This window comes from Agelaius phoeniceus, chromosome 5 (genome assembly GCF_051311805.1).
Source record: "Agelaius phoeniceus isolate bAgePho1 chromosome 5, bAgePho1.hap1, whole genome shotgun sequence".
NCBI lineage: Eukaryota > Metazoa > Chordata > Aves > Passeriformes > Icteridae > Agelaius > Agelaius phoeniceus.
In genome coordinates this window covers 31101808-31245986 of record NC_135269.1, presented here as the reverse complement: position 1 = coordinate 31245986, position 144179 = coordinate 31101808, and the positions used below count along the sequence as shown (strand labels likewise).

At 38.7% G+C, this 144179-nt stretch overlaps 3 protein-coding genes across 5 annotated transcripts; all 3 read right to left on the bottom strand.

The window, feature by feature from the left end:
* Positions 1-14912: 14912 nt before the first annotated feature.
* POC1B (POC1 centriolar protein B) lies at positions 14913-61701 on the bottom strand. Its single transcript, XM_054631738.2, is given in 13 exon segments — positions 14913-15959; positions 17154-17336; positions 36735-36821; positions 44305-44457; positions 47400-47468; positions 48221-48354; positions 48717-48832; positions 49706-49813; positions 51024-51203; positions 51981-52152; positions 61265-61349; positions 61589-61617; positions 61620-61701. Coding segments are annotated over 13 exon segments (1500 nt in total). The 3' UTR covers positions 14913-15857.
* Positions 56175-61254, bottom strand: GALNT4 (polypeptide N-acetylgalactosaminyltransferase 4). Its single transcript, XM_054631737.2, has one exon. The coding sequence runs from the start codon at positions 60773-60775 to the stop codon at positions 59024-59026; it is 1752 nt and encodes a 583-aa protein (XP_054487712.2). The 5' UTR covers positions 60776-61254; the 3' UTR covers positions 56175-59023.
* Positions 61702-74553: 12852 nt separating the features above from the next.
* Positions 74554-134805, bottom strand: ATP2B1 (ATPase plasma membrane Ca2+ transporting 1). 3 transcript variants are annotated; one of them, XM_077178765.1, is made up of 22 exons: positions 134331-134469; positions 108565-108976; positions 103542-103739; positions 102462-102716; positions 102256-102381; positions 101725-101868; positions 99374-99412; positions 98828-98989; positions 97224-97438; positions 95811-96053; positions 93192-93433; positions 90258-90495; positions 89187-89366; positions 89011-89098; positions 88492-88598; positions 86784-86975; positions 86369-86582; positions 86027-86238; positions 84049-84156; positions 82045-82227; positions 81628-81741; positions 74554-77465 (listed from the first exon to the last, which is right to left on the bottom strand). In XM_077178765.1, the coding sequence occupies exons 2-22, from the start codon at positions 108767-108769 to the stop codon at positions 77154-77156; spliced, it is 3777 nt and encodes a 1258-aa protein (XP_077034880.1). In that variant the 5' UTR covers positions 108770-108976; positions 134331-134469; the 3' UTR covers positions 74554-77153. The 3 variants fall into 3 exon arrangements, with proteins under 3 accessions (XP_077034880.1, XP_077034878.1, XP_077034879.1); XM_077178763.1 differs by lacking the exon at positions 134331-134469 and adding an exon at positions 134667-134805 and having other exon boundaries at positions 77307-77465; positions 81588-81741; XM_077178764.1 differs by having other exon boundaries at positions 77308-77465; positions 81590-81741.
* Positions 134806-144179: the final 9374 nt, after the last annotated feature.

Here is a 144179-nt window from a genome sequence, read left to right as displayed (position 1 = left end):
TAGAAAGTGCGTCTTATGGCCTTTCCAGGTATGAAATTCAGAACATTTTCAAGGTTTGTTGGCAGTGCAAATGGCAAGTTACTGTGGACTAGATGAAGTGATGCTGCCACAAGTGGGAAGCAACAGATGAGGAGGCAACAACAGCTCTCAGGGTGCAGACAGAGACAGTCCATGGCAGCACAGGACAGATGTAGTTTGTTCAGTCCAAAATTGCTGGTAAGAGTCACCACTGAGTGAGATAAAGCTGAACTGATTACTAATACTGAGTGTCTAGTCCTTTTATCATAGTCTCAATCTGTACATCATAGCTCCAGGTTAAATCATATCTGTTAGGAATGAACACAAATTAGGTACAGAGCTCAGAAGTGCAGATAACTGGGGAATCCTATGCTAATGAGATAAAAATTGTATTCTTCCTCCCAAATACAAGTGGACTATTTAAAGAGGAGAATTTTCCTTGGGGGAAAGACCATTTCTGAGAGTTTTTCCCATTGTTTTTCAGCATCATTTCAGCCAGCCAAGGAAGCCAAGCTACCAGGAACAGGGCAATATCACCTGTGAGTGATGCAAAAGCAGTTGGAGAAGAAGACAATTAGGGATTAGTTGCTGTGGCATTTTGGGAGGCTATTGAGCTAGCTCCTGAAAACAACCAGGCAATGTTCAACTGGAGTTGAGAGCTGCTGTATGAGGGACAGGAAACTGGGGTAGATTCTCTTTCCCAAAAATGATCCTCTGGTAAAAGAGGACCTATAACTGAGGAGAAAAGAAATATAAGGACAAGTGAAGAAAATTGTTAGTAAGGGACAGAAAATGCTAAGCCTTTTTATGGTCCACTGACTCCCTTGCCAAACAACTTTGTCCTGCTGCAGAAGGATAATCCTGGACAGAGAACAGCCAGCCAGAGAAGGCATTTCAAGAGCAGGGTATATATGATGCCAGTACTTCATCTCCAGGCCTTGGTGGAGGAAAAGAAGCAGAGAGAGTGTCTTGATGGGTAGAAGCAGGCATAGATGGGATGTTCTTTCATCATACTTTTTTGTGGTGTGGGACCTGGGCTGAACATCATTCGTTTGTATTGCACTGCATGGTGTGTGAATGCTTAGTAGACATAGGTACCTGAAATCAAGGTATTAATGGAGATCAGGAGCAGAATGACCTAAACGTGATCACAAGATTTAGTATTGCACTGCAGGACAGTAACTCCCACACTGAAGCAAAGAAGGAGTTTGAACATGGGGGCTGCTGGCTTCATGCACTGTGGCAAGGACCTACACACCAATGTTTTATAAAACATCCTAAAGAGTGTCTGTGAATAGCCCTGGGGTGCAGCAAGGGCTGGTTAGCTCTCCAACACATTGCATTTGAATTTAGGGAGTGAGGGACTTGAATTGGGCTTGGACCAACTAGCAGCAGTTCAAACCTTGTCAATTGTGCCAGGCTACACACCTGAGCAGACTTAGCTTGAGCAAAGTACTGCACTGGGGCTACCACAGCCTGGGCAGCCTTTGCTGGTGGGACTTTCTGGAGAGAGTGGAAAAATACTGAGCTGGACAAGCAGAGCAAGCAAGGAGGAGACATTGAAGACTATTCTGTAAAGAACCCAACTATGGCAAAGTGCCTGGACACAAGCTTCCTGAGAGCAAACCCTTGCACGTGAAATGCTGTGCTATGATAGGGAGTCGATGATTATTGACTTTGCAGGTGAATGACCAAAGTTCCAGCATGAGAAAATGAGCTCTGGGTTTGCCATAGAGGTATTTGTTAAGCTTTCATGTGTTGAGCAACGGGAATTCAAGACCTCTCTCAGTGTGGAGACAAGAGGCATCAGAGAAGTAGGAGTACTCATCTGAATTAAAAATCAACTTTTACTATACTGGTGTTCCTGGCAGGTTACACCTGCTTCCCACCCCATGCCTTGCTGCCACTCTGTCTGGAGCAACGTGCTCTTAACAATAGCTGGTGGCTGGAAGGTACAGCGTGTGCTGCATGCTCATTTCCCCTTCCTCCCACCCTGATTGTTATTGCAGCAGTCGGGAGCAAGAAGGGCTCTTTAACACCATTAAGCTGTGAGAAACCATGACAGTGAGGACCTGACTTCATGCAATATGAAGTTGAAGAAAAATATTTAAATAGAGAAGATGCCTTCCTGTAAGTACTTTGTACCGTAAAGTGTATGTATACACACAAATACTCACATGCACATGCATCCGGGAGGACGTGTGTGTCCGTGGGGGGAAATCCTGCCTGCACCACTCAGTGAATGAATTCCCACTGCCCCTGGCAGAGCAGAGCTTCATTGCCACTGCCCCTGGCAGAGCAAAGCTTCATTGCCACTGCCCCTGGCAGAGCAAAGCTTCAGCAGCTCTCTGTGCATGTGGTGGGCCCCTGTGCCAGCGCTCAGGCAGGCACTGTGAGCACCTTAGTCACTCCCTGCAGAGCTGGGGATGGCACCTGGGCCATGCTGGCCGGGCTCTGAAGCAACTGAGGGCCTGTCCTCAAGGCAAGGCCACTCTGCACGCCCTGCTGGCACAGCTGCCTGCCTCACATCTGGGCTGGGGCAGCTTTGCCAGGAAGTGACCCTGCCCACCTCAAGGGACTGGTGGGGGTCTTTGGTTGCCTGCTTGGTTTTGGCCTGGGGACTCTCTCTTTGGGGTTTTTTTTTCCCTCGTAGTCTGTCTTTTAACATGTGTTTGGATTAAGCTAAAAGTTGGTGAAGTGCCTTCATTTAGTCTGTTCCCAAAATAGGTAGAACAGTTTCTGAGGGTCAATTAGAAGAAAGGCCAACAAGCTTTTGGATAATCCTGACACTAGATTCACTGATTTCGTCTAGCTTATGTTACCCTTGAGTCTGCCTTTGGGGAGGCAGAAATTCAAGAAACTTACAACCTACAACTGACTTTAGTGGTTACTGTCTTGAAAACTACTATTTTAAGGTTGATTATAATTCTGTTCCAGTGAATTTTCTTCAACTGTTTTGGATTTGTGCAGCTCTAAGCATATTTCAGTGATAATATAGATGGAAATTTAAGATACCAGCATAATGAATATAAATGAAATATGAATCTGGGTTTCCTTAGGTACTATTTGGAGATGCAGTAAAAGCAATTTAGGGCACCAAGGTTTGAAGACCTGCTTTAGTATGTTTAGCTACAGTGTGCCAAAACTTAAGTGGCTATTTTCACCTCAATCCCTGCATGCAGTGAGCCAGCCACCTGATTTTAGAAACAGAAAATGAGTGTTCATAACTATCATTTTCTAATAGCTGGATTCTCATTTTTTTGGTCTTCTCTTGCACCACAGGTATCACTAACCAGCATCACTATGAGTGACCAGCACTTAGCTGCCACCTTCATCCTGACTGTCCGCTCCAGCTCTTGGAGCATGGAATTAGGGGGGTCCCAAAATCAGAGCTGTGATTCCTGCAGGAAAGCATTATGTATCCATGCCTGGGACCAGATCTGGGGCAGTATGCCAAGCTCTTTTGTGAATTTGGCCTAAACTGTAATTACCATGACTGATGGCTGCCGGCTGCTGAAAATCTGCTGCAGTGTTACGGGTGCTGAACATTTGGACAATCCCAAAGTAAAGGCCAGCCAGTCAGTACAGTGCTGCCTTGGTTTGAGGGTGACATGAAGGACAGCAGGACAGGGGCCAGAGCTGCTTGTAAAGGAAAGCAAAAATGTGTTCAGAGTAAGAGGCACTCTTTGTTCAAGATTTCAAATATCTGGTGAAACCAAGCCAAAACAGGAATATTACTGAAAAATGTCAAGCATACCTATTTTTGTATAACAAGTATAAAGTACCAAATCACTTCCACAATAATGGAACCTCCTTCTGAGGTTCTTTTAAGACTAGCATGTCCTCAGTTTCTGTGGAAGAGCTTTGAACCAAGAACCTTCCAATTGCTCTAGACAAACACTTCCATGTGGAGCTGTGTTCCTTGGCCATGCTCTGCATTTCACCAGGAACGTTGCTGGGAACTTTGCAAGCTGATGAAGAAGAAAAAATGCAGAACTGCTTTGGAGCTCTTAGTGAGTGAAATTCATTATAATTTAATGATTTTTTTTCCATTCATTTTAAAGATGTGCATGAACTACTTCAGCATGTCATTATCATCTGTTTTTAATTTTTTTTTCATATTCTATACACTGTCCCCTTGGCACACCCTATATAGGGAAGTTTGTACCGGATAACACATAAAGGACTGAGGTAACCATGCCATAAAGATGAAATTGCAGACATTGCCACAGTACCTACAAATTATATTCTATCAAATTTACCTTCAAGCAGTAATGTCAGCTGCCCCCAGGCATGTCTGGATGACCCCACATGTGTTAGCCATACACTGCAATGACACACATGTGTTCCCACACAGCCCATCCCTGCACTGGCAGGGCAGGTTTCTTTGTTCAGAGTCATATTATGCATGTGTTTGTTATTCATGTTTCTGCTCTCCCAGCTTTCCTTTGATGTAAATTTAATACAACTTTTTTTTTCTTTTTTCCCCCCCTGTCATTATTTGGAACAGAAACTCTGGGACAATAGCAGCATCAAATACTGGATATATAGAAAAACATTAGGCACTGTGTTATACTTTTTCTGCAAGTCTAAGCCATAATAAAAAATACATATTTCTCAAAAGAAAACTAATAGGCTTGACATTTTTCCAGAAGCTACAGACTTAGAGTTTGGGTCAGGCTGTGATGCCATGGCACTGAGGCAGCCACAGTCTACTGCAGAGCCCTTGTGTTGGGGGTGCCAGTAGGAGACTGATTGCCTAAAACACTGTTAAAGACATTTTATTTAAAGTGGGCATTGCTTGTAAGTCCCTTGCAAATCCTATACTGTGCCATACACAGTTTTGGAAAAAGAGTGGAAACTTCACTTATGTGAAGGTTGAGAAAGATGCTTAGCCTTAAGCTTTGCATTCCTCTTTAAATGTTTCTGAGCAACACTTTCACCCATGATTAGCTTTCAGAGTGTATGAAGATCATGCTACTCTGTGCTTAACCTTTAAACAAAATTTCTGAGATCGCTGGCCCTGGTTCCCAAAGTGACTGTGAGAAATGAGCAGGACAGATGGTAGCAGTCTTCCCCAGTGGATGCTACAGAATATTTCTGTAATGATTTAAAGCCATGCTAAACAATAGCTTGTTCACATTCAAATGCAGAGCATCCCAAGATGCTTCATGAGACAGGGGAGAGAGCTGAAATTGCTTTTGCGGTGATGCTGGGCACAATTAAAGGCTTATGTCTGAAGCTTACATCTATCAAACTGCTGTACAACAAGAAAAACAGCTCCCTAAGTAGCTTTTAACAAAACACTAAATATACTATCATAACAATAAAACCTAACTATCCAGCTGCTGGTGAATTATGTACATGTGGTACTGTGTCCATCATGTCTCCTCTCCCTCCTTTAATCCATCCCTTCCTGCTACTGGAAAATAGCAAAGGTCCTCCAAGGAGCAGCTGAAAAGTTTAATAAAAATAAGTCAGAGATGCTTAATCTGTTTTTGTGATCTGGCTGCACTTTTTCTGAAAATCATGATTGTTCTTTTGGCAAAGTTCAGTGCAAAGTGAGAGCTTTTAGCGTGGCCCCAAAAGAGGGGAGGAAAAAGCCAGCTGCTGTCTTCTCTTTTGACATGGCAAATCAAGGCAAATGTGTGAAGGTATTAGAGCCCCACTGCAGAGCAGGAAGAGGAAAACAAATGACACCACGCCATATGCCCCTAATCCCAATTAAAACGCATTCAAACTCATTTCTCTTCTCCTCAGCTTACCTTTTCCACACCAGTGAACAAGCATGTTTGACAACAGAGTGTGGGAATTTCTGGTTCACTGAGCAGGTTTCCTTTCTCTTTGCTCCTGCATCTACCTGAGGCTGCAGCTCCAAACCCTCACCATGTGCTTTAAAGCAGTTTCCCCTCACCACACAGCCAGGCATGCACACATTGCCAGGGATTCCAAGGGAACAAATCGAGAAGCAACAGACGCAGCTTGAGGTTAAACATTCTCAGTGGCAAAGCTGGGCTTTGTAGGAAATCAAATCTTTTAGGCTCCCTGAAGATGCTATGCTGTGCTTAGCTCAGCACTTTTCCCAGATATGGGGGCTCCTGTGCTTGAGCAATACAGCAGGAGAAGCACTGAGAAGGTGAGCAGGACCTTCTGCCTTCAACAGGCACGGAGAAGCAGGCACAGCAGCCAAGGAGAGTCCTTCTCAGTACCCCTGCTGAAGAAAGGGGCAGGGGGAAAATGCTGCAGGGTGCTTAGAAGACTGGAAAAGACCTTGGAGTCAGTGGGGATGTGAGCACATGAGAGGAAGGCAGCATGAGCTACTTATTAGAGGCTGAATGGATAGAGATGGGGAGAGAATGTTAATGTGGCAGATCAATCTGCAAGCACCAAAATTATTTTGAAAAATGGAAAAGGATGCACTTGCCATTATAAAATCAAATAGTAAGAGCAACAAATAAACATGATCTATGATCCATAAAACCATTGTTAAATAGATAGCAGAATCCTTTACTCAGGCAGGAGAACAGGTAACTTCAGCTTTTTCTCATTTCTACTTTTCACAAGGTCCTTCCTTGTCCTCTTCATCTTCCCATTGACATAAAAGCTATTGACTGGATCTATAATCACAGCATTGCTTTTCTTTGTCTCTTGATTTAAACTCTGTTGCTTTCTTCCTTGTAGGGTATCTCAGATCTCAATGAGAATTCAAAACATTTCCTTATAACTTTGCAGTCTCCAGGTTTTGGGTTTTACATCCCCCTCCTTGCCAGCCTTTTCAGAGCACCATCCCACTGCTTCCTACACAGAGTACAGCTGCCAGGCAGAGATAAAATTCTGTTCTCAAAAGTTGACTTAGTAAAACGACTTAAGCATACAGTTCCAGATAGTTTTCTCTGTATGTATTTTCTTTATGCTTTTAGATTCATGGCATTGATCTTTGCCTCTTGAACAGGTAAAGAAATCAACAACACAAGCAGGGTGTTAACCTCCATGCTTGTTCATGCCACAGGGAAAATGAGCAGTTGGGGAAAATACTAAGCTGTTTAGTCAAACAAGAGGCTGCTCTGCAAAGTGCAAAGAAACAGGACCTAATGGTCCAGAGCTATTTCTTCCCTTTGCCCCAAGCCTGGCTTCTCCCAACACTAAGATCTCCTCAGTCCTTCTCCAGACTTCTCAGTGTCTTGTGCAGTCCCAAGCCCCTCTGTGTTTCTCAGATCTACTCTTTCATCTCCTTACCCCAGCCTCATCTCTGTGCTGAGCTAGTCTGGGCCCCACTGTAGCTGCATTTGGTCTTGCCTGGGTCATTCACTGTGACAGCTTTCAGTGAACTGCCTGCCTTTGTGCTCAGAAGAAATGTCTCCTGCACCAGTTATTCCCCATTTTTATGCTTTCTGAATTCTTATGCTTTTCTGCCAGAAAGGCTCCAGAAAAGGTCTAAAGGTGGAGGTCATGTATTATCTTATTCCTTCAAAAGGCAGAGAATTTCTAGAAAAGTTCATCCTGAAAAGGATGCCTAGCATGGAAAATTTCATTCAAATTTTGCAAAATGTATGCAAACAGCCTCTTGCAAGAAGAAATGCAGGAAAGGATGGCTATTTGTGGCACACCGAGTCTGTGATTGAATTATATGAGTTCTTGTCCACTGCTTTCCTAACCAGGAATAGGAGTTCCCAAATGAGTTAAGTGATTCTCTATGTCAAGCCATATTAGTGGTGTATGAACTGTAATATTTACTTAAAATCCTCTTACAGACAATGTCCTGATTCAAACTGGATTCCATAGCTGTTGCAAACGAGGTCATTATTATACAGCTTGTTATACCATGACAGCTGGCAGAAGTGAGCTTGGTAATTCACATTCAACTTTGAAAATGTGGCCACACTTCTGTCACCCACCAGAACTTCTTAATGGCTGCTTGGACAGGCTTCTACTGAACAGGATTGGTACTGATGCTTCAGGCCAATGGAAAGAAACACCTGAAGATGAGGTAGGTTTCTCCTGGCATATGCTGAGGTAATGCCCGTGGTCGCTTTTTGCTTTGTGACTGTGAAGATCATGCTGGCTCTGTCGTGTTAGGTAACCATGAGAGAAATCTGCAAGAAGGTACAACATTTTGAGGTTGCCTCATGATATTCAGGGTTTGACAGGCCCATTGTTTATACAGCATTAATACCAAATTGATGCTTTTGGGAAACTTCACCCATGAGCAATGTAGAAAATTTCCTGATATGCCCAACAAGACTTCAGCCAAGTGCAGCAAGTGGGCATTTTAGAAAATAGAAGAGACAATATTGGCACTGGGAGGTCTCCTGAAAATGCTCAGAAATTAAGCTCAGTGTGATATGAAAAATATTTCTCTTCCAAGGCATTTTAACTGGAGCAGCTTCTCAGGAAGGGAGGAAAATGTGCCCTGGATCTCCCACATAATAAAACATGGGACTGGGCTATGCAAGGTCCTTACTTAGCAAAATATCTAATTCAAGACGATCAGAAAAAGCCAAGCAGAGCCAACATGTATTTCTGTCAAGACCTTTTCCCTCTAATTAAAAAAAAAAAAAAAAAGTCAAAAAATAAGTAAAAGAAGTCAGGAAGAATGGCAGGTTCAGTCCAGAGCCATCCTGGAGCCGTGGAGCCTGGAGAGCTGCCAGGCAAGCTGGCAGGAAGTCAGGCGGGCTTGTGATGGAAACCTGCCCTGTGTTTCATCGGAAGTGCATTCAAACAGAGACGCTTCTGCAAAACATTCTGCTTACGACAAATCGGCATTCTCTGACAAAAACCTGGGCTGACAGAAACCTCCCAGCCCCTGCTCCTGATGGCATAATCCTTCCTTACATAATAAAAAAGAAAAAAAAAAAAAAGAAGGAAGAGGAAAGAAACTGGGTGTGTCATAGCTAATGTTAACAGGCTACATTATATATAGTTTTGTAAGTGACTCCTTATATGGAGCAAATCTTAAAAATGAGCTCTTGAGCATTTCAGTCTGATCTTCCACAAGTGCTGAAGGCTCAGCTTTGTTACCCAACAATGTACACAAACACAGAAGTAACGGTGAGTTTTGGGTGAAGATGGAGCAATTTTATTGTATCCATCATCTTTCCTTTCTGAATAGGATTTTTCAGATATTACAGGTAGTTAGTTATTAATTCCTCCTTGTTCCTACCAAGTCCCTTAGATAAGAAAATATTGATAACTTCTCCCGCTAACACATATTCTGTAACAAGGACATAACTCTCTCACTTTGAAATTACTAACTAGAGCATTTAGAGAAAAGAGAGAAATGTAGAAAATAAATACACAACTTGGGTTACCTGGATGGTTGACAGCATTTTTCTTCTTCAAATAAAAAAAGACAAGATGAGGCATATTTCCTCTTTTATGGTTTTGAGTGATACTGGAAGCCTCTCTTGGTCTGGCATCTCTTCCAAAGGAGAACCCAAAAGGTGTAGGAGAAGGTCTGCATACAAACTGGGGACCTAGTCCTACATTCTCTTCATTCACCTGAGAACCAGAGCCACACCTGGGAGGCTCTAATTCAGAAAGCTGTGAAATAAATAGCACAGTACCCTTTTAAACTAACCAGAAGCTCAAGTTAGAGACCATATTTGTTTGTCGTGTACTGTTAAAGGAAACAGACATCAGCTGCAATTCAAACTTTCTTTCTTTGCCCCACCATTTACATGCTGGAAATGTCTTAATCTTGTGCACTGTGTTCACATAATTATGTGAACACAGTGCATAAGATTAAGACATTTCCAGCATGTAAATTCAATCACGTGAGAAGTCCCACCGATTTCAGGCAGTGACTTCCTATTGAGTCAGCAGAGCCCTTCTGCCCGTGTGTGATTTTAAGGTGACTAATCTCGCTGGCTGCGCCCGCTGGCGGGGAGGTGCATGGGCAGGATGTCCTGCAGCCCTGGCCCCAGCACACGCCCTGGCTGTGTCCTGCCTCTGGTCGGGGACAAGATCCGTGTGACCACGAGTTCCTACAGCCGGGCTGACAGGGGCATGCTCCAGGGGGCATCGCTGCTGCTGCATGGCCAAAAGCCCAGCTTCGTGCTTAGTCTTACCCACATGCTGAAACTCTCTGGTAATTTGGAGTGGTACTGTATCAGCCCTGGCTCGAAGGAGACTTTCACAACTTCTCTAATGAACCTCTCACAGTCTTTCAATAATGCAGCTATTTATAGGCAAGGTCTATACTGAATAGATTGCAGAAGCTGCACAAAAGCTCACAGTGTTTCAGCAATGAAGCTGCAGAGAAACATCAGAGCAGACTGAAATCACTCAGTATAGTTACATGCAATCAAATATAATCTATGTTTTGCTCGATTAGACTCACTGCTTAACTGAAAAATTAATCACATTTTAACACATTTAGGTAATTTTAGAAATGAGAGCTGGTTTTGGGAAGTACAAGAATTTTCAAGTCTTAAGATTAAGGGCTAAACCCTGCTCTTGCTCACAACGTCAAATTTTAGGTGTGGCATCAGGGAAGTTTAATAGAATATCCCCAAGTAGTCAGAGCAGAAATTGGACATTGTCAGAAACCATCACCAACCATCTCATCTTTCTCTTTCAAATTACTCCTTTAGGCTTTAGCAAATATCCTGGGTCTTGCAGTCCCAGCATGCATTATGAAATGAAGATATTAATCAAAAACTGTTCCACCAATGCACTCATGAGAAAGCACTGCTGCTGTTCTTTTTATCGCCCAAGCCCATTTCATTGTAAACGTTTCTGAGATGTGCAAGATGAAGGTAGCACAAAGCAGCAGAACTTTGTGCATATGGCTCACCTGAATCTTCCTTAGAAAAAATCAGAGAAAGAATTTTACTGCTTTGACCTTCCCAGACTTGTGTCTCTCTGACACTTATTCATGAAGTCCCAGTAAACAGCAGATTTACACAAACATGCTTTGCTTATGAATATTATAAATCTTTTCCTGAATTTTAAGGGAGAATTGACATTCAATGCAGGTGTTGGAGTAAGCACTGCAGGCCTTTGGCTTTCACTGCTGTGGCCAGAAGAGGGTTTAGTGACACCCTTTAGCATAGAGACTCCCAGCTCTTGCTACCTTCTGTGAGCTAAGGTTTTATCTCTATAAAAGGAGCAGGGATTTCCTCTGGGGATTAGGAGGAGATAAAAACCCAAGACAGAGCTACTATCTCATTACATTACAAAGCACAAGTGGATGAAAAAGAGTCAGTGATTGTCTTTCCTTTTTCTCTTTTGGCAATTGATTCCTCTTTAGGCTCTGAAGAGAAATAAGGTCCCTCTTTTTTATGCAGGTCTCTAAGAACACAGGCCATAGATGGACTTACAAACCTAACTGCTACTGAGAGCTGCAGAATTCTATATTTATATGGCATTGAGACTCTCAGTATTTCTTCTCATTTCTTCATTCCTGCTTCTCCAAGTGCACTGAGCTGGTCCTTGCTACAGGCATGGGAAAATCATAAAACCCCAACCACCAGCACCCTCATTAATGCCAATGGGCCATCTTGAACTAGATTTTCCTGCACTGGTTTAGACTGTTGATACACCCCAGGCAGAGGAATTTCACATCCAGGCCTCCTCAGACTTTGAAGGATGAGGTTAGGCTAGGCATGTGGATCCAAACCAAAGTTCCTGTTGCAGTGGACTTGTATGAGTAGCCTAGAAATTCCCAGAGACCTCTGAACAGAACTATTAAACTATCCAACAGCAGCTCTTTTAACCCTGACACACCCAGATAGTTTTTTTTTTCCCACCTGCTTCATTAACTTTTGCTTCTGAACTGTGGGAAAATGAAGCAAGGCAAGACAAAGACCTTGACCTGATTGTGTAGCTTCATGGCAGGAAACGTGTTAGTGAAAAAGACAATCTTCCTGCTTTAAGTTTTATTTACAATTACACTGGTTGTACCTTGTCTAGAACTCTTGTCTTAAAAAGAAACAATTTAGAAAGGATGACACATTTTGTCTCATGTAAGGTACCAGTGCTCACCAGTAAAATGTGACAACATCATTAAAAAATCAAAGATTTTATTTTCATATTATTAAGATGTTTAATTGTAGGTTCAATATTAAGTTATAAATATGCTCTATGACAGAAAATAAAAGCAGCTTATCACTCACTGAGTAGTTTAGAAACTCTTTTTTTCTGCTGGATTTAAAATTTCTGGTGAAATTGGTGAGGAGTGCACTCAGCACATCCTGTTAGCTGAGTCAATTGAAATTGCACCTGTTCTTGGATGCAAGTCCTAACAAATGCAACCCATATACATTGTAAAGAAAAGGACTTGTATGCACTTTTTCCAATTAACATCTGCCTTTTGGCAAGTCATTAACCTATTTTCTCACAAAGAAACAGCTTCAATTGTATTATGCATCTGAAGCGTGCAAAAGTCCCTGAGGGGGTACTCTGACAAAAACATACTGTTCCTGGATCCAATGTGAACATACATATTCATTAATTGTTTGGGGCAATGAGTACAGAATTTCTGATTTTTACAAGTCCTACAAGGTAAACAGGTTACATAAAGCTATGTCCCTGGAAATAGCCACATCCTGGCCACTGTCGCTCAGTAGAAAAACCAAGAGTGATTTTGTGCTGTGATATGGCAATTAAAATAATTCAGCAACACTGTAAAAAAACTTCTGGGAAGAAAAAAGAACGCTACCCTAAAATAGTACTGCATATTTATTTATTTATTCAAAGAGACGTAAATAAAGATAGTAAGTTGTATTTTTCAAATCTCTCATTCTATATGGATGTGTTCAGGACATCCTAAAATGGCAATGAGAACCTATTCTACCAACATTTTTCCAGCTAAAAGATTATTGTGATCAAAATTTAAAACTACAGATTTAGATTTCTCACCATGAAGATGATAATGAAAAAACTAATTATTATCTTACATAAAAGCAAGAAACAACAATCCCCCAAAGACAAGGGAATTGTTCAGATGCATTCACCTCCAGGAACTGATTTTCCAAAAGCCTAAATTAAAAAAAATATATCAATATCAAAAAGTGAATGCTGAAGTAACAATTGGTAGCATTTCTTTCAATTTGGAAGAGCATTTTTAGTTTGAAATGTCTGCTGAAATACGTTACAATGAGCTGCTGAGCTGCTGCACAGTGCTTTGACACTTGAGGAATTTGAAATGGGGTTTCTCCAGAGACAGTCTCCCAGCAACAACTATTGCTGCCACCACCTTCTCTCCCTCAACACACAAACCTTGGGGATCTACTACATGTCATTATTTTAAGAAGTAATTGAGCCATTTTTGCAGTAGCAGGCCTGAAAGCTGGAAGCAGTCTTTCTCCAGCAGGGGGGTCTATTTATATTTAGTATCAGAGGGATAATTTAGCCTGAGGGAGACTGTACTGCATCAGGTACATTGTTCAGCTTGTTTAGAACAAGTTTGGGCTATCAGTACTTCAATGCAGTCTCCAATACCAATATAATTCTCATAATTATAAGATCCATGCAATTATTTTTTTCACATAGTGCAAAAGCACAACTAAGACTAAACAGCAGTCATTTTCCTCTAGTTTTATAATTCAAATTAGTCAAATCACCAGTTACTTGACAGAGTACAAACCCTAGAGTAAATGCTTCTAAGAGTTTAACAGCCTTGGCAGGTGCTTTTAAAAGAAGTATTTCTGCTCCAAAACTTTATTGGAAGTTATATGGATGAAGAGAATAAGATAACTAGCCCACATCAATGCTTTTTGGAAAGAAACATCATGTTAGATGGTTGTGGCTGTGTTTTAGAAAAGCCATCACAGCTTGAGGAAAATACATCCATCCTGTTTTCAACCAACCATGACCAGACATTCTCCCAAGTGTCATCCTGTTGAGTTTCAGTATCAACAGACCACCCAACAGAATAACGTGTCTTAATTTGGGAATGTTATGTTGGCTCACCAGATGCACAAACAACGGAGGAATAAACTGGATTAAGTAGTAAACTCTCCAGATAATAGGTACTGAAAAGGTAGAGGGATTAGTGACAGGAGCTAAGGCAGAAGGGAAAAATTCAGCAGAGATTTTATTTAAAAATATGGAAGTAAAAGAAATATCCAAATCTTATTGATTAAATAATCCTGAAAAAAACTTAAAAGAAAAATCTGCAGATTTAAGACATATATATATGTAGTCCACCAAGAGAAAACACGAAATAAGCAAAAATTTTAATAGCTACATGGTTTTGTGTCTTCTAATGGAGACAAGAAAAGACAAAAACCACAAGAGTATTTGCAAATTCATAAAGTGAAGTACATTTGATCCAAAAGACAGCATTTATATAACTTTGTGTTATGTAGTAGTATAAACAATTGCATAATCAAAGGTCAGGCTGGAATACATATGACCATTCTCTGACAAAAAAATCTGTGGTTAGGATGCTGCCTAGAAACAGTTGCATCCAAAAATTTTATAAGAGATTGCTTCTTTGCCAAAACCAGTAGAGCTCAAGACTGAACTGCAAATATTGAGTACATATTGGTAAAAATCAGAGTTAACAAAGGAAGTGAGATGATGTCTGGCTATCAAAGATGGTTGCTGAAAGAGAAAATAAGTTATGCAAGAAAAATTGACTGCACATTTCTGTGGCCTGAGCTGCAGTCATATTTACACAGTGAGCTTGTGTACTAAAGCTGAACTCTGCTGATGTTAATGAGGTTCAGCCTGGGAAATGGGCTTTATCTATATACAGTCAGGTGAGAATTGGATTAAAGTGCTTCCCCATTCCAAGCGTCCTATTTTTCAACAGACATGTAAAGTTACAGAAATGCATGATTACCTAGTTTTTACTGTGGATTTACAACAGGTGTTCTGCAATTGACATTTTAAAAAATAGACAGACATAAAGAAAATATATATTTTCCATTAAATAAGACCCAAAATCATATTTCTAAGAATTGCATTTTTATTAAAAATAAAACTCAAATCATCATACACTGCAAAGTTTTTCCTGACTTATGTCTGCATTCACAATGCATTACTTGATCAGGTACATTCACAGCATGCAAAGCTTGAGCACACGTGGACATTCTTATGGGATAAGAATCTTTTGTATTTATGATCTAGATGTTGCAAATTTTTGTGTTTGGTTCAAATATATTCTTCAGAAGTATAAAGCTCACTTTTGTTTTCATAAATATGAAAAGTGAATTTTGATGGGGATATGATAGGCAGAAGCGTTCAAGTGCATCAAAACTCATGTTTTGCAGCTGGATTCACATAGATGCAATTATATCTTCTAAGTTAAAGTGACTTAATTCCTGCATTTGTAACTATAAGTTTTCACACTACACCTTCTTGCAATCATTACTAAAATGCTGAGAAGATAAAGAATAACACACTACTTTTTGGTAAAACACTTGAGAATATGTAAGGGACAAAGAACACCTCTGGCATTTTTGTATTATGTCTTACTTAATTTAGGTGTTTCAGTAATGTTGTCTTAGCACAAAGAACATTATTTTTAAAAACACTGTTGACTGAGTTTAAATATCTGCACAGTGGTAACCTGCATAATAACTGCTATTAATCTAAAAATATGTAGTTAGTGGCTTAGTTATACGCAAATATCTTGTTAGGTTGAAGTAAGAGTTCGGGAATGTTCAATGGAAATTATTTAGAAAGTTGTAGTTTTGATTGGGTTACATTTCATTAAATAGATAACCAGAATATCTGCTTGCTACCAATGTTTGAAATTTTTTTTTTCAAATTTCTTCCATTTTTATTACTTTGATTTGATGTTTCTGCTTATAGTAAAATCCAGTGAAGAAACATTCCTTGTGATTTTATGAAACATACTCATCAACATAGTTCATTTTCCTATTTTATTAGTTCTGTTTTCCCTTAAGCAACATTTTTTGCTGATCTTTTATGCATTCTTTCAATTTATCTTCTGTACAAGTAAGACGTTCTTCCAGGACTGAAATGGTCTGCATGAAGAAGAGAATAATTTCAATTGGCTTTATATTATTCACACAGTAATATAAAAGCGTGCAACATAAGAAAAATAATTTTAACTCAACAGGAAAAAATACTGTAAGATGGCTTCTCCTTAGCTAATCCACTATTTACAACTGTATTTAAAAATTACAGCTTTGCCTCCATGGAGATTGTCTAAAGGCTTTTGCTTTCACAAAACATTTTCACTGAGAAAGAGAAATTCATACATGTATAATGTAAAGTACTCTGAAATACTATGTGAAAGTTGCATCCATATTCCAATAGAAAAACAGCCATCCCTGTGACCACAAACGATATCTTTCAAAAAACTAAAAGAAACTTTTAAGGCATCCCCAAGAAAAGGAAATGAGAAAAAATATACTATTAAAAGGCATTTATTCTCCATGATATTATTTTCAGCAGAAGAAGTAGGTTTTTGGACCCAAGCTGGCAGTTTCTTTTACAACTTACTACACAAATAATTTCCAACTCATGACTTGACTCCATACTTCTCAAAAACTGTTTCTTCCTACTTAACATATATATTGCAAAAGAACGCAGAAAAAAAAACCCTTAGCTGCTCCATTTTGAAGTGATTTAATGTCAATATATTACAGACTACAAACTGAAACTATAAGGTACATCTGGATTAAAAAGATGCATTGAGCATTTGCAAACAAGTGACTCAGAGTCACTGACTGAGACTGAGTATTTGTGCAGTTTCATTGGCACAAGGACTTACTGCACTGCTTGGATTCCTACCTAAGCAGACACCTCACACACTAAGTTGGGAAAGGGATTTAATGGTACATTGCCAATTTACTTTGTTCATCCCCTGCTAGTGCGTGATTGTTCCAGCTGGAATGTTTGCTAAACAACTGGCTTCTGACAAAACTACCCAGATTTTACTACTGAAAAACAGTGATTCTCTTCAGCCAGAGTTAAAAATACAGCAACAATCTTTATGGTTATGTACCAGGAAGCTTTCACTTTGGCAAACACAATACATGCAATCAATATCTTCTGAAAGGAAAACACCCAAACAGTCACTTGACTATACAGCTATTGAAAATAACCCCATAGTCTTTAATGTTCTGATTTATGAACATGACTCCAGGCTACTGCTGCCCTTTGATAGCACTGTCATTTTGCACTGCAAGCATCACCTGTTATTGCATACTTACTAGAGTTAGCATCTCTAGCTGGGCCACAATGTGGTCCAAAGCCCAGTCCACGGAGGAGGAGATGCCTCTGTGCTGTTCTGCACTAAGCACAGCTGACCCACTCTCACTCTCTGCCTTCCTTTTTGAACTTTTTGCTGAGGGAGAAGCAGAGGGACTCAGCAGTTCTTCACTTTTGCCAACACCCTTGAATACAGAAACATAATTTGAAGATTCAGCTGCCTTTGTCTTCATTTAAGTGGAACCACATCATAAGATAGACAGGATAGCCAAAAGTCAGGCTTTTAATTAAAAAAAAAAATCTACACATATATATATATATATATGCATACACACAAGGACCCTCAGATTTGCTTTTTGTACCAGGTTCAATTCGTAAGACTTCAATTTGTTCTGACCTAAGAGAGAATTCCAGCTGTGATGGATGAGGCAATAAGGGAAATCTTAGCAGTCTTTAGGTACATGTTTCAGGTACATATGATTGAAGAGCCATGTGATGTACCACTAGGGCTTGAATAAATACAATTAATGAGGGGCATTTTCTTCAAAAAGACAGCCCTGGTTGACAAAGAAATTCACTCAGAGTAGTCATACAGATGAAAAATCCGTATGTTACTAGACAACCACAAGCGCTTCTTCCAACTTCCTAGTATGAAACCTTTGTTTAGTATGAACTAACCTCTTATTTCAGCTTTTTAAAAAAGTAGTTTTCAGTTGTTTGTTCAGTGATGGTACTTTTTGAAAAATTGATTCCTTCAGAAAATGGGAGAAGGAAACAACAGAGAAGATCCACACAATGCAACGTTGAGAGAAAAAACTTTGATGTGTAAACTTTGCTTCAGGGTAAGTGAGAGAGCATGATCTTCCCCACCAATTTGGTTTTGTCTGTGCCTTGAAGTTCTTAATGGTATTTTTGAGTCATGAGAGGTTAAATCATCACTAATTCATTAGAAAGTCTTTCACAACAAGTTTACCTGAATAGTTAATGACTTATTGAGATTTCTTTAAAAACTTCTTATATCTTCAGACAACTTTAGTTTACTTACACACTAAAATAAATTGCAGTAGTCAGGTTTTACTATTTCTGATTACATTTGATATATCTACATTTACAAAATAAACCTTTAAAATAGTTCCAATTAAACTATTTCTCTGGAATTTATTGACAGCCTACAAAAATATCTATTAGCTTTGCAAAGGGGAAATTTTAGTCTCACCTGATGTATTTAAAATACACAATATTTACAATGTGCCCAAAATATATTTATGTTGCAAGGCTGAACAGATTTTCAAAATAGAGGGTATTAAAATCATTGTCAAACATTTAAAAAAAAATCTGCTAAGTCTCTAAAATAATCTTGTAGAATGTAAATTGCTAGGCAGAATTATTAGCAGACTTTTACAAGATCACCTAGGTATGTTGATGAGTTTCTGTCAAGAATGATTTACATGTAGTTGACCTTGCCTTTGAATCATGTACGATCAGAGACTGATGGATTAAATACTGCAACAATGACAGACTTTTTTAAATACTATCAGACATCAACTATTTTAAATTTAAGTAATACTAAATCATATCAATATTATTGTGAACTTATACTGCTGCATTATCCACAATAACATTCCTGTGTCTTCAGTGTGATTCTGCACAGTCCTGTGTGGTGGGAAACAGCTGAAAGCAGAGACTGTGGTGAGGGAAGAGAGCAAAAAAAGAAAGTCTTACAATCCTCTCTGGGTTGAAAGTTCCATTGTGCAGTTACATTCTGCAGGACAGGTCTCAAGCCCCCAGGCAAGAACCCATGAAGTGCAGAGCATGGTTAGGAGAGACAGGGGCACATACCCAGGCAATGGTAACAAAGCCAGAGTGAAGCCATCTCAAGGTTTGATAGTACCATGGCATTTACTGACATCACTTCCACTGATTTCTGTTACCCTAGCATTGTCAGTTAAAGTCTGAAGCAAGAGAGATTATTTCAACCCAAGGAGGAAAGCTATCAATTCAGTAAACACAGCAAACACTAAGCTACTAAAAGTCTCACCACTTCTTTCCTACAGCAAAATTGATCCAAACTTCAATATATCAGACAAATAGATCTGAAAGAATGTTTTGTATCTCAGTAAACTGCCACCAGCATTGCAAGTCAGAGTAATGGAAAAGTCCTCTTATAATTTACTGGGTTAAGCAGCAAATTGAGATTTTTCTGCTACATATTCAAAGATTTGGAAGTACAAAACAACATAAAAGCATTTACAGAAATAAGACAAAGACCTTGATGTTTGTCAAAACTCAAACAAGATAAGCAAATAACTGAGCTTTCAAAATTTGTAAGAGAAATGAAAAAAGACCGTTTCAAATTTTCAACTTATCTAACCTGTGTCCAAAATAGTTATTTTTATCATAGTCTGGAAATTCGTAGAGACTTTTTTAAATACTATCATACATCAAGTATGCTAGTATAATTTTAAGGTTATCTGTTTTATAGCTTAACCTTTCCTAATATCTAACTTTACAATCTCCTCCAGCTCAGCAAAGGGTCCGAAATGGCTGAAATCTAACACAACACTGAAATGCCAAAACCTTGCTGTAAAGGAGTGACACAGGTCTCAAAGATTTCCTTTACTTTTGGATACCAGTTAGTTCATGTCCAACACTTTTATTCAGCACATTTCACTTTAAATGAAGTTCCTTTTAAAGAAAGTCTTTCTACTCAAAGTCTATTTCAAATGAAAAGTTTCAAGAATTATATGTTGTCTTTCTTTCAAATTAGCCCCTTTCTAAAGTACTTGAAATGCTACCAAGTCATAAACAACAATTCTGTATGTCACCAGCAATGTAGTAAAAATGTCTCATATTAAAAAAAAACCCAAACTATTCTGAGAGTCATCAAAGGTATAGCTTATTTTGAGAGAATAAATTTTAATAAGGCAATCAATTTTAAATTGTTACTTCTGAGCAAAGCAAAGAAGAAAATTAAAATGTGTACAGTGTTTCCATTCAAACACCATTAGTAATAACATAAACTCACATTTGGGCAACTTCATGCAAGTTACAAATAAGGAGGAGAAGGAACAGATTTAATTAATCAATAGGAAGTTATTACCATGACATTACCAGCGGATGTTCAGCAGAAAATTAAATTTAGCTTATAAAATGATGTCACAAACAGCAAACCATAATTGCACATCTTTGTTTTCTGTCAAGCAAAATAGCCAAAACTCTGTGGGTGGTACTTGATCAATTTGTGAAAAATCCTTACACATAACCTTATCACCTCTGCCTGTTCCCAAACGTTTTCCCATGAAACATTCACACAGCACATAGACACAAACACTGCATCCCAGCCTCCCTTTGCTTCATAACTGTTAAGAATAGAATCTGAGTAAAATGCATCCATATATAAAGATGCCTGAGCAGTTTTATTTATAGAAATAAAAAAAAAATCCCTCAAGGGAAATAAGAAAAAAAGAAAAAATACAAGTCTCTCTCACACAATTGCCTATCAACAGGCTTCCATCCTCTATGAGCTCCAAATTTGGAAACTACAGACCAGAGTTTCTAAAAGCATGTCTTAGAATCTTATAATTAAGATGGGCTTATAAAAATGTGACATTGGTAAGCTTCCTAATGAATCACAAAAATTGGCATGGTCTGCTTTTTAAAATTAAACCTTTAAATTTTGAACACATGGTACATTTGCCTACTAATAGTAAAATATTTCTGATACTGTGATTAAAACAACTACAAATAATTAGTCATTAGTAGAGCATTAGGCTCAAACAGATCAAAGAGCAAAGGCATAACAGAGTAGTGTCCCACCTTACCAGATATTGAATTCCTGAGTCTTTTGGTTATTTGAAATCATGGGAAATTTTGGGGAGAAACAGTACTATCATTATCACTACTTTTTTCTTCCTCTTGTGAACCTACTCTCATATAAAAATGGTTCACTGTGGAAATGCTAAATTTAACCATTCAAGAGTTGGAGTCTTTTTGTTTGGTTGGTTGGTTTTTTTTTTTGTTTTTTTTTTTTTTTGTTGTTGTTGTTGTTGTTTTTGGGGTTTTGTGGGTTTTTTTGGTTGGTTTTTTTTTTTTTGGTTGGTTGGGGTTTTTTTTTTGTTTTTGTTTTTGTTGTTGTTGTTGTTTTTTGGGGGGGCTGGGTTTTTGTAGCATATAATTACTCACAGATCACTTCTTCTGCTTTGAAATTATTTTTTTCAGTCCATGAGTGATCCACATAAAACAGCTCTCTGATCTAGTAGTCGAAGACTGAGTATGTTAAATCACAACCTATTTTATCAGCTCCTACTGAAGAAAACTTCCCTGTAGTTTCAGCTGATGACAGCACTCTTCATTTCCTCTCCTCTTGCATGCACAGCAACAACTTGCCATGTGCCAACTGTGGCTTGCTGCCCCATGTATTCTGATAAGGTATCTCTGGAATCGTTTATTTGCAAATTTTAATGAAGTTTTGCATTCAAGCAGTAAAATACAGATAAACTATGTGGTGCATCCAGAGCAAAGTTCTACTAAGCACTTCTAGCTTGAGCAGTCCACTTTCAGAACTTGTAATACAGACTCTCACACTTGAATCAAAGTCTTTCATGTTGTCTTACACATCAGAGTCTTCTCCAGCTTTTAAAAAAATACCCAAGCTGAAATAAAAAATTTAAAGTGCACTTAACAGAAGTGCATCACATGCAGTCTGACATGGAAACACCTGGAAGGACTCCTGAAGGTAGCACACCCTTCAGTTTAGAGGCTGATCATAAGCAGTGGTACCAGGTTACAAACTCATGGCCAATAAAACAGGCCAAACTATCAGACTGTATTCTTCAGCACAACAGGCACTTCCACCTTAGATGGAAGAGCATAACACTTTAAGCCTTGAAAACAGCAAATTCAGCCTGAAGCTAACTGAGTTTATAGAGGCCAGAAGGCCAGTACAAAGCAATGAAAACTCTTAGCTTACTTTGGTGGAGTTTTTTATCTAATTATCTGTAGAAAATTAACTGAAATCCTGATGCACTTACAGCTATGGTCTGATTAATCAGATTTATTTATTTCTATCAGGATGACAGCTATACTGAATTTAGTATTCCTGTGATGGCATGAAATAATAAACTCCCCTGACCATAGGCACATCTCAAGATATCCTGAAAGTTCTAGGCAAAGAAATTACATCACATTTTACAAGCAACCTTTCACACACATATTGAGAAACTGACTACACAGTTTTCTTATGTCATCTTTTTCCCAGAGTGCTGCTTCTGGTTTGAGAAAACCCTGTAAAACAGTACATCCAATGCACTTAGTATTTTATAATTCCACATATACAGAATCTAGTAAAGAACAAAAATATTTTCTCTGTATTCCATGCATTCAAGAAAGCACTGAAAATGAGCACATAATAATCCCTGTTTTCTCCAAAAAAAAAAAAAAATTAAAAATTATTTCTATTTCTCTAATAAAAACTTCTTAGAAGTCCGTGAATGTTTGAGTGCATCCAGTTAGAAATTAATAATATTCCTGAAATACTTCTTTCTAAACTCTCAGATCATCAGTAATAAACTTTACTTAAAACCAGGTGATTTTTTCTAATTTGCTCATTGATGTTAATTTCTAATATTAATGGTACCCTGCACAGTCTGTATGAGTTTAAACTTTTAGAAAAAGCTAAGTATTTCCCCCCAAAAACAAGCAATACTGATGAAAAGTTAGGAATTGATAATTAAAAACCAACTGAACAAAAAACCTCACAAAACAACAAACAAACAAAAAAAGCCCCCAACAAAACAACCAAATAAAAAACCTCAAAGCATATCATAAACATCCAAAACAAACCAGGCAGAAATCATTGGAGGTTCAATTTCCAAAGGTGAGAATCCCCTGTCAGGACGTCAATTCTAATGTAACAGTTCAGGAAGACTATACTCAAACACTTTCATAAGTTATAAAAACACTTGCACCACAGGCACCAAAATATAAAAATGTACCCTGTAGAAGAAAGGCAAAGAAAGGTAATCAATTACCTCCAGTATATCTTCAGCTTCAGCAAGAAGCTTTGCAAAATTAAGGAGAAATAACATGACACCATAGAAGCATTTCCTACCATTTACAATTATGAAATAAAGTAGTCAAGTTTAATTTAGGCAAATTACTTTGGACTGCTTGCCTGCATACCCAAGGGGACATCTTATGGCTGTAATTGAAAAAAAGTTGCCATGATGGTTTCTTTTTACCTGCATAGAGCCCTATAAAAACTGTATTACAAACTCTGCTTGAACTTCTTATCCATTCCAGGGCAGAGAAAAGCTAAAGGAGGGCAGGAGGAATACTTGCAACAGAAACTGGAAATATAATGAAACACTTACTAGAAGGAAGTAACGATAGTAAATTAATAACTCTATGTGGACAAGGTCTCCTTTCTACCACTATAAATAGAATATTCTGCTATTTTTTGATATTACAAATGTTAATGAACAAAAACAAAGGTATAAAAACCCTAGGACTTTCCTAGCATACAGGGCAAACTCCCTGTACTTCAAATAGCAGATTGTGAGGGTTGACAGAGGGCATCAAGCACATGGGAGGAAGGAGGCAGGGTATGAGTGAGAGTAGAGCATCCTCACCAGGAACATACCTAATTAGAGAAATGACAGCCATTCTTCTGGCTTGCCTCCTCATGACTCCTTTCTGTCCTCTTTCCCCTACCTAAAAAACTGAATGAAAGCCTTTAGACCAATACCTAGCTAGTGAAGTCTAACTGAACTTTACAAAGAAACGATACCCAGTAGCAGTGACTTTGTTGTACAGAATCTTAAATTATATATAAAGAACAGCACTTCCTCTATTTCATTCAAAGTCACCTAGTATATCCATATTCAACATGGATTTACAATGAAAAGAGGTTGATCAACAAACCCAGAGGCATTCCTTGTAATCGAAGGCATGTTTACTCCTGAGAAAAAAATAAAACAAAAGAATATACTTTACAACATGCAATTGATTTCTCCTAAATAAGGCTTTCATACTTAACCTGTTGTGGCAAAACCAATCTTGAACAACTTACACTGTATGTAAAGGAGAAGAACTAAAGGAACACACTTCTGTCTTAAACCCCACTTCTCAATAAGAATGAACAAAAAATTACGGAATGGACAAAAAATCCAGAATAGACAGACTCTGCCAGAACAAGAACTGAAGGCTGTGAAAAATGTTCTCCTCGGCCCTGCAGAAAGCTGAGAAGGGCTGCAGTCCCTAGGCTCCAGCCAGGGGTCTGGTGCTCCTCAAGAGCAGGAGGCTGGCACAGGGCAGAGCTGCCTGTGCTGCAGAGCCTCCCTCCATGCCCTGGCACTGTAGCAGGGCCCCTGCTGCAGGAGCACTCGGGGGCTGTTTGCCAGCCCCTACATAAATATAGACTTATATGCATATCTACACACAACTTCCTTCAAAGTTATATGCAAAGCTAAAAGAAACTCCTTTCTGCCAGCAGAGCTGCATCTGTATCAATGGTTTTTGTCAGAATAAGTGTATGTGCTATGGTACAAATTTTCTTATTTTGCTACCTCGTATCACCATAACTTGTGTAATAACAAAACTTTGTTGCACAGACGAACCTAAATTGCCTCCTGTTAGGGGATGCTATGGGGGAAGGATGTCCACACAATAATTTCACAGAGAAATCTCTTCCTAGATGAGATCTGGCAGCTTTGATTTCCTTTCAGAGCAGCAGTAACCACAGGTGGTTATACCACTTGACCAGGTGGCTATTGACAATACATGGAGTTTGTTTACTCCACAGAAGCAAGTGTCAAATCTCCTCTAATGCAAATTACTTACAGGAAAATAACAAAGAGTTAAAAGCATTTGAAATTAAGTTAGCAATCCAACATAGCAGAGTCCAAAGTTAAATCCAACAGGGCCAGCACAACTGCTTGAACACTTTGCCAAAGAGACAGATACTACTATCTGCAAAAGAAAAAAAGAAGTCCAATATTTCATAGCTTAGAACTGAAATCCTCTGACTATAGCCATAAAAATATATTTTACTATGTAATAGAAGAAACATTGTTCTTCAGCATTTTACCAAGGTTTTTGTTAATGAAATGCTACACCTATAGTGGATGGTGAAGGTTTCAAAAGAACCTCAAACATTTTAACAAGAGTGCCACAAAAATACTCCCAATGAGGATAAAATGAAGCTTCAAATTTTTGACTGAAAAGTCAAATTTATATGCTTTTATTAGATTTCACAAAATACCTGGAGAAAGTAGCAAAAGTCCATCCTGAGCTATTTCAGTGATCAGCATTAGTAAATATTCAGAAGGTTTGGATAAGCTGTCCCATTTGTTAAGGTAAAAATAATACTCAGTCCTGCTTTGTTCAGAGGTGGGATTGTAAAAAATTGCTTTGGTAGCACCACAACAACTTTGCACTTAAGTCAGTTGAGTTTTACAATTTACTGTGATAGAATCAAATTAGGGAACAACAGAAACTGAGAAATTTGAAAATTACATACAAATATCCAAGAAATGTTAACTTTGCAGTGGTCTGACTGGCCTGTTTCACTCTTGAAAAATAATTTCTGTAACTCAAAGATTATTTGTACTTTAAAAGTATCAGAAACAAAAGAAGCCCCAGCAACAGCATTCCTATTAGCTAGAGATGTTAAAGCATTATGCATATTTTTTATGTGTTTAATGGCATCTTTTTATCTTCCATTTCAGAAGATAATAAATGTTGTAATTGTATTTCTGGCAAAATATTTTCTACTCCAACCACAGCAAGAAAGACTATTGGTTTGGAAATAACTTCACAAGTCAAATAATGATACTGATTTTTAATATATCCTGCAATATTATGGAGAAAATAGCAGGGGTGTGGGGAAGCTGAAATTCCATCAGTAATCATAAAGGATAAACAGGAGAATTGCGTGGTCATGGGTCACAGTCAGCATGAGAACTGTGTCAGGAAAAAGCCAAAAAATCAACTAAAAAGTTGACCTAGGGCATATAGAGCAAATATTTAAGGCTTAACATCAATACAGTTTGAGGAGACAGAAAAGAAATGGTTTTTCAAACTGAAGACCTATCTAATGAAATATTTAGTCAAACTATTACTGATAGAATCATCCTTTTTTTTATATCCATAATATGCATGCTACAATTTTACTAATGCATTTTAGGCTGTAATGCATCATGAACTCAATTATCTTGCTAGTGTTTCCTCAAAAACTGTTAAATCAGAAAGACACTGCAGAATTATACCGGTTTTAGTGACTCCATTGAAATCTGCTCTTGTTTTAGTCCCACACAAAACATAACCAGCTATCTGGAAAATCAAACGTACAGGTGACAAAAAGGCATCCTGTAAACTACTAAAACAGTCAGGGTGACTTGGCATTCTGACTTCCTTCAACTGTCAAAATGCAACTTGATGTACACATGCAAGGCATCAGAGAAGAATACACTACAGAGTAATAAACTTCAGAAAGCAGAGGTGTTGAAAATATCTACTATGACACATAACTGGACAAAATGATAAACCTTTATGATAAGGTTACTGAGTGAAGAATTACTGTATCTTACATGCAACTAACTGAAACTGCTAAGCAACTAGCATTGTACTATTTCACTACACTAGCAAAAATTGGAAGTGTGGACACTGAATTCCTTTCCCAAGAGACATAAGGAAGAAAGAAACATCTTGGAAGAGTAACCTTTTCAGTGAGGAACATTTGATACTGGTTAATCTAAGAACAGCTTAAGCATAAAGCAATTCTTTTAAATCCCTGTTACAAGTAAGGAGTCTTCCTTTAAAATAAAAATACTGCAGTATTTAACTCAGAGTTGCATTGCAATGTCTTCACTTCAGGATCTAACATGCAGAGTGGAACTCACACTTTGGTGTACAGGAAATATCTATGCAGTAAGAACATGCCAGAGGACACCATCTCTCCCCTCCCCACCTCCCTCCTTCAAACAACCCAAACTGCTACAACCAGAGTATCATATGTCAGGGGATACAGAGAAAAAAAGAATAAGCCCAAACCCAACCAACCAGCTCTTCAGAGCAGTAATGCTGATGGTGTCACCCACAGCTACTAATTTTTTCCCCCAAATATTTTTTATTGCAAAATGCAACAGAATCCAATGTTCCTCTTCCAGAATCACTAACCATAGACTGTTTCTCACTTGCTTTCCTCTGACTTCATATACTCTCAGAGCTTTTACTTTACAATGCTCCAAATTCAAGCAAAAAGGATGGAGCTGTCTCCATTCAGTCTCAGTTACCTGCTGTTTACATTACAGCCATGCAGACAGAAAAAATCTGAATCCTCTCAGGCTGAAAAAAAAAAAAAGAATCCAACATATGTACTTCCTGAACAAAAGGAAACCATTACTACCACCTCCTTTCCTCCTATTTTTTCCATTACAACTTAAGAAAGATACTCAGCTGTTGCATGCATGTAACACACCTGTTTGTATTACAGCAGAATCACACTGGATACATGGCTCCACAGACATCAGTCAATACAGTTAGGTTACAGCCAGCTCTGATCTACTCCTTCATCTCTAAATCATTTTTTCTCATTACTCCTTTGTGCTCCTATTAGTGTTTGGACAGCTGAACAGATCGGGGAATTGACATGGATGAAATTAACCAGATAAAAACAGCCATGAAGTTGAAATGACTGTGAAATCATCCTTTAGCATTGTTCTACCTAACTTCTAACCCCCACACTGTTTTGGTGGAAGATGCAAACCAAGATGTTTTTCTACATCAAACACCTATCTGCTGAAGAAAATCTTTCTTCCTTAGTTGCTGAATTTTATTTGAAAAGTCTCGTTTTTTCAGTCTTAAGTAACCTAGGTAATCTTTTCATGTGACTCAGTGTCTCCATTATCTCACATTAAGCAAGTAACTACATCTCTTACTGCAAACTTGACAGTAATGCAGCATGGCTTCAAGGAGAGATGTACTGTATTGGAACAACTAACATATTTGGAAAACACTCAAACAAGCTTTTAGTCAGAAAGCATCCTCTGGGTTTAGATATCACCCTAATCTAAGTGATAAATAGAATTTGCTAGCACTTGTTTAAGCACTGTCATTTAGGAAAAAAATAAAATTTTGAAGCAGTATTAAAGTGTTTGCTTTTATAACAAACTTGCTTTAACAACTTTGAATAACATATGAGTTTTATATATAAACAAGTTTCATTCAAGTATATACATAAGTTTATATTATATATAAATTTCAGTTAAGTTCAGTCATAATATAATATATATAAATTTCAGTCAAGTTTCTACCCCACAGTTGCAAGCATGCTGTGCTAAACTTATACTCCAGTTATATTTAAGAACTAAGAGTAATTCAAGGGCAGTATTTAGCTTTACAATCTTGCTTTCTGACATAACTGATCTGTAGCTCAGCTTTACTGTGCAACTTACACAAAAAGAAAATCTTGCAGTCTCCTTTAAGAGACACACATTATTAGCTAAACTTTGCATTCCCTTGCTTTTTAGTCCCACAAAATGTGCAATCTCAGAATTATTAAAGTCCTGTGAATACTAAGAAGTTGAAAACTTTATTTGTACTACTGCATTAAAAAAGTTAAACTAGGTGCTTATAGGGTAACAGAACCACTGAATGATAACTTCATTAACTTCCATTAAGCTAAATGACTCACAAATGGCATTTAGATCAGTAGTAAATCATCATCTAGGTCAGCAGGAAGCTCATTACAGACTGACAATCCAAGTGACAGAAACGCTTTTCTACAAGTGCTATAGTAGTAATTTCCTGTGTGAAAGGCTTGCTGCTGTTGCTGCATTCCTCAGGGGACACTTCTTCTCAGAGGATGTTACTCTTCCCCAGGAAGAGGAAGGAACCAGTTGTTATTGGATGTGTGGGCTGATAGCTGTCGGGCATTTTCTGCATGCCGCAGAATCAGCTGTGAGAACTGTGAATACAGCTTAGATTTCCAGTCAAAGCAGAGGAAAACACTGCTTGAGCAGACAAGGTCAGAGTGTACATGTACAGTATCTCAGGAAACTGAGTGAGAAATAATACCTGGAACTTCCATCCCTCCAGTTCCCAGAAATGTGCTAATGTGCTAAAGGAACAATATACACACATGGATCAACTTGAAAAACATTCCTGAAACACAGCTGCCCTGAGTAAGGCCCTACACAAAGTAAAATTTTGCCAGTTTTAGAAGGCCTGTCTTCTTAGAAAATATTTGTGTATGTGTGCACGTGTACAATTTTTTCCTGTTAGGTCCCTCTCCTAGGCTTCCTGTTCTATAGGAACTCAAGCTCCCTCCATACGTGTTGAGACACTATTACAGGGTGGGTCATTGGTAGCTACTCCATGCCTATTCCAGTATCACATCCACTGACTTTTTCTTAAGTGATAGCACTAATATGTTTCCTTATTCTAACTGCTTATTTCCAAATTTCATTAAAAAAAAAACCCCACCAATTATTTGATTATGAAATTATTAGGGAGACAGAACAGTGACAGACAAAACAGCACAATCTCATAAAGTACATTTCCTCAGGAAAGCAGGCTAAAAATAGCATAAGAAATATTATATTCTTGCACTCTCTAGTGCCCAAATTCAGAACTCAGTCTCCGATAAAAACCTGACTTTCTCTCCAGCTCCACTTCACTCAGAGAATATAATCAAGACCATTAAGGAAAATCAGGACATGTATTATTATTTAATTATGTAGAGGCACAACATACCTCTTGTTCTCTCCTTGTAAACCAGAAGTTACATGCTGTGTTAGAATAGCATCACCACAAAATGCAAGGAGCATTTGGATCATATTCCTCTTTTATTGCAAGCATTGGGTTCACATTCAAGCAATTGATCCTTAAGTTCTAGTTGATGTTAGTGGTATCAAAGCATACTAATTTTAAGATTATATACACAAATCTTTCTAAACATGCCTAGACATCTACAGCAGCTCAAAATGCAAGTTTAGAAATTCCCTGTTCAATATGCGAAACACTTCATCTTTGCTGCACTTGTGATGAGTCATTTTGTTCATATACACCATACCTTCCCTAGAAGGCTCTTAGTGGGCAACAGAAAAAGCTGTACTGTTTCATGCCTGTTCCAGATGGATTAGGAGTAGCCTTTGGGGGGAATGGGAGACATTCCTTCTCTGAGAGCAGCTGAACGTGTTTAACTGCAGAGTTTTGGGGAGAAGGCAGCCTATCCTCTTGCACCAGCCCCAAACATTCTACCTGCCTAGCATGCAAAGAGTAGAAAGGTCTGTCTAAAGTGTACTTTAAAGCCAAGATGACACTAAAAATTGCCTGTCTAAAAGCAAGATTGGACAGAGAGGGGGATTCATTTGCAAAGACAGAAAAGCACAATTCTTATTTTTATTCTGCTGCACTGAACACTTCAAACTTCCTCTATTTACAGTATTTATGCTGTGTTTGTATAAGATTTAGCAGGAGCCATTCAGAGCCTGTTTGAGAGTTTTTTGGTATGCTTATCTATGAAAAAGGTGCAGATGGCTTTACCAGAAGACTTTGGGGACACAGTATCTCTTCACACTATTTTCTAATTTAATTCTGCTTGTCATTGGGAGTTCAGGGAGTTCAATTCAAATAAGCATTTACTGGTAATCAGAAGAATGGCAGTAAATGAAAAAAAGTTCATAGCTATTCAGGGAGTGGCCTTTCTTATTTCCCTGTCTGGGAACAAAGAAGGTAAGGTGATGGAAGAGGCTGGGAACTGTCAATTCTTATCAAAGCCCTTTTACCCATGGGATCACTCCCCAGTGCAGAGCTCAGTCTAATTGGAAACTGAGTTTTGGACAAGGAACACAAGTGGGGCAGTGATTTCAGTCTTTCTTTCAAAGGGAATACTGCTGGAACTTTTCTTTGGTAAAGAAAAATGTATACATACCATGTAATGACCAGAGTTTTTGTCTGAGGACATTTAGGAAAGTTGATATCATTGAATTACAGAAAGCTATTGTGCTTTCAAATGATCTATAAAAACCAGCAAAGGTAACTACTCTGCACAATGAAGTGACATGTAAGTTTTGTTCTACCAGCTGTTCCCTTCTGAATTGGACTTAGGCCCCAGAGGAGATGATCTATGTACAAAATTGCCATTACTTCCTTTCTTCCTTTTACCCTCCCCTTAACCTCACTGAAGACAGTTTGTCTTTATTTCCTTGTAAGGCTGAAGCTAGGAAAGGATGCAAATCAGAGTAAATCTGAAGTTGCATGGTAAGGAAAATATGAAGTGTTTTAAAAATTAGTTTTTAACATACAACTTCTATTGTCATCCTCTCCTACTGGATTCTGGAGTTATGTTAAGGAACAAGGAAGAGACATTACTGCAAGAATTTTTCAAAGCAAATTTCTATGAGGAAGAAGAGCTCACTAAGCCTTAATGTATGCAGAAATAGAAAAATACATGCAAATTTTTCATTCATAATTGCTGCCTTTCCAAATACATGGGGTGTTTTTTGATTGTGGAGCTTGGTTGGTTTTTTGGGGCTTTTTTAAAATTCAAAACAAAGGCAGAGAAAAGTGTATCAAAAATACCTAAACCCTGAAACACAAACTGCGAAAGCAATGTGTACAGAACAAATTGAGAGCACAGATACTTCTACTTTTTGCCTCAAGACACACTACAAATGCAGTACAGATAAACTTTCTATTTTAAAACTTAGTATGTTCTTTTTGCTCCAAACAGAAACAATCCTTATCTTTCCTTACTCAGTAATTAACCCAGTCTTAACTTTGCAGGAGTTGTACTGTAAATGAACAATAAGAATGTCTTGTTTTTAGTGTTAAATGGCACTGGGAGAGAAAGAACAGCAAACATCTCCCAGCTAGTGCAGACATTCTGATTTCCAGATTACAGTACATTGCTTTGCTTCCTCCAAATCCTGTTTACATGAGCAAGGTCAGGGGATGAAACATTAGAGAGCCTCTACAGTGATTTCCTGCTTCTGTCAGTAAAAACTACAGAGACACCATCAACTTTCCCTTGTTTCCAACAGCTTATCAGGGACCAGAGGTTACCAGTGTAGTGCCTTGCAGAATTGAAAAGACCCAACCTCTCTCATGATTAAAACTAAAATTGAAGGATGAAACAGAAAGAAGTAGTCCCAAAGAGAAACAAAACTTCCAATTTTTCCTTTTCAATAGTTCAGAAAACAAAGGCAATGTTAAGTTGCTTGACACATGGAGGAGTGGTAGAGAGGCATTAAAGCTTTCAGAGTCTTCAATGAAATAGAAAGGAGAAAGAAGCACCACCCCCAGCCCCCATATTTGACCCCAATTTAGTGAATATTTTCAGAGTGCAAAAGGCTAGAACACACCTAATTTCTGGTAACTGCAACATATGAGGACTCTTATCATTGAAAAAGTCTGAACATTACACAAGTACCAGTTTGTTAGGCATTCACAGCTAATTTTTACAGTGCTTTCAATAATACACATGAGAACTGAATAAATGAATCATCAAATCCAAAGCTATTTCCTAACCATAATAATACACAGGAATTCTTAATGGCTTTGTAATTGTAGTCCAAAAGAAAGCAACTCCACACTGAAGATTTTACTGAAATTTTTCCACTGACACAAGGATCATACTCCCTTCACTGAGTTTACAAAAAAAGTTGCATCAGTATGAACCTCAGAAGAAAAAAGATTTTTCATTCACCATGTTCAAAACAACTGGCTTTAGTACAAAGCTAGAAAAGAAGCTGAAAAGATAAGGTGTTTACAATTCAGGCAGTTTAATAATGTAAGTGTTTTTAGTAAAATCCCTGTAAGAACATTCATATTTGCCTATCTTAGTTTAACCTCTGAAGCAAGAAAATAGAACTAAATTAAAAAACAACAAAACACAAAAGCAGGCATTTTAAGTGTGGAAGCTGTAATGGATTGTTGCTTTTGATGAAGCAAGAAATTAAAATTCCTTGAAAAGAGGAGAAGTAGGAGGAAGAGATAATACTAGTATTTTCTTAGACAGCTACAGCTCAAAATAAATGAACTGCTAAGAAAATATCTAAATATATATTTTAAATTCACAATAAAGAATCAAGAGTGTTATATTTTTAAATACTTGTTTTTAAAATCTTCTCTAGGCAGACTGTTGTAAAGAATAGATGATGGTGACACTTTGCTGCACCCAAATTCTGTAGAATAGTGTGTCCTCTTTTGGGCTTCTTGGTCCCAGATAAGACATTGACATCCTGAAGCAAATCAAGTTGAGAGTGAACAAGATATCAAAGGGGCTGGAACATGAAATCGAGGAAAGGCAGAGAACCAGGTTTTCTCTCTGGAAGAAAAGGTACAGGGAGATCTTGCTGCCATCTCAGATATCTAACGGGTAAGAAGACAGACACACACATATTAGAAGACCACTGCGAATTCAAGGTAATAAATATGTTGGAACATAGGATATTCTAGTTACATATTATTAAAAAAAATATTTTCATCAACCAAACATTAGAGCAAGCTGCCCAGAAAGGTGGTGGAATCTCTATCCTTACACATTATGAACAAATGAACTGGACAAGGCTCATAAGAACCTGATCCAAGCTGGCCTTGCTTTAAGGGGAAGGTTAGATGAAATTACTCCAGACATCCCTCTCAACTTATACTATATCACTTTCATTAACAAATCTTCAAAGAAGGAAGGAAAAGGAAAAACCCTTTTGCTTTGTCACAAATCATCTTAGGGGCAGTAATAATGCATTTCCCATAAAGGAGTAGAAGAATGGACAATTCAAGTTGAAGAAAAGATTCTCAATAAGAAGAGCACTTTCTTCTATTGTCCTTCCTCCTGGACTAGACTGAGACCTATAGAAGTTTTTGACCACTTACTGTCAGGAATTTTGGTAGTTATTCAACAAAACATTACAAGGTTTTGCATAGACTTTCAATCTTCCTGAAGGGGTTTCAGGGAGCTTTAAGAAACTCACCAGAAATCCTACAGAAGTTTCAGTGTTGTTACTCACCCCAGAGAAAGGCTGTATTTAAAGACTTGCATTTTTGTGGATCACTGTCTCAAGTATCTCTCCCCTTCAGCAGAAAAATTGAAGTAAATATGATAATTAACTACTTCCAGTGGTCTAGGGACTTGCCAATATGTTTTGTAAATAACCCTTAAGATCCTGCTGTGTTACATGTGTGATAAATGCACTGAACAAGAATGCATAAAGATACCTAAATGCAGACTGCATTTTTCTCTCTGCACATGTCAGAAGGGCAGAAGAACTCCTCAAGGCAGAGCCTTAAAATAATAAGTAGGTATAGATAGGACACACATAAATTAACCTGGCAATCTGATCCAAGATTTTTGTTATTTAAACAGCATTCTTTCAGTAGAAGCAGTGCCAAAAAGCCATAAACAGATTTAAAATGGGTCTTGAAATGTTTTCAGAGGAAAAAATTGCACAGTGATAATGTCTTTGACAACCAGTAGAAAAAGAGCAACTCATTGGGGCTGGAATCGGGGATATGTATGAGATAAGATGATGAATTAGACGAGGACTAGAGGATGGCAACCTCAACTTGAAAAAGGACTAAAAAAAAAATACAAATAATACACAAAAGTAGTATCATTCAATTGAGGACAAACTGTATCAAAAGGAAATCTGTCCGTGAAGGTGTGATAGAAATAAAGGCAGTGTCTGCTCTTTTCTCCTTCTTTCTTATGAAGAACACATCAAGCCTCTATTAGACAGTCTCCATACATTAAGGAAACTGAGAAAGCTTCAGATAAAAAGGTCCAAGTCACTGAGATCCAGAACCCTCTAGAAACAAGACACAAAGAGTCTAGGTGGCTGGCCTGATTAAGAAACAGATGATAATTCCACAAATGACAGAAGCTGGTAATGTGGCAGACAGACAATGGACAGGAAGATGATACTAAAGGATGAGCTGACATTAGAAAGCACAGAGGACCAGATTGGTTAGCAAAGTTGAAGAATGTTATTGACTGTGGCAGAGGAAGGATATTAGTGGCAAAGAAAACATGCAAATGATTCCTGAATTTGTGTGAACAGTGGCAGGGTTAGGGTTAACCTGTGTTGAAAAGGACAGTTGCCCTTAATGCTACAGCCTGAGTAACAAGGTTATAGAAATGTTTCTAGATGGAAAAAGAGGCAGATGGGAAATGCTGAAATACAACAGTGGCGAGAACCAATGATAACTGGTAGATTGAGATGCTGGGGGAAAAAAAAATTCGTGATTACTGACCCAGTCAAAAAGCATAAATTCTGAAGCAACATTTTTATATTTAAGATTGTAAAGCCAGAAAGACAGCAGTCAAAAAAATGCTGTACTTCTTGGGTCAATGTAAGCCTTTGAGTTCTGGGCATAAAGTTTTATAAGGTGCTTTCATAGGAAAAGAATTAAGGGAGACTAAGTGATTTTTAGGTATGGAATAATTACAGTGCAACCACACACTTGAACTCTGTGATGAGCAGAGTAAGTAATGAACACACAGTACCTAAAAATGATAGGTAGTCAATAAATTATATCCACCACAATGCACTGTCTGTGAAGCCTACTAAACAGATGCCTGTAAGTCTACAAAGAACCATATTTCCATTATGAAAACATGACAACTGATAAACCTTAAAATAGATAACATTATCACCTCTCAAATATAAGTTCTTATATGATTATTTGTTTTGAAGTAAAGGTTTCTCATCAACCTGTGCATCATGATCTTCAAAAATGATCTTAAAGAATTTTACATAGTACCTTCACAACATAGCTTTCATAAAGCATTCAGGACAAAATAGAACAGCAGAAACCACACCTGCTGCCTTTTCATAAGTATTAACCCTTCAACCACACAAACTTTTTATGGTAACTAAAATTGCTCAAGATACAATTTTGCATTCACAGGAACAGATTCAGAGCTAAAAGAAAAATTCTCATTTTAACCTAATTCTAGAACAGCATGTCTTTTAGATTTCATACCAGGAGAGCATATTTCTCCTCCCACGAAACTGCCGCTAAAACATTGCCTTCCTCTCCTCCCACACGCCATACCAATGTCATATGTAAAGCTAACACTAGAAGACTCTAATCCCATCACTCTGTCTTAAAATGTATTACCTTTTTTTTTTTTTTCCTTCTAGGGAACTATTAAATGCCTTAAAAGGAGAAATAATAAAACATCAGTTTTAGAATAGTATTGGTGAGACAATGATTCTTTAGTGCTACCATTATTTGAAGATAACAAAAAGTGTTTGAGAATAAGCCACAAATTTTAACAGGAATATTTAGATGTACTTAGCATGGGCTTATAAATAGAATTTGTGCTTAGTATAGTGGTAAAACTGTAGGTATAAAATGAAAGCTTTGCTATTACACCATCTTCTGGTTAGACTTGGGAACTGTGACAAAGTTTAAGTTGAGAATTTAGGATATTGAGCTCTGAGCACTCGACAATTGCTAAAAAATCAATTTCATTCATATGGACAGTAAAAGCACATTTCCAGAACATGTTAGCTATACCTTACCCACCTTACCCTCTTTCTTTTTTTTTTTTTTTTTTTTTTAAAGTAACTTACAGGAGTACTGATATATGAAGATGTTCTAATATCGATGATAACTGGGTCAGGTGTTTGTATATCAGGCACATCAAAGGCAGGGTCAACCTGTTGAAAATAAATTATATCATTATTTCAGCACCAACAGAGAAAAGGAAATAAGACTGAAATAAAAAGTGAGAACACACTTAGCAGACTAGATCAATTGGTTCCCAATCCCTATTCAAGTTCCTTAAATCATCCATTACTAACAGACTGTCAATATGCTTACTTCTTCTGTACCAACTCTGATTGCCAAAATAACTTTGAAAGCACTTCTGTGGAAAACAGGTAGTAGGTAACACTGAAATCTGTGATAAGGTAACAGATCAAAGACAAAAGATGTTGCTCCTGAAACCACAGGAAAAAGTGCTTTATACTGGGACAAATTCAGAGGCTGATTGATCAGAAAGAATGATAGATGACAGAAATGTCATCACAGTACCTGCAATTTTGCTCTTAATATCACAGTTACTACTGGCTTTTTTTGGCCATAGGAGTTAATCTATAAATTTAGCAATATTTTGCTAATGTCCTTTCCTGAGAGTGAAGCATTAGGAAATCAGAGAATACGGAATTTGAGAAAGCTGCTTTTATCTTATGGTTTCACCTAAGGGATCAGAATAACATCCCTATAAGAAATCTGTGTGCATATTATCCCTATCACTATATTACCCAGGTGTATCACAGCCTAAGATGTTTGCCTTCTCAGAATGATGCATGGAAGTACTATTCTTAATATTTTATGAACTGGCAAAATTTACAGAAAGACTAGAAGACTTTCAAATCACCAAGAAGTCTGATGTAATATCATCAGTAATCCAGAGACAGTATTAATCCAAACCACCTTATTGAAAGCAGAAGAAAAATCCCAGAACCCCCAAAGCTCACACTTGCCTAGTGACAAGATTAAGTTTGGTCACTGGAAGTTTCTTAGCTACCAGGGTCATTTTACTTTGACTTCTCAAGAGGAAGATCCTACTATTTCACCTGAAGACTGTCAAAACTCTGGCTCAGCCAGAGGGGCTGTCTCAGTAACTGCTTCAGTGCTATTTCCAAAAGGAAAAATCCCTGATGTCCATACATTGATATAAAGACCTTTAGGTCAGAGACATGTTTGTTAAGTAGCTAGAATACAATCTGGAATTAATAGTCAGGGAAGGAGGGTAGCAACACCTTGTACTGCCTGAAGACTTTTCATTCAGTTTATTTAGATTTACATAACTTAAATGCAGAAATTTAGGTTAAAATTAATAGAAGTAAGATCTCCCTCAGTAAATACAAGTTAAAGAAGATGGACAAAGTTTACTAGCAAGTAAGAAGGTAAAGAAACATTCAAAAACAGATATTACCTGATTATTCAAAGTGAAAATGATTCTTACAGTTTGCAGCACTTACAAATCAGAGATGATGAACCATTCTTAAGGTGAGATCTTAACACTGTTTTTAAGCTTGTTCACTTCTCTGAGTAGCAGTGCTTAGCTCTTTCTTTTATTCAGTTTCAACAAGCCATTCATCATCTGTGATCTTTTTTTTCTGTCTTCTGATTACAGGTGCATCAGTCAAGAATAAGCAGGGACTCAGGGACAATCAAGAAAACCCATTCAGCTACATGGTCATCACAGCTGAACACTTAAAATTCTCTCTCATTTGTAGATATTAGGATCAAGCCTTGTTTTCTTTCAGTTTTGTCAAATAGAATTGGAGGAAAGAAAGGGAAAGAGGAGAACCAAAGCCAGGTAACACGGTCTATGTAATAACATCTATTTAGCTGAAAATTCTACCATTTTAACTGGACTTCTCCTTTAGAATCTTCTCTGCAGAAACATGATTAATCAAAACCTCCTCTGCATACAGTATTGCTTACCACTTTTTCAGTGTTAAGGTGAGCAGGAGAGGAAGTGCAAATTTTACTGTTTTGCCTCTGTACATATCATATCTATTGAGATTACACAGCCAACTGTCCACAGAGTTTCCATTTGTTCAATGCCCAGGATAATCAGGGTCAGTTGCTTCTGACATTGTCAGCCCTACAATAGATATAATTAATGCATTATCCAAGTGCCAATCATACTAGGGACAGGTAAGACAAAAGTCATTTTCTGACATGCATAATTTGGGCACTGAAGAGAGGACAATGCATCTGCAGGATTCTTCAGAAGGGGGACAATAGATGCCTACTACCTATCAGTACTCTAATGTGGAGGAACTACTGCAGTATTATCACTAATAGCTCTTGAAACATCTTCTTTGAGATAGTATCTCTTTGTTGCATACATGGAGATATTGCAGAATGAGTTAAATTCTTGATACTGGTTGGTAAATAAATATATGGTATTATTAAGTTTTAAAAAATGCTCTTTTTGTAGAAATGTCACATCCTGAAGCTAGAATCAAAGTTCCTCTGATTATGCTTCTGCTTATTGCTTTACCAGTGATAAGGGGAGGATGAAGACCACTATAAACACTGACTGGAGGTGGAGGAACTGTCATAAGCCATACTAAAATAATCAATATAAAATTATTAAGCAACTAGTTTGAAATAGCATCTAAAAGGTGTTTAAAAATGCACAAAAATATAAAGGCTGTATCAAAGTCCTTCACACAAATACTAGTGTTTAATATTGCACTAAAAATGAATGAGGTAATGGAATGAAGCTAAAAGTAAAAGTTTCAAATTACTTGACATTCCCTGAAAAGGTGAAGTGGTTACCTGTAAAATAATCTTACCAAGGGAAATCTTCAAGGTAAGTCTTTGAAAAGACTTAACTTTAAGAAACAAAACAGAAAAACCAGAGCACTAAAATGCAAGGTAGGGAGTACTGTCACATGTTACAGGTTTTCAAAAACACTCCTTTCAAAGCCTTGCTTTAATTACCTGATATATAATAAACTGATATATACATATTTTCAGTATCATCTTTTAACATGATGCAGTTATCACATTTTTATCCATAATAAAAAAAAATATATTTGAAAGGAAGGTTTCTACAGAATCTCTCATGAATTAGAAAAATTCAAAGAGGAAGTTTTAAATTACTCACAAAGTATTTCTTAGGAAAGTGATTTGTGAAATAGTCTCTCCAAACACATTAAGAGAAAATTAGCTTTCAATTTGACTAAACACTGTTCTTTGTTCTAGACTGGGGCCCTCAAGCAAGCTATATAATCTTCTTTCTACTGCCATCTAGTGTATATTTGAATTTCCTTCATCTGAGAAAATATTTACAACTGAAAATACACTGAAACTTTTAAGATTAAATTAAATCAATAAAAGCTCTTTCTGCACAAGAGATAAACTCTATGCACCTTAATGTGTTCAAACCTCAAAGCTGTTTTGAAAGAAATTAATTTATTTTAAAGAAGTCTTTAGCAAATGAAAGGTCAATTACATACAAACATGGCAAATTCAGAGATACAATTCTCACCAAGTGGAATGTAGTTTTTAGTATACTTCACTAAAATTGCATAACCAATTAAACTACTATTTTCAAATAACTCCACAAGGTCCTTATGTTAAACAGAGACAACAACAGGGATTTATCTCAGCTAAATTTAGACATACTGCTAGACACCTGAATTTGAGCTGGTAATCACCTAAGATTATCTCTGTGACCAACAGAAAAAAAAATAGGTGCCTTTAAAGAACAAATAAGTTATTTACATTTCCAAGTTGTCTGAAAAACTGAAATTAACATAAGCATTAAAACTCTCCTTACTTGAATATTCAAGAATCACATTGATGAGTGCAGTTGGGGGACAATTATAAAGTTTTACAACTCAAGAACATGAAATTCAACACTGCTTTAAAATTCAGGCAACTGCTGGGCTGAGAAGACACAACTAATGATTTTCTTGTAAAAGTTAATTATGCCTCAAAAATAGGTAGGTAGAGAGAAAATAAAATAGGGAAGGTATCTGAAATTCTACTGGTTCAATGTTTAGCTTTGAAGAGTGAATAAGAAAAAGTAATCAGAAAAGGCAAAATACACTCAAGCTTCATCTTTCTGTTACTATCCTGAAGGCAAAACACCAGATGATACCTGCAATTCCTTATGCCCTTGTGCCAGCTGCTTTATTCAAAACAGCATTTCCAACAGGTGATGTGTGAAAACATTGCAACTGTGCCTCTGATCCCAGCTGAATAAATTCTGAGCCAGCTCCATTTCTGTGTATACTATTCCCCCAGAATATAGTTCTGGAATTACAAGGACTTTGTCACACTGAGACAAGCAGGGATAGAGAAGCAATAGCTAACCAAAAGCAGTAAAAAAAAAAAAAAAAAAAAAGAAAAAAGAAAAAAGGGAAGGTGTGAAACATTAGGAATTTTTAAAAATAGGGGGCAAATTACTTTCCTCTTGAGTTCTGCCTGCACATCCGTTTAACTTTTTGTGTTCTAACACCTTTAATTTTATCCTAAGGCAATCCCTCTTCAGTCCTGTTGTAGAGGTGACTAAACCAGCTGAGCATAACTCAAGGCAATGTATTACACCACATCTCAAGCATTTAGATGACATTGTAGTGGCTTGTAGCAAACCTTAAGCAGTCATTGATAGTTTGAAAAATCCCATCTCCAAACTGCCTCCTCTGCCTGCCTGTAACTCTTGTTTATGTTACCAGGTCTCTTACTTGTTACTTCTGTTTAGTTAAGATGAATTATCTTACTCTGTTCACATAGAAATAGGATGAGAAAGGAAGAAAATAAGGAAGAAAGGAAGACAGGAAGAAAGAAAGCAGTTCTGCATATGATCTGAGGTGTAGATGAGATAATAGGAAAAAATTGTCATTACAACTGCTATGCTCTAGTGGAATAGATCACACAGAGAGATAGGGGAATCTCCAAACCTCTTCAAGACCCCCTAACCAGACACAGCTGAACTGATGTACCACTGGTAGGAAGAACAGATCATCTCCAGAAGCTCCCTCTGACATGCCTGTGATTCCTTTCCCTTATATATTAGAAACATGATGAACCATTGAAAGATGAGGGTAGGATTGCAGTGGAACAGCCTAATGCTAGAATTCTCTGTATTGCCTCTGGCTTAGAAAGAGGTTGGCATGTAAAAAAAATATTTTAACTGAAGAAGGACAAAAATACTTTTTTTGTCCTTTTCTTTTTTTGTACTTTTTTTTTCTTTTTCTTTTTTTTTTTCCAGATTACAGAGCAGTGGGCCTAGACATTTCGCTTTTTCTCAGTTAGAAGAGGAAATAGTTAAGAAGATGGAGCACTGGAAAATTTCAAGCACAGTGCTACCTAAGAATTAGTGCATGCTAATGAAAGCATGTTACTGCTGGTAGTAAGCTGATATCAGTTTTGTCTGTATAAATCATGGTTTTGTCCAGTTGGTGAGGTCTATTCTTCCTGATCACAACAAAAATCCCACAATTTTTGTTGAGACAGATAGGAGGAACCATAAAAACAAGAAAAGACAAATGGAGTGAGAAAATGTGGTAATTTCACCTTAACACCATCTCAATTATTATACCGTTACATTAATTCCAAAAATTAGCTGAAAAGCAATTCTAATCACTATCACTCTATTATTTAATTTACAATATGAAAATATATTATATTATAATAATGAGTTTTGTTGAAACTGCCCGACACTGTCTCAAAGAATATAACATACTTGATATTTACCTGAGAGAAAGATATTCTAGTGACAATATAATGTTAATAGAAAACTAAATACAGCGACTCTCACTAAAATCCTGAAATCAGGCCAGAAAATATAACACAGAGTCCAAAACTTTGCTATGACAAAGCCATAGAGCTCTTTCACTACTATGGAGTAGCCCAGGAGCCTATCAGCTGTTACAAATGCTGCAGCCATTAATAAATGCAAACATAAAGCTAAGTTAACTCTGTCAAAGCTAACTAATAAATAATTTCTTGACATTCAGCTACTGAATTTCCTTGATGAGCCTTTTCAGTACTGATAATGAGGCTTCCTAGCCTTAGTTTAACTTCAGCCTGAACTCATTAATGCTTTTCCAGAGCTTCTTAATTACCCAAGACCCAGAACAAGAAAAAAAAAATTGAAAAATTCATTTAGAGTATATTCACATCTTTACCAGGCATGTAAACATCAGAGAGGTCTGGAAATGTTGACCTGAAAAGAAGACAATGGACCCCTGCAGCTATAAGCCATTGTGTTTGTTTAGTACATGTTATAACTGAGTGCAATTTGAATGGTCTCAAAGCAAAATGTTGCTCCAGCAAGACTGGCTTGAACCTGCTGGCTAATGCTGTGATTGAGTTTGTTCTGGCATTGACCAGCTATACTGAAGGCTGGTACCAGTAAACTGAATGAACTTCATTTACCTTACAACAAATATGAAAGTCCAGCACGGAAGTTTGTTTATGAAGTTTGTTCATTAATGAAGCTTTTGGTCAGAACAGGATGCAGTCATCCTGTTGTGACCAAAATGCTAAGCATTAGAAAGCTACACATCCAACTTGGCAATAGAACCAGGCACAGAAGAAATCTTATTTTGTCAGAATTCTCTTCCTCCAGCAAATGTTCTCAATCTTTACACCACTCATTTGCATGTATTCATACTGCAAACACACCCACCCACCCAAAAAAAAGCTCAATATCCCCAAATATCAATGTTTTAAAACTCTGAGCAGGAAACAAATGCCATGGCAGCAGTATCTACATTTTCTATGTAGGCAACCAGGCAATGGTGAATTTCTATAGTACTCTGATAGCATATTACAGTAACCAGAAAGTTCTGATTGCTGTTCTAGATTTATTTCAGGTATGATTTTCAACACTAGAGGAACCTGGAGACTATCAAAAAAGAGAAGAAAATATAGGTAATCACCATGCAGAAGCCAGCCAGCTCTATCAGGGACTATGACAAATAAAGCATAAACAATGGCCTCATTGAAGGCATAGCACTGTTTACCTATTGGGCATAACTTTCAGATTATTTGACAAACACAAGATTTTTCCTAATACTGACACAGAACATTTGGCATTGCACTTTTATTCCCTGATTTCCAACACTTTCAGTGGATGCCAGTAGATAGTTTGACAGTAACTACTGTTCAAGAATGAAATATCAGGAAATAGTGCTGTAAAACACACTGCTAGCCTAGAAAGTCTTTTAGGTAGATATCAAGATATCTTCTCACAACACCTAAAAGTCTTGGAAAGAGGGACAGCTTGTGACAAGCAAGTACTTGACTTTCAGTAATATCAGCACATTGTCCTCCTTACAATGATGTATTTTGATAAGTATTGTAAAGCTCAAGATACCTACTGCAACACTTGCAGAGTTATTTCAGAAACCAGATTATCAGGTATGTTTTGCTTGAATGAGATGTATAGACACAGAAGCAGCATGAAAGTAATTTCAGCTTAAACTTGCCAGCATCAGCTTACCTAATAGCCCTAATGAGGATTCATAAATTATGGTTGCTTCAAAAGTATTACACATAACAATAAAAAGCTCCCTGATACACATAAAACATATATAACTATAAATGTCAGTGTTAACAGAAGCTTCTTGTTTCCTATATTAGACAATTTATTGCACTCACCTCAATTGATGTAATTTTTTCATCATGGAAATGACATGACCTTGGGTAAACATCAAGAAGATGAGGAGGATCATCAATATGTGTTCTTCTAAAATTGTGTTCAAGAACTTCTTCATAATCCAAAGTGTCAAAGTTGGTTTTCCATAGTAACACCTATAAGAAATCTTCATATCAGTAACTACTTGAAGGCTATTCAGTGCTCAAAACCTAACTATTCAGTAAAGTCTGCTATTACTAGTAGATAACTGCATCATAACAATACTGCAGTGATGTCTTAGTCTGATGTCTACTGCAACACAGACACTTCCCCAGAGTATCTTTACTTCAAATCTAAAAGATGTGGTTCAATCTATTCAAAAAGTAACCCCTAAAACACATCTATAATCACAAACTGTCCCACTGAACTGTCCCAAGTTACTTTTCTGCCAGATTAAGGGATCATATACTGTTGAATTTCTGCCCCCTATAAAGGCTTGCAGGTCTAACAAGAAAGTTTGAAGGAATAAGAGAAATGAGAGAGTTCCACAGAACTCTAAAACACCTGGTTTCCAGGGTTTTAGCAACAGGAATCTCTTTTCTGAACTTTGTCTCATTATGTTCTAGTTAGAAACCATATATGAAGTCACACATATATGACCAAATGCAGAAGGTCATGGGACACAGAGGTAGTCCAAAGGTATTCTATCCAGTCTTATGAATATTCCACATAGGCTACTACTTTTCAAACAAATAGGTATAACTTTGCTCTTTCACATAAAAGGTCTTATGTTTTCCATGGCAACAGGTTAATGAAATAAATTGCAATGTGCACATACAGCCAAAAATGTGAGGAACATGACAGAACACTACACTTTGAGATCTTCTTTGTTTGAGGAAAGAAGGAAATAGAAAGAAACAAAAGTATCCAGTGTTTGTTTCAAATATTTAACCTGCATCTGAACAACCCTGTCAGCTGGTTCTGCACCAACCAGAAACTTGATACAAGAAGCAGAGATACTGGTTTTCCTTCTTTGATGGAAAGGTATGGAAGGATTTGTTGATTGAAAACATCTTGAAATAATATATGTACGAAGGAAGCAGTCTTCCATAAACTTAAGAGTGTATCAGCTGCCTCCAGTGCATGCTGTGAACAGACCATATACTTTGGGTATTGCATGAGGGGTATAAGATGATGCTTCTATGGCCAACCTCTGCTCATAAGCATGACATTGCCAGCAGAACTTTCCCAACAAATGCACCCTACAATTACAGTAAACCAATAATCACAGTGAATTGAGAACTCCTCCTGGCACACCTGGAAGAAGGCTGTGGACAGGTCAGCAAAATGGGATGTTTAAGAAGTATGTGTGTATACACCAAAAGAAAATAGACACAGAATGAAGTTCTTATGTTTACTATAGATAAAGATATACACCTTGGTAGTTACCCAACAGTGGTTAGCACATTTTAAAACTTAGAAAAGTGAAAGCTGCAGCAAAGTAAGTACTCCTCTCCCACCGAAATTTTCTTAAAACAAAGGGAAAAACTTCAACAAACACAGGAAGGCCCGTTTTTAAGGTATTGAAAGTTATTAGATCTGCTATGACTACTTTTTAATTCAACATTTAATTCAACATTTCATCAGTGTTTCCTGATGAAACTGGATCTTCCCTCTCATATATTCACCATGAACCCACTATATCAAACTGCTGAGGACTAGAAGACGTGAATTTTTACCTACTTTTTCCATGCTCTCATGCCCCAGCTTTACAACAGAAAATCAGGGCAGGAAAAAGGCAATGACATGACTGCACTGAACACACATGCCATTCAGGGGGCCCCAAGTTCAAAGAACTTTGAAGTAAGACAGGCATTACCAGGGTGTGGGAGGCTGTGTTAGGCTTAATACTCTAAGTCTTTGCCTTCATCAGAGCTTCTCAGATTAATCTTCTGTCATGTGAACACAGGCACTTTTGCTCCTCTCAAGTATAATGTACCAACAGTCATAAAACTCAGAATACTCATGGAAGGTAAGCTCAACAATTCAGAATTACATAGGACTAAGCTGCATTTTGGGACTTAAAATCTTATTTAGAACTTCAGTATGGAAAATCAAAGATCATACTAGTGAGTCAAGAAATAAATATCTTTCCCCCATTCTCAGTTGGTTTGTGGGTTTTTTTCCCTGCTTGTAAAATTAATATTGGATGTTTGATAACATTTTCACTTTTCCAATAACTTCAAGTCTTGGCAGTACATTTTACTTAATATTTTCTGATAGAAAGCAATTTTTTTTATCTCCCAAGACCATCTCTGCTACTAGCTGAAATTTATTTCAAACTCCACAAAACAGAATATAGCCATGAATTATGGTAAACTCAAAAAATCTTAATTTCAACAGCATAGCTTTTTATATCTACATTGAGCTTTTAGCTTTTTGTAACAGGAAAACATGAAAAAGACAACTAAGAAACATTTCAGACTGAAAATTTAAATATTGTGCTACAAAATTTCTTTCTTTTTGGAAACTTTATAGACCTGATAGAGATGATTCCAAGGTTGATAGTATGTGTTCTTAATTATGAAATTTATTACAGAACATAGAGATTAATTATAAGACTTACTGTTTAACTTTTTTTTTTAATGCTCAAATGACTCTTCTTTCCTTTATAAAATCCAGTACTTTACTGTTTCACCAAAGTAAATTAGTAAAGGTAACACAAGAGGTTTTTTTCCCCAATTCTAGCCAAAGTTTTCCCAGTAATACAACTTAATACCTACAATTACAGAGTCAGGACTTTAAAAGCAGTGAAAACCTAACAAAGCAGGTTCCACTTAATAGTAATTGCAATATAACTACTTCATTGACACCGAATTGCAACACTTTAAGTATTCTTAGTCAAAAACCACTAAATATTTTTAGCCATACTATTAAAATATGTAAAATAGACATGGTTAGTCTTCTCCTCATCATAATATCCAACAGAAAGTCTATATAACACACAAGTAGCCAGAATGCATGAGAGTAATTAGCAAGTTATTGTGACATACTATATTTAACTCCCATCCACTGTAACAAACTAAGACATTTCATTTAAGGAGACAATACCACAAACCTGAGCATCCACTCCACCTGAGGCAAAATTTTCACCACCTTTTGAAAAAGCCACACAAAGTACAGGTCCCTGGAAAAAAAAATAGCATAGAGTAAAATTAGGCTATTACTGTAATCATGATATTTTAGTCCAGAGAAACCACCAATGCCATTACCTAATGTAATAGATTTTTCAATTTTAATAAAATGAGGAACAATTTTTACTGTATTGAAATTTCTGCAAAACTTGATTGAAAAGTTAATATTGCACATTTTCATAAGATGCTACATTACAACTACAACAATCTATACTAGGAAAATAGTGGCATTATCCTTAGATTTTATACTTCATCTTTGCAATGAAAAATTACAAAATATATATTATATTACTCAAGGCAATATGTTTGAATGATTTATTATCAAAAATAGGGTTTGTTTGGCATCAACAGGAAAAGGAGGAAATGCCTGCCATTCTTCACAAAAGTTATCTTCTGTAAGCTTCCCCCTCCTTAGAAAACACCGTTTCTCAATAAACAATAGGACTGAAGTGCCAAATAACATGATTTTGAAAATCAAGTGAATTATTAATGATTTTAAAACATGAGCTTTTACTTAACATCAAGTGTGTCATATTGACAGATAAAAAGCATGGTAACAGGTAAAAACTGATGCATTTCCTTAACCACTTTTGACAAGGTGCATTAACACAACACCTGGCTGTCCACTAAATTTCATCTGCAAGTTGCAAGATAAAAGACACAATGGCATAAATGTTACTTTCCCTCTGTAAAGATACTGAACAGCCTATTAAGATCTCCATTTAAAGAGGGTTATTGTGTATACCTTGTGTCCATGAAGAGTGTAAATAAGTCTTTCTCCTAAGAGGTCCAGAATCTTAAGGGTACCGTCAGAAGAAGCAGTGATGAGGTAGTTACCAGAAGGATGGAATGATATACAATTAACCCCTGCTCTGTGAACTGATTTACAGAAGACAATATTCAAAAGCTGTAGATATCTACTAAGAAGATATGTACACTTTATTTCTTTGCTCTTTTCTACTTCCCAAAGAACTACTACATTTAAGGAAAAAACAACAAAAGTGCTGAGGCACAGAAGACTTGTCAGAGCATTTGCTTAGTTCAGGTCTAAAAATTAAGGGAAGCAAAGAAATAAAAAGTATTCAGACTAGATTCTTGGTGTTGCTAGACTACAAAAAGATACTTACAACATGTCAATATGACTTGTTTGTCAACTTTCCCCAATAATACTCTTAATAAATCACATTTAATTGCAAAGAGTCCCATTGTAAAGAAAATAAAACAAACTACATTGTTTTTACCTTTGAAATGCTGCAGTAGCTTGTTCGTTCGAATATCCCATAGTTTCACTGTGTTATTGGAACCTGCAGAAGCTATACATGTTCCACTTGGGTTGAAATCAACAAAAGTTGGAAATCTAAATATAATTAATGAAAACAGATTTATAATGTGTTCCCACAGAAATATTTAGGTGCGTGTATATATATAAAGCCCACGATATTAACACTAAGCTGCCACAAACTTGTGTGGCATCTACATGTATGGAAACTCAAATAAGGCATTTCAAGGAACTGAAATAAGCATAAGAAAACAAGATGTACATAATAAATCATAATCTCACTTTTGTTGAAAACACAGTATAATTGATCCAAATCAAACCTTCACAATTTGTGCTAGAATACAAAGTTCCTGGAAGATAGTGCTGCAAAGAGTTTATAACAAATAAAATAATTTTGTCTAAGAACTGACAACACTTTGGACTTCAAAAAGGATGAAGGCAGCCATGAAATCAGCAAAGCATATATACAAGATAAATATTCCACTGAGTTGTTAACTAAAACTCTGGATCCAAGATGTTTAAGAAAACTGCATATAAGTAAAAGCAAGTATTTTTAAACTTAAATTAGGCAGATCACTGAAAGTGTTACTGAAAGTAACAAAATACTGTTTTCATCAACAGGTGGAAAAGTCTGCAAGCTTTCTTCTTGTTGAAGCATCCAATATCAAATAGCATTACCAAAATTGAGGGAAAACATGGAAACATTCCAAAATCCAAGAATAATCTTACTTCTGTTTGGATTATCTCTTGATTGCTGGAAAACAGCTGTATAAGTGCAGCCAGTTAACCTCTTTAGAAAAACATTATATGAATTATTTTAGTTGACATGGGTGGTAGAAGTCTGGTCTGTTTTCAGATTTAACATATATAGATGTTAATACCACAGAACATTAAATTAATGCCAGTAAAATTACACTATTACATTTCTCCTTTTTTTCTAGTAAAACTTACCCTTCATAATCTGAGAAGGTATTAATGCAAATTTTATTTCTTGTATCCCAGATTTTAATAGATTTGTCCTCACCACAAGATGCTATTATTCTTCCATCAGGTGAAAATCTGGAACACACAAGTGTACACATTACTTAAGAACTGATTCTGCCTATATTAGCATTAGAGACATAAGTAACAAAACACGAGAACCAAGGAAGCCTGCTTGAAATAAGGATGCATAGCATTTAAAGGACATTTGAATTTCTAGTATTTCTCATGGACTAATAAAACTGAAAAGAAAAGCTTCTTCCCTATTCCACTCTGGCCCATTTCATAAAGAACTACAATTAAAAACAGAGCCATAAGCAAGAGGAAGAGAGGGGGTTGAGGGGAAGGTATCAGCAACCTAAGGATGTCACTACAGATGACAAAGAGATTAGTAAAGAAAACTATAGGTAAAAAGACACAGAGGACACAGTAGAATCTTGTGTTCAATGTTAACCTATATTTATGTTCTCTGAGTTCTTTCTAAACTTACAAATAGTGGGCAAAGCATTCACAATTATTCCTAGACTAGCAGACCAGGTTTTTAAAGAGGAAAACTGACTTGTCCATAACTTCCTCAAGCATTATTATTTCACTTATTGAACAACTGCACAATGACACTGAAAAACTGTTCAAGAACTTTCACAAGTGATTTCCTAGAACCTTCCTTTTTCTTATATCAGGCCTCTCTTAGATGCAGATTTTCCATTAATATGGAGGAAAGGAAAAATTTTTTAAAAAGAAAGCAAACAATATTTTCTTGCCTTTGAGAAGCTGTCCTGTCTTTTAAAGAGTATGAATCCTAACTTGCAGTCCAAGGCCATTTCTTTTACCTTTTCCAATTATGTAAGCTTAACTCATCTGGATTCATGACCATTCTTTAATGCCACTATGATTCCAAGAATAGTTGAGAAAACCCCTACAACGCATAGATAAATCTAGACATGAGTGCCAGGAAATAAGTTAATACAACAAAAAACCAAACAAAACTGGAGAAAGACAGCACACTGACTAAAAATAAATACAGAAGACCCCATTTGTCCTTTAATGTAGTAGAATGAAGACAGCAACTGATTTAGTATGTACACATATTAACACAGAGCAAACTTTCATACTTCAGCTAGGTCTACACAAAACTTGTGCACATAAGATTCATTTATTAAAATTTAATAACTGGTGAGAGATCATTGCTTGTCATTCACAGACGTTTCTTCTCTTATTTCTACCCTGGGATATAAAATCCCCTTTGTTAGGAATTCTACTTTACCAAGAGAATAAAAACAACACTTACTTGGCACAGCAAACCCAACCAGTGTGTTGGAAGAGGGTAAACAAAAGGCGCTGATAGCAAACACTCCATATTTTTATTAATTTATCATTGGATGCTGAAACTACAGAGTAGCCATCGTGGGAGAAGCTCACACTCCGAACAGATGCTGTATGACCTTTCAGTACTGATGATTCTCCATGACTAAGGGGGGGAGCAAAGAAAAGGAAACAAAACCCCAAATACCAAGTCACAAATCACAGTTATATTAAAGAGCTTAAAACCCCATAAAACTCAGTGTTGGCATTTTTACAATCTTACTCAAATGAAAAAGCAGTATACAGAGGCCAAATCTTAATGGCACCATTATATTTTACTTATTTAAATATTATTAGAATAACATTCCTTTAGTTGCATTTAACATGACCAATTTTACAGAACAGTGAAATTAAGTAGCATCATTGGCCTTTAGTCTCATTAGCATTAGTATTAGTATTGGAAAGAGAATTTTTTTATATAGTAATCTATAAAACGCTTGAAAGTTCAAGTAACATCAGTCTAAGATCATACTGAATTACTCATAATTACTACTACTCAAGAACAGTCTTATAAAGCAAGTCTATTATTTTTTTTTCCAAAAAAACTACTGTTCTCTTCATCACTTGTCTCCCCAAAATGAAGTGCAGCCATGCAATCCTTATTAAAATATCATCTTTAAGCCAGAGAAATACTACAAAGCATAGTTCTACACACATGAAATTGTGACCTCTCAGTTGTTATATTTTTCTTTTGAAACTACAGAATATTCAGAAAAGAACAAAGTAATACAGTAAAGACCTGTGTTGCTTGTGGTCCCCAGTCTCTGTTTCTGTCAAAGCCCAGGCATGGGGGAAGGAAAAAGCAACTTTTTTGAGTAAAGCCTCGCATATTCACACTGCACAATAATGAAACACATATCCAGCATTGCTCAGTCATACTCACATGCAAGGAATCCACAGCCTGACAGTGTGATCCTGAGAAGCTGAAGCCAGCACCCGCCCATCTGGTGAGAACTCTACACTTGTCACCGCTTCCGCATGCCCTGAAAATCTGTAGGCGCTGCACTGTGTCCTCAGCTTCCACAATATGAGTAGCCTGTCCACAGAGCAGGTAACTGCAAGAAGTGAAAGACATTAGGAACCTGCTCACTGTTTGTATGAAAGTCAGAGCTAACGACTAAGGATTTGGATTTACCAGAGAACTTAATGGATATTACGGGAGGGAGGAGTTATTAGGCTTGAAGGGATACTTAGCCTAAGCAGAAGCCTGGTAGCAAGTAATGGCAACACCAGGCTTTCAGAAGGATGTCAGAAGACTGGGAGAAGTAAAGGATAATTCTTAACAGGTAGCTCTCTCACATACTAAGCCAACTGGCTTACAAGTACTTTGATGACACAGAGCAAAACGTTGAAAGCCAAACATCATGCACATGAGTATGAATCCAGATTTGGTTTTACCAAATCCTAAGAAAAACAGGCAAATTCTTCAGTAATCTCATTTTTATTCCTAAAAGACTAGCTTCTGCTAAAAGATGTGTGACCAGACTACCCCTATGCCCATATCAACAGGCCTGTTGTAGGATTGACGGGGGTAGCACGCTCAGGATGGACGGAGACGAGAGATCTCTGAAGCCAGGTCATGGAACTTGCGGTTTATTGCAAAGGGCCTGGGTGCAGGGCCCTGCTGGGAGCTGCCAGCTGCAGCTCGGAGCAGGCCCGAGAGAAGAGAGGGGTAGAGAGGATGAGAGTAAAAGGGGGTAAGAGAGTAAAAGAGGAGAGCTAAGAGACAAGAGGTAAGAGCATAGAAAGTAAGTGAAGTTCCCGTTACAATACAATGAATCATCTTCTGTGTTGAATATTCTGATTCTCACTAACCAATCTGATATAAAAATCCTATAGCATTTCCATACAGCCTATAAGAATCACTACATTACCACACTGTGCTACATTTTTGTCATGGTTTGACACTGGCACAATGCTAGCACTTCTATGAAGATACTTTTTTTCTGGTTTTTGCTGTGAGATGTGACTAGGAATAAGTAAAGTAGGCTCTTACTTAAGAAAGAAAACAAAACTTTATTAACTATATTACAACTATGGATAAAAAGGAACACACACAGGGAAAATTAAAACTTTACAAATACATTTCTTCTTCTCTTTACTACATTTCTAACACAATACATCTATTTTTTAAATTACTAACTTTTAGTCTAGAACTGCTTTTTAAACAATCAATTTTTAGTTCATCAAGAGGAGAGGAGTCTTTCTTGTACTATGGGCTTCTCTTGGAAACACAGCTGAAGCTTCGTGTGTTTCTGTGTCACTCGTGGCACTGCTTGGAGTACATCTGCAGTCGTGACTTCTTCTTTTCATGTTTAGTGCTTTTACTACTGAACACGGACTAGAGATGCTTTTAGGGTTGTCTTTTTTTAAGGATGCTCTGTCTCAATCTAAAAAAGGCACAGTCTCTTTTTTGGGACACTTGTCTTCACAATCTCTTTTGGGACACTTGTCTTTCTTATATTTTTTCACCTCCTGGGGCCGAGGGGCACCAACACTGAACTTTCTTGGTTCTGTGGCCATTGCCTCCCCCTAGAATGCAGTTTCTGTATCACAAGGAACATGGTTCTTTCTATGGCTGTACAAAATGAGTTTAGCAAAAGCTACTCTATCATCTTTTCTTACTAGGATTCTTCTTTACTCTTCTACTATTTCTCACTTGTTTAGACTTCTCTCACACTTGCACATTCTTTCTTCATCTTCTACTTTATTTTCTAGGAAAGGTCTATGTTCTGTAAAGTTTTCATTCTTTGAAAAGGGGTTAAAAGCTTTTACAAGCAGCTGGCTGCACTTTCTCTTTCTTCTCTTTCTCAGCTGTGCTGCTGGCACAGGCTTATGTTTATCTAGTTTTAAGGTTACAGTTTTAGGCAGCAACTCTCTTTCTCTCTTTTTCTGTGTTTCTCAGGAGGGGTGCCTGATGGCTTCTGGTGTTTTTCTTTCTTTCTTCTACCTTTCTACTCTTGGGGTCAGGCCTATCTCTCCTGGCCACATGGCTTTTCCCCTCCCCTTGCCTAGCTAGCAGCTGGGCCAGGGGAGAGACTTGAACTCTTTTTTGCCGGAAACTTTAAGAGGACCCTCCCAGGGGAGAGCTCTGCTTTTAACCCTGTGTTCTCAGTGGCGTGTCCAATGTCCTAATGGCCAGGTTAAATGCCAATATTAAAGCCTGAATATCCATTGGCCCAAAACACAGCATCCCAGAAAACACATTTCCTGTCAAACCACCACAATTTTAAATCCTAAAAACTACTCTTTGGACCCCTTCTGCCAAGCTGGCAGGGTTTGCTCGGACCCTTGGACCTGCCTGCAAGCAGAGGGTCTTGTTTCATCAAAAGGGGATTACCTTCAGCCAGCCACACCATTGCTTTCCCATTGTTCAGTAACTAAGGGATCTCAGAGCTTGCTTTCATTTCAATCTCACTTATAGTTTCCATATTCTCAAAATCTTTTGCCAGACAATCATATTTATAAGGCTTTCCTGTTTCATCTTCCCCAACAGCCTATATTTGACAAAGAAATACAGGTTATTTTCCCCCCACTTCAACTTTTCAAAACCCTGTTTTACAGCAGGGTTTTTCTAATTGTACTTGAAAGAATTTCTTTTTCCCTTTGATTCTGAAAAGTGATCTACAGTGGAGTAAAACTAAAAGGAAAAAATGAAACATAAGCTAAAATAGAATTTGAAGGCATAGGGCTGGAAATGTGAAACAGACAAGACTGATGGCTTCTAAAACAAATCATTGATGAACTACCAAATACTTGTAGCATCTTATGAACTGCATGAAGGCTGTGCAGTATCAGCTTTCAGTTCTAAAAACTGAGGGAAATATTCTTAGAAAGATGACAGCACCATTCATTCAGAGCATGGTTCCTTGTAGCTTGCTGTCTCATAGATGGGCTGTCCCAAGGTAAATGAGGCACAAGCAGTAATCTGAAGTTCTCCTTCCTGTGGGCCATCCGTGACCATCATCCTTATTTTTCCTCTGGACTCCCTGCCACATATGCAATACTTAAATATTGGATCAGAAACAACAAAAAAAGCACAGAAAGTCCAGAAGAAATTTTTCAGGATGCGCCATAGCACAAATAGGCCTGTTGCTCCTCAGAGAATGCATAACATAACCAGAACCATGTTTAGAGGTGAAAGACAATTTGCCCTTGCTATGATAAACTGAAAAATATAACTAAAATTTAGAAAACTGAAAATTCACAATGAGCTGACTTCAACATACAACTTACTCCAGTTTATAACCTGAGTGCCTTTTCTTCTTTAAACATCAATGCTTCTGTACACACCCACATACAGCAGACACATCACTGGATAATTTACTTTTCTGCTGATGAGTCATTACAGAACTGAACACCAAAAAATAGAGACTTGGCCTTATGCAAAGGCCAAGTTGAGAGATCTACAGCAAAGTGGTGTGTAAGCAGATACCTAAGCTTCACATATGCCATAAAAAAGATTTTATGGTATTTGCAATGAAACAAAGTTCAATTTATGAACTGTGACTATTGACAGCATACATTTTTATATATACGCACACAAATATATGAACACAAGTTGCTGTAATACAGAATTACCATTTCACTCTCATTTCCCACAATAGCAAAGTGGTGACTAAGAAAGTTGTGCAAAGATCAAACGAGACAAACTCAGGCCTTAACAGCTCGATGTACATCTCCCAAAATACTGAAACATCTCCAATATAATTAATCACTCAGTGCAAGAATTACAGGGCAGATGGAATACAGTGCAAATGATGGGTGTGTGAATATTCTAACCCTACCACTGCCAACAAACCCTCACACTTTACAGGAACCCTGCAGCTCTCAATGATACAGTACAACCTCACAATGCAAACCCATTTTGCAATGAATTGCAAGATTTCCTACTTGGAGAAAAAATATTATTAATTTAATCTCTGTCAAGCCAATCTGGAATTCTACGCACATTGGATAAAATATGAAGAACTTTTAATAACTCCCATAAATTCACGTTATTGGCAGTTTTTGTTGCATTCTGTATGCATGTACAAAAGAGGAAAAGAACAGAGAGGAATCAGCACACTAGCCGACATTTAATTTTCTGGATTTTATTTTTTCAAAAGAAATCCCAAAGCCCTCCACATTTATTCAGTGTAAAGTTTACATTCAATTTTTTTTAAGTCACTTAGAATCAGTAGTTTAAAATATGTACAAGCATTCACCAAATTTTCAAAGTCTAACAGAATAGAAAACTATTCAGATTTTCCAGAAATCTGTACATACTGAAAAATAATTGGATAGGAGTATTGAAATGGTAAGGTGTTTGTTTTTTCCTTCTTTCTTTCTCTCGCTCTAGTCCCTTCTCCTTTTATTCACATTTTTTATTCCCATTGGGAAGGTTTTAATTTTTTTTTTCTTTTGTTAGCGACAGCTAATTTAATTCAGTATTTTTTTTGTTCTCCCCAGTTTGTTTCTAAATAACTCCAAAAATAGAAAGGGAAGTCATGGGGAGGAGGAAGGGTTCAGATACATAGGGAGAATAACTTTTCAAACTCAGAGGCAGATTCACTTATAATTATTGCTTAAATAGATAAGGAACACTTTGAATGTCAGGTTTAACTTGAAGGTACTTCTTTATACAAAAAGTAGTTTTTGCCAAGTGTTAAAAAAATAACTGTATAAAATTTGCATAGTCTGTATTCATATCATTTAATTACTTTCACCTGAAGAAACATGCATTGCACACACTATTTATGACCTGCCACATAAGAGAACCTAGGCGTTTTCCCTGTCATTTCTATTGAATGTAACAGCCTACAGAAAAGCAGCCTACAGTTTTTGCAAAAGCACATACTTTATATAATTTATTGCCCCAGTACATAACGACTGGCTGCCTTTTAAAATTTGATAAATGGTTCGTAACTTGCAGGTACACAAAAGAATTCCTGCTGCAAAGTAGAATGCAATTTTTCAGGAATGCTTCCTTTATGTAGTAAAAACTTCCCTTTCTTTTTTTTTAACAAACAAAAAAAACACCAACAACAAAAATTCAACTTAGGGGAAAAAGGAAGATAAAAAAGGGAAAAAAAATCAAATTGCAAGTAACTGCCTAAAAATAAATTAAAGTCTTAAAAGAATCCACGCCACACAGTGGCAAGCATTTTTAGCATGACTCAATGCTGCATTCCAAGCTCCAAATTTTCTTCAGTTCATCTTCTATGTTAACCTGCTTCCACCCAAACCTCTCCAAGCTTTCAAGTCACTACAATTTAAGAATATGTTATAACTTACTTTATTTTTGGCAAAACTTCAACTATATCAAGTCTCACTTGTCCCTTTTCAACCCTTCCACCTACTAACACCTGTAGCAAATGTACATCCACTACATTCCTCAAGTATCCAGATAACTAATGCTCACTAGCTTAAGTTTCTACCTACCAGCCCCATGTAAAGACTTACTACACTATGGCTACTGAAGAACATTTATCACTTCAGTGAGAGTAATAAAAACAGCTGGAATGCCCAACACACTAAGAAAAGTGTTCAACTTAAATCTTACAAAACTAAAATACAGATACTAATGCAAGATTTTTCTTCAAGTACACAATATATCTATCACATCTACCATCTATAATCACTATCAAAACAGATTAGGGACACTAAGAGACACTATTCAAGAATCAGTATTCTTCAAAAACTCAGCATAACAGAAAAGACAAAACATTCTAAACAAGTAATTATTTGTATCACCAACAAATCTTAGTGTTCTCCTTTGTCTTCTCAATTCCCTTCATGTCAGAAGCTTCAGCTTCCCAGTCTTACCCAGGGTCTCCAGTGGTATTGTTTTGACTAGAAACAGGCAACTTATGCTGTATTATTTCAAAACTCTTGCTAGGGCTGACCCATGCCAGCTGTTGCCAAAACACAAAAAGCAAAACGAAACAGCCCAAATGTTCCTCTGTTACCTTTCTCTACCCTGCTGACAGACCAAATGAAAAAAAACCCAACAACAACAAAAAACCCAAATATGGCCTAGATCACATAACTTTTGTGTCCCTAAGATGTGGAGTTGAACATGGAAAAGCTTACACAGAAGCAATGTATACATTAAATATATAGCTGAGAAACAGCAGTAGCTAAGGCAATTTTGTGATTCCTTTCCTTCTCCACTGCCTTTAAACAAAATTCTTACTTGTAGCCATCCCTATTTCTTCCATTTCTGGTATCACCAGCATGTCCTTGGTTCCACTGCTACCAAGCTCTCCTCTAAATGCATGAGAGCTCCTGACTAAGCCCCATGGGGTAAGATTTTTACAATAGGTACAAGACTGCAAAGCAGTGCCAAAGCCCTTCTAGTAAATAAACTTCCTATTCTTCTGTAAAATATAGTACCTTTAACAGCATGTACATTCCCAGAAAAATGCAGACCATTACAAGGCTTGGATTCAACTTTCCACATTAATGTCCATTCAATCACATGCTACTGTAGCATTACTTAAGGTGTTAGATACATATTTTATAATGTATCTGTAACACAGTCAGCTAATACCACTGCAAGAACCTTAACTTTTACTTCTGTAAGTAAAAATTTTTTGTTTACATGGAACATTATCTCGCAGGATTATTGCATAATTTTAAGATTAAAAAAATGCCGCTTCAGTCCCCTCAGAAACCTTTGTTTTATAATCAAGACTGAGGAAAGTAATAATGAACCAAAATTTTACAAAAATAAAAGGCATTAGATGTTCTAATCCATGTTTTAGAAACTGAACCCCACTATTTACTTTTGCTTTCCATACAGTTCATCATAGTAGACAGTCTCTACACCACTACAGACAGATGTGAAAACATTTCAAGGTATTCAATCAAACACTGCTCTCTGCTCACATGTGTAAAAAGCTTGAAGATCACAGTCCCTCCGATTCATACTACCAGTAGTGATTATTTCTCAAATTTCCAAATCTGATTTTTATCTCCAGCACTACAAGTTCTCATTTGCACATCAGCGTGCCCCTCAGTCGTGCGATAAGCAGTAAGGCACTTCCCCGAATGAGGATGATAAATAGTCCCATCTTCTTTGAAGTGCCAGATAATAATTTCGGGGACAGGAGATCCATCTTTTGGGCAGCTCCTCATACCTATGAAGTCTTCACGCTCAGGGACTTCAGCACATAGCTCAGTTACAGAGTTAAATCTAATCTCCTGATTTGATGTATATTCAAAAAATTGGTTGCCTCCCTGACCATGACAGCCAAAGAGAGACAGGTGAGACCCGGTAGGATTATGCTCCTGTAAGACATAGTCAAGGCACTCTGAAGGTATTCCTGTGCTGCGGATAGCGCCGTGCCAGCCAGGACGATCTTCTGGTACATGCAACTCAGCAAATATGTTTTTTAAATACCAGTGAAAGCTCTTGCATTTCAAACGCTCCCTAAGAATCTTTCTTTCAGAAATGTCTCCATAGTTTTCTTTCCTTGCTGAAGGATTTCTGTTGTAAAAGTGATCTTTGAACTCATCCATCCACACCTCAGCAGCACGTGCCGTGTTCTGAAGGAAATTTGGTCTAGCATAGGGTGCACGCTTTGGAAACACGTGGCCCACATGGGAGCACGGATGAATTTCCAACATGCCTCCACACTGCCAAACCCTAAATGATAATTCTAAGTTCTCCCCTCCCCAAACATCCATTCCTGTATCATAGGTTCCCAGGTACTCAAAATACTTCTTGCTGACAGCAAACAAGCCACCAGCCATAGTTGGGGATCTGATGGGGTCGGTTTCCGACTTGCGCCTGAGACGTTCGTGTTTAGGCACCGAGTGCCACTGGAATGTCAGCCGCCAGTCAAAGCCCCCAATCATGGGCTCTGCCGTTTGCATGTAGTATTCAAATGTTTTCCAGTCAATGGTGTCAATGACAGGACAAACAATAACAGTCTCATTCTCAGCAATCCTCTCGAGCAGTGGTTCCAGCCAGCCGGAAACACATTCACAGTGACAATCTAGGAACGTGAGAACATCACCTGTAGCAAAGGTAGCGCCAATCAAGCGTGCACGAACCAATCCTTCTCGTTTGTTGGTTCTTATCAGGCGAACTCTTTTCAGACTGCTTATGTATTTTTCGAGTTCAGCCTTCAAATATATTTTATCACTCAGGTCATCCACCAGTATAATTTCTTTCAGAAGCACTGAAGGTGACGTTTCAAGAACACTATGTATCGTCCGCAGCAGTGTTGACCACGCTTCATTGTAGAAAGCAATTATAACAGATGTTGTGGGCAGTCTTCTGTAGTTGTAAGATTTAGTTTTACAACCACTCAGTCGATTATCTTCAATGTGCCGGTGGAGAGAAATTTTATCACTTAAATAAATATTTATTGCATACTTCTCAATCAGCTCTTCTTCCTGTTTCTGCTCCTCAGGACTCAGCTGGGGGCGAAAGGGTTTACCCCATTCTCCTGGAGCATAAGGATCGGGTGGGGGTTTGTCATAAACTGGACGAGCCAAATCGACAGCTTTTTCTGCTCCGTCAGAAAAGCGCCTCTCCCATTTCCCTTTAGTGATGCTCTTGCCGGCGAGGGAGGCACGGAAGGAAGAAACGGACAGCTCGACCACAAAGTAAGCGATCATTAAGAAGCCGAGGAACACGCAGCTTTTGCGGATCCACGTCCATCTTCTCGCCAGACGAATCCTCATCTTAAATAGTTAAAAGCAGCTCCTTGGCAGAGAGGGGTCCGTGAACTCCTGCCAGCTCTCCCCACGCCCCCAGGGAGGATGGGGCTGCAGGCACTCCCAGCCTCGGGCTCGGGACGCCGGCAGAGTTTGCAGCCAGCCCTCCGTGGTGAGCCCGGTAGATTCCAGGGGGACCGCGGGGGAGAGGGGCGGCAGCGGAGGCACGGAGCAGCCCCTGCCCCTCCGGCCTCGGCGCTCCCCTCACTTACTTCCTCCTCCTCCTCCTCTCTCTCCGCGGGACAAACCCCTCCTCCAGCCTTGTGGTTTGCTCAAAAAGTTGTCGCTTAAGGAAGGGGAAGAGACTCCTTAGCCCGCCCGAAGGCGCGGGAGCCCGCCCCGCCTCCGCGCCCGGACCTGCGCCCGGAACCGCCCGGCGGCTCCGGGGAGGGAAAGAGGGAGGAGGGAGCGGGCTGCCCCGCCCGGAAAGCAAACGGCGCCCGGCCCCGCACTCACCCAGCTCCGCCGCGTTCGCGTCGAAGGCGACGCCCGTCACCGCCGCCGTGTGGCCGCGGAAAGGCCGGATCAGGACGGGGTCCTCCTGGGGAGAGGGTGCGCAGCGTCAGCCTGCGGGCGGGGGCGGCCGCGCTCGCCCTCCCCCGCCCCTCAGGGGCCGCTAACGCCCCGCGCGCGGCAGAAGCCGCAGTCCCGGCGTCCGGAGCGTTTCCACCAGCGGGGGCGGCAGCCGCGGCCGGGCAGCTCTCGGCGCCGGGTGACACCGGCCGGCCGCGGCTCGCCTGCCCGCCGTCCTGGCTGCCGGGGCTGGGGCCGAGCCCTTACCAGCGGGGAGGCCATGGGCGGAGCGGGGGGAGCGGCCCGTGAGAGCCCCGCGCTCCGGGCGCGGCCTGCCGAGCCCCGGATTCATGCGCCGCGCCAAGAGCGCGGAGCCCCATCCGCCCATGCGCGGGCGCGCTGCGCGGGGCGGGGCCGCACCGCGGGCGCGGGGCGCCCTTAAAGCCGCAGCGCCCCCGCTTGCCCCGGCTCCGCGGGGAGGGAATGGGCAAAGTTAAACCTTCCGAGTCGGTCCGTGGTCGGGACACGGCGGCCTAGGGGTTGCGGGGGCTCTCGGAGCTCTCAGTGTGGGGCACGGTTCAGCGGAGCCACAGACATAGGTGGAACGCTCGGCTAGCGGAAGGTCTGGCCCATGTTACCTCGATTTTGTGACTTACAAATTCACGCAGGACAGTTGTGTTTAAAACCTCGGACTGATTTTGTATTAAGCTGCCTTAGGTAGTTTGGCCTCTTGTCTTCTTTTTCTTCCATTGTTTCTTATTGTGGTCGGACTTTCCAGGTTTCCAAATTGGCACTCGCATCTGTATCATACAGAGTGGTGTTTTAACAGACCTTTAATGCTCTAACAAACTACACCGACCTTAAACAAAAATTAAGAAAACCGCAATGCTGCAGCGTTGGTGATGGTAGTGCTGTGAATGTTTATTGTCTAGGCGAGGAAACCAACCTCGCCGGGAAAGTACCGCTCCCATAGCTCCGCTAGTAAAAGCATGGTTGACAGCAATTAGCAAAAGAATGGCTGTGGTGTCAAAGCTGTCATTCGATACGCCCGTGGCCAGTGTTCCTGAAGGAGTAACTCATACTGCAATTACCCTTCCTTTCTGTTTTAAATCCAGTCTGTTACTGGCTGTTCTGACATTAAACTTTTACATTTACAGAATCAGGTCAGTAATTAGGCCAACGTATAAGAATTGTTACTTATAGGACAGTTCCAAATTAATTGTGTTTAACCATGAAATACACGTTTAAAATAATAACTTTGGAAGTGGTGAAAAAAGTAGGATTATCACAAGTATATAAGGAAGTTTCCATGAAAATCTACTAGCAGTCCTTACATTGAGGTCATGTAGGCTGATTATTTGCCATTTTGACTTCACAATATGAACACTTTTCATAAATATAAGTGGTGGGACAAGACACATTGACTTTAACTTGGACCTAGCAAAAGCTACAGCTCTTTTGCCATTATTTGGTTTTGGTTTGGCTTATTGGTGGAGTTTTGTTTTGTTTTGGATTTTTTTTCCTTCTACACAGCTCACCCTCCCATCCTTTGGTTTTAGTCCCTATTTTTTAGATCACAAAGTAAAATGTAGCACTTAAAAAAGTTAGTCATGATACGACTTAAATGCTCTGCACTCTACCCCACTGCAGGAACAGCAAGTTAACTAGTTAAACTTAAATTATCTATTCACCATTATTAAAGTCTTCCAGCCTTTCTCAACTTTTTTTCCAACTATCTTCTTTCTGCCAGGTTTTTTTCAGCTGTGAGTGATGTATCTCATCAGGGAGACAGCATTTAGATTCTATCCCTCTGGGCTACTACTAAACTTTGTGTTATCTTAATTTATTCTGTGTCTTCTCATCTCCTGAATGGGAGAAAGTACCATCTCTGCTGCTTTAATTGTGTGCTGCGTGCTTTCAGTATTTCTTGTACTTTGTGTTTTCAGGTTTGGATCTGTTCTGGAAGCTGCTTAAAACCCAGTGGTCAGAAACATGTTACTTTTGTTAGAAACTCAGCTGAATGACAATTTCCAGTCCTGCTGAATCCTTTTCCATTTGCCTTTTTTAGAGCTGCTATGCGTCCAGCAGGTCAGTATATTTTACTGATTTTGGTATGCTCACAATAAACTGGAATCTCTACCTGCCCACTAAACTCCTGGACTATAAATTGCCTGGTGATAGGCATAAAGCAAAGGAAGGGCTGTGATTTTGGAGAGAAGGAGGGTGGCATCTCTCTTTCTACAAATTGACAGATGAGTGTTTCTCAAATTGTGGGGCTTACAAAGTTAATCTGTTTCTCCTCACCTGAGAGTGCTTTGAGGATTCCCAAATGCACGTAGGAAGCAAAGTATTCCTTTACTGCAGACATGTAATTAGCTAGAGTGACTGTAGTTATAAAGCTGGCAGGTAATAGTTTTTATGATGATTATGTTCCCTCATTAGTATGTATAGATTTTATTTTTAAAATTATTTAAAGATTATTGTAATCTCCTAATAACACAATTATGAGTTGGCATTGTCTTTTGAAGGTTGTGATATGCAAGAGCAATTTACTGTAATAAGTTGTTGTGCACTGTGATGACAATGATAAATGGTGCCTCAGAAAATATGTTCCAAGCATCATGTGTCAGCAGGCTGCTGTTTCAGCAGCTATGGAGTTGGTTTTTTCTCAGGCACTGTGTTAAGGTAGTATATGTCCAAACAAGAACTGTATCTAGAGAAGAACACTTTAAGATGGTAATTCCAGCTTGTGCTGACTGCATGGTCACTGCAGGAAAAGAATTAGTAAAAGGATGTGTAGAATTCAAGGACACGTGGACAGACATGATAACCTCGGTGCATGAATGCTGCAATGCACGCATTAATTACACTAATTACATATGGTTTCATAATAATAATTGATGTAAAACAATACATGAGCATAAGGGGCAAATATGCTAGCAATATAGTAGCCCACCAAAAATTCTTTCATGTAAAATGATGCATTTTAACTTAGTGTTAATCCTACTTTAAAATAAAACTAAGAGCCCCAGCTGTAATTATGTGGGCTCCTATTGGGAGCAGCTGTGTTAGCAGCAGAGCAGTCCAGGCTGCCGAGAGGCCTCAGGAGGTCATGCTCTGTCACTAGAGGGGAGTGTGAGATCTGCTTTGCCAGCGTGGTGTTATTCCACCACCACGTGGGTGTTCATCCACCTACATGCAGGAAGAGAATGTAGTTCAAGGGCACAAAGATTTAATTGCAGGCTGTCTTGCTGTTGTAGAACCATTATACCTTATGATCTTTCTTTCCATCCTCTGATCCTACATTTTTTCTCCTCCAGCAAAATAGTTATGAAAATAAATATTAAATCTATGAAATAACTTGTGGAATAGTGTTGGGTTTTTGCTTCTGTTGAAATTTTCTTATCAAAATCCCATTAAAGTCTTTTTGCCAATGGCAAGTAAGAGAATGGAAAAGAAAAGAATATCAAGTAGGTACATAACGATTTGAAATACAAGGATGATTTGGAATACATATGATGTTACTTTTAGTCTAAGAAACATCCTGGGGTTCTGAGGGAATTGGCAGTTGTAATGGCAGAGCCATGTCTCCATCATGTTTGAAAAGTCACTGCCATTCAGTGACTGGAGTGACAGTGACTACCTGCAACTATCTCAGGGAAGGGATTATCACACCCAGACCCTGGGAACTGCTGACCAATCAGCCTCACCTTTATGCCCAACAAGATCATGGAGCAAGTCCTGCTGGAAGTTATGTCAAAACCTATGAGGGGTGATTGTATGAAGGTGATTAGAGACAGCTGACGTGGCTTTGCCAAGAGCAAATCATGCCCAACTAATCTCATGGCTGCCTATGACAGAGAGACTGCATCAGGGGACAAAGGAAAGTGATGCCACTTCTGTAAAGCCTTTAATACTGTCCCTTCCAATGCTTTTGCTTCTAAATTGATGTGGATTTGATGGATGGACTATTAGATGGCAAGGAATTGTATGACTGCAACCAAAGAGCTACCAGTGCCGAGTAGTATTCCCCCAGGGGTCTGTTTTGGGGCCTATAGTATTTAATATATTAATGACAGAGATAGTGGGATTGAATGCACCTTCAGGAAGTTAATGGGTGACACCAAGCTGAGTGGTTCAGTTGACACAGGGGAAGGGATGCCATCCAGAGGACCTTGACAGGCGTGAGGAATTGGCATGTACAAACATCATGAAGTTTAAAATTGTTCTGCACCTGGCTTGAGGCAATGCACAGTGTCAATATACACTGAGGGATGAATGCACTGAAAGCAGTGGAAAAGGTACTGGGAATACCAATGGATGAGAAGCTGGACATCACCCAGCAATGTGCACTTCCAGCCCAGAAAGCCAAATGCATCCTGGGCTGCATCAAAGGTAACGTGACTACTGGATTGAGAGGGGTGACTCTCCCCCTCTGCTCTGCTCTCATGAGATCCCTCCTGGAGTTCTGTCTCCAGCTCTAGGACATGGACCTGTTGTAGCAGGTCCAGAGGAGAGCCACAAAAATGCTGAGTAGTCTATTGATGCAGATAGATGTTTGAGATTTTTCTTTTTTCAGTGTAGGGATTGTATTTGTACGGAAGGATGAATAAGAGAATTTATCTCTTATTACTGATGCCTGAAGGGAAACACGTGTGAAAGAAAACTGCATAATTTAAGACCAGCACTTTAAAGCAAATAACCATCTGGATTAGAAGTTGAGAGTGACAATTACTCTGCCAAAGACCCTAAAGTCATTAGAATTTGTATAAAAGTAAGTGTGTTATCCAGAAGTCCTTTTTTGTTTTTTCCTTAGATACTTTTGTGTATAAGATACATATCTTCATAATGACTATAGGGATTAAATCCCTTAATGTTCCTCCCTTAGTACCCAAACAGCACAATAAAAACATTGACAGACTAATATGCAGCATGTGTTGAGCTGCATTTAAGTCTCTTAGTGTCACCTTAAATGCCAGACTATAACTCTTGCCCTTTATAATGTATGTGCATTATTTGAATCTCAGAAAATTTGCAGACACTAATTGGTTTTGGATAATTGAACAGGTTTTACTATGAAATTTTCTGGGATAATCTTATTATGGTGTTTTATATCAGTAGCATTGCTATGTGGATGAATACCCATATGCAATTCTAAATTTAAAGAACACCTTCCTTTTTTTTCCCCCGAATGTTTTAATGGATGATCAATACCAGTAAGGTTTCCTGTGTTGCCAGTAACATGGGTGTGTCGGTAAATACATTTTTATTTCAATGCACTTTCATCCAGCTTTTCTAAAAATAAGTAAAGCAGTTTTTTTCCTAAATAGATATGTAGTTTGGTGTCTCTTTGCCATACAATACCTGAAATTGTCGTGTTGCAAAATTCAATGTATTGGAATAAAGTTACTTTAGCAAATTATTTGGTAATGTTCACTTAAAAATCAATTACTATTCCTGTGTCTTACTGAATCTGTGAGAGCTAGATCAATTTTAGAAGAATTTAATACAACATAGCAAAGGTTAGTACAAATTTATTAATGCTTCAGAAGATGCTATACAGAATGATTTAGGGCATCTTCACTTAGTACATTATCTAACAGGATCATTCATCTGCTATAACATGGATGCTAGCTGCAAAGGTGAATCAATGAAAACTGGGGAATTGTATAGAGATGCCTAGTTTGGTAAAGTATCTCTTTAGGTATGTACTAGAAGGGAACATTTCACCTAAAGGAGAATGATCTAGGGAATAGAATAAACATGAACAAGGAATCCAGAATAAGAAATCTAACTAGAAAAATGAGCTCTTGATATCAGAACTCACCTAAATTTTCAGGAAAAAAATGTAATTGTCCAAGTGGAACTATATTAAGCATGTTTATAGGTAATTTTAGCAAGTGGCCTTTAAAAAAAAAAACAACTCTTATAACTCAGAATTTTATTTATATATAATTTTCAGGAGTAAGTATTCCCAGGAAGCACACTAGCAATTTCTTGGAGTGCTGAAATAAGAATTGTGAACTAGACGTTAATCCTGTTTCTGATTTTTCTATAATCCTCCATAAAATTAGTTTCTTTAGAGTGCATATTTTCAACAGCAGTCTTCCAATAGCAGTAAAGCTAAAATAAGTGCTTGAAACCAATATCTGCAACTCCCAGGTAAAAAGTAAGACAAATGATAACAATTGTAATTACAAAAACAGATGAGGAAAAACAATATGCCACAATTACTGAAAAATAAGGAACCTAATGGTTCTTGAACAACCACAGCTACAACATCCTTGATGTTAATTTCTTCTGCTAATTGCTTTCTGAAGGGTGAGGTCTGACCCACCACAGATTCCAGGTGCTTAGCAGGGGCTGTGCTCTATGCATTTGTTTTGTAATGTCATAGTGCAAGGCTCCCAGCTCCACACCCCCCATGCATCCTCTAAAAGGATTGGATCCTTGACTCTGTATCTCATGAGTGCTCCAGAAGTGACCACTTTGAAATGACCACTTGGGTGCTGATTTAGAAATGTCACTGCTCTCTCCTCTGCTGCTGCTTTGTGGCATCTGTCTAAGGAGCCAGTTTATTTTACCAGGGCTGAACCAGACTTCTGTTAGTATGTGCAGAAGAACTAGGAAACTTTGATTCTCTTAGGTTAGCTACCCATCCAGTGGGACAGGAGTCAGGCAGCAGTGGCAGCTGCTTCATTTCAGGATAGTTGTAGAGGAGATATGAGAAGACAAAATTACCAATCACATCTGCGTTCATCACTACTTTACCAGAGTAGGGCAGGGACTTGTTCTGGACAAGAAAATTATTCATCTGTACTCTTCTTTTGTTTGCTTCCTTTTTTTTTTTTTTTTCTGTTGCAGCACTGGGTGCTTGGGCAGGAAGAACTTCCCAGTGTGACAGTTGGCAAACCCACAACATGACGGACTGCCACAGATGCTTCCTGCTGCTATCATATAGATTTTCTCTTGACTATTACTTGTGTGCCTGATGCAGAGAGAAAAATGAAGGGAGTGGTAGTAGTATCAGAGTGAGGTGAAGCAGAAGGAGGCATCTGCTTAGTAGTACAAAATGAAGCAAGGAAAAATGCCCACAATTTTCTCATTAGAACAAGTTTTCAGAAAAACCCCTCAGCTTCCTGAGGAGTTAACAGCTTTCTGTTGTATCACAGAACATTAACTGTTTTTATCAAAAAGTGACTGAAATACTCTAGCATAAGTAGAGGGCATAATATGTAGTGCTCCTGACGTTACTGCCTTAAGCTGGATAAATCTGCTTTAAAACACAAGCTTTTCAACTTGTATATTCATGTTTTCTGCTCTTCTTGCTCTTATCCTGTTACCCTGCTTTTCTTCCCCAAAAGTTTTCAAACACATGTTGCTCATATGTTTCCTTCCACTCGCCCCTTTCAGTTCCTACTTCCTTCATCTACAGTGCCTTGGTTGTTGTTTCCCTGAGCTGGGCAGCAGGAGTCCCGGGGGGAGCAGGTCTGTGCTGGAGTTGCTGCTGTGCAGAGAGCCCCAGCCCACCCCAGCAGCCTGCAGCAGCAGTTTGCCCAGAAATGGTTCCGGTGTGGTTGACCACACTGTCACAGGCGCTGTTGCAATGAAACAGAGGGAACGCTGCAGGAAGAGAGGAGTGGTAATCTGGGCCAGCATCACATACTGCATCTCCACTCTGTGAAAGGATCAGTTTAACCCAATCACATCCCTGCAATGAGGTGGAGCAGTTTGCTTATAAAAGCTACAGTTTTGCTGGAAAGCTGACAAGGCTGACTGTACAGATACTTATAAGTTGAACTTGTCGACACTCCCTGCTGGGAGAGCAAAAGAAATCCCCAGCACCAGATCCTCCTTGGCAGGTGGCAAAGCTTTTTCAAAAGCTTGGAGATGGTAGACCAACAGGCATGAACAGAAAAATAACAAATTTCCTTCTTAGAAACAGCTAAGCCCTTTCATTTCATAACACCAAAGCAAACCACTTGAGCTGTATAATTTTATTAGGGTGCTTAGTACATAAATAAATTCTTCCATGAAGTTTCCACTGAAGCCTGATTTCTGAGTTACAGCAAAATCATCAAGATTTGCTAGACTAAAACAAAGCAAGAAAGTCACGGGAGCACTTCTGGTTTTTTTGGCAATATTTCAGATGTAGTCAGTTTGGAAATAGCTATCTATGGTTTAACTGTTGGACTTGGATTGATTCCAAGTGCAATGTTCCAAACTGGGTATATGATAGCATATACAAGTGTGTCCCAGTATTTCAGTCTTTTTGACAATGATTGTCAGAGATGAAGCATGACCTTGGAAAACAAACACTGAGGGGTCTATTGGTTGTGCTGATTGCCTTTGGGAACAGTAATAAAGAAAACCAATGGGAAATGATTTTCTCAAGTGGTATTTTATCAGCTCACACTCCTCGTCCAGTGATCAAAAAGCCTGTAGCACTTCTTCATTCAAATATGTAAAATGCTGATTGTGTTGACTGGTATCAAGCTGACACTTGATCATTTAGTTGATATTCAGACTTGGACTGTTTATGGCCCTTTTGAAAAAGATTGAAGTCAGTAAGATTTAAAGCCATAATAACTATTGTTATTAAGTACTGACATGCCTACAGAATTGGCTGGGCATCATCCCAAGCTCCTTAAAAATGGCAGTTCAGAATACTGTTAACCTCCTGCTGTAGAGTTATCTTTTAGTGAATCATTAAGACTTTTGAAATGAAACATGCTTCAATATATTGACTCCACAGATGAAAATTATAAAGATTTCTGCACCTTTAAGGTAAAGAGCCATTATATAGCATATTGGAAGTTAATGTTGTAGGCACTCCCCCACATCCTCTAAACATACTTGTTTTAAATGTGTTTTAGTTTCATAAGGAATGTGTTATTTCTAACAAAAAAAGACCATGTTTCTGTTTTGCAGAAACTCAGCTATTTTTTCAAAATTTAGAATGTCAAATTTTGGGTTGAATCGTCTCATTACTATGACATTTGATCATCCAGCCAGCCAATTTTACTATGCAGGTTATGCATGGACTCTTTGAAACTTTTCATATTGCAACATTTTTAAGATCAGAATGGCAGTTTCATAATATCTTCTTACATCAGCATTAAAGTTTTATAGACAATTATGTGAGAGGCAATAAAAAGAGAATCCAACTCTGATACAACACTAAATTTTTTAAGTGCAGCAAAACATTTCTGCAACTGCAGGCAGAAGAAGGCAGCATTTGTATGCAAGATCAGAACTGATATGGCATTTCATTTAATTTCACCTATACTTAGCTCAATTAGATAAAAGCCTGTAACACCACCACTCCATGAACTAAGATAAGGAGAAAAGTTAGCTTCTCAATTCCAGGTAAATTATAGCCTTCTATGACTAAAAACATACTTTTCAGTGCTCTTTGTGTTGATCCATTAGAATAATATAAATTTCACTAACTTTATATGCCTGCAAGAGAATCTTTTTTAAAAGCTGATCTTAAACACTTGAAAGCAGAAAAAAAAAATAGTAACTTTGAAAAAAAGGACCAGGTTCTTTCAAGAATGTCCCAAGCAGTGAGCAAGGCAATGAAACCACACAAATCTTCAAATAAGCTGGAGTTTAATTTCCCTTAGAAACAGCTAATTTTTTTTTCTTTCTATGCCTGAAAGAGGAAAATAACAAATTGAGAAATCCTCTCCTTAAAGAGAAGCTGGTTTCCACAGGTCTGCAGCTTTCTATTGGTCATGTTAAAAACTGTGGGCTTTCCTATGAACTACAGACTGCCAGTCATGATTCAAGAAGTTTTACTAGAGCAGAAGTGATCCAAGCTCTGCTACCACAGTAAGCATTACAGCAGGCAAAAATCAGCAAGCCTTTTGGTCAGGTCAGTTTAAGATAAGAGAAAGAAAATAATCAGTTGCTTCCTTGCTTTGCTTTAGGTTTGATTGTTCCAGTGACCGGCGTCTTTGTTGAATTCCATCTATGTATGGAAATAATATCCATGAGGATAATGAAGAAACCCAACAGAATTACACCTCCAGCTCAAGAATTTCAGGATCAGAGAATTACTGAGGTTGGCAAGGGCCTCTGCAGGTTATCTTTTCCAAACCTCTGCTAAAAACAGCATCAGCTACAGCAGGCTGCTCAGGGCTGTGTCTAGCTGAGTTCTGAATGTCTCCAAGGATGAAGACTCCCTAACCTCTCTGTGTGTTTTCTTGTGTTCAGGCAGTTTCATGTGCTGTCACTTTTGACTGGCTAGGAAAATCAGAAACTAATTTCTTATAATGGCATCAATTTAGCTGTGTTCTGAATCTTTATGGGCTAAGTAATCAGCCAAGCCATTCTGGTGATATTTGGCCTGCAAATTCTTTTGGGCTTAAAAATTTCATAATGAAACTCATCCTGTCTTTTTTTCTAATTGGGAAAAAAAGCTGTCTGTCTCTCTTTCATTCTTTATTTTTCCAAAGCCAGTTCTTTCCATAGATGATGTTGAAAGAGCTCTCCTATGAGTTGCTCTGGGCTATAGCACCAAAGGATGCTACCATATAAAAAGTACTCCCCAAATTTACTGAGAATGGGTGAGAACTTGAAGAAGAAAGCAGAAGAGAGGATCAAAAGGCAAGATAGAAATATGATAAAAGAGACAAATCCACACCTGCACATCCTACCCCATCTGTCCTTCACTGATTCCCTATAATCATCCTTGGCAGACTGGAAGGGGGAAGACAGGAGGGAGTTACCAGGTCGTAATTTATGTCTATATACTGCTAGATTTATTAGAGCAGAGCCTAGTTGATTTGGCAAAAGGAAAGAAGCTAAGAATGACTCATCTTTTAGAGAAATTAAAATATGACAAAAAAAGTACCTTCTCCAGAGTTTTCTTTTTATTTAAAAACACTTGTTTATTAGAATGCTTTTTGAATGATGGTCCTCAATGAATTAAATTGATGCACTGATCAGAATATTAATGGCCAATACATGGCAAGTGATTAAAGAGAAATCTTCCCATCTCTATTGCAGTGTTGTCCAAAGCAAAATCCTGGTTTACCAAAATATCAGTTTGAAGAATTTCCTATTTCAAGCATTCGGTGCCACTTATCTATCGTTTTACAGGTCCCATTGCATGGCTCTGAATTTTGTAAATTGTTCATTTTGCAGATTCTCTCCTAAAATACATAGCACAAAACACTATGCAGAAGCTGCCAGCACAGTATTCAAAATAAGCTATGTATTTCCCCACAAATATCTGCCAAATACAGGCTTACCTTCAGATCTTGCAACAACCTTAGGTCATAATTGAAGAGGCTTTGTACCTAGCAGCCATCAGAGCAACCAGCTTGTGGAAAACTGAGGAAGTCAAGTTAAATCCTGTATTTGTAATACTGAAATTGTCAAAGATAACAAACAGATCTTCCAGGGTTTATTTGTAGACTGGGTTTGTGGGTTTTATTATATCTTAAATCAATAGCTTTGGGAGGCTTTTCACACAAAGCATTTGAACAGTACACCCTAATTCTCTACAAGAGACTGAGAGCTTTAAAACAGGAAAAGCCAGTCTTCATTCTGTGCCTGAGCAGTTGCCATGGAGTGAAACCAAGGCCAAGGAGGCCTCCTTTGCCAAGGAGGAAGACATTGAAAATTTTCTGTATGATCATACTTACAGTCTTTCAGCATAATTGAGCTTTGTGCCCTGCAAGAGAGGCAGCCTAGGAAAGTTAGTGAAGATGCTAAGAATAGTTAAATACTGCTACATGTGCAAGGGCTCAAAGGGATCCAGAATGCACACTTCCATTTTAGTGAGCAACTGCTGCTTCAGGTTTGGATTGACACTTGTCATTACACCAGAATGTGAGATGATGTTCCAGTATTCCAGAATGTACACTTCCTCCAAAAGCTGTTAATTCCCTGAAATACTCCTGTTAGTTATTTTTCCAAGTTTAAATTCCCACTGTCTTCTATTTGGGGCAAGCCAAGGTACCCTTCTCAAACTGCTAATTGTATAAATTTTGTAAAAAACCTCTACATTAGGTGTTCATAACAGTAGTAAAGGGTCACTATCTAGTGTGCTACCTTTTACATGCTGTCTTTTCTCAGTTGTCTAAACCCATCCCATCATTTTCTTAGCAAGCCCTCATCTTTGAGCACAAAGGACAAGTACTACCTGTAGGAGGCTTCTGTTTAAGAAACTAAGTCATATCTCCTTGATGGATGCTGCAACCTCCTGAGGAAGGTGGCTAGGTATTTCTGGACACAGTTCAGGGGAGAAGATTGGCAGGAACAACTATAAGGCTCTTTATTCTGGCCCAGAATTTCTCATGACATGGTCCTGAATAAGCAGGCCTAATCAGTCAGGAGATAAATTGGAGCTGGACCCTTTATGCTGGCCAGGCTCATCCAACAAAGTTAAGGTACTTCAGTGAGGGCTTGAAATCTGTAAGATGAGAAGAAATGCACTGCTGGGGGAGAGGGTGCAGGTGGAAAAAAGCAGCAACTCTTTAAAACCAAGTATTTGCATTAGAAAAGTAGTACAGACATTAAGATATTCTACTTTAATCTATGTAATGCTAACTATGATCTGGATTATTCTAGAGCTCTGCAGAGGGTAGAACTACTGGCAGTAGAAATTGAACTTATCAGGCCTCTGGAATCACTTTCCAATACTCAATATACACAAGTTACACTTCCATGAATATTACATTTGCTTGATTACTTCAAAACACATTGGAAAATTTGCTGTTATTCTAAGAAAGCCTTTGAGTATGTTATTTCATATGTTTTGGCTGCTTGTACTTGCTATAGACCTCTGCATTTACCCACTTATTTAGCATTAAGGCATTTGGTTCCAGACTACTCCATGATGCAGCATTTTCCTCTTCCTATTAAGGCCAATATGGAAAAAAAAAAAAAAAAAAAAAAAGAGTCCTCTTATATTATTTACTGTTTTCAGCCCTCCTTCAGAGCCAGGATGAGGTGTCCTAAGATGTACACACCTATAGCAGACATCCCACCCAGGAATCCCATTTTAAGCCAGTCCAAACCACATTTTAAGCTGCTCAGTGTAGAACTGAGTTTATGTTCCAAGTCACTATCACTCAACAATGTACACTATATACCATGACCTCCTCAAAGCAAATGAGTGCAAAACTGTAGCAAGAGCTGTTTTATATAACTGGCATGCATTTCTGGATTAAATCAGTACTGTACTGATATTCAAGAATTTCAGTCCCCATACAGACTGAGATGAACAGCACTTTTATTTATTTCAGTTACAAGAAGAAAGACAAGTAAACCTTACAACCAGAAAGGCAATGAAGGCCTCATGAGCTTAGTGAAAACCATTTCATAATCTAGGCAATGTTATGATTTCTTGAGATCACAAAGCATACCCCCCTCTTAAACAACTTTTCCTTATTTCTGTAAGGATGTTTCCTGCAAGAACAGCACATTGATGTTAACAGAATCAAGAGGGACCAGCGATGTACAAAGCCTACATTCACCATCCCACCCCCCACAAAAGGTTTAAGTGTAGATATTATTCCAAAAAAGATTAACATGCAGTCATGATCACACCTAGAGAAGAGGGGAAAATTAAAGTTTGTTTTGAAATGAAGTCAAATCATTACTCATTAACGAAGTTAAACGAAGATAGTTTTCCACATGGCAGTGTACTTCACAGGTAAAGAAAACTCCCTTTATTTTAAGCCAGGGCTTATCTGACTTTTGTAGTAAAGAGAAAATAGCTTACATAAAAACTGACCCCCCCAACCAAGCGCTCTAGATAAGAACTATGATGTAAGAAAAGTGCTAGAAACATGTGGGAGAAATCACTATACAAAGTGTCAAGTGCAACCCCCCACCCTCGACCCCCTTGCCTAGAATTCAGTGTATTTACTGAAGTACAATAGAAAAGATGGAATTCAGGAGTGGTTGACAGTGGGATACAGTGCCACAGGTTGAACAATATCCACTAAAGGACAACCCCAAGCATGCATGTACCCCACCACAAGGGAAAGATGTGCTTGAGCTTCCCAACCTGCTCATTTCTGCAGTTAGCTCCACTATTATCTCCTTCCTCATTGCCAACTTAATTCTTGCAGTCCTTCGAAGGGACCACCTTAAAAAATGTCCATAATTCTGGATTATTTAACAAAAAATTTCATTTGGTATTTTTAAGAATACAGAGCTGGAAAAAGAAAATCTTACAACTCATGTCTTCTGTTGCACTATTAAGCAGTATTGGACCAAGAAAACATGAGGAAGTGCCAGACCAAGTACTGTTTCATCATCCTTCGCTGTCTGAACAATACAGCAGAGGCAGACCATGACTTCTTCAGTCAATCTCTAGCCGATCAGTTCTGGTGCATTTCACCTGTGCTTTATGTCAGTTCTCAGTCTCCCTCACTTAAGCAGTCAGAGATACTGTGAGTACCATGTAATAAATGTAAGTCTTGGAATTTCAGGCAGACCTATTAATTCCCCAGGAGTATCCTTTTGGCTCAGTGAAGACTTTTGAGTACCTTAACTTACATTCATTCTGGAGGCAGCCATCATGATTCCATTTACCCAGAGAGCTATTTGGAGTGGGGCTGTTACCATCTTGAAATTGCAGTTTAAAGGTAACCAGTAACACAAAAGAGTACCTTCTGTTATTTCCAGTGAAGGAGCTGAGAAAAAAAATCTGTAAGAAACCATTGCTGCAATTTTATTTTAACAAAAGGGCAGATTTATTCATGTTTACAAACAAGTTTCAAAAACAAAAAGGAGAACATGTATGCTACCCACTAACAACCTTTCAAAATGCCAACAGCCCTCATGCTGCATGAAGGATTCTATAGATTAGAAAAAAATCACAGTTCCACTCACAGTTCACCAAGACAGCACTAAACTAACATGATTAGACAAAAACAAAGGACTAAGATTCTGATGTATTTTGATTTAATCCATTTTGCCCGAGATAACAGAAATATTTCAAGCAAGTTCCATCACGTATTGATGTCCTGCATTAAACAATCCTACTAAGTTCTGAACAAAAGTTATTCATTAAGTTTCTCAAAATTTTTAAAAATTAAACAGTTGTTTCAAAACCATTAAGTAGTAAATGTATTTAAGAAACTAATTAGGACAGAGGCCATAACTTCATTAGAACACCACTGCTCATGTTTTTACAAAGCATTAGTGTTATCTATTTGGCTATTAGTAGTAGCAATTTATCTACAATATTTAACAAGGTAAATTGCAGGCAAAATTTAGTACAGTTTCAATAGAAACACCCTTTTCCTGAAAATACAGCAGTATTTGAAGGACTAGTTTTTTTGGTTTTTTGTTTTGTTTTTCATCTTCTCTGCATCATTTATAAGGAAGCTTCCCATCTATGAACAGGAACAAAAAAGTATCTACAAACCTTGTAAACAGATCTGTATCATTTATAAACATAAATAATCCAAATTATTAACAGCCAACAGCAGAAATTAAAGTATCAATTCAATGATCCAGGGCCTCCTTGCCCTTCCCAGCTTTCCCCTCAGAAAAGGATCATGATAAACTAAAGCTCTGCTAACACACTCTTCAGGACCATTCATAGTACAACAGATGATCCACAGGTCACTTATGCTGAGTTACTGTTTATCTGTCAGAGTTCATTATTACTCCCACCCACAGAAAAGCACCCTCCAGTCTGGCAGAAAGCTTTTTTTTAAAAAAATAAATCTACATTCGTACAAGTGTTTCTTCTGTTGAAGTCCAAGACAAGAATATCATCTTGTCCATCATAATGTGTGAAGAGACCCAGTTTCAATTTCTTTACAATGCAGCTAGTGTGTTAACATTCAGCTTACAATCAGAGTGATGTTTCCAAACTATGTAGTGGGCTCCCTGGGGATGAAGAGGTAGCAGACTTGTTCTTGTCTGTTGTAAGGTGAATTCCACTGTCAACCGCATTGTTATTTCTATTGGGAGAGGGAGGGGGACTAGAGTTGCGTTTTGTTGGAGCATCATCTTCAGCATCAGTATCATCAATAAGGGGAATATGAGGCTCGGAGTCTTCTATTCTAAACTCGGGATGCGTCATAAAATTGTGAATTGAACTTCGTGTCTCAGGTTTCTCTAGCCCCTCGTACAAGGAGCTACGAAATGCATTCACCACTCGGATCTGGAAACAAAGAAAGAGTATTGTTAAAATGCTGCATGTTTACTGATAATGGCATGGTTCTTATGAGTTTGAATCCACAAACAGCTAGACATGAGTGAATCAAATTTGTATGATGCAGTGGAACTTGCAATAAACTGTAAAAAATGAAGAGCATTTCAGTAGAGCACTGCCAGTCTACACAGTAGGAATAAAAATTGTGAAAGCACTGCAAAAAGCTGAAGGGCCCTAAAATACAGACATGGCACTAGAGTTGTTTAATTATTTAACATGGGCTAAGCATTTTTCAGAAGTGAGGCCAACAAATATTTACTTATTCAAAAATTAAATCTCAATGAGTGTTTTATTGAATATTTGGGTGAGGCTGGAGGGAGGGAAGGAGGGGAGAGGCTGAAAATAAGTTAGGGGATAAAAGGGTCACTAATTCTCATGCTAGGAATTAGGATGTCAACTGACTATGAAAAAGCCAAGCAAGTGTAAGCCAATGTCACAATGAACGAACATTTACAAAGTCATGCAAAAAAGGATACCGCTGTAACAGCTGTAAATATTCGAGTATATAGCCATTTACCACTCTAGAGAAAGCTCCTTAGTGAACAGTGCTTTGGAAACTTAAGACCAGAAGTAGGAAATTGAATACTGTGTTGTACTGTTTAGTAGCCAGGACAGGTTGTAACTTTGAAGGTACTACTTAAGTAGTGCAGAAAAGCAGGATGATCAGCCTTTGCTGAGTCTTCGATTTACATTGAATTCATGGACATACTTTCCAGGCTGAGGACTGTTTGTGTCTTTTAGTTGTTTAATATTTCTTGAATCAGAAAGCCAAGCTAGCAGATTTCATAAATAAACCTTTCATAGTTAGATTAGATACAAAAGAAAGCACACCTTTATTCTGCAAATTGTGCATGTCCAGGCTGACTTGAATTTAAGCTTTTCTAACTATTATTTGAATGATGAAACCAGCTGCCCACACCCCCCCCTTCTCTCATGCCTCGTGTTTCCCTGATCAACTGGAGAAACTGAGGATCCATTCTTGAACTGATAAAACAAGTAAGCTGAGGCAGAAGACATTCTCTCGTTTATCCAACACTTTTCCCAGACAGTTTCCCCCTCCTGTTGACTCCTTATTCAATTCTCAACATCCCTACCCTGAGCAAGTCTCCAGCAAAGCAGTGTGAAATGGTGTTAAATAGTAAGCAGCAGAGCAACTCTGTAGTAAACAAGAACTTGCTGTTACAAACAGCAAGTCAAATTTAAAGCTTTTCTTAGCGCATCCAAGATGTTTCAAGCTGAGAAACACATCATGACTAGTGCTTCCAGAGTTCCTCAACAGGAAAAATAAAGTGACTTCCAGATGAGGGAATGAAGCTGGAAGGTCAAGCAGATCAAGAGCAGAGACTTCAAAACAGCTAAGATACACCTGGGAAGTTCCCTGTAAACAGAGAAGGGCTCCCCAAAAGCAATGTATTAAATCAAATTGGTTAAATGGAACCACTGCACATGATAAATAACCACATGAGTCTCATGTCTCAACTGTGTTCTAGAAGTAGCATCATTTCCCCAGATGCTCCCTCAGATGACTTGCACAAAGAATTTTACTCCAAAGTGATCATGTCCCCATTTTTATAATACAGGTACATGCTGAGCCCAATTAACCATGGAGGCAAGGGAAGAAGGCACAGGGAATAAGGGGAAACAGGGATGGGGCACACGATCAAGGGGGAGGACATAACTACCAGTAAGGGGAAGACAGAAAAGAGAGAGAATGTGCTGGAAAAAAGATTATAACAGCAGCTAATACTTTACTGTTCATTGCATGAAAAGAATTGAGCACACTGTCAAGGAGTTGACGCATTATACAAGGTTTAAGTAAGTCCAGCCAGCTGCCTGAACTGGATTGGCACTTACCAAGAAAATTAGCAGTGACAATACCAGACTGAAAGCTTGCAATGACTTTATTTGACATGTTGCATCCCACTGTGCCATTTATGTGGCAAAATGAAATATGAATGTCTCATGGGACTGTTTGTTCATTGCTTACAGATGAGAATTTAAAACATCAGCAGCAATGAAAAACAATTCTGGCTTAAGAGGACAGCTGTAATTATCATAGAATATATGCATACCCACAATAAAGCTTGGTGCCCATGCAGAATGCATACTACACAAGTGGACCAGACACTACAGCAAGCCCAGGACCCTAAGAGTCCAGCCACAAAGGCAGAAATCAAATTTTCAGCACTTTGAAAGGGAAAATCTAGTGTTTTGAAGGCTCTATTTTCAACCACTCAAGCTAATTAAACTAGAGGGATAACTATAAATAAATCATGTAAGTGAGGTGCAAACAAGACAATTTGTTAAGTGTAATTCATACTGTCATCAGGCCTTCCTCATATTAGTACCAGAATAGCAAGGAATGCAGTTGGCACTCCAAATCCTCCTAACCAGATGGCTGCTTAAGAGTTGCAACCTTACTTTATAGGAACTATTTTCCAACAAGCAGCTCCAAAAAAGAGACAATAACACATCTGCTTCCCATTAATCTATATTAGTTCTCAAAAGCTGCTCTTCTGGAGGGTGTAGCAGAAGACTGTAATAGTGAGGATAAAAAACTAGTTCTCTGCTATGGTAGCTCTGTAACTGCATTGGTCATTTGATGCAATGAGATGCTGCAGTGCCCAGTAGATTCTGCTCAAATAGCAGCATGGAATGACATTGCTCTCTAGAGAATTCTGAATGTCTAATTAATGTTCTGGAGTGTAGTTAGGGATACAGGTTACTAATTAGCATTTTAACTAGGAGATGCAATCCTGTGCATCCTTAAGTGTTAAATCTACTTTTCATTTTGTGTTCTTGAGGCATGCAAATTTGTGAGCTGAGCTTCTCAGTACTACTGCAAGGTAGGGAAATACCTGTCTTGCCACCAGAGAACAAATACAGAGGTAAATGCTTGTGCGAGCTCACAAACGAATTCTGGCTGAGCCCAAAAATAATAATAAAAGCAAATAAATAAATAAAGTCTGAAGATTTCACCATTTCACTTAAGACAGCTCCTGAAATTAAGGGTCTTCATCCATCTGGTAATCTGAAAGTTTAAGCAGGGAGGGGAAGGGGGAGAAGAAGCCCTCTCAGAGTTATTTTAAAAAACCAATTATTTAACCCGTCTCTAGGAAGTTAGAGAAGAAAGTTAAACATGTATTAAGATGGAAAATTCTGAACAAAGATATTGGCTATCAGTATTCAACTACAACTACTATGCATCTTCTGGCTCCAGAGTTTAGGCCTACATCCAAGAGTAAATAAATCTCCAGCCTCTACAGAGAGGAAGGCTGAAACTGAAATGCCACTTAGAGCACAAGATAGAGATGGTAGAATTGAGGTGAGACAAACTTCGCTGTCACTGATGGCTTATGAACTGCTCCCAGAAGAACCTAGAGAGGAAAAAGAACCCTTCAGATTCGAATGAAAGTTTTGCCATTTAATGCTTAATTTCTTTTTCCTTTTATATTAGCTAACTCGCATTTCTTCTGACTTGTATGCATTTTAGAAGCCTTGTTTCGCCACCTGAATCCTGATGTTGAAAAAGTTGTTATTCAGTAAATAAGGTCCAATGAAAGCAGAGATTCATAAAGTTCCTTACAGGCTACAAAGAAAAGGCATTTAGTGCTCCATGTTCTAACTACATTCGTATCTTCAACATACCGTTTGCTTCCAAATCAGCTTGCTTACTTGAGTATTGCTTGTGCTACAGTGCAAGAGATCTGTTTTTGTTGACCTGGGTCCATGATTATACAGTTAATTCACTTATTCAATGCAAGTCACCCTAAGAGGCATATACTCGAAAATTTACAACAGTTTTCCCTTTTTATCTTTAAACTCCCTCTGTACACGAATGGATGAAGGCACAGGATGTGCAGGCTCACAGCTTTCGCAATAAAGTCTTTTGTTGAAACTGTTCCACCTGTTCTCAGCCCTCTAAGAAAAAAAAGTCTTGAGGACTCCACTTTGTGGAAGAGCTCTATAAAAGCCTGAACGATGATTTTAAGTACTAAGGAGAAAATGAGAAACGTTAGGTACGTGAATTAGGAAATGTTAATTTCATGCACTTTAGGAACACACACTCACACCCCACAGTAGTAGAAGCAGTAGTAGAGGAAAACACTACATGTGTAGGGGTAGAAATATTTGTTACATCATGGTGCTGGCTGGCGATGGAGGGTTGCCGCCTTAGAGCCCCCTGAATGGTACTTCCACTCTGGAAAGCATTCACTACATCCATCTGCAAGGAATCAGAGATTGTGACAGCTTGCTCAGCAAGAGAGAGAGAGAACAAGAGAAAGGACCATCCCATCTATAACACACAAAAAGTAAAGAAAAAAAGGCACTTTTTAAAAACAGAGCAGATAAACAGGCAAGAGTTGCATTTAAAGCTGAAGAAAACAGAGGACCCTGAGGGATTACACATCCATCCATACCCCCTTTTGACAGTCTCAGTCACACCAGTTAGAACAGCCACCTTAGTCAAAAATGGAGAAATTTCCCTCATAACACCCGTGGCATCCTACCTTTTTCAAGACCATACCTGAGTTTGTATCCTGTTTAGGCCCCTAAACCACAAGATCTGACCACGACGCAATTCTCTCTCAGCATGATCAATCTCCTCTACATCTTCTGCTAGTTCTTCTTCAGGAATCTCTTCCTTTTGTGTTCCATGACCAGCTTCTTTAAGGAATTTCAGTCGGCTGGTTGGAATTGTTGAAATCAACTAACAGTGGATGAAATACATAAACCAGGATTATTCTTTGTTTAACAACAACAACAAAAAAAAAAGAGTAATACCAATCTTAGGGCTTAACAGATATCCTGCATACAATTAGCAAAGTTGAAAAAACTAAGTTACATAGACAGGATGACTGCATCAACATAGAACAATCATTCCAGCTGAATAGCTGCAAGGACATGAATATACTTACTACCTCAACCAAGGTGTGAAATTAAGCTTGGACTACAAAACAGCCTTGCCAGGGACAAAGAATTCCACATTAACATTACTTGACAATGCCAGGAAGGAGCAGTACTGAAGCTACAAAAGCCATTAATCCTGTAAATTGTACTTTTATCTAGAGCTTTTACAGTTTCATCAGTTTGATGAGCATGACTTGTCACCTCAAGTGAGACCTCCATCACCTAAAGTAACCACAATTAATTCAGAAATACAGAAGAGACATTCATTCTTTTGTGACCTGGGAGATATCAATCCATTTGCAAGGCGAGTGATGTTTCTGAAATTTTATGTATCTCAAGCCTTTACTTTGCTACTTGGTGTATAGCAATTTATATATTTTAAACAAAAACTACATGTGGTTAAGGGGAGTCATTTTTCGGTATATTATATCTAGCAGATTCAGATAAATTCCAAGACTGCTTTCCTTGATCATTACAAACCTAGAAGACCATTTTTGCAGCTGCAGAGGAAAAAAGTCTGCACCAAAAGCAAGATAAACAGCCCTTTATGCTGAAACTGCTACTATGAATGCTCCCAGCTCACACTTCAGTTTCTATTATTCTCAGAAAATTCAAGCTCTTTGAATTTAATGAGATGCTAGAACAGCATGAATGGCAGTAGGGAAGCTTTGACCTTGCAAGATACTTTGGGTCAAAGGTATTTCAAGCCATCTTGATTCTCTCCTAGGAGTCACCTCAGAGTGACTCTATTTGATTTTTTTTTAAATAATTAATTTTCCAGAGAACCATGTTAAAAAGCTTAGTCACTTTTAGAACATATGTCTATGTATGTATTTACAACTAAAATTGATGCTACCAATTTTATGGTGAAACATGAAGTGTCTTTTACTTAGTGGAAGGAAAGAAACTGTAATGGAAAACTCTTCATGTGGTATGAAAAGTTTAGACAACTATGTCATTAAATAATAGAAAACTCTGTAGCTCTAAAGTTTCACGTAAATAAGCTTGCTGCTTACAAGCACTGTTCTGCATGCAATAGTAATGACACTCTGGGGGGGGGGGGAAGGAAATAAAAGTCCAAATGTAATGGCTTACTAAGTGGGAAGACTCTTCAATTATGCCACAATTATGCAAATAACAATTAAAAGAAAGTTGGTTTGAGTTTTGCTGCATTTCTTGCTACTCCAGGAGGTTTTTAAATCAAGAAAATACTGACAAATTTAGCAATTCTCATTTTTCAAGAAAACTTCTAAGCACCAAGTTAATTATTTTAACATTAGCATCTTGTATTCTTACCATATTTTCTGGTACTCATATCTGGCTGATATAATTTCATATTTAAAAGGTAACTACAGTTGCTTCTAGTTAAAAATTGCTAAACAAACCAGCCACAGGATCTAGTTATGAAATGTTAACAATTGACCCACTCTGAGGAATATTCAACTAAAGACTTTTTATATCTATTGAACAAGTCAATTGTAATTAATATTTACTGTTAGTCTTCATATATTCATATAGTCCACTTGAAAGATCTGAATGCTAAATACAGTTGGGTTTTTTTTTCCATTTAAAGTATACTGTTGCAAGTAGATATTTGGCATTTTGAAAAATCCTAGTTTACCTGGCCCCAAAGTAGTGTGCCCATGCCCAGGAAAATGGACCACAGCCACTGTTCAATTGAGAGTTCTGAGCAACTGAAAGGCTTTCCACCAAACTGCACAATAATTATCTGTGAATAAAAACATAATTAAACATATATCAGTGACCTGTTGCTAGAAAATTCCCTAACACTTTAAGATCACAACAGAGAGCTCTGCAAGAGAACATGGGATTTCCCATCTTATTGTCTTAGCAGTTTGCACAAGTTTCCAAACCTATGCCATATTCTTCCACTGTGCAGTATTTCAAGACCTACCCATTCATTCTTCAAATGTCACACTCATGAAAACTTGCTGACTCCTCAATTTTGCTTGAAGTTTTTTCCCCTTCATTTCATGATTACAGTGTGCATTTGATGCTACAAATGTACAGTGATTACTTATGCTATGAACATCCCTCTTGGAACTAAGTCCAAGGTCCACAAATTTGTATTAACAGAATTCATAGATCCATATGACATGAAATATCTCAGAAGTAATTCTACAGGATATTACTATGTATCACATCAGTGTTAAATATCACACTTTAAATCACCACATGTAGTAAATCTTGGGGGAAGGGGGCAGAGAGCTCAAAAGCTAAATTAAATGAACTCTGACTGCCTCAGCTATTACAACAAGCTGTATGGGCCCTAATGAGCAAGGTATCCCTCTGCATAGGAATTATATGCATGAAAGTCTGCCCTGGAGAATCAACAATTCAAAGCAGCAGGGCAGGCATGAAAAGGAGACAGTATTGACCATTAAGTAGGACACCTGACAGCTGAAAAAGCAAAGAGTATCTTCTGTTTTAAGTCCAAATTAAACACTGAAATAACAAATCAGGAGCTGGGAAGGCATTCAGTCTGCCAAATTTATAAAGGGAAGAAACACAGTGGCAGTCAGGAGTAATTTCTAAATGGTTTGGCTTGGTTGCACAACAACAGTCAATCTGCTCATTCATAACCCCAAAAATAAGAGCAGTTTCTGAAGAAGTGTCATCTATAAAAATCTAAACCTGAGAGAGTAAGTTCCCTGACTTAATGTGAAGCAGCAGTGCATACATTTCCAATGCTTGAACTGATGTAACTTCCATCAGCTTCACGAATTATCAAGTCTAAGGAGAAGCTTAGGTTATATGTAGGTTATATTTCCCAAATAACTTAATCCAAAATGAAAATGGGTTCTGAAATTAAGTGGTATACTGATTTGTTTGTTATTTCTTCTGACTAACTAAAGTGAAAGCTATTTAGAGGGTGAAAATAGTTCTTGTAAACTATTTACTGTAGATTGTTTTAAATTGGTGTTTCTCAACACCAGCATATGAACCCAATCAACTGAAGATCATTTAATTTCCTTTGTTAACATGTACTGAGTTAACTAACTAGCTTTTATGAGTTCCCCTATGTGCTGGAACAGAAGATCCCTAGACATCAGGGTTTTTTCACTTAAAATAGCACCTCTACAATATATACCAGTAGGCATCACTCGTTCCTGCACCAGAAAGGTAAAAACTGATACTCAAATTTCTAAAGCTTATTCATGTCCTAATCTCACTAACAAAATAAAAGAAGTCGTTCTTTTTCTATAATTGTTTAAATGGACTCTCATTCAGATACACAGGTAGATATTATAAGAAAGATTTAGGGACAAGGGGTGAATGAACAGATGACACACAACTTCTTCATATTTTGCCAAAAGATTAGAATACTAAGATAAAATTGAAGAAGCTGAAAATTCAAAAGGTAACTACAATACAACATTCCAGTATTGCTAACTTCAAAGAGGTTTGAAAACTCCATCAAGTTGCACTTACAACTTAATTATTGTGTGCTTGACCCTGGAGGTTTTCCATATTGCAGAAATTAGATCTCTGGCACTAGTTGATAGGCATTTCCAAGGTAAGCAAGTACATCAGTGCACTAAATGCATTTTCCCCCCACCCTCCAAGAATCTGCTTACCTGCACAACAAATGTCCCCAGCACAATAGAACAGAAGATAGCGTTGTTAAAGATTCCTTCAAAAACATTTCTTTCACCATGAATCTTTCGGGCATTAATTTCATTAAAAAGCTGCATCATCACAAATGTATTAAATACTATAGTATAATGCTCTGAAGGAGGAGCATGCAGAGGTGCATTTCTTCCACTATCAATGTCAAAAATTTTCTCACCTGTATATAAAAGGTATTTATGAACAGTTTGATTAGTGTCTTTACATACACACTACAGCAAAAATATAGTTTTAAAGAAACACCTCTCTACAACATTCAGAATAAGTCTGTAAAGCCTCAGTATTCTTACCAGCAAACAGGAGTGTGAAGACCACTACAAGCTGGTAGAATGCATGACCCAAAATGTTCTTCATCATTGTACGAGAAATCAAAGGTTTGTTTCTACCATAAGGCTTCCGCAGCAGAAGAGCTTCAGTGGGTGGCTCTGTTGCCAGGGCAAGAGAAGCTAACGTGTCCATTATGAGATTTACCCACAGCATCTGCACGGCTTTAAGTGGAGAATCCTATAAAAATAGATACATAAACCCTCCAATAGAAGTGCAGAAATTGCAGCTATTAAAGGCATCTATCACACAATATCGGCATGTTCTGAATAGCATTATGGTCTTTGGACTACTGTTTAAGTGAAAGTTTGAACCCAAGAATTAATAAATCATGACTCTTTCAACCTTTATTAGCTGAAACAATTCCCCACTGGTACGTACTTGTGTTATGCATGCTCCTGTAAAAGCAACAATTACTGCTACTACATTGACAGTAAGTTGGAACTGAAGAAATTTGGAGATGCTGTCATAGACATTTCGTCCCCACATAACTGCTTTAACAATACTGGTGAAGTTGTCGTCTGTAAGGATAATATCAGAAGCTTCTTTAGCTACGTCTGTTCCAGCAATACCCTGATAGAAAAAGAAAAACATTATGAAATATAACAGGATGCACTGACATTTTATGACAAAAGCTCTTATGTCCTTGGTCAGCCTTCACTTGGATGCACAACTTCTGAAGGACTCCTTTAACGTAAGCACATAAAGGCCTATTGAAACAAGTTCTACTTGAAAGTCTTGGAAAAATAAAAACAAAGTAATGCTCTCTTTAAAATAAAGATCTTAATATAAATTTGAGAGTTGACAGTGAAGACACATTAAGTTCTCCCAAAGAAATGTTACTGAACCCTGTTCAAGCTGAAGGCCACCAGATGGTGCAGTGCTACAGTTCAAGCTCTGCCCTAATTATTTTGTTGCATGGATTCCAGAAGCAGGCAACACATGTGCTTGCAACACAGTAGGATCATAAACATTACCAAAAGCCTTTTGCAGAAGGGGATTAGCATTGAACACTAGACTATGCAATGTCATTGCATATGCATTGCAAAGCAACATGACATTCTTAAATTTTAAGCACCTCTAGTCTCCTACAGTACCCAAACAGCTGTGTTCTGTGTAATGATGCCTGGAGACACCTACTTCAAAAAATCTTAATTTTTCTTTTGGCATTCCAAATCCACTAAGTCAATAGCAAATTTAAAGATCCCTACTCTTGATATATTATTTGGTCAAGGAAATGAGTCACCTGCACAGCTATGTGTTCACCTTAAAAGGTACCTTTAGATATCATATGCTATATTTTAAGTGCTATTTAGGTAAGCAGTTAGAGAAGATAGTTCCTCACACTGATGAACACAGACAGCAACTGCAGGAAACATTCAAAACAGATAAACAAATCTGCCCCTGACAGTGGCAACTACAGCAGCTATACAAAGATAGTTGTTACAACAAGACTGTTACAGTCTAGAGAACATTTCATATGTAGCTGTCAAATTTTTAAGTTATGTTTTTGAAAAAAGTTCCTTGAGAATGATGTGAAATCTCTTTCCATTTTTTCTCAGGAGTAGAATCTGAGTCTGTCCTTCTTTTTCTGCATGTGGTATAGGACAGTGTGGTCTTCATTTTTTCTTTCCTTTCAATTGCTTTAAGACTACAGTGAGCTGCCATGACCAAAGTGTACCTCTTACATTTAAGATTGAGGAGGAATCCTGTGGCAAAAGGAAGCTTGAGGAATCTGTCTTACTCTTTGTCTTGAAAGAAAGCTGAAACCTGCATACTTAAAGCATGAGTCTATGCAGTATAGGCACTTAAAAGTCAAGACACTGTTTGGCAGCCATGTGAAAGGGTAGTTGAGAAAGCCATGTAATCTAACAAATCATCCAGATAAGTGCAGGTCCTACACCATCATAAAATGCTGGTGCTTCAATTGTACTTCAGATGTACAAGGTATGGCCCCCAAAGCCACTTTAAACATCAACTGGCAGTCTCTTTCATTATGGTTTTCCTGCTCACAAAACAAGGTTCTTTAATCTGAAGTGATTGATAAGTCATTGATAAAATACTGAAGATGTAAAAAATAAAATCCTACCATAGCAAATCCAACATCTGCCTTCTTCAAAGCTGGACCATCATTGGTACCATCACCAGTTACTGCTACAACTTGCCTCTGGTCAAAGACAGTGCTGTCAATTATACCTAAAATAAAATGACATACAAGTGTTACAGTTTTAAATTGACAACACAGGAAAGACTTAGCCTCAAAGAGAAACCCAGTTTTTGTCTATATCAGTCATAAAACAAACAAACAAAAAAACCCCAAACAAACAAAAACCAAACCAAAACAAAAAAACCCAAACAAACAAAAAACAAACAAAAAAACCCAAACAACCAGAAAACCCAAAAAAACCCAAAACAAAACAAAACAAAAAAAGAAGTAACCAAAAAAAGTTCTCATTCACTCCACCTCTCAAGCAGAAAAGAAAAAAATCAGTTGGAAACAACTTCACAAACACTTCCTATTGTTCAGTCCTATTTTTTTTTTTCTTAGAAGCATGGGGGGGAAAAAAAAATCCAACTTTACTTAGAAGTTCAGAGAATTTTTACCTACCTTTCACGAGAGTGTGTTTGTCAGTGGGAGAAGATCTTGCAAGAACACGAAGCTTTGGCCAAATTTTATCTATTCGCTCTTGCTCAATCTGCAGAAAGAGCATTGGTTACATATTCCACACGTAGGAGACTCAGAATATCTGTTTATCTACTTGCTGAGAGAGTCAGTATGCTTACCTCTCCTTTTTCATTGCGTATTCTCCTGTTAAAGTCTTTGCCCTCTAAACACAGGAAGTCTTCACCAGGATTCAGAATACCACATTTCAGTGCAATAGCACGAGCAGTGTTAATGTTATCACCAGTGACCATACGTACAGTTATGCCTGCACGTTGGCACTTTTTTATTGCATCAGGTACCTGTAAGCAAGAAAAAAAACCCCACAGGCTCAGAGACTGTGCATTAGTTAAATAAATCTAGACATGCGAGTAAAAGGAATGTTTATGGCTCAGTAGAGGATAACTGTTATTTTAAAATGAAGACTGTAGTTATGGATCATTAAAAAAAAAATTAAGTAGCATACCACAATTCTTTTCCTAAAAACCACACAAGTTGCAATTCTGGCAAGGGGCTTTGTGCCACTGCTATATATCTGTTCCCCTTTCCCCTCCCTCCTGCAATTTTTCAAATACTACAGTATTCAAAATACCACAAAAATCCTCATGACATATTAGGCTGTACTGAGTACTGGCATTTTATTTATGATTATGTGGAATAAACTACAGCTTATATGCCACTACTTCATCAGTAACTTTTACTGTGAAATGACAATAGTGCAGATCAGCCCCAATTTCCACATGCATGTGGCATAAAAGCTTTCACTATTGAAAAACCTTACACCTCAACCACAAGGCATGCTCCTTGCCCTCAGTTCTCAGGGGACAAGCTCACCTCTCTCCATCATTCCCCGTGAGAAATTGGTAACAAGCACAATGGCTAATCTTACCCAAATCAAAAACCCTAATACTCCAAGTGGTAAAAAAATAACAAGTTGTTTCATTTACTGAGATCCTGCACAGTAAGTACCTTAAGTTATTAGTTTGTACAGAGCTTCAGTAACACAGCATAAGTGACATTAAGTAGTTTTAATCTGCTTTTATAGCTCCATTAACTTTCCCTTTAAGAAATTAGATTTTCATTTATTAACTATGCTTAAGGCATACAATAGCAGTTCAGTTCCTTGCACTCTGCATGATGAAAAACATGAATCCCGTGTAACAGAATTACTGCAGTTTAGCTGGTGACCCTACCTCAGGTCTCACAGGGTCTTCAATCCCAACAACAGCAATGCATGTCAGACCAGTAACGATATCATTCTCATTGTCCCACTCTGGCTCAGGCTCCCCTGCTGGGAAGTCTCTGAATGCCAGGCAGATGGTTCTGAGACCTTCAGAGGCCATTGGCTCAATTACAGTTTTCACAATATCATCGCGGTCCCTAGGTCTAAATACCTTTGGTTCTCCATTAGCACTCAGTATTTTGAAGCACCTGGAAAGAAAGGTTTTAAAGAGTTATCAAATTTTAACCAGAAGTTCAACTCACTCTTTAGCTTATCAGTCAAGTCCAATAAGTTTCTATAAGCTGTGTTTTTGCTAGACCCTAACACACAGGCACAAAAATCCAGTAGTGGTATCTCTCTAAGGTAATCTTCTCCAAATGCACTTTCTTCAGTTGCAAAACATACTTTCTGTACACAGTTAAACAGAGCCAATCATCCTAGGATGACAGTAATGCCTGACAAATTTCACATACAAACATCAGTTACCTCCCAGAAGTATCCATTTCTCCATTGTATGTGAACTGACTGGTGTCTGCACTGGTTGAGGCAATCCAGTTTCATGCTCAGCAAAATAATCCCACCTTGTTAACAGCAATACAGTCTCAGAAGTAAACACACTTTCAGAACACTCATGAGCTGCTTGAACAGTTGCAAGCATTACATTTACAGCACTATAAGCAAACTGAGGTACTGCTACCCTTAAGAACAAAAAAGTGTGCAGCCTTTCCCCTTCCCCCCCAATCTAAGTGCAGAGAATTCAGAGAACATCTGGTATGTGAGGCAATGTGAAATATTAAAAACAAATATTGAAACTGACTTAAATGTTTGTATAGGAGACTGGATTCACTACTATGCACTTTAGCATTTCAATACTTGCTCTCCTAAATATGTTTCTTCATGCCAAAGATGCCACTGCTTTCACGGAAAGCATATATATACTTTATGAATATTGATGCCATGAATATAACACTACCAATGATTTGAACAAGAAATTAAATCTTAGTCATGGGCACTTTGCAAAGTTTTGCCATAAAGTAACGCTATTATCCATTAGTTTTACAAAAGAAAACAAACAAACAAAAAAAGAATTCAATACTTTCATTAAATATCAAGTTCAGACTTTGCAGATCTGCAAAGATGACCAGTGTTACAGTTAATTGTATGGTCCAAAGATTTAGGGAATTCCCCTAAAAGTTTCCACCTCGTACTCATACAGAAAATGAAAATGAAGCAGTCCTTTAGAGCTTCAAAATTCATATCATAACTGAAATTCGAAGTCTATGTGAATTTTCTGATTTTACTTATCAGTTCAAATGTCAGCAATCATTAAGGATATCTAGTGTTAGCTGTAATCATAAGGCTGGTGACAAATTCAAACATTCCAATATGACTAAATACACATAAATAAATTCTATGCAAAACCGCACTGGAACTCACTTCAAATATTTGACTTAGTGATAAGGAAAGAAAAAATAAAGTGCTTTACCTGCAAAAGTTTCTGCATTTCTTCTACACTTACTAGTGATTCATTTGTGCCTTATAAATGTTCATGTTCAAGTTTCAGTATTTTAGTGTAGTTATATATGTTGAAATAGAGAAGGAGCAGCACAACTGACAAACCAGATTACAGGTACTGCATAGGAAGCAGATTATGATGGCTAAATCTTTGTCCAATTCAATGCATACCCTGAAGTAGTTTGCTATTTGAACACTATTCCTATATAATATCCAAATCAGTCTAGGTTTTCTTGTTCTTTGCCAAATGCTCTTATTATCTGTTTTCTTATTTCAGTTACTAAGTCAAGTGGACCACGTGAGTCTGGGATGACTGAGTTCTAGCAACTTCTACAGTTCAGTTGTCCAATATTATAAGTTACAAAATACTTCAGAAGGTGTAAGTAATGTGAATATAGGCACATCTATTAATTTATAAGATTTGGCTTAAAATGTAGCTTCGCAAAAAAAAAGATTATAAGTTTCATATCAAGAACAAGAGTCCTTTAAAGATTGACATTTTGTTCTCAGCAAAAAGCTGAGGAGAAGGAAGAGCTCATATTTTTTCTTTAGTATATTAGTACCTTCCTAGGTAATGATTTGGGGGAGCAATTAACAAGCAAAAAAGTAAATTTAACTGATGAATCTAATCTATGTGCTACTCAGACTAGAAACACTTTGACATCAGAACCAAAACAGGCCTGGCTACCAACTGCTGTTCCTAAAGAACATGATGCATGCATGTGTGACATCTCTCCTCACCTAGTTAGGAGTTACCACACCTGACTTCACACCTATAAAGGTTTGTCCCAGTGGTACCTAATCGCTCACTAGGTCTAAACTCATCCTAATAAATCCTTTCTAGGTGGGCAGATGGATAAGGAAGCAATTGCTTTATCACATTAAAACCCCTCAAGTTGCTCGAAACATTCAAGTTCAAGCTCCTGTTAAAACGATCAACTTCAACAGAAAGTTGCACAGTCTAAGCAGTAATATGCTAAAAGTAATCACTTTTCAAAGGTACAAGCCCTTCCTGGAATTTAGGCATATCAATTGATGGGACTTTACTATAAGGCAGGTGAGCATTTTGATCAACCACACCTAAAAGTAAAATAGTTTAACTAAAGCATGATGACCATCTCTTTCTCTTTTCTTTTGTTTTGAGGGGTAGGGCTGGGGTGTTTGAAGTAAAGTAATTTAAGTGCTAATGGCCCATTTTACTGTAGAAAGTCAAACAACGCTAAGAGACAAGCCCTGATGCTGCAGTCATAAGAGTATAGGACTGCTGCCCTTATCTGTGACTAGAGAGACAAGGATTCCACAGACTATGTTGTTTAGTATGTCAGTCTCTGCATGTATCACAACATAAAGCAAAAGTTAAGTGCTGAATCACAGTAATAGTCGTTCTTACTTTTTAAGAACTATCTCAGAGGCACCTTTACTGAATATCCGGAAACTGCCATCAGAGTTTTTCAACACGGTACTCATCGATTTTCTAACAGAGTTGAAGGTGTACACTTTGTACAAATCCTCTTCTGGTATCTCATTTCTTACATCCTGATAATCACGTTTTAAATCCAAGAGCAATCCCAGCAAGGCACATTCAGTTTTATTTCCAACATGACGTGGTAAGCCACCTTCCTTTTCAGGAGGCTGCAAGAAGAACAAGAACCATCACTGATTAGGTTAACTTACAAACCACTGAAGCACAGCACTTAGACCACAAGGAAGGACAAGCTTAGTTCTGGGATGGGGAAGTTTTCTTTTTCAGCAATTACTTAATAAATTCCTATGAGTCATAATCTAAAGTCATATGCTGCTTTTTAAAAGTAACTTCTGTACCTATTTAGGATCTTTCAATCCTTCAGAAATCACCCATTAAGTTTGTATCAATCCCAACATGACCTTTCTAAAGGACATTTTCCATTACTTTAAATATTTATCTGATCAATTGAGTGGAGACCCTGAACAATTGTTTTGGATTTTAAAAGTACAGATAAGTTCACATATACTGACTTCAGCAAGCTAAATGGCATTATTTCTGCTAAATTAAAGTGTTCTCTCCTGTAATAATTCTTCAATGACTTAAACTATGACCACATCACCTGTTAGCCTTCTTCTGAACAAACTAAATCTTTAAGCTTCTTAAGTCTCACTACAAGTTCTGCTTTCCAGGCCATGGCCTATTTAACTGGAAAGAGTTGAGAAACAGGTTTCCAATCCTTTAATACCAGAAAAAGTTTCTTATCTCAACAATGTGGGTTCTCCACATGCTAGTCCTATAAGTAAAGGAGTATTTATCTCAAAATATTTGAGTTTGTATATGCATAACACCACAGTATTTTTTGAAGCAAAATATGGAGAAGCACTTACTTCATCTGACATGTCTCAGGTGGCTAGAGCTGAACTACATTAATCATAAGTCAGTGGTCCATTTTCATTGTTCAGAGCTGCAAGATTTTGGATTTGGCTGTACTGAATACTCACACTTTGAAAACATTCACTTTAATGCGCAGTTTAAGACATCCAGTTCTGGGTGCCCCAGTATGAGAGATATCAACATCCAGGAGTATGTGCATCCATGGCACACAAAGATAACACAGACACTCAAGCACCTCACATATGAGGATGAGCTGAAAGGGTGTTCAGTCAGGAGAAGACAACACTCTGGGAGAGAAACTTTTTGGTGCGTATTGAATGCCTGAATAAGGCACATGGCTGGAACACTGCTAAGGACTGTCTAGCCAGACCTTCCTAGTGGTGCCCAGTGAAAGAAGAGGCAATGGATACAAACTGAAGATTTTTAAACTCCATTTCAAGATAAGGAAACACCTTTTACTCTAGAGGTGTTAAAATACTTGATCAGGCTGCCCAAAAGGTTGCAAAGTCTCCATCCTTTGAGATTGTTAAACCCTGAGTGAGTGCCCTGAGAGCAATGTGCTCTAGCAGACGTCACTTTGATTGGGAGGAGTGGATCAGAGGTTCTCTCAAGAGGTCCCTTTCAGCCCTCTCTGATTCTGCAAAGCAGCCTAACTCTGCTGCAGTGGATGTAACTCAGTTAAAATTGTAGTAATAAGGGACTAGGTCAGCTTACATACAGCTACCTTGTTCTTGGTATAGAAAGAGCTTTAGAAAACAGACTGTGAAACTCCTCATGTGCTGTAACTCATTACAGAATTTCCATTTTGTTTCAGAGAAATCAGGGCTGCAAACTTATGTGCTGCCTCAAGTACTGCTATTATGGAAATTCTTGCAGATATACCGTTTTTATTGGCTGATAAGTAGCTTTTGAACTCAGTTTTCACTGCTATTTGTGTACAAAGTATCCATAGTGGAGGCTTCCGCAAAATCTTGAAATGTTAATTCATTTACTAAATCTTGCTTATTATTTTTACTGCCTGAGGAATGTAAGTTATACAACATGTTGGAATAACTACAGCAAGGAAGCTATGCTTAAGAGTTTTTGAAATGAAAGACTAATGGACTGTTACACATGTTACATAGTGGATTATTTCACATTTTATGTGCATTATTTTCTAAACATTTTGCAAGTTTCAAACCAGATTTTAGCAAATATGTTACAACTCTAAAGCTTACAAACTTATACAGCAGTATCTGGAATAAAAATCCATCAAAATCCTTACCTGTAGTTACATTTTTTTGTTATATTTTATTTAATGTACTACTCTTAAATATTAATAGTTTAATATTTATTTTCAAGTAGTGCTCAAATCCAGGCAAGACACTCTTCAAGTGGCATAAACAGCCCTACTTATAAAAACAAACAACTGTGAACTTGAAAGGAAATTATCTTTGAGATGTTATCTTTGAATTATGAGTTCTAACTGAAATAAGCCATTTTTTCCATTAAGTTTCAAATGAATGGTTGAGCAGTTTACAGCAGGTACAAAATACCTTACCCTGCATTGTGCCACACATTTACACCAAAACTGCCTGCGGCCATCAGACAATTTGCATCTTTTGAGGAAGTTACTCAGTTATCTTGATTGGAATTAAGAAATCCACTTACCAGTATTTTGGAAGTATAAGCACAATTAACAGAAATTCCCGTCACAAGATAAGCCATAGTTTTCTCTGGAATAGCTTCTGGTTCTGGAATTTTTTTATAATGTTTTTCATTGATGTAGGCTTGGACCACTGTCATTCTGTTCATAGTCAATGTTCCCGTTTTATCTGAGCAAATAGCTGTGGCATTGCCCATAGTTTCACATGCATCCAGATGTCTCACCAAGTTATTATCTTTCATCATTTTCTAAGGAAATAAAAGCAGTTAACAGCAATCCATGACCATTACTTGACTTCAGAAATTCTCATTTATGGGATCCAGCCTTACACAGCACTTTCAGAAAACACTCAGTCATTAAGTCATCAGGCATATTTCAGAGGAAGAACTTGCAGCTGCCTCTTTCTGTATAGATCTCCCTAAAGTCCATTATGTCACAGTAAACGTCATTTTGAACAAGGTACATAAATACAATCTTAATCTCCTCTACCTGCATGTCACACTGACTATTGATACTATTCAGATTGTTAGGAGAAAACAGTTTATAACAATATTTAGAAATTGAGAAGAGATAAAGTTTGAACTTTACCAGATACGATGATTAAAAAATGTTTCTGCTTACAAGAAAAGTCTAATGCAGCTTATTTGATCTATCTGAAGATCAGATAATATAGATTTCAAAGATCCTAGATTCAGACTTATAATCAAAGTGGGAACTTAATGTTTCAACTAAAATAGTGAGGGTTACATGAGTTTCATAGATTAAATATCACTTTAAATTCTTTCCTTAACAGGCTTTAAGTGTTTTTATGTCTAAGCGGAAGATGAATTACAAATTATACAATAAGACCACTACTACTAAGTGCTGTAAGTTATGAATTTAGAACACAGCCTAAGCACCCAGCATCTTTACAATTAGATTATAGATAAATAATGAGTCTCAGCATGCTGATGCAGTAAGAAAATTAAGAACACAAAGAGCTTAAGTTAAAAAACATGCTGTATAGTAAGCAGAAAACAAAATGCTTTACATTATTCAGTCTTCAAAAAAAAAAATCAATCCAGAAGCTTTCATAGCAATTGTTTAACACAACAGCTAGGTAGGAGTTCACATTTACAGAAAAGTTTGTTATTTACAAACTCTAAGACATCTGTTTCTTGTAAGCAAATGCTACAATGCTACATACTGAACCCATTTATCTTTAGCTGGTGACAACAGGCTGGCAATGCTCACTGTTCTTGTCAGTGTGTATTCATTCAAAGATGAAGAAAAGTACTGCAGGAGAATTCTTATGCAGTTCAGAAAATAATAAAAAGTTCTTCCCAGTCTAACATATATATATATACACACACATATTTAACAGCTGATGAATATGCCCACCTACCTTAAAAAAATCGATTTGCCCTCTACCTACTTACCTTAACAGAGTAAGCCAGAGATATAGTGACTGCAAGTGGAAGACCTTCTGGTACTGCCACCACCAAGACCGTAACTCCAATAATGAAGAACTTCACAAAATACTGAATATAAATTGGGGTACATTCAGCAAGCCAAGGTCTCTTCTGAACCCAGAAGGTATCAATTACAAAATATAACACAAGGATAATGACTGTGATTGCAGACATCAACAAACCTTGTTAAAAAGAGAATAAACAGTTTTAAGAAATTGTCTCAAATATTCGGCAATACAGACTGTAGATATATGCAAATACTTCTGCCCTTATACAAGCTAGATTAGAACTAAGGTTTCAAAGAGGCAAGTCAAAAACATGGAGGCAGTTCTCAGAGGTGTTCCCGCTTCCAATGCAAGTATTTCCTCATGCATTTCACCAGAAGTGCCTAGAAATCTTTTTTTCTCCAATTTAATTGAAAGCATGGAGCTAATTAGTAAAAGGACAGACCAATATGTAAAGTCAATTGACTAAGCAGAACAAGAAGTGAAAAAATTCAGGAGGCCTTCACCAATTTTACGCTGACTGATTCAGTAGAGTGCTCCAGTGCAGTCTCAAAGCAGGAGGACAGGCAAATCCATGCATGAAGTAGATGAGTATTAAGGCTGTGTGGGGAACTACAATGGGTCAAAAGGTACATAAAGGAACACAACACCTCTTGGAAGATATGAAAAAAAATCTTTGATGAGGGCAGTAGTTTACAGTACACATATAATGGAATTTGTTTATCTCACTAAAAAATTAATATCACCATACACAACTGCAGAGTGCTACAGCTAAAAGTTTCATTGCTCCATTTCAAGCTGTAAGTGTCTAATGACCCAGATGCTAAAGTCAGCCCTTCTTGAGCCATGAGCTGGGCTAGAACTCTTCTTGAAATTCCTTGAATTTCTTCTTGAACCTTTCAACAATTCTACATGGACCAAAATAAATCCTAAAATATTTGAATTAAACCACTATACACTAGATAACACAGCCTAAATTTTATACTGAACTTCACTGCTGTTTTAGCCTACTTTCAAGCAGCAACAATCAACCAAAGATTTTGACAAGGCATCTGAATACTAGCTGATAGAAAAGCAGGAAGTCAATAAAAATGTTATGTATCAACAAGGCATATGTTAAGTGGAAAATTCTAAGCCTCTGAAAGTACTAGAGAATCTTGTTGACTGTACCACATTTTCCAGGCTGCAGCTGTACAAAACTCAACTTACAGTCTCCAGTTGAACAAAACTCAACTCACAGTTCTCTTGGTACATTGCTAAATGCTATATCTAACCTAAAAAGATTTTTCGTAACAGTTGTCCAATGTTATGAAGCTGGAGTTTTCCCTCCTAGAAGCTGGCACTTGAAAGCCTGACTATTTAAACTAAGGAAAAATAAAAGCCATCCACATGACAGAGCCTGAGAGGCCATCAGCATACTCAGGCACAACAGCATACTTGCATTAGAATTTTGCACTTAAGTAGCCAGCCTTGAGTAGTTTGATTATTTTATCTCCTCACAAACTATGCATGTTCCAACTTTTTTTAACATGACATCAACATGAGGAGAGTACTGAGACATTGTACCTGCTTTGCCAATCTGAACTGCAAGCTTTGTGAGTTTGCCTTGGAGAACTGACTTTTCCTTCTTTGGCAAGTTTGCTTTCTTCTTGTCTTTCTCGTCTCCATCTCCACCATCCTCACTCTTCAGCGGCTGCATTTCCATGGCTGCACCATCCTGGGCTTTAGCTAGAAGTTAGGATCAAAAAAAAAGTTTAGCCATTGGTAAGTCTCCCAAATCAAGGATACCTAAAAAGCTTAATGCCCAGCTCCACTAAATATAACAGCACTGAGAATTATCTTGTATCCAGAGAGGCCATACATGAATGTTTAAGTAAGTGTATTGTGTATAGCTTATTAATAAGTGTATTGTGTATAATGTTTAAATAGTGTATTGTGAATACCAGGTTCAGTGAAGCATTTGTTTTGGGCAGATTCACTTATGCCATCTTTACCATAAGCACTTTGGATATAAGCATTCAATATGCATTTTTATAAGGAAGTCTGTATTCATCTACACTCTCAGAAAACAGAGACTTGCAAGAAAGAATCAGAGAACCTGCATTTATTTACCTTTGTTACGGTTTTCAACAGCTCCGTCTTGCTTTTTACCTGTCAGAGAGAGAAACAAGTGCTTTAAGCTGGCTGTGCAGAATTCATTATTTTATTTATATTTTTATATAATAACTAGATTACTCTGCTAAAACAGCAAACTGCATTAAAAAAATGTAAAACATCTAAGTCAGTTCACAGAAACAGCTCATGGCACTTTTTGGACTTTACTTTTCACATACAAGACTGCTGCAGTGTTAATCTACCATGGTTAAGTTTGCACAAATTACTGATAATGACACTTATGGCTTGTGAGGAAAGCTTCACAAAAGACATCCTGACATGTTTTTCTAGAAAAGATACTTGTGACAATTCAGTGATTTTGGTGGCCTCCATCTTGCTGTATTCTTCCAATACTTGCCACCAGAATCTGACTACCTCTGTAAATAAACTGCAAGGTCTCACTTTGAGAATCAGTGCTTTTGTACAATATTGCAGAAGCTAATGTGGTATAAAATATTCATAAATCCATAGCAAAGCTTAGTGGAGGTACAGCACTGGATTACTGGATTACTATTTACACAAACATAAGCATAAATCTTTAGGTAATATATCATACATCACAGTGAGAATAGCTCAAGTTCATAATAAAATATCACTCCTACCCGTGTTCAGAAATGGGGCTCAACAAGAGATCATAAAGAAGGAGAGTGAAATAATGAAAGAATTTAACAAGTGAAATATTAAAGGTTGGAAGTCTAACACATCATGTGCTGTTTTTGGGGGCTTAGAAAGTGACAAACTTTATTTCTAAGTAGAGAAAGCAAGGGTTATAATTACTGTTTGTGATAAACTGAAATGAAAGCACAAAATTGAGCAATTTAGAACAAAACCCAAACATTTTCAGGATTACTGGTAATTCACCAAGTCTTTGGCCTTAGGTCATATAGACCAAAATTTACAAGAGTACCCAAGTAGAAGAAAATCAAATTATCAACCAGCCTGTCTGGCATGACATTTAACATCTCCACCACACCATTACTGTAGACACACTCTGATTTCTATACATAAGATTTCTCCCAGCGTTCTCACAACAGCTTAACAGGAAAAAAAAAAAAAAAAAAAGCATGTTCATTTTCTCTGGAAGATGCCACTTTAGACTTCTTAAGAACTCGTCATTGTTTCCTGACTTTGCACTTCTTCTCCCCTGGTTCCTCTCTTCCTCTTTCAGGAGCGAAGTTCTACATTTGAATTACTTGCAACTGCTTGTACATGCATTTGCTTTCACTCTGAACTGTGCCATACACAGCCAGCTAAATATAGTCCCTTTAATCTCCTTAACATTCACAGAGAAGTTAATTTAGTTTAACCTGAGTTTTATCAAGGAGAATCTTATTAGGCACCTAACTTAAGGGAAAGAGGAACCTATCTATCTTGGGAGACAAAAAAACCCCACTAGTGTTTGGGTCCCAGGATACACCAAAACACTGCTTGTCAAGAGACTTCTGCTTTTAGAATAATAAACACTGGCAGATTATTAATAAAAGCTATAATCCACTCCATATCTCCTGTAGCAGCTGGTACTGTTATTTGTTTCCTTCTCCTTCCTCTGTAAGGGGAAGGCACAGGATGGCAACTGCTTCACACTAATGACTGCAAGTGTTGCAGGTCAGCTTTTACTTTTTGCTGTCATGCTTGAGCTTGAAACTAACTTAGAACTTTCAATTCTTCTTGTAATAATTTTTCTAACTTGTAAAGGAACTCACTAGGTTTTTTTCAAGTTTCAAGAAGGGTCAGAATTGTAAAGTATTTGTGGGTTAGGACAAGACAAAAAACCTTCAATCTCAATTCCTGCACAGAGCACACATTTTAGCAATTGCCTATTGAGTTTGAAAGTCTCTGAGAATCTTAAACACATTTCTGTGTGAATTTTCCATTATTGTCTTGTATCCCTCTGATAAAAAGATCACTTATAAATGTGACTAGATACTTATTAGGTTGAACTTCATAATAACTTGTTTTCCATAAACAAGTATTTGCTATTAGACATCAATGCACCTTGAAGTTACACAAGATGAGAGTTTAACTATTTATACAAGGTATGTATGGCTGGTTAGCAACTGTAAACTTTCCAAACTCTGACTCATCAATGGGATCTGAAGTTTAACTACATTCCATGTGACAAGAGTTAGTACTCTCAGGTCACTGGACCCAAGGTGTTTTTCCTGTGAAACCTACAGAAGGTATGAATTTTTTAAAAAGCTTTCCAGCTTTGGATGACTGGAACATGTTTTTATCCAGTAATATTCAAAAGTTCACCATCATCTCCAGTCCCACTCCCCTGCCAAGGTATTTAAGATTAATATGCCTACTTCTCTTTTCCTTCTTTTCTTTTTCCTTCTCCTTCTCCTCTTCATCTCCTCCAGCTCCAAGTAAGGTAAAGATGATTCCAGTCTGAGAGTTCACACCTACAGCAGTAACCACCATTCTTCCAGAGCCTTCCATCACATGTGTACCTGAAAGATTGAATCAGGATTTCCACTGAGACATGAGCAGTTATATGGCAGGGCACAGGGCACACAAGTACTTTGAGGAAATGAGCTTTCAAACTTGACTTTGATGAAACTCTGAGCTGTGTATATGCACTACTATATGTGCTCTCCTAAAGCTTTAGCTGCCAAAGCTATCTGGAAAGTAAACCCATAAGCAACTACATAAAATGTTTGTCAGTTTTATAGGTCTGATCACTCCAACAAAGTTCTGTACTTTGTGGACTGGTTTGGGATAGTTCTAGTAGACAACCTGGATAAAAAAACAATTTGCTAGTTTTAACCACAAAATTTTAAATAACCACCATACCGCAGAAACAAGCTACTTTATTCAAAAATTGCCAAATTACACACCTGACAGCAGCATAGGATCTCTATCCAGAGATTTCTTAACATGATCAGATTCCCCAGTCAGCGAGCTTTCGTCAATTTTGAGGTCATTTCCTTGAATGAGCACACCATCAGCCGGTAAAAGGTCACCTACGAGAGATCACTGGGTTTGTTGACAGCAGTTCCTTTTTTAAAAATAAAAGAAAGTTCAAATTTAAAAATATGTTTACCATATTTCACTTGTGCAATATCTCCAACAATTATGTCAGCTACTGGTATTTGGATGACTTGGCCACCTCTGATGACTGTGAATTTCTGTTCTTGTTCAATACGGCTCTGCAATCCCCGAAATTGTTTCTCTTTACTCCAGTCATTGAAAGCTGTTACTAATACCACACAAACTACAGATAGGAGGATTGCTGCTCCTTCAATCCAACCTGCTTCAGATTCCTCCTCTTCTTCACCAACATTTACTGATCCACATACTGCAGAAAACAGGTTTTAGATTTAAGAAAGTTCACAAAGATATTTCAACAATGAAAGTTTTGGCAAACAAAAAACTTATAGGTGCTAAACATTTTCCATGCTAGCCTTCTTTGCAATTTCACCTTTATTTCCATAAGGGTAACACACAAAGAAGATAAAGAACCTGAAAGCTAGAGCAACTTGAGGAAGTTAAACCACATTGCTTATCTGAACACAAGAGAAGTTGATATAGAGAAAGTTTCCTGTCCTTATTTTGTTAAATGATGGCATAAGAATGCCAGACTGGTAAACAACATTCTGCTTTGTCAACATATCCAACGTTACATTTCTCTTAACAAACCAGATATCACTGCAAAAATTCAGTTAAATGAAGTCACAATCCCTTTATTTTCTGTTTAGAAGTATAAATATAGCTTCGTTTCTTAATTATAAAGTTACCAGTGTCATATCACAAATCAAGGAAACTTTTAGACTTGCTGACTCCCCAAAGAAAGCCCATGACTGCAAATTATAAATTGCTTAAATATTTGAGGCAAAGCTAAAAAAAAACCCACTTGCACAGAGACTGGATTTCAAAAAAGTTCTTGTTCCTGCTGCTTGCAATTTACCTTGGGTCAGAATAATACCAGATCATGACCAAGGAAATCTCATGTTGCCCTTTTAAGGCAAGCTAGAGTTTTAGCAATGTGCTCTCAATAAGGAACAATAAGCTGCTTTTCCACTGACTTACTGTCTCCCATCAGATTTACAGAATAGGCATGTTGAACCAGGAAAGTCAGTAGTATAATAATAGCAGATATCTACTTTTCAAGAAGTTTACTTACATGATTCATTTCCTCCTGGAGGCTGGTAAAAAGAAAGGCCCAAGGATACTACGGCTGCAATTTCTAATATAATTAGTGTAACGTCCTGTAGTGCTTCCCATACTAACTGAAGAAATGTTTTTGGCTTTTTAGGAGGTATAAAGTTCTTCCCAAAAACTGCTTCTCTCCTTTCTATATCTGCTGGATTTCCACTTAAACCTATTTAACAATAAGACAAAGTTAGTGACACTTACACACATTTCACCCTCACATTAGAAGTGACTGAAGTTTCCCACTCATGGAATCAAGTCCCACTCCATATTTCAATAACAAAACCAAAAAAGCCACATCTCAAACATAATTATGGAAGTAATACCATTAAATCAGAGCCACTATAGAAAGCCAGCTATATTTTACAATTCTCACCTTGCCAAAATAAAGTTGATGGTCTACCTGCTTAATATGTCACTTAATATGACATAGGAACAGAGTAATAATAACAGACATACCTTTGTTCAAAGTAAACAAGTTTGCAAGACAAGATCATTAGTAGAGTTACTACTATTGAGACTGAGTAGCACCATAAAGCTTTAGCAAGACCACAGCCCGTGAAGGCAGCTCTGGTTCCCAGTGTAGGGATTCTGTATTCAGACACAACATCCTAGGATCCTAAAAGTAATGTAACATTTATAATGAGATGTTTATTATAATTAAAAAGGTAACTATTATAGTTATTATATTTCCATAATGTTTATTATATAAAATACTATTTAAAATGGTTGAAGCTCTCTGCAGGCACCATGTGGAAAGATGCAACCACTTTTATGATGCTGCTTCCACCTGGAATGGTGGTAGTTATTTGTTCTTCTGAAGCTTCACTTTCTACCTCCTCTCACACAGAGAGCCCACGTTTAGCACTATGCCAGGTCTGTCACCTCAGCTTTGTACCTATCTTCTTTCATATATGGCATATTTGAGTCCTTCTCTGTCTCAATTCTGGTACCATCCTTAAGGGACTCTAGCAGACAAGAGTGAGGGGCCTACATGAAAGCTACAGCATGTTTCAAGAGCTTGCCAAGATCTTAAAAATAAAGGAATACCAAGTATTTTCAGTGCAAGGTCATGCACTCACGGTCTTCTGTGAGCACATCTCCTGGTTACTCCTCTAAAAATTTTCAGCTGACTAACCCACCATTCAGAATTAAGCTCATTTTCCAAATCAAAATTGCCAAACTTCAGAGCAAAGGTCTGGGTATTTCAATCATATTGACCCTAAGGTTATGATTAGCACCAGCTCAAAGACAATTATTTTCTTAGTAGCAATTTTTTTAATAGCTAACCCAGCTGCTTAGTGATAAATGCACTGCAAACATGCTAGGTAACAAATAAGAACAGTAGCCACTGCAGCTGGCTTTCATGGTAAGGGAGGGTTTTAACACCTCTAACAGACATTTCCGAGAATCATCACGTATTTCAAGACACTTTGAAAAGGTTACTGAACTGCAAAGCTCAATTTTGAATGCTAACAATTGCTATGGAATCACTTAACTGAAAAGCAAACTATATGCAGATCTCTTCAGAACAGAAATTAATTAAACATACTCTGTGTATATGATATATTACATTTATTCTAACAGTCTTCAATTCACCCTGAATTCATGTCTTTGAAGGTTTAATAGAAAAGAGAAATTGTACTCATTACAATTGTACTCATTAGCCATAACCTTACACTTCTTGCAGCTCAAGCTTTAAGGTGCTTACTTTCACTCTCAACTCAAAGAGCACTGCAAGACAATTTTCAAAATCAAGCTATACATTACAGAATCTACAGAAACTCAGGACAGTGTGGTCATTCCAAAAAGCTGGGCCATATTGCTATTTTGCAAAAGATACTACTTCTCTATTCCTTTAACATGGCAGAGTTTGGAAATTTATTTACATAATATTGGCAACATCACCCTCTTCCTCCCTTTCCAGGGTACCACAGTGCAGAACATCAGAAGTATACAGCAAAGGTCTTTGAAAAATGAAAAGTGCTTCCAAATGAGGCTATATAAAGTCAAGCTACTATCAGAACCACTTAGTGAAGATTAGTAAATAAGCCTAGCAAAGATAAAAAGCATTTGTATTTTTAGTATAACTATAATACACCATGCATCATTACTGAACTTGCTACATTTACCAGACAGCTGGTAATTTCACAGTTCACAACCTACAGTCCTGAGATCAAAACTACTGCCATTGTATTCTTAACTATGTGTCTTAACAAGAGAAATTTATATTATTTGGGGTTAAGTTTGAAAAATATTAGCCAAGGGACTAGTTAATGCTTCATATTCAAATTTTATTAGAAATATCTATATCTGTCCAGAATATTAGACAGACTTTTGCTACTAAAGATATGTCAAACATTCATTTTGCACACTTGCGTATATGTAAGCAGTAAAGTCTGCTCAGTGTCCTTTTTTTAAGTAATACTGGTAAAGGATTGTTCCAATTTCTCATTTCAAATCAGATAAGTTTGATCCAAATTTTGCCTGAAAATAGATGTTGTCTTACATTGTCAACAACTTCACAGCAAGAAACAGAACAAGCTGAACTCATCCACTGTGTACCATGTCAGAACTACCTGTACTTTTCCTGTGAAGCCCCTGGCAATTACATAGTGGTAAGAGTGTCATGTCATAGAGAAAGCATCTGATTAGGAAAAAGTGTCCTAGGGCTTTGCAGGTATACACAGGAGGTTTTAGAGAGCCACTATTACTGTAATGTGTAACAGTTTTCTGCAAGATCTTCCCTAGACTTCTTTCTGTTAGTATTGTCTCCCTTTCTACACTTATGGTTAGAATTTGACAAAAGCAGAGACCTAGTTCTACCTTTACAAGAGCTCTCCAGTACTACCTCCAGAAAGTTTATAGCAGGTTACCTGTCAGGGTGGCTGATTCTCTAAAATTTCATGTTGTGGATTTGAGTCAAAACGACACCTCTGTTGGACGCTGTTCTAACTCAATTAACCTTTTCTGAGCCTGTGAACATGTTCAACTGTTGAGTCTTTGGTGCATTTATGAGCTTCTCTCACACTTTAAAAAGGATGGCACCGTTTTATTAAGTCAGTGACTGTACACTGATTACAGTGTACATCTAAATGTCAAATCCTTTTGAAAGTGAAAGGCCTTGATCACACAGCCCTCAGTACAGTACAATCAATCTGCAGGAAAGGGCATCCAACCCTTGAGTTTTAGTTCCCTGACATGTGACATGTTTAATAACCTGCCCGTTTGTTACATTAAGAGACAAAGTGAATACTGCAGTACACAAGGCATTTATTTGGTGCTTAGTGCCTCGTGGCTATGTAAAATTGTATTTCCACCTAGCTTGCAGCAATAATGGACCCTTTAGCCTTGCAGCTCACTGTGCAACAGAATTCAACTCTCAGTTCAATTCCCAGTTGTAGAAAACCATATCCCTTTTCACAGAGAAAGGAAACTGCCTTCCAATACTATGCAGCAGGTCAACAGGGTAACGAGAGCCTGTTGCTCCTGAGATGTGTTACACTGCTTATACACTACAGTGCTTCACACACATGCACTGTACTTTACAACTGCCAAGGAACAGAAGTTTGTACTCCTTGTGTTTTACAAACTTCTTCATCCTGAAATTGGTCTACTCCCATTCACTGGCAGTTCAGCCATGTCAGCTGACTGAACAGTTACAGTTTGGTAAGAGGAACCCAATTCATCTACTGATGATTTCAGGAGTCTGAAATCTGGCTTCAAAAGTGGATCAAGCCAAAACATGCTAAATGCAGATGTACCCAGAGGTACCTTACGGCATTAGTAGGCTGCTCTTGGTCCAAGAAGGTAAATCTTTCCATAGCATTTCTGAAGAACAGAAAGCAACGGCTCGCCAGGATTAAGACAGCAGGTATTTTGCTGCTACCAACATGACACCACATTGGTTAAAATCTATGTGAGTCCTTAAATGCAGAGACACTACAATTTGCCAAAATCTTGATTTTGGTAATTCTCAATTGCTCTCAACAGCAGGACTTCACAGTAAGTTTCAGTTAATGTTTATACATATTTTAAGTACAGTTTACTGCAAGGACTACAGTATGTAGATACTACAGTATCTTATGCAGTATGATTTCCATCTTTCACAAATACACTTAATAGTTTTTATTAATATTGGAAGAAAGCCTTCTGGAAGGTTCTCAAGAAGAAGACTTAATAAATTTATTTACTTATCTCTTCACATTTGTACAGTCTATCTTGGAGTAATAACTCTAGATAGCAAAAGCATGGTGTAGCCACATTTTACAGAATGCCATTAAGTCAAACATGGACTTTGTCATGTTGGAGTCACACAAAGACTCCATCAGAGATGCTTATTTCTAGGGAATGAGATTGTGTAATCACTTTGCAAACCTTCCACTAAGAGTAAACACCAATGCTTCAAGTTGTATTAATAGTTATTTTGAACAGTTCAAATGAAATCTACAGAATTCTGATACTACAGAAATACTGCAGATTTAAAAACTAGATCCTGCTATTAAGAATCCAATAGAACACAAACACATAATCAGTTTTAAAAATTGCTGCATTAGCAAATCAAATAACTAGGTAGCCACACAGAAGCATTAATAAGCCCTGCATTAGAATATTAAAACCCTGGGCTCTACAACACCATGATCTGAATTGGGAACTATAGGTCATATGAACTATTCAGAAAACTGGTGCTTTCACAGTGAGTTGAACACTGCTATGTTGCATTGCTGTTTCATATGTGGATGTCTACATCAATGAACTTTGTTCCAAGTGCAACTTCATTAATATAACATCTCACATGCAGCTAGACCAACTGAAAAAAAAAATTCTTGCTTACTTATTACCATGGAATACTTCTGTCTTAAAGGAACAAGAAGCAATATTTTGTTATGGTAACTAAAATGCTTTTACAAACTTTGTTCTATTAAAGAAAGCAGTTTGCTTACTAAGCCTTTTCCTAAATGGAGTTTCCTCAGGAAGTGTTAGAATTTACTTACCTTCATTTGGTGAAGTTTTCAACTTTGTACAGATGCCATGTACATCACCATAGCATTCCTGTATTTTATGCAGTGCATCTGCAGCTCGAAGTTCCATAAGAGAACGGAGCTCTGCAAGAGTAACTCCAAAATCTCCATGATTAGATTCTTTTACAGCGTTTTTTACGCTGCTATATGCAACCGAGTTGTTTGCCATGTCACCCATGATGCATGCAGTCTTTAGCGTAGACAGTTTCCAGCAAGGAACAAAATTTCAACTCAAAGTATTTCCAAAAGGAAAATAAATCCTTTGGGTATGAAGACAGTCAGGAGAGCAGACACATCACCCAAGCAAGAGAGCCCGTCTGGAGAGATATCTTTGAGGTTGTCCCATGGTGCGTTCTGTTCCCCAAAGCCAAAAGGCATGTACAGTCTAGGGAGAGAATAGATACACATTCAGTTACATAACAGCTATACTGAAATGCATTGTAAGACAGTCTCTACTCTTTGTACTAAGGTTACAGAACAAATTTCTTTTTTAATTTCCTATAATATTTTTAGTTTGCATTCCGCGGACAATAGCGACAAGGAAGAAAATGGATATTTCCCCCCCCAAAACAACCTTGCATTATTGGATTTCCTTAAATCATTAACTTTGTAACAACTGTTGCCTTTAACACTGGCATTTTCCTTCAAATGTCCATATGGTTCATCATCAAGCAGCAACCTTTAAAAATACCTAAAATTAAATCTGTTTCCAGGGAACTGGAGCTTGCTGCATCCACAAGTGATGTCACATGGGGAAAGAATATGCTCAAGTTAAAAATTCCCACTTTCCAATGATGCCCTCACCTCAGAGTTTGGGAAGAGCAAGATTTTTTGTTCCCATTAATTGGTTTATGCAAACCTCAGTAAAAAACTTCAACACTAAGCTAGCCCACACATGAAGTACTTTTGTATTCTAAGTAGGATTATATCTTCAGGCAGACCTAGCTCTTAATAAATTTTTCATGTCCATACAGTTTTAGCCCTGCTCCAGCCCACTTCATCACAACTCAAGCCTTGCACAGTATCTCCATTTAATTCTTTGAAGAGAGGGAAAAATTGCACAACACCACCTTTCTGCAGAAGGGATGAGCAGACTGAGAGCAGTTCTTCTGTCTGATGATCAGTGTATTTATTGTAGCTGAGAAATTATCATCTAGACACAGGATCTGAACTTGCACAGGCATTCTATATCTAATCCCTGCTCAGCAGACATATCTTGCACGTACACATGTAGCTACACAACAGTGCAGTGCACACACAAACTCCTCATGCCTGAAAAACAATTTTTGTGTGTGAAGATTTGCTGTGTGTCAAAACCAGACTTCTGATCACGTAAATCAGCTTTTTTGGCATAATGAAGTGCAATGAGCATGTGTAACAACATATTCCCCCACAAAACATGACTGTCAGGCTCAGATGAACAACAGCTTGGACACTTCCAGGTCAACAACTGCAACTTCTACAACTGCAACTGCTCTTCTCTTCCTGTCACAGGAGGTTCTGAGAAAACCACTGTCCATGGCTGTTTTCCAGAGAGTGACAAAAAGCATAAAGCAATCAATATTCACATGCATAAAACTTTCAACATTCTATAACATCAAAAAAAGTTCTTAATTTTAAAATAATTTTAAATCTTCATTGTTTTCTCTGTTACTCGCAAGAAAATGTTGCAACAGTTGAAGAGTCCATGATGATAGTGTTAACCTGCATGCTAGGATATAGTTTTGATTAAGACTCTAATGAATTCTATTAGAGAACAAGTGATCCTGCAAGTGAAGAATTTCATGCAAACCATGTATGAAAGAGTTTTCTTTAAAGACATGCCACATTGTTATCCAATGCCAAAAAGCTGGATGTTGCTGTCCAGCTGGTAGCCTAGGAGGATTTATCAGCTGGCATCTGATCATAAGCTATGACAGTATAACAAGAAGCAGATCAGGCAAATGAGTTTGTATAGCTATGGAGAAGATGCTGCAGCTGCTAATTAAGCAAAAATAGACCAAGCAGAAGGCCCCACAACCAATTACATCAAACTTGATTCAATTTTAATTAAGAAAAGCTCTGTTCAAGCCTCTAGCAGGAGCCCTGTACTTGATGCCCAAATACACCCAAATCCAAGAGAAAAGGATAGAAAAAGCTACAGCTCTAGTCACTGTTCACTTGTCATCAAAGTTCTAGGACTTTCTCTCTCCATATATATGCATAGAGTGGGCCAAACTTGCTTTCACATGCAACTAAACTGAAGAGCAGTAACTCTACTTAGTCATAACTCAGTGTGCTTTGCATTCCAGTTCAAACCTCTCTATGCATTATATAAATTTTTACCAATAAGTAATAATCCATATTAGTCATTAATAAGTTTATACTGGAGAGGGTCCTCCTATGCTCTAAATGCCATCCTAACATATCAATGGACTCCTAGGGTTCACAGGCAAATTCAATAAGCATTCATTAACTACAAAAACAGTGCAGTTCTACAGATCAGCTCTAGTAGTGATACAAATTATTTGGTACATCCCTGATAGCAAGAAGGGATGTTTCCTTTATGTGGAAAATTGAAACGATCAGTGCGAAGACTTCAAATTCTGAATACTGAACAAATGCAGAATTGTTCCAGATTATAAAAATTTGATTAAACATTATCAATTTTTACACAAAATCAGACCAGGATCTGCTTCAGTAATCCATTTTTACCAGCCATTTCAACAGAGAGCACAATAGCTTCTTTTCATTCAGGTACAGGACGGACTTAGTCCAACAGAGATTTTTCTGTAAGAATCAGCAAAGAAACTTTCTTTAAGAAATATCCTTAATGCAGTTTTGATGTAAAATCTTGCAACATTCAAACAGTTCCTGTTACAGCAAGTTCCAAGAGTCCACTTTTGTAACATTAGTGGTGATGCATAATGAAACTATTATGACTGAAATTTAGCGGCATAAAAGGAAGCGCATTTTAAAGCTACAAAGATCATCTAATGGTATTTAGCTTCTCAACTAATGAAATATTTTATTTGTTTTGACCAGTGTTTCAGTTCTCAGTTATTGCATCAGTCATTTGAGATAACTGAATAACATGAGCTCTGAAGCACTATAGTTTAAAGCAACTCACCTCAAACTTCCAATCTGTTAATATCTCAAATTTCAAATTCAGGAAACAGTTACCAAGCTAAAACTAATTTATAGACCAATGCTGACATTCCAGCTTATTTAAAGTTTAATTCAGTAAAGTTTTGTGTTAGTTTCCAGCTTAAACAAGCTGCATACAAAATTAGTAAGATGTCTACATTTCATTTGACACATCAACTTTTGAATAATACTTTATCACTGACACTTGATTTATCCCTTTATATCACTGAGACTAGGAATAACTTTAAAAGCTATTCTCTGTCACACAAAAGTGAATAAAAAAACTCAAACTGCAGAGGCATATTTCAGTAGCAGCACATACTCTCATAGGTAGGATTCAGGAACTTATGTAAATCCCTCTGAGAGGGCCTTGCTGCTCTTTGGTTGTAGTAACTTCACTGACACATCATATCATTGTAGCTGCTTATGAGGAATAACTTCCTTACCCAAATCAAATCATTATTTATTGCTAAGGGACTGTGTATTGTTACCAGACAAAGACACTAATTCAAACCCATAACCCATTAAACAAAGGTTAGACAACTTTGCCAGTGTTGGAAGTTCATCATGATAAGCTTCTGTAGTTGGACTGGAGAAAGGAAAAGCTCTAAACAGAAGTCTACATGAAGAGATGCTCACCAAAGCATGAAGAGACTATAGATTACTTATCTATTTAGTGCTACCAGAACATTCTGCACTGACCAAATTGGAAGCTGCAACATGTTTTTTGAAGTGTTACTGTAGTGGCACAATTACTATTGCCCAGACGCACAGGACCTAGCATGCCTTCGACTCCTATCCAAGCTTTTCCTATGATTACATTTAATACTTGCTTCACTAACCTACAAGGAAAAACAATTTTCTTAATTAATATTAAAACACTTAAGCACACTCATACCTCAAGAGTCAAAGCTCCAGCAATTATAAATCTTGTGTCATTTAATTTAATTTATACATCTGCTTGAACAGTATGCATTCAGATATTGAGCATTAGCTGGTAGCATTTGACCTTCAGCAACACACTAAAACTGGGCCCTGTAATATAGGAAAGGGCTTGCAAAGTGATTATCTCAGGAAAGCCTTTGTTTAATCTAATTAGTACAATGAATACCAGACAGATCTGCATATCAAGAAGCTGTTGTGATAAAAACCATCCCCATATGTTTCAGTTGTCATGCCTTTTAACCTGCCTACAAAGGCATGTTAAAAGATATTGAAAACATATCATATGCTTTTGCATATTTCAGTTTGGGTGTGATCCACAGCTTTAAGCCATCACATAACATTGCAGGGGTGGGGGAAAGAAAGAAGGGAAGCTGTCTGCAACATTATTATAATGGAACATTATTACAATGTAAAGTAACTGTAACTGAGAAAGTAACCTGGAAATCAAACTGAAATTGATTGAGGTTTTGTGCTCTGAAGGGTCAAACTTCTTGCTGTAAGAGACAGATCCTCCCACCTGCTTGACAGGCTACAGAAACTCACCAGCTGTTTCACAAGGAATATGAATGAATTCTAATGAGGCAAAACATAAATACAGAACAGTATCCTCTTACAAGTCATTATTCTGTAAGCTAAAATGTGCCTAACTGAACAAACAGGAGTTAAATAACTTCAGTGCCGTGCTATCGTTTCAGAGCAAACAGCCTGGTTTATGAAGAGACATGTACAAGTAGACTGAAGAACTAAGAGACAAAGGGCACAAACAAATTTTTTAGCATACCATCTTCAGCCTATGTCAAACAATGTTGCAATGACAAGTTTCAGTTATTACAGCTTATGTGCTATAAACAGTAAACTCATCAAAGGTCATGACTTTTGCTTAGTTTTCAAAGAGAAATCTGATTTAATTCTGAAGCCTAATCTCCTGGGAAGCAGATGTACTTACCTATCTGAAATAAAAACTGGCCTAGATTCTGCATTGGATCTAAACACCGGTATTGTCCCTGCTCATTGCAGGGAGGTTAGACAAGAAAACATTTAAAGGTCTTTTTCAACTCAAATTATTCTGTGATTCTGTGATTTATGGCACTTAATGTAAGGGATTTCTGCTGCCTACTGAGATTGACACCTGTAGAAACCATTTCATCCATTGGTGGTTTCATTCCTTTAAGACTCCGAATTTATTTCTTATTGAAATTATAGCAAACAAATTAGGATTTCAGTAGTCTGAAGTCAGTTTAGTAGTAATACAAATCAGCAGTGTTCACACACAGGTTCTGCATAATTTTCCTCTTGTTTTGGTAGTAGCAAGGAAAAATTGTACAAGTCTTGAAGGTGAGTTATTATGGCACAAAGGACATAAGCTTCTCTTACAAAGCAGCTTGGTCCACAGCCTCTGCCGGGAGCCCAGCAAGCAAGCAGACATTTTGTTATGCCATGAACCATCTGCACAGGTCTGTATTGCCCTGCCTTGTCCAAGCCAGGGCTTCTCCCCACTCACTAAACAACTCAGCTCCAGCTGCAGTGACATCTGGATTAAGAAACAAGATCAGAAAGTGCTGTAGGAAACTATTTTATCAAGAGTTTAAACCAATCATTAGCTTTCTGAGGTAACCAAATAGATATTACTGATCCAAAAAAAGACACACTGATGCAACAAGAAGGGCTTCAAAAAATCTATGACCACTTTCAAGGAACATCAGACTTTGAGACATACTGGAAAATCCCAGAGGACAAAACCAATGTGATCATCATTAAAGAAAGCAACAAGTGTTCTGTGTGTCTGAAGTACTAAGGTTTCATAGTCACCTATTTCATATCACATTGCTGGCCTGTCCACAAGATGACAAACACTTAAGACAAAACCATGCAAAAGTGTCAAGTTTGTAACCACTTAAACCACGTTTCTGCAGCCCACAGCTCTGATCAACACTCAGGCAGCTTCTCTCTTCTCCACCCACAGGCCCTGAAGCTTCCTTCTCTGTACTTCTTTTCCCTAGGTTCATCTACTTTCTGCTCTGTGATGACACTATAAACTAAAGGCTACATTCAAGAGGACTCTTTGCAATGAAAGGTTACTCCAGTTTAAGACTATAATCCTAGTGAAAAAAAAAGAGTTTTAACCTCTAGATGGGACTCTGTCCCATCCAGAATCATTTTGAGTGTGTTCAAGCACCTAAAATGTATTTACTGTGTGTGTCAGCTTCCTCATCTAACTTGAGGTGAGTGAAGCTGCCAAAATTTGGATGAAGGCAACTGATGACTGAAGGCAAACCTGCTGGTGTTTAAAATGCAAGAAAAGAAGTTTGGCCAAAGCCCATCAATATTTTCCTTTTCTTCAGACCCACTGAGTTCAAAATAAGATGACTGAGGATTTCAAGTCTCTTAATCCTGCACAGTATAGGATAATTATGCTGTAAACTAAGTTCTTTTAGCTAAATATATAAACCTAAAAGTGGGTTTAAAAAAAAAAAAAGTAGTAAAGTCATCTATTAACAAATATTCACATTACTAGGTTCATGAACAACTTACCATACTTTTCCCATCAACATTTGTCAAAACCATATTGACAAAAATGACAAGACAAAGCTGAACTTTTCCAAAAAGAGATAGGGTGGTAGCATGGCAACCAACTCACTAAAATTATGGATCATAAGACTTCAACACAGTTTACTGGCATCCTTTAAGTGGAAAATGTGTTCAGGTCACAAACCCTGACAGGTGTGTGTTAAATGAGACATATGACATCACTATATGAAACTAAGTTTCAAGTAAAGGTAAAGTGAGATGGTACCAAATTTCATCCAACAGAGATGGAGTTGGATTCCAGGATTTCAGCTACTTGTTGTATTTAGAGCTCAGTGCAATGCATCCAGCTGGTCACTTCTGATAATGTCAGCAAACCAGCAGCTGAACTTCATCAGTTATTCCTACAGGTATGACTTGTCTTGAGAAATTTTTTCACCTCTTTTTCACAGAACTTACGTTTACCATTTCATCCTGATTTGAACACTCCCCATTTTTTTCTTTCAGAAAGTATTCTTTTATGCTAGTATCCACTTAGGCAGAGCAGTAGGCTTTTGACTATGATCATGCTTCATGACATCAAAGAGATGCAAAATGCTCTTTAGATTTATGAGCCTTCAGGCAAAAGGCAAAAGTCCATTCTTACCTGATTCTTCTTGTATTCAGAAAACTTCAAAAGAGATTTAAAATTAGTCTTAAAACTACTAGGAAATATTTATGCCTATGAGATTGAGCCAAATTACTTCCATAAAGACACTGCACATAACCAATTCCTTTCAATTAGAGCAATAAAAGTAACTTAGGCAAAGTTTTAAGGCTTTTCTGGCTACTTTGGACCAGCTTATGCTAAGTACAAACAGTACCACAAAATACTCTATATGCTCATTGAACCGTAAACAGGTAATATACAAATCATGATATTAATGTGGTACAGAATCCATTTATGATCCTCAAAATCACCATTCCAACCAAGCAAGTGTCTGGAATGTAAGAAAAATAAAACAAAAATCTCAGGTATGGTCACCCGTCTCAGTGAGCCCACACTATGATGCTAAATTGGATGTCTGTTTTGTCCTCTTGTGTTTAAAGTTTGAGAAGCTTCCCTTTTGGCCTGTAAAAAGCCAGTCTGAGAACCTTCAGCTTCAGATTTTTCACAAGCCTTTTGGAAATACCATACCACAGTATACCCTTATCCTCAAACATTTAAAGAGCCTTATTTCTTCAGAAACCTATAGTTTGAAAGCTATGCTAGCTTCCCCTGAAGGTCATTAATTCCTGCCTGCCAGAAATACACCAAATAAACTGGCTAAAAGAGTCATTCTGAGAAAATCCCTTTCAAAAACTGCAATTATGCTTGCTATTTTCTCTTCCTAAGGAGACAGAGGGTTTTAAAATTCAAATATCGTAACTGGTCCACGCTTGAGCAGCGCTTTGAGAAATACTTCACAACTTTGCTGCTCCTGCTGGTTATGTAAAGAGGTTCAGGGGTCCTTCTGGTTTGTGTTTTCTTTTGTTTGTAAGGGCTTTTTTACCTCAATATTTGAATTTGAGAATCCAGTGTATGGCTTCGCAGAAACACAAGAGTGAAATCTCTCACAAAATTCTTTATGATGATTATACTGGTCATTCCTTTAGCTCTCTTTGATAAGTTTTGAGAGCTTAGCTCACTGATCCATTCCACTGGGCCTCCTCTTTCTGGTACAGTGTAAGAAGCATGTTCACTAGGCTTCACCTCATGGTATTATCTGACATATTTTACGATTTTTTAAGCCTACATATTCTTTATCCTTCAGGGACTATCCAGTTTCAAAACTAGTCTTTCCTCATGATAATACTTTTCCATCTCTCTGATGTCTGACACCCACTTAAAGGCTAAGTTGTCATGCTCCCTGCATTGTCACACACTTCTAGCTACTCCAAAGTTTCTCATTTAGGGTTGGTTGCTGGTCTGGAATTGTTTTACACACATTGAAGCATTACTGCAATATAGCTTTACTGCAATGTTTTACACACATTGAAGCATTACTGCAATATTGGCAACTGTGTGTAGAATGATGGTAAATGAACTGCTCTGTGATCAGTACACACATGACAATCCCATCTCCACCATCCAATATAAGATAATAAATATTTCTCTCAGCAGTTTGTTTCTTTAACACAGACAGGGAATATATAAGACAGAATGCACAAAGCTGAGATTCCCATCACAGCACTTTGTAACTCTAACAAAGCAGCAAGTCTGCCACATCCTCAGGTGACCAAAGGTATGGCTGTGCTACAGTGACATGGTGTAACACTCCCACTCACAGAGGTCCTGAAGCAGCTCTCATTATTTGACACTAACAACACTGCAACTTACACCTGCCACCCTTATCCTTTTGCATTGGGAAAAGCCATGGACTCTGCCATCTGCATTAATGAAGTAACAGAGTATGGGAGCTCTGCTGTTGCAACAGGCACACAGGCAACCTCGGGCCTGGAACACACTTCTTGTGTGCTTCCCTACTCTTCTTTACAGCACCTCAGCCTCTGAGAGAAGGTATTTCATTTTGGGTCCTGCTCTAAGTCCATCTCTCATGGGATATACAGCACTCCAAATGGTTTTTCTTCCTTTGCTAATGTTTTTTTTTTTTCTCTTTCTTTCTCCATGTACTTCTATGACCTTTAAAAACAAATAATTTTTTTTTTCCTAGCCATGAAATATGCCCCCCTCCAGGATCCAAGGAGCAAGAGAGCACTGTGCCATGGTGCTTTTTCCCAAGCCTCCACCTTCCCTCCCACTAGCTGTGATGGTAGCCATGCATTTCATGGTTCCACACCTGTGAGTGGGCTACTTGTAGCTGGGTGGTGCAGAAAGCTGTCATCCAAAAAGGATCTCCCCCAACTCAGTGGAAAAATTTAAATTGCAGCATTTCTACTGTCTAAACAAGTTTTCCCACAGGACGCCAGAAGGGGCTGATTTATTTGTAGAAGTCACACAAGCAATGTGGATATGCCAGCTTAAGGGATAAGAGACACATTCAGCTAATGCTAGAAGCATCTTTATCACAGAACTATATGGCTGCCACCTTAAAGATAACATTGAACCTCCCTTCAAGGGAAGGTTTCTCTTCCCTCTGCTATTTCAAGTTAAAGTGGGTTGAGCAAACCCAGGACACAAGTCAACTGGCTTGCCACTAAAAAAATAGCATGGTACATAACTTTTCAGTGAAGGGCAGACACAGTTTGGACTGCACAGCAAATTGGCATGGCTACATGGCTGTCAGACAATGGCTCAAGCAGATGTAGTAAATTTAATTTATTTCTCATGGTAGGCTATATAAAATTGCTATACAAATTGGCCATGTGCAATTAATAATCACAGCTTCATTTCTGAAGTCTTCAGTTGTGAAGTACTTCATTGTGTATAACTCCTTAGGTTTCTGAGATTACAAAGACATCAGTGCTTGATTAATTAATTATAAAAAAGAAAGCAATTTGGGAAAAGTGCAAATAAAACCATGCTCCATGATAATATTTATAAGTCCTATGCCACACAATAAAGGAAATCCCACAAGCCAAAGGCCTTAAGTCTTCACTAGCATCAGTGGATCCTAATGCACTTTTTGTACACAGCTCTGCTTCCAGGCTAATAATCATTCAAATTCTGAGGTGTGCTAGGTGTCTAATTTAGCTCTGGCACACCTCCCCTAGGTGGAGAAAGGCTATGCTTTGAAGAACTTCATCACAACCAGCTGAACCTACTCTGTGCTGAGGATCAGCTACCAGCAAGGCCAGCAGAACCAAAGTGGTAAACCAGCAGGCACTCAAGATGCCTGCAGCATAACCACCTTGGGTATATACAGTGAGGTGTCAGTCTTCTGATAAGGTAGCTCTGAATCCTCAGTAGCAATTGCTAGTTTAACAAGCTTAATATCTGTCCTTCCAAAGGATGGGATCTGGATTGAAAGCCTAATGCATTTAGCACAGCTAAATGCTCATAGCTCAGCCACAGCTGACCCTCAGGACCAAGAGATAACCCACCCATGAAGACTACAGATCATCATTCTGTCTCATCAAAGCCAGACCTATTTTGTTCCTTCTACAGAAAGCTACTTCCCATAAGTGTTTGTTTTGCAGTGGCACATTGCTCAAGTTGCACACTGCTACAATCATGTTGTTTCTAGTGATACCAAAATCATACAGTATCTCTGAAGAAAGGGGATTGGGAAAGGCAGTATCAGCTTCTCAAGTGGCAAGCTTCAAGCATCCTGCTGAAATTCAGCATGTTATAACTGCTGATGGCACAAACTCTTTAAAAAACCAAGATCTGTATGTTCAGCTCATGGCTTCCAACAGACTCCCTCAAAAGGACCAGCACGATTGCACATCTGACTGTATCACACCTCGGCTCAGCAGGAGATTCTTTCACTATACAGCTGAGTAGGGGCTCACAGACCTTGTTAAGTCAGAAACCAACTATATTTTTAATCTAAACCCTGCAACTCACAAATTTATCTTATGCAGCATGCAGGTAAAGCAGAGTAAGGAACACAAGAGCCTCCTCTAGCCTGAGGCTAGTAATACTCAGTGAAATGCCTGTTTCCCCAGTGGAAGGAAGTGACTGAGAAGATAAAGTATCATGAAAAAAAAAAAAAACCAAAAACTGACACGGCACCATGAAGTAAAATATAGCACCAATTACCCAAACTCTCATAGTTAGGGACTCAGTTTTTCTGAAGGCAATTTTAGGAGATTCCTTCTCTGGTCCTATTGCTCCACTTTCCTAAGCAAAATCCTGTATCCCTGTTTTCCTCAAAGGATGCCATCAGCTGGTTTCTCAGCACTTTCAATAGACCCTTAAGCTTGAAGGACACGTAGCGTTTGCAGAAGAGAAAGCAGCCTACTAGGAAGCAGCTGTGCTAGCTGTGTTCTCCAAAAACCTCCTTTTCAGTTCCATTAAACATGATTTATTTTAATTAGTTTATCAAGGGAAATACATAAAGAAGCCATCTGAAAACCTCTATAATTAAGCATTATTTCAGTAGCCTTTCAAAAAAAATCCAACCTGATGTAGACAAGACTTAGAAAAAACTGGGCCAAGTATGTAATCCGCTAGTAACAAGTAGCAGACTTGTTATTCACACTTTCAGACCTGAGGTAAGGAAAACACTGGTAAGGAAGATGAAGAGAAAGCTAATGAATAAGTCCTACACAGTGAAAGCCAACCATACGCCTCATTTCAAAGTTGTTATGAATTTGGGTCATTTAAGTTATACACGAATTCAAATCTGTACACCATGACAAGCAGATTGACAGCCCAGTTCTACCATGGTCTCTAACCTATTAACTTTTTAGTCGTAAAATCTAAAAAAAAAAATCTAAAAAAAAAAAAATCTAAAAATCTAAAACTTTTTGTTGTAAAATCAAACTAAATTTTTGTTTTCCATTTCCTCCTTTTCTCAAGGAAAGGGATGCTTTAAGAGAGACAAAAATTTATACCGATGGACTCCTGAATCTCCTTCATGTTTATTCAGACATAGCAGCACAGCTTGTGAAAAATGTTCCCAGTTCACCTTTAGACAAAAGCCATGCATTATACTGAACCTTTATAAGTAGCTTTGTATGCTGCACTCAGATTTGTTACCAGTATCTAGTAGCTTGCTCTAGGTAACTAGTAGCAAGTTGCTACTTAGTGCATCATAACCCTGCCACAGGAGTCAGATTTTTGCACATGTATCCATTGCCTTTGAAATCTTCTGCTCTAACCAATACAGCATGAAATTAGGGTAAAGGTTTGTTTGGGGTTTTGTTTAGGGGGCTGATGGAATAGCTAATTTTGTTGGTGTTTAAACAGTTATCCAATAAAGGAAGCCAGCAATGTGATCAAAGAGTATACAGTCAGAATCCAGAATCAAACTAAGTGTAAAAGAACAATTTTAGGCAGTTACAGGGCTGTCTGTCAAAGTCACAATCTAGTTTGACGTGTGATGCTTCAGGCACATAATTAAGCTAAACAGTTTTCAAGACAGCTTTCTTTCTTAAAACTGGAAAAGTAGGTAGTTACTAAAACTTTACCTTGTTGTTGAGCAATTATTATTAAAATAAGCCATCAGCTGTCACAAGCATATTTTTCACAGAGCAAATATTTTCAAGTATTTAAACAATTGCATCATGGCAAAATTGCCCACTGGAAGCCTAAACCAAGCTATTTTATTATTTTAAGATATTTTAAGATCAGGATTCTCTGACTCTTTAATTTGGAGATTCTGAAATGTACTATTAGGTTCCTAAAAAATTGATGCATTTTCCTGTGCATGGAGAATCCTCCATTGTTCTTGTTTGACAAGACCAGGGTTGAAGGCAGACATTGCTGAGCTAAATTTAATGGCCTACATTATGGAGGTCCACAATTTTTGGTTTACTTGTCAATTTACATGATTATTAAAATGGAACTTTGGACATTAAAAAAAAAAAATTGAGCATGATAGTAAAACTCTGAATTCTGATCATAAGTCAAGTCACAGGGATAAACTTCAGAAACTTAATCCACCATAGCAAGGGGAGGAAGAGCATATCTGGTAGGAGGAACTCACTTGTTTTGAGAAGATTACTTGTTCTAACCTCATTGTGAAGGCCTGGGCAACTGTCTGGTTTTTTGCAGCCAAAAAGCCCCTTCTCAGTACAGCAATGCCTGAAGACACCTGCAGATAGCCACAGGAACACCCAAAGAGAAATCCAACAGGAGGAACTACAGTGGCCGCACCGAATTCTTAATTGAATTTGCTCAATTTTTTACTGTTCTGGAATGTGACAGTAAAGTGCCAGGACAAAGACTGGAAATGCATCTTGTAGGGTCAAAAATCCAGAAAATCTCCTCGGACTTCACAACCAGAAACCAGACTCCACGTCACAAGGCTCAAAGGTTCTTGTTCAGGGATGTTTTGAACTGGCAAATGGTAAAAAGGCAGTTTGGGTTATTATTCCACCTATCTGGTTACTGACCAGTATATTAGGGTGCGTTAACCTTTTAGTTCTCTGAAACTGTAAAACTGTCACTGAATTCCACAAACTAAAAATAACCAGAGCAGTAGTATAATAGAATAATCATACCAGAAAACAAGATAACAGAATTAACTACATTGGCATGTAAAGATGCCTACTGAATTCCAAGTGCAATTGTTTTGAATATGTTCATAAAACCTATATATACACCAAGACTTCATTCAAGCCCAAACTTTTTCCATTCTGGCTGAGAATTTTTATATTGAACATCTCTTCACATAGAAAAAAACAAGTAGTCTCAGAATAAGCAAATAAAGGTATATGGCACTCGAATTTATGGAAGTAGATAAGTTTTCTTTCCCCATGTGAGGCTTCTAATCATAGCTTTTCATATACATATGGAACACAATACCTATAAGAGCGGAGCTTAGATGTATAACTAAATGTACAAGTATTTTAATTGATAACCCCATCCAATTGTTGATACACAAAAACAGATCAGACTACAATTACAAAGGTATATACAACACCAGTGTTTACCATTTTAGCAGGAGATAGCATCTGAGACACCTGATTGGCTTTCAGGAACTATTTGTTGACCCATTTTTCAGGAAAATCCCACTTCTATTCATTAAACTGTTCTTAACTCAGAATTACACACAGGCATATTTGTAAGAGGCGCTACTCAGCTATTTAAGCTCATGAAAGCTACTTTTGCAGAGCCAGCAGAGGGAGTACAGACATCATTTTACTTATCAGCTGTGAAAAAGATACCTTGTAAGAAAGCACTAAAAGAGCTGTGCCTGCAAATCTAATGCACTTAGTTTAAAGCATGCCAAGAACTTCCTTGGTCTTTCATAGACATGTATGTCAATGGGCAGTAGAGTTGGTATTTCGTTTCTGATCCTCAACCAGCTGTCACATCTTAAAAGTCTCATACCTGATGAATAGCAGGAGCAATTCTAACAGTACTAACAAGTACCATAAGGTCTGATGCTTCAAATACATTTAAAAAAATCAAATTAAAAAAAAAAAACAACCAAAAACTCAACAACCAAAACAATCACATAGCTGCAATTTTTATTCCTATGGATTCCACTGTCTCTCAGTTTCTGAAAAACTAAACCCTTTTGGTAGTCCATTTCTTAGAAAACAACTTCACTTGGAAGACAAGGTGAAAAACTCAGAGTTCAAGACAACCTCACGCAAAGGAGCCCTGAAGGCACACAACAGTGTTGGACTAGAAGGTAACAAACAGTGAGCCTTTCTGCTGATATTCAGAGGCACACACCTCCTGGCAAATCTGGTTTCACACAGCCTCTGAGGCAAGAGCCCTGCTGCTTTATTTAGCATTTCCATTGATCAGCCTGCTTTGGAGGTGACAATTATGACTGAACCGTGTTGACACAGTGGCGGCTGTGGAAACAGTTTTGGAAAGAGAAATAGGCTTTGAGCAGACAGATTGATAGCTTGTTGCCATCACCTCATGAAGGTGAACCCAAAACTATAGGCCAACATGAGACAACATACCTTCCTGGCAAAAACTCCACAAACAGACACCCACATTTTTTAGTCTACAAAATTGACTGGATTTCTTTTTTTTTTTGAATAAAGTTCACATTTCTTAACTTGTTGGTACAAGGCTAAGCTCATATAAAATTCTTTCCAATCTTAAGCATTCATCAAATAATTTTTTTGGCGGACTATTTCTAAGTTTCACTATTTAGAAATCTGTATATGAGAAAGTCATACAAGTGCAATGGATGCCTTTGTCTTAAAGTTTCCTTTAGAAGAGCAGCAAAACACACCTCCTCCCAAAGAAAAGATAAATTTCCATCATCTTAAACTTCACATGAACTTTAAAAAGCTTTGACAGCTTTAATCATTAGATTTTGATTACTACCTACCGAAGAAGAATGTGCCTGTAGCTACATAATTTAGCCTTCACTTGTTTCAGGTTGTAAAAATAGAATAACTACCCTTCAGCAAATTAGATGGCTGTTTCTTCTCCCCATCTACAAGAAAGTGGTATTCACTTCTCAGCTTCATTTTCACATGGCAGATTCACAAAATTAGTAATTCAGTGTGGGCTGAGCTGGTTCCCATCTTACAGAGCTTACACGATATTTTATAGCTGACTAAAAAGTTTTACCCCTATCATGCAAACCAAGCCACCTCAGAGTTTTGCTGTTGAAACTCAGAGCTCCTGCAGTGTTCTCTATTTGTGTGCTGTGCCTGGGTGGTTCCCAGGACTCCAGCTAGGCTGCTCAATATGTTTTATGCAGAGCAACCACAGCAAGGAAAGCCATGCTTCTTCCATCACAAACATGGTGATGATCAAGTGTCAGGATGCATACCAACCACTCTGATCATCCCTTACTTCCCCAAGTTATTGCAGTCTCTTGTGACAACAGTGAAGTTCCTGCAGGTACACAGAGTCATATACAGATAGTAAAAATGCTTTTTTTTTTTTTTCAGGCAGAATGGTTATATTATATTAACCGGACTCACCACACAGATAATCCAATGCCAGTGCCAACTCAAAACATGGCACAGAACTACACTGAACCTGCTTGAGTGAAGCAAATATGAAACCATACTCACAGGAAATAGACCACAAATTCTAATTCATCCAGCAACTAGAGCCTTGCTAAGCTCCCAACTAACTATGTTTATAACACACTTCACATTTGAGAGGCTGACATTAGGGTTCTAATGAGCAAGTTAAGACACATGATCCGTTTATATAAAGTAGGTAGGGTGCGAGGGAAAGGGCTGAAAAGCCCCTTGAAACATGAGCATCCTTCCTCTTGGTGAAGTTTCTACAGCAAATTCCACAGAATTTTATACTTTAGAATTACTACAGCTGCCTTTAAGGATCTACAGAGGCTTGTTGTTATCTCAGTTTTTAACCTGAAACCTTCCCATTTAGTACACAGCTGAACAACTACTGATTCTAGCATTAATCACTCCCCATGATTTAGTACTTCAATAATTGGTAATAGACAGCATGCAACAGATGCAAGAGCTTTTTTAAAAGCCAGTCTTGAAATTGTGCTCTTTCCCATGACCTGTTTTCACCACCTGAAGGGTCTGTCTCAAGTTCTGAAGCCTGTGTGCATTTCATGGGTTAAAACTTTACATTCCTTCCATCATATGCAAGATTCACCTGCCCAAATGGGAACACCTGCCTCTAAGGTAGGCACTTCAGGCGCTTTTTGTAAATAGGCAATGGAAAAATTAAAACATATCTATCAAAATATTATATTTAGCCACCTAGGACATGATCTAAAATAGTCACATGCATCTCATCGTAGATGCGCTTGCGTCGCTTCAGCAACAGAAGCGGCCCAGAGTGACTGGTTTCAGTTTTTTAAGACGCTTATGTAAGTGGCCAGGATTGCTCTGCCAAAGTTAAGCACAGTCGGCTGGGCTGAACTCGCATATCAAGCAGCTGCACTACCATGTCAGAGCAAGAGGAAGGATGTGGCTTCACAGTTAGTTTAGGAATACCCAAGGCTGTGCTACTGCCAGAAGGTACAGCCCTGCGCCAGCACTGCCGCTCACCTGACCTCAAGGGCAGGGGACAGCCCGAGATGAGAACCGGTGACAAGCAAGACAGCAGCAACACCAGCGGTTCCTCCTGAAGGTCACACGGTGACAGGGACTGCCCCTTCCAGCCAGCACAGGCCTCACCAGCTCAAGTCAATCATGGAAGCTCTTCTCCACACCCCCACAGTCATCCTGGGAAAAAGACGGGCCTGGCTGCACCTTTCCTGCAAGGCGCCACTACAGACCATCACCAGGGCCCCTCTTTAGCCTTCCCCCTTCCAGGTCAAGCAAAGCCACCTCATTCTAATTCTCTCCACACACCACAGGACAGCCCCTCATCGACTGCCAAACAAGGCACCATTTTTGGATGTGGCCTCACAAGAACGACTGAAGGCAAAACCCACTGGTCACGCTCTTGCTCGTGCTGCCCAGCGTGGGCCAGTCCTTGCCAGCCCAGGAGAGCCCTGCAGCTGGCTCAGGCTCCCTGTCCTGCAGGGTGGCCAAGACCTTTCCTACAGGCATCCTCGTCCCCACGGTCGGGTACAGGTGCCAGCCAGCCTCGGCTCTCCTGCTCACCCTCACTCCAGGAATCTAGGCCATGCAGTAGCCCTACAACCACGTCACCATTTTCAGCTACTGCCAGCTGTGACAGTGCAGAGGAAAGCCTGTCAGAAGTGTTTGTACTGTGTCATCTCAGTAATGCTCAGGAGTGGCCTTGGGCAGCTCCCCATCAGGAGCTTGAAATTGGCCTGTTTTACAATGGCTGCCTTAAAGTAACATGTATTAACTTTGTCCAGTTCAAAGCATTTTGCCCAGGGTTATATATACAACCTTATTCTCCATAACAATTTCTGTAGCCTTAGATTTGACTATCAGTAGAAGGTAAATATAAAGCTTTGAGCTTATGCAAATTCAACTCTGCAGTTTTGGAATGAGAGGTTAATCTGTCAAGAATGTTCAACTATCTTCCCAAAAAATATGAAGTACTCCCCTCAAGCATACACCCCTTGTATTTTTCCATCTGGTAAACCAATTTCCAGTGTTAGAAGGTAGCACAACACAGCCTTAGGGTATCAGACTTCTCACAACCAAGACAACTTTTCTAAACCATTTTGCTAATATGGTTTGAGGAGCTGCTGTCCAGTGCCCGGCAAGACCAGGATCAATAAGAAAAACAGAAAGCCATACACAAATTACTCACTCACAAGCAAGACTTAGCATGGACCACTGCTTTATATGCTGGCATCTAATTTCGCATGTGTGTGTTTGCACCAAAGTTCTTTCAAAAGATTCCCATAACCTGGGATGCAATGCAGAAGGAATAACTCTACATGAAGGATAACTCCACTGTAAGTGCCTCCACTACCAGTAAACAACACACATACACACAAATCCAGAGAAAGAGACCATGCCTTTCTCAAATCCCAGAGAATTTAGTCCTTTATTTCCAAATCTCTTTTAACTCACTTGAGAAATACAGCTCTAGTTTAGGAACAAATCCTTAGATCTGCAGTCACTACAACAAGATCTACCTATTATCAAAATGCATCTGAAAGCAGACTTTGTGAAGATGTCAAGATGTTTCACTATGCAAAGCAAGCTCTTTGCAGAATAAGAAAAATCACTGTCAATGTTAACTACTTGGATTGCAGAGCAGAAGTAGGTGAACACAAACTGTAATGATTTGTGTTATTAATAAAGCAGAAGTAAAGCAGTTGTGCTAGCAGTGGTAAAGCACCTTCCCTACTCTCTCCAGCTGTCAGTCTCAACTATGCATATTTGAAAGCCATCTGGCACAGACCCTGACAGCCAGTTTAAATCATTTCATGTTTCATACAACCTCAACTGAGTGAGGCTGGTAGACACTGCTCTAATTTAAGTATTGATTTGCACTATGTTCCATAGGCTTCATGAAGTTCTGCACCAGCTTCATTCCCAAGTAAAGAAAAATTGGCAGATCCGAGCAATATAAAGCCATTTGAAGTGCAATATCAATACTGATAGCAGTAGCACCTGGATGGAAGTGAAAAAACTCCTGTTCAATATGCATATTGAGATCCTGATCTACTATCTATTAGATCTAAACAACCAGAAGAGATTCAAAAATACCACCCTTTCTTAAACAGTTTAAGGGCTAACCATACCTGCCACCTTTTGTAGCCATTTATTGTTACTATCTACTCAGTCTTCTCTATGTAAAAACATCAGAAAGCAAGTCTGGATGCTCAACACAAGCAAAATTTCTTTTACTCTACTGCAGTATCAGAAACCACCTAGGCATATAGTTCTTGTATTTAAAACCAAATATACTTTTATGGAACACCATTAGTTGAAAACTGGTACTCAAACAACTCTCCCATCAAAACAATAAGTTCATGTTCTCCCATGTGAAAAGGTTAGTACTCTCCAGGGAATGGTTTCACATGACTACTGCACAAGGAGGAACATTCCCAACCATCAATCCAAAGATTTGTGTCGCTTTCCTCATGTGAGCCTCACTTCTCACCTTGGAGAGACCAGTTTGTGCACAAAGATTGTGTAACAAACCATCCAGTGGTGCACTTTGAGTAGACTCAAAGTGGCAGAGATGGCACAAAAGAGGGGGGAATTATTGCAGTTAGGCTAAGATGGAAATGAAAGTAGCCATAAGGTCACCTCAGCCAGCCAGTGAAACTTTGCACTCACAGTGACAAGCCAAATAGGCAATTACAAATTATGCTCTCTCTGTCCCCAGCTTCTTGGATTATGCTGATCAACCAGCACCTTCAGAAGGCCATCATAAAAGTATCAAACATTTTAACAGAAGTGACTAACAAATCTTTCAATGGGGACTTAAAAGACTCCTATCTCTTGAAACACCTACCATACAAAACCAAATGTTTTCCAAGCTTTTGGAGAGTCACAGGGATCACCTTAAACTTTTTAGAACACTCTACAATATTCTTTTAAGAAGTGTGCTGCAGCTACAAGGCTTCTTTATTGCTAGTGGCCTAAGTTCCTTATTTCAATAAAGACCATAGCACTATGGTTTTTTCTTTCTACAGTGGAAAACTCCACCAAACACAGCTAGTGACTCTTCCTCCCATCCCCATATGGAGTCACCAGTTGTTTTATTTAAAATCTAGACAGAAGCCAAAATACACACCACAAGAACACATCCTTGTATTTGCAGAGACACAGGGGCAATCCTGAAAGAGCCGTGCAGACAAGCCACCAGCACTGGTCAAATAACAAGTGCAGAAAAAGTTATGTGATTTCCACGTAAGGGCACATCTGTAACACTCCACTGAAGAGCACTTGGGTTTCTAAGTTCATCTTTGATTCAAAATCTTAAAATTAATATGAAAGTTTAAGTTTTAATGACCATGTAAGCAGGAAGAGAACACCACTATAACCCTAGGGGTGCGTCCCAGAAGTTAGATAGCTGCTTAAAGCAGAGTGGGCTGAATCATCTTTCCTGCCTTGAGCTGGGGTTTGCTGCTATCAACTGTGCAGAGCATGGTACATCCTGGGCCTCCTCTCTACAGGACCAGACACTGTACACCAAGTGGTGAGAAACCAATAGTGTTGTTTTCCCTGCTGCTACCTTATCTTTCTGTGAATATAAGGGCACAAGTAAGGGTAGCAGATTACAAGTGATAGGCTCCAAGAAGTGTGTTTTAAGAACATGGTGTTTCCTGTGCTCACTGGGAATGAAGGCAACATCCAGCTCAAACACAATATTAAGAAAAAAAGACATGCAAACCACTGAAGTCCACTGCAAATAGGAAGCCACGCAGAAAATTACCTAACTCTCATCTACAAAGCAGCATCAGGTTATAGCCAGCAAGAAGCCAGGGCTGCCTACCCCTAGTGCTGAGACTGCTCATGCTGTAAGTAGCAAAACCAGCCAGACTTAATGGCCAGCACTATGGAGGATGATCATCAAATGTCATCCTCAATATGGATCTATGCACTCTTTAAATGCACAGTGCACTTGCCAACACCAGAAAGGAGGAATATATTCTCTTTCTCATTCCATTCCCCTTCAAAGGGAGGGCAGATGTTATTTGTCTGCTTTGTAACAGCAATTACATATTATCTCTTACTGGACGAAAAAATAAGTTATATTTATTTTCAAAGCTACTTCTGATTTCTTTTTTAAATGTCTCCTACATTTTCCTTAGATTTCTTCTCCCACAAGACCTTTGAAATACCAATGGAGAAAGCCTCATACCTACTTTGCAATTCACCAAAATTAAACTAATAACACCTCCTGCTGTCATCTGTCAGTTAGAGTAAGATTTATAAATGGCAGCAGAAATAATTTTCATAATGTTTACTTGAATACCAATAGCTTGAACAGACAGCTCCTTCAAAGATACTGCTCATATCAAGTGAAATCTGTCATGAAAACTAGAAATTCATTTTAATTAAGAGTATTTGAAAGCCTAATAATTTAAAAATAAAAGACAAACTGGACAATACCATGTGTCTGTGTAGAAATGACATTCTGTCTGAGTAGGTGCAACTGTTTCGAGACGGGTTAGTCTAATGTTTTGCCTGTTGATTTCATTGTACGTGTCACCTCCTGGAAATCCTCCTTCTATACTGCTCATTATCACTGCTTACATCTTCTGTGTGAAACTACTGAACACATTTTTATTTTTCACATGCATTAAGATATGTTTGGAGGGCTTCATGAACAAAAAAAATCTTACTTTTTTATCCCTCTGCTGTTCAATTAATGAACATAGTCTTTTCAGCTAACTGAACTTAAGTTAGGAGAACACTAACATTAGGTATTGAAAAGAGGAGGAATCCAGTCTTTATAAAGGCAAGCTATTTTGAATAAATTAATAAATCTTAATATTCGTGAGAAATATCCATCCTCTACACAAAGTATCGTAGGTTCATTTTTTTTTTCAAACCAGCAACAGTATCACCTTATCTTTCCTGCCTCCCTTGTTCTTCGACCTGTTACACTTTGCAAGAAATACAAATGTCTTCTGAGAAAATTTAACAGGTTTGAATAAAAAAGCAAAAAAAACCCTGCTTGAGACCGTTGCACACACTCTAGAAAGCCAGTAGGCAGAGCTACTCCTAGCTTTTTAGACACAATTCTGCAACTCCTAGATTTTATCTAGTTTTTAATTAAAATACTGTATAGAGAAAGATCCTTATCTGCTGAACTGCAACTTTTAACAAGTCTTATTATTATTATTACTTAAGACAAGTAGAGAATACTAGAGAATACAAATTTAAGACTATTACTGCAATTTTATTGATCCTTTTGTAATAAGGTAAGCATGTATTTCTATAACGGAGATCTCTTATAGATTCAAGCAGTCTTTCTTATTTCTCAGAAGATATTTACTTTTAGATGCCCAGGACTAATCATAGCTGTTCGCTATTCTGCATTAAATTTGGCTAACTGAAATCTGACTTCACCTTTAAATAAAATGTGAATCCCTTTTGGCACTTGTACTATTTTCTCTTTAAAAACATATGAAAACATATATAAAAATAAAGAGTTCAAACACTGAAAGACATTAGTGAGGTCACATTTCAGTGGTAAAGAATGCCATTAATATTTAGTCTACCTTAATGGAAGAAATTCGAGTTAGAAGATACTTTAGGTTATCGTGTCCACCCTCATGTCAAGGGAGACTTTCTTGCTATGGCATGTTATTGATTGTTTTGCCACATTTATTTTGAACTTGCCAGTTAATAGTAAGTTTCCAGCTTTAAAATCTTAAATGTTGGTGAAGTCAAATCTTCCAAAGCATCTGTTTTTCAAGTGGCTTTAGCAGATCCAGCCTATGTCTCTTCCTTCTTAGTATCATCTCATGATTACCTCCCATTTATCACATCCTTCTTTACAAATAAATTCAAACAGCTAAAAATAAAGCTAATAGAAGTAATTGCTAGACCTTTGCGCTTTTGCTACAGGACACTTTCAAGCCTGAATTTCCTTTGAAGCTTTCTACAAAACAGTTCAGATGTTTGCAATTTTAACAGGTGACATAAATTCTCTATATTTTGTGGTCCACAAAAGAGTGACTTTCTGAATGAGACTCTTCCTTTAAACTACAGTGGATTTCAATTTGCAGGATTAACCCCAGATTATTAGCAGAATATGTATTACATACATACTCTGGGGAATGGGGATCCTTTCCTTGCACCATAATCTGTACGTAATGCAACTTTGTGTAAGAAACCGATACAGTTTACCCAATGCTAATGTGACAAAAGTCTTGTTTTCTGCTTTAAATTCCCAAAAACATTTGCTTCATGTACATAAGTAACAGTATGTATGCTTACAAATAGTACACCCACAATTCCCTTTAAAATCAGTTTTGGCTTGTATCATTTGAGTGATCCACATGGCTTTCCATGCGTTTTTCTATGAGTGGATAGAAGTAATAATTTTGCAATTCAGCACTGACATAGGAACATTGATTAGGAAAACCTGCAAGTATCTGTACACAGCACAGGATTCACATTTCCTTCAGCTAACTCAGCCTGGGTCGGTCACCATAATCATCAGTAAGAGCAGCAATAAACCGAACCACACAATGATGCTCTTCCAGACTAAAAATTTCACACTGAAGTGTATGAGTTTTTTTCCTCACTGAATTCAGTGACCACTTTTTCCACTGACACCAAGAGTTTCCATTCATTATGCCATAAGTATTAAAGCCCTAGTACATTGGAAGCTGTTCCTGCCAGAAGAGCCAACAGTTTAAAGATACACAAGTTTACTTCTATTGGAATTCACAGTTTGTGGTGTTTGGAAGAAATCCTTGAAAAGCACCAACAAACAGCTGAAAAAAAAAATGGCCCTGGCTATAGCTACAGCTACCACCTTCTGAACACACAGAATCATGAACCAAGGAATTAGCAAGTTATCTAACCAACACGCTTCCAAGAACCAAAACACATTATTTTAACTCAAATTCATTAGGACCCAGGAATGTTTAAGAGATGCAGCAGCTTTCCTACAGGCGGTAGTTTTCCAAAGGCACGCTCACTTCATTCCCCAGGAAGTCAAGATTGCCAGCCACTAATGATGAAGACATTTCACCAGGACTGTGGGCTTGGAACTTGACTTCTAAGAAGGGACATGATTTGAATAATCACCTAACCAGTCACCTCTCAAGCACTGTGAGGTGAGATACCAGCAAACATTCTCAGAATGACAGTTTCAGACACAGCATAGGTGTCACCAGCTCCTTCTGAACAGACCTTGAGAAGAAAGCCTCAGCAACTAAAGTTATAAATGCACAAATGCCATGCGTAACAAGTATTGAAGGATTTCTGTAATGCGGATCTTAAAATGACAAGAAAAAAAGCCCCCGAAATTTTGTTACTGTTCTCGTCACCAGCCCTTACAGTTTAAACAGTCAAAGGTAAAAAAGATTTTTGTGGATCCCGCACAGCACTACAAAACCGCCTATTACAGCTGAACTAACACTGCCCCACAGGCTGCGAACCCTGGGACAGACTCAACCACAGCTCTCCGCTCCTAAACGCTTCCCCGGGCGCAGGCTGAACCCCTTCCTGCCCCTGGCGAGCAACACTCGCACGGCCGCTCTAAAGGAAACGCTCCCGGGGACAACAAACCGCTTTTCATGAGATCTTCCTCTCGAAATCCTAAGTCCTTCCGACTTCAGCCTTTACCGACAGACCGAAGGGCTCGGCAGGAAGCCAGGGCAGACGGCGGCGCGGACACCCACCCCACTCTCCCCACTGCGAGCGCTGCCTCCCGCGCTCGGCACCGGCCAGCCATCCCCGGCGGAGGCTCCAGCCCGCTCCCAAACTCACGTGGTGCAACAGCCAAAGGTTACACGCACCGCCGGGTCGAGGATGACACCGCCGTTAGAGGCGCTTCCCACCGCGGAGCGGCCCCGCGCGGGGTCGGGCTCACCCGCGGCGAAACGCCCGCGAGGGCTTCGCTCTCCCGGCACCCGAAGTAGTGCCGCATCCCTTCCTCGTGCGCGCCGGTCGATGAGCAGCCCGGCTAGGCATCGATAAATCAAACCAGCCCGTCCGCTCCGACGGAAAGCTGCGTACGACTCAGCCGCGGCCAAAAACACAGCCCTGGGGGCGCGGCGGGCGGGCGAGGCTGCGCGGGTGCCGGGCTCCCAGCCCCCGCGGGGCGGCGAAGTGCCCGGGATGTCGGTGTCGTGCTGCCGCAGCGGGCTAATCCCAGCTACTTAACCCGGCGGGCGGCAGGGGCTGAGCACCACCTTAATCCACGGCGTGAGCGCGCCCGCCCGCCAGGAGCTTGCAGGGCCGTGGCGTGCCGGCCGTGTCCAGCCGCGGGGTCCCCGACGGTGCGGCGGTGCGCTCCCGCGGCGGCTCAGCCCCGCATCCGCTGCCCTCAAGGTCACGCCGTGCCCCGACTGCACGGTGGCGGCCAGGTGCACGCTCCGGTTACCTGCGGGGAGAACCGGCGAAAGCCCAGGAGCGCGGCACCCGGCCCTCCGGCCCCCCGAGCGAGCCCAGCCACGGCTCGCAGCCCCGCGGCGGGAGCGGAGCGACGCTGCACCTGCCGCCACGCTGTTGCCCGCCCCGGTCGGCCAGCCGGGAGCAGAGCCGCCCCGAGCCGCCGCCGCGCTTACCTCTGCGCCGTGGGGCCGACACAGCCGCCGGTCGGGGGCCAGGACGAGGCGCCCGTAAACCTGACGCCGCCCGCTCGTTCGCTCGCCGAGCGCACAAGGTCCCCGCGCTCCCCGCCCTGCCCACGGCCGGCCGGCCCCGCCGCGCCGCCCCCGCCCTGCGGCCGTGCGAGGAGGGCGGGAGAGGGGGCGGGGGGGTGAAGCGGCGACCGAATTGGGGAGGGAAGGAGGGAGGGAGGGGGCACCGGCGCGGGGAGAGCCGGGGGAGGAGAAGGAAGGAGGGAGGGAGGGAAGGAGGGAGGGGGGCGCGGACCGCCCGCCCCGCCCCCGTCGCCTCACCGGCAGGAATCAGCGATTCGCCCTCCTCTCGGGCGCTCCCACCGTGGCCGCCGCCGCTCCCCGGGGCCCGCCCGCCTCCTTTCCCCCGCACACACCGGGCAGCGCCGAGCGCGCCGCCGAGCCCCTGCGCCGCAGAGCAACCGCTACAGGAGCCGGGCGCCACCGGGCAGGGCGGGGCGGGGCGGGGCGGAGCGCAGCGATCCGCCCGCCTCCCGCCTCCGCCCGCCCGCCCGCCCGCCGCGGTCACTCACTTGCCCGCGCCCCGTCCTCTCCCGGCGCCGCGGCCGCCGGTCCCCGCCGCCTCCCTCGCCGCCTGCGGAGTGCGGGCCACGTGACGGGGCCCCTCTCTCGGCCCAGGAAGGGGGGTCTCGACGTGCGGAGCCTTCAATGGGGGAGGTGGAGGCGGGGCCCCGGTAGGCACGGCGCCCGCGGAGGCGGAGCCCCGCGCCGCTGCCCGCCCGCCGCCGCCGCCGCCACTGGCGGGCGGGAGGCTGACGCGCTTGTTTCCATGACGTCGGCGGGCGGGGCCGCGGCGTTTGATGGAGCCCGGCGGGCTTCGGGGGTCGATGACTTTGCCACGAGCGGCTCCCGCGGGGCGGGGCGGGGGCGGGGCGAGGCGGGTGTCGCGTCGCGTCCCTCCGCCCGTGGGTCGCGGGCCGCCGCCAGCCAGCGGGGACGCGGGCCGCCTCGATGGGGCGGGGATGCCCCGCCGGCGGGAGAGGCCGCGGTCCCACGAGGGAGGGGCGGCCACCGTCCGGGCTGGGGCGCGTCTATTGCCCCGGTGGCGGAGCCGTCCCGGGGGCGGTGCCGGTGCCGTCGGGGGAGGCGCCCTAAGGGACCGCCGGGCGCCCGGGGCGCGGTCCTCCCCTGCCCCAGGGGGCGCGGGGGTGCCGTGCCGTGCCCGCGGGGCCAGGGGCGGTGTCGCCCCACGGCCTCCCCCTCCCGAGAGCAGCCGGTGGGAGCCGCGTTGGCGGGCGCGGGGAGCACGGCGGAGTCGGGGCGAGGCTCCGCTGTGTCTGCCGGGGCGCGCTGCAGCAGGAGGTCCCTGTTGCGCGGGGGTCCGGAGGGGCAGGAGCCAGCGTGCCGCTCGCTGCCGACGGTGGGGATTAGGGAGCTCCGGATCCAGCCTCCCGTCAGGCGTGTCCGCCTCTCGGGGAACCCTGGCAGCTCCCTCGGGAGAACGGGGAACGTGTGGGGGCCGCAGGTGTTCAGCGCTTCCCAGTCTCCAGCCGAAGGCTCTTTGATTGGAGAAAGGAAAACAAATGGGGTTATCAAGGTTTGAGCCCGAGTGAGCTCTCCGGGGAGACGCTGGAAGTGAATAACAGGATTGGGAATTACACTGGAAATGAAAACCCCGATTTCAGTTCTCTTCCAATGCAGTAGACCTCCCACCGCCCCCTCCCCCCAACGAAAAATACCCATCCATAAACTATGTCATTCTATAAGCTATTTGTGTGAGGGTTTGAGCTGTGTTTTGACATCCTCCACTCTCCTCTGTTGGACACCTCGCTCGAGTGACTGGCCAGCTGCATCACAGGCTGTCAGGTTCTTTGAGCCTGCCATAAATACCTTGCTTCACCTTCATTATCGTTCAAATCCTAGTGCTGCAAAGGAAATGAATGGAGAAGCTTATGCAGCTCTACAGTCGCAGACCGGAGATGATGCAGAGCCTAGAGGGTTAAAGCAACAGGATGAAGTCAGCACAAAGCAGCCCACAAGGACTGGCAAATAAATAAATCATCCTAACTACACTATTATTATGGCTTGCCTGAGGTTCATTGTCTCTTTCTTTTTCACCTGAATGTCTGTTACATTTTTCTCCTTGCTCAAGAGAAGCAATCAAAAGGGACTGTGAGCAGTAAATGGCTCCTGCCCATTTTGAATGTTGCTAAAAATACTACCTTACCTCTCCATATCTAGAGGTCAATTGAAAAATCAAAATAATGAGGTAAGCAATCCTGCAGACTGTTCTCTTGAGGAGATTTCTTGCATTTCTTCCCAGAAGGAGAATATAAAACTATCTGAACATACATAAAACAAATTTTCTTGCATTCTGTTTCCAGTTCAGCACCCTCCTCTGCACTTATGGCTGTAGCTCAGTGAGGCTTCCTTCCCCAGGCACTTGGAAATTACATTTCTCAATACAGCTTTATAAGACTGGCAGATGTGTTCTGCACAGTTCTGTCATATCTCCTGGCTCTCGGGCAGATAAAATTAGCTTTGGTACAGCTAAGAAGGAGATGATGTGTTTAAAGCACTGCAGTTTGGGTACATGTCTGTACCTGCTTCCGTTTGTCTTGAGGGAAGGTGGGTAGGTTGTGCTTCAGTGCTTCTTCTATGAAATGGGAATAATGTCCTATTTTCTTCACAGGAAGGAAGCAAAGGTGGGAGGGGTACATTTCATCATTATCTTTTATGATAGAATTCTCTAAGTGGATACATTTTTCGAGGCACACAATAGTCATTTAATGTTCCTCTTCATTGATACACAGGGATAGCATAAAAACATGCAACACATTGACTGAAAATAAGGAGTAATTTCTTATATCTCCACAGAATCTTCTCCCTGAGGATTTAAAAAATTTCCAAATTAATCCTCAGTAGCCAGCATGCTTCATGATTTTTTAATTTTTATTTTCTTTTTGTGAAAAAGAGGTTCTCCTTCTGTTTCTAAAGATTAGGACATATAATTGACTAACAGAAAACATTCCCTGTAATGTAGGTCACCAACAGTATAAAGTGAGCAAAACCAAGATGCAGAAAGGAATATTTCTGGAGATCTTTCATTTAACTTTTGAAGAAGCAGTACCATTTCAGAAAAATTCAGAGTGGTTTGCAGACCATTTGGAAAGGCCAGATTTGATGAATCAGTGTCAGTACTTCAGCCCATTCTATGACCAACATGCTAACAACACAAGCATCCAACATTTTAATAGACACAGAAAATGTGTCACAGCAAATATGAGTAGATTGCCTGTATCTAATCTACTTACTATGAGACTTTTAACATAAGAGTAAGAATTAGAATATTTGGATCATTACAATATTTGGTAAAAAATTATTAAGATGACCAAGATCTAAATGCTCACCTCACCATCCTGTATTAACTGGGGGGCTTTTGGTAAAATCCCATTATGGGCTTGATCTGAGAAGAGAAAAAACAGGCTTTTCATAGTTTGTGTATAGATCTTAACTTTATTGAAACTGTTTTCTTGACTGTTTTGCTAGTGCTAGATCCTGTTCAAACTCAGTTTATTAGATTGGATGGAAGTGGAGAGCACAGACAAAGTGTGGGAAATTAGGGGAATATTTGTGCAAGCAAGAAGATATGAGTGTCTTAAGCTTCCAGGCGTTTTGCAGAACCAAATGTTTCTGTACCAGGTACAGGTCTCCCAGTTGACATTCTTAGTTCAGTACTACTGTTTGACCAATCTCTTCAGTCCACCACGGAGAAGATTCCTGTTTTCCATGCTCCTGGCTGATGGGCTGAGCTCGTTCCTGTCAGGCCCTGGAGGCTATATCTCGTGATTGTTCTAGTATTCTGCAGGCTAAAAGATCAATCTGTTGCCTAAAACACTAAAAAGCCACCTTGATAGGCAAACAATAGACCACTCACTCATCTTTAGGTGGCACAATGACCAAACCGCTCTGTCATTCACCCATGCAGCCTAACAATAACCTTGTGTCAAAACAGTATTTCCATTTCATCTTGAAATCCTCCACCCCACCCTTAGGAAAGAGGCCTATCTGTAAACATTTGCATTTTTATCAGCTCAAAATTCTTCCTCTTGACTGCACGGGAACTCAGGATTTGTGCATAATGTGCTTCCCTTCCAGAATGCATATGATCATTTCAAATAGTTGATTTTATTTTCACTATTCAGTTTTCCTCTCAACAATGTTGGATCATTTTGTTTTTGGTTTTTTGTTTTTTTTCATTCAGTTTTATGTTTTACTGTGATACTGCAGGATCAGGAGGCTGAAAGATTCAAAGAATAAACAAAGAAATGTGAGGAGTAATAGTTATTACACAAATCGGTTTTCATGTATATTGTATATTAAATATATCAGAAAAAGATACACTGGACTTAATATGTTAATACCTGTTCTTTTCAAGCACCTCTGCAGCTCAGCAACATTACAGTCCCAAAGCAGATGAAAGACTGGAAAGATATTTCCTGAGCAAGGGCAGGATGTCTACATGCAAATTAAAAAAAAAAAACAAAACAAACAACAACAACCAAAAAAAAAAACCAAAACCAAAAAACCAAAGAAAACAAACCAAAAAAATCCCACAACAAAACTCCAAAAACCAGCCAAACAAAACAACAAAGCATAAATCATGGAATTGATGGAGAATTTGATCAATTAAAGGAATTCAAACAGACATGAGAGAGAAGGGGGAAATAGAGCTGGGTGGGATAGCAATAATTGACACATCTATAAAGAGGAGGAGAAAAAAAAGAAACATTGGTGAAGACTTTCTTGATAAGACATAAATCATTAGAACCAAGTATGGATGGTGATGGCATAGTATGACCACAACTGCCTCCATGTGAAAGTGAGAAATGACAGGTGAATGGATGTATGCTATCACTCAGAAAGTAACTACTAAAAATGCATCCAGTGAGCATCCAGCTACCTCCACAGAAGTGTCTTTTCCTATGTAATACTTCCCCAGTTTGAAGTTAATACTTTCTGCCCCATGGCAAATTCATTCTTGAATGAATAAAGGATGGCCAAAGTTTCAAGCAAAGCTGTCCTTGCAGAAACTGGAAGCAGTTTTGTCCAGTTGACTAGAAGGGTTTTTTAAAAATAAGCTACTGTCTTAATTTCCCAGGAACTGCTTTTAGGCATCAACTCACAGTACCTGTCCTTGTTATGGACACACATTGCTCTTGCAGCTCACCTATCACCCCAAGACTCAAAATGATAGGATTGCCCATTATACTTACCAGATTACAAAAGTCCTTTTGGGGGTTTGTGGTATGTACAGTTCTGGATTGCAATAAAAATGTTAGTTCATTAGGTTGATGATGCTGTGGGTGTTTGTAGATATGATGCTTTTTAAACCTACTAACTTGTCTGATGAAGCTATGGCCTTGTCTTTGAGAGCCTCTTTTCAGCTGATGATAGTTTGTAAAACTTCATTGATATCACTCCTTTTTGTGACCTATTCCAGTTCATCCTGACTGACTATCTTGTTTGTAAATTGTAATCTTGTGTTCCTCTCCTCTGTGATCAAGTGACAATGGACTTATTTTTTTCTTTGTCTCCTCAAGATAAGAAGCAAAAGGAGTAACCAAACTATTGCTCTCTGATCAACATTACTGACCTGAGTCACACTCCTGACTCACTAAAATTTGTCTTACAAAGAATAAGAGTAGACCCTCCTTGATCTCATGAGTGCTGGGTCATTTTCTTAAGAAAAAAAAAAAGGTCTCTTAGCAATGCTAGTTCGAAGTCCTTTGGATAAGAAAATGGTTCAGTTAAGTTTTAGGCTCCTTCAGCAAACATTAGCAATTCTGCCCCCTGGCAATTTTTCAAGATGGGTTTGAAGCATTTAAGAGTCATTAGAGGTAACAGTTCCCATTCTGCATTTCTTTCAGAAGAGATGCACTGCCTTATTTATACTACCTTAGTCAAGAATTTATCATTCAAATAATAAGTGACTACCAGGACATAGCCGAATAAATTATTTGTTTACTTTGTTGATCACATACAGCTCTAAATCATCTTGTCTGGTTTCAAGACGCTAAGGAAATTATCCCACCTACCTAAAATTGCTTTTGAAGAATATTACTAATGACCTACTTCACATGCATTTTTAAATAGTTTAAACCTCTGGGCTCAGCCTTGCAAGACTTATTCAGGAATAATCTTTTGCAGATTACAAATACAGATCTGAAGATTGTCAAGGTCAAAATTTGGATATCTTTGAAAAGGTGTGGCTATAAAATATCCAGTATGAAAGCTTCAAAAGAATTCACTCTCCACAGTAGTATAAATTATAGCAATAGTATTTCAAAAAATGTTTATATTTGTGTATATATAAAATCAAGTATATTTGCTATGTTTAAATGTAGACTATGGGCAGTCAAAAGAATAAAGTCTTGCCTTGAGTGTTGTTTCTATTGTCAGGTAATAATAGAATGATATATATTTAGGTAAGTAGAAACAAAGTTTTAAAAATAATTAAAAATGTTGCTTGTCAACTCATAAAAATTAGGAAAATTAACTAAGTTCTTGTAACACAAACTATATTTCTATTATGTACCAGCAGAAAAGATCAATAGGGTTTTCCTCTAAGTTCCCTCTTGCCAACTGGACAACATGGCAGCCTTGTCTTGAGCTAGCAGAGCTTGACTATATCATGTTATGGGTACTTCTAGTAACAGTACTGCTGTGGGTTATCTTCAGGCTACAACATGTTAGGCAGAAGTAAAGGCAGTTTGTTTTACAAGAGAAGTGGATTAAAAGATAGAAAAATATTTTGTTTGTGACAGCAGTCCAAACATTGACAATTTTGTTACCTTCAGTTCTGACTGGATTCAGTGGGAGCTGCACATGCTTAGTAATTCCTAAAGCTGATGTCTGTTTTAGTAAAAATATCTTGGATTACTAGAAGGTATTTTAAAATAAATACATGTAAAAGGCTTTTAGATCTATGCAATATTAGATCTACAATAAAACCTAAGTTTGTTTATTTATTGTGCTTCACCCAGCTTGATGTTAATTCACTGTTCAACCACTTCTCAGCACCTTTCATGTTCAAGCCCCCAAGCCCTGGCAGTGCCTTTTTTATGAAGCCATACCCTCAGAATGGTCCACCAGGACAGCAGAAAGGGCCCACAGCTCTCTGTGAAACTAGTTAGGAGTAATTGTATGAGACGTCCTTGACAGCATAAGTAGTGGCCTTTAAAAATGTTGCAAGACCAGCTGGTCCTAGGAAGAAAACAACTGTGGGTCCATTTACAGATGTGGTTCATGGAGTTTCTTGAGAATAAGGTTCAAGTTGCAGGGTCAAAGTACCAGAACTATCTCAACCTGCTTTGAAAATGTCAAAAACTTTGATCTTTGTAGGTACTACATGTTTATCTGCCTCCCACCTTTATGTGGTTCTGATGAAGTTCATGATGCTCTGTCAAATTACAGGGAAATACAAGCACTTGGAAAAGGCTCAAGAATCCCTCTCAAAGATGTGGTGTGTATAAATAACTATAAAAGCATACATATACAAATAGAGATCTTCCTTTAGAAGGAAACTCTAATTTAAAAGGGTGTCCAGATAAAACTCTAGGACAGTATTGCAATTAGCAAAACAAAAATTTAATAATTGTAAGACAACAGTAAAATGACCATAAATTCTGTCAATATTAGAAAATCCACCTTGCTACCTAAGCCAAAATTGTTCCTTTCCTTATTGCTGTTTCTTTCCCTATGCATATATCCCTATCTATTTGAGTTTTGCTGTGAAGACAAGCAAAAATAACCATTTTAGAAAAAAAGTTAGGAGATCTGATGGTTTTAGATGGGAACCATACAAAATGTTGAGGGGGTTTGTTTGTTTATTTTTGTTTATTGGTTTACTTTTTTGTTTTAAAAAGGAACTAGAACTCTTATGGTAAACCATGGGAGTTAAGCATAAGAAATGAAATCAGCAAGAGTTAATTAAGACCTCTGTAGCCAGAAAAAAATAGTGTTGTACAGATAAGATTTGTTTGGCTTTTTTCCCTTTTCCTCTGATCTATTCCTCTTTTCTAAATTAGATAAAAAAACTCCATGAATCATTAAATTGGCAGGCAAGTAAAGCTAAGATAAAGCACCTCTCTTAAACCCATAATGCCAGGAAATTCAGAGATGTAGCTATAACAATACTCTTACCCCATACTGCAGTACTTTTAGAGTGTGGAGTTTCTCATTGTTGACTGAGATAAATAAAAATCACATAATTTTTTGTCTCCCCTCAAAAATTTTTCGTTTGAGGTTGAGGAGTGGAGTTTTTTACTAGTTTACTACAACATTTCTGTTTTCCCCTGCGATACCTTCTGCACATTGGGATGTATTCTTATAATAGTTTTGGGTTTATGGTTGACAAAAGTAAATATAGGTATGTGAGAAAAATCAATTAATATAATATAAATCTCATACTTGTATTAGATGGAGCTTTTTTCTTGTCATTCTGTTGCAAGCTCCAAACAGAACAGGTATGTAGATTACTTGAACTTGTGCATGCCTTTGCAGGTTTAGGACATAAACTGCCTAAAGGAACTCACAAAATTATATTACTTGTGTTGTGTCAGGGAGTTTCTGTATCTTTCTCAGTATAGACATTGTCTTCCATATGCAGGATTTAAAAGTAATTTCCAAAACTCCTTTGAAAATTTAAAGAAGTGCACTTATATACCACCCTTGCAAGAAAAAGGAATGTTTATTGGGGTTTTTCTCTTAATATATTTCAACCTTACTGCAGGCCCAAAACACATCAAAGAAGCGTGGTGATCTGAAGCCTCATAGCGTGTGGCATTTTCATCAGGGTTACAGGGATCAGAAAGTGTTTTTAAAAATAGAAATCACCAGGCAAGTCCAACTTATTTTGTTGTTCATCTTCCCCACTTTTTACCTGTGGCCCACTGAGTGGAAAGGATGAACAACTTTTCTGAGTGCTCACCTCTTTAATGAAGTGGTGGGAGGGAGGAAGGAAGAAAATTAAATAATGAAGTCCCTGTTTCCACACTCCCTAACTCAGCTAGCACTTTGAATATGTTGATTATTGGAGTATAAAGATTTAGAAAGACATTTATTAATTTTTAAGAGTAAGGGAAAATTAGAGAGGTAATGGATCTCAAGCAGCTCCTGAGTCATTGTATCTTAGATATTCATTAGTGGACTGGTGTAATCCAGCCATCTCCTATTTTTCAGGGCTGCCTTTAGAGGAACTTTATCAGTCTGCAGGAATTAAAAACTAACTGAACAAAAAGTACAAATAATTAATAATATAAAATGCATTCACCTGTGTTCCAATTACTTTAGTTTGTATTTTGAACCATCAGTGAAATAAGAGGTATGATACATCCAAATGTATCTAAATTATAGATCAAAAATAATTTCTTAGTGTTTAAGACAAATATTTCATTTGAATACCATAATCTGTATAGGATGGTATGTTTCTACTTGGCTTTAGTGACACAAGTTTTGGGATATGATGATGATGATGATGATTTGTTTTTAAACATGACTCATGAGGTTTCTTCTGCATGCTGGTTATGTAATGTTTCTTCCTTCATGATAGTGACTATCTGTTTTCTACTTTTGGCTTGCTTTTCTACTGTTATTTCTAAATTGTTTACACTTAGGTGATGACTGGAGGATCTGTTTAATTATTCCAATAATTAAAGAATATTAAGAATTTAAAGAATATTAAAAATTTAGAAGTTGTCGTATTTGCTGTATATTAAAAGTCTTAGGAGAAATAATTTTTAGTATTTTGTGCTTTCATTTTATTATTCTACA

What these genes read in the sequence shown, in the direction of transcription:
- GALNT4 (XM_054631737.2), bottom strand. Translation starts at nt 60,775, where the DNA reads ATGAGGATTCGTCTGGCGAGAAGATGGACGTGGATCCGCAAAAGCTGC.
- ATP2B1 (XM_077178765.1), bottom strand. Translation starts at nt 108,769, where the DNA reads ATGGGTGACATGGCAAACAACTCGGTTGCATATAGCAGCGTAAAAAAC. An exon ending in CTCTGGCTTACTCTGTTAAG is followed by an intron (nt 96,054 to 97,223) that starts GTAAGTAGGTAG and finishes TTATTTCCTTAG; the next exon opens with AAAATGATGAAAGATAATAA. An exon ending in CAGGAGCATGCATAACACAA is followed by an intron (nt 86,583 to 86,783) that starts GTACGTACCAGT and finishes CTATTTTTATAG; the next exon opens with GATTCTCCACTTAAAGCCGT.